General features: G+C 41.3%; 6 protein-coding genes and 6 long non-coding RNA genes across 21 annotated transcripts in view; 7 read left to right on the top strand and 5 right to left on the bottom strand.

Moving 5' to 3' along the window:
* LOC113028484 (uncharacterized) overlaps nucleotides 1-3,959 on the bottom strand; it is an 18,168-nt gene extending 14,209 nt beyond the window's left edge. Inside the window, exons 1-4 of the mRNA XM_026178794.1 lie at nucleotides 3,438-3,959; nucleotides 1,889-2,745; nucleotides 1,573-1,753; nucleotides 804-943 (exon numbers count right to left, since the gene is read on the bottom strand). Coding sequence (XP_026034579.1) covers nucleotides 804-943; nucleotides 1,573-1,753; nucleotides 1,889-2,711 — 1,144 coding nt within the window. The 5' untranslated portion in view covers nucleotides 2,712-2,745; nucleotides 3,438-3,959. The remainder of the gene's footprint in view (nucleotides 1-803; nucleotides 944-1,572; nucleotides 1,754-1,888; nucleotides 2,746-3,437) is intronic.
* A 44,106-nt stretch (nucleotides 3,960-48,065) lies between these two features.
* On the bottom strand, nucleotides 48,066-61,997 carry sbk1 (SH3 domain binding kinase 1). Its single transcript, XM_026178793.1, has 4 exons — nucleotides 61,218-61,997; nucleotides 54,392-54,633; nucleotides 53,484-53,686; nucleotides 48,066-53,056 (listed from the first exon to the last, which is right to left on the bottom strand). The coding sequence occupies exons 1-4, from the start codon at nucleotides 61,253-61,255 to the stop codon at nucleotides 52,232-52,234; spliced, it is 1,308 nt and encodes a 435-aa protein (XP_026034578.1). The 5' UTR covers nucleotides 61,256-61,997; the 3' UTR covers nucleotides 48,066-52,231.
* A 1,043-nt stretch (nucleotides 61,998-63,040) lies between these two features.
* On the top strand, nucleotides 63,041-63,475 carry LOC113027792 (uncharacterized). Its single transcript, XR_003273136.1, has 3 exons — nucleotides 63,041-63,161; nucleotides 63,252-63,278; nucleotides 63,370-63,475. It is a non-coding gene; the product is annotated as an uncharacterized LOC113027792 (long non-coding RNA).
* A 2,447-nt stretch (nucleotides 63,476-65,922) lies between these two features.
* On the top strand, nucleotides 65,923-71,428 carry LOC113028481 (retinol dehydrogenase 13). The gene is made up of 7 exons (XM_026178792.1): nucleotides 65,923-66,128; nucleotides 67,586-67,704; nucleotides 67,819-67,974; nucleotides 68,048-68,152; nucleotides 68,255-68,467; nucleotides 68,596-68,697; nucleotides 70,449-71,428. The coding sequence occupies exons 1-7, from the start codon at nucleotides 66,064-66,066 to the stop codon at nucleotides 70,769-70,771; spliced, it is 1,083 nt and encodes a 360-aa protein (XP_026034577.1). The 5' UTR covers nucleotides 65,923-66,063; the 3' UTR covers nucleotides 70,772-71,428.
* Nucleotides 71,429-72,438: 1,010 nt separating this feature from the next.
* decr2 (2,4-dienoyl CoA reductase 2, peroxisomal) lies at nucleotides 72,439-76,935 on the top strand. 2 transcript variants are annotated; one of them, XM_026178791.1, is made up of 10 exons: nucleotides 72,439-72,624; nucleotides 73,130-73,239; nucleotides 73,325-73,393; nucleotides 74,301-74,352; nucleotides 74,437-74,572; nucleotides 74,962-75,086; nucleotides 75,277-75,370; nucleotides 75,506-75,610; nucleotides 76,255-76,516; nucleotides 76,630-76,935. In XM_026178791.1, exons 2-9 carry the CDS (start codon nucleotides 73,139-73,141, stop codon nucleotides 76,473-76,475), a joined length of 903 nt encoding a protein of 300 aa, XP_026034576.1. In that variant the 5' UTR covers nucleotides 72,439-72,624; nucleotides 73,130-73,138; the 3' UTR covers nucleotides 76,476-76,516; nucleotides 76,630-76,935. The 2 variants fall into 2 exon arrangements, with proteins under 2 accessions (XP_026034576.1, XP_026034575.1); XM_026178790.1 differs by having other exon boundaries at nucleotides 72,441-72,624; nucleotides 76,255-76,443; nucleotides 76,630-76,933.
* Nucleotides 76,936-77,757: 822 nt separating this feature from the next.
* rab11fip3 (RAB11 family interacting protein 3 (class II)) lies at nucleotides 77,758-104,785 on the top strand. Of its 4 annotated transcripts, none has more exons than XM_026178788.1 (14): nucleotides 77,758-78,712; nucleotides 86,701-86,794; nucleotides 89,394-89,470; nucleotides 92,744-92,916; nucleotides 96,319-96,519; nucleotides 98,377-98,514; nucleotides 99,332-99,367; nucleotides 99,510-99,603; nucleotides 99,779-100,023; nucleotides 100,425-100,506; nucleotides 101,229-101,366; nucleotides 101,526-101,681; nucleotides 101,801-101,941; nucleotides 102,017-104,785. In XM_026178788.1, the coding sequence occupies exons 1-14, from the start codon at nucleotides 78,650-78,652 to the stop codon at nucleotides 102,128-102,130; spliced, it is 1,752 nt and encodes a 583-aa protein (XP_026034573.1). In that variant the 5' UTR covers nucleotides 77,758-78,649; the 3' UTR covers nucleotides 102,131-104,785. The 4 variants fall into 4 exon arrangements, with proteins under 4 accessions (XP_026034573.1, XP_026034571.1, XP_026034572.1 ...); XM_026178786.1 differs by having other exon boundaries at nucleotides 78,645-80,715; XM_026178787.1 differs by lacking the exon at nucleotides 98,377-98,514 and having other exon boundaries at nucleotides 78,645-80,715.
* Nucleotides 104,786-106,683: 1,898 nt separating this feature from the next.
* On the top strand, nucleotides 106,684-113,570 carry telo2 (TEL2, telomere maintenance 2, homolog (S. cerevisiae)). The gene is made up of 20 exons (XM_026178785.1): nucleotides 106,684-107,403; nucleotides 107,482-107,759; nucleotides 107,862-107,930; nucleotides 108,352-108,499; nucleotides 108,605-108,707; nucleotides 108,783-108,851; nucleotides 108,969-109,110; nucleotides 109,457-109,593; nucleotides 109,707-109,792; nucleotides 109,999-110,100; nucleotides 110,222-110,310; nucleotides 110,405-110,496; nucleotides 110,602-110,718; nucleotides 110,804-110,875; nucleotides 110,969-111,139; nucleotides 111,219-111,310; nucleotides 111,391-111,490; nucleotides 111,567-111,631; nucleotides 111,731-111,846; nucleotides 112,199-113,570. The coding sequence occupies exons 1-20, from the start codon at nucleotides 107,063-107,065 to the stop codon at nucleotides 112,318-112,320; spliced, it is 2,511 nt and encodes an 836-aa protein (XP_026034570.1). The 5' UTR covers nucleotides 106,684-107,062; the 3' UTR covers nucleotides 112,321-113,570.
* A 2,787-nt stretch (nucleotides 113,571-116,357) lies between these two features.
* LOC113027865 (uncharacterized) lies at nucleotides 116,358-118,361 on the top strand. Its single transcript, XR_003273145.1, has 3 exons — nucleotides 116,358-116,861; nucleotides 118,078-118,122; nucleotides 118,215-118,361. It is a non-coding gene; the product is annotated as an uncharacterized LOC113027865 (long non-coding RNA).
* A 1,171-nt stretch (nucleotides 118,362-119,532) lies between these two features.
* LOC113027869 (uncharacterized) lies at nucleotides 119,533-121,636 on the bottom strand. Of its 3 annotated transcripts, XR_003273149.1 has the most exons (4): nucleotides 121,572-121,636; nucleotides 121,345-121,436; nucleotides 119,944-120,177; nucleotides 119,533-119,868 (listed from the first exon to the last, which is right to left on the bottom strand). It is a non-coding gene; the product is annotated as an uncharacterized LOC113027869 (long non-coding RNA). The 3 variants fall into 3 exon arrangements; XR_003273147.1 differs by having other exon boundaries at nucleotides 119,533-120,177; XR_003273148.1 differs by having other exon boundaries at nucleotides 119,533-120,177; nucleotides 121,591-121,624.
* Nucleotides 121,637-123,205: 1,569 nt separating this feature from the next.
* LOC113028477 (uncharacterized) lies at nucleotides 123,206-124,135 on the top strand. Its single transcript, XR_003273240.1, has 3 exons — nucleotides 123,206-123,255; nucleotides 123,339-123,469; nucleotides 123,964-124,135. It is a non-coding gene; the product is annotated as an uncharacterized LOC113028477 (long non-coding RNA).
* A 4,765-nt stretch (nucleotides 124,136-128,900) lies between these two features.
* Nucleotides 128,901-131,016, bottom strand: LOC113028476 (uncharacterized). Of its 2 annotated transcripts, none has more exons than XR_003273238.1 (3): nucleotides 130,940-131,016; nucleotides 130,713-130,804; nucleotides 128,901-129,545 (listed from the first exon to the last, which is right to left on the bottom strand). It is a non-coding gene; the product is annotated as an uncharacterized LOC113028476 (long non-coding RNA). The 2 variants fall into 2 exon arrangements; XR_003273239.1 differs by having other exon boundaries at nucleotides 130,959-130,992.
* Nucleotides 131,017-137,292: 6,276 nt separating this feature from the next.
* On the bottom strand, nucleotides 137,293-139,319 carry LOC113027861 (uncharacterized). 3 transcript variants are annotated; one of them, XR_003273144.1, is made up of 4 exons: nucleotides 139,241-139,319; nucleotides 139,013-139,104; nucleotides 137,704-137,937; nucleotides 137,293-137,628 (listed from the first exon to the last, which is right to left on the bottom strand). It is a non-coding gene; the product is annotated as an uncharacterized LOC113027861 (long non-coding RNA). The 3 variants fall into 3 exon arrangements; XR_003273142.1 differs by having other exon boundaries at nucleotides 137,293-137,937; XR_003273143.1 differs by having other exon boundaries at nucleotides 137,293-137,937; nucleotides 139,260-139,293.
* Between the last annotated feature and the right edge of the window lie 2,883 nt (nucleotides 139,320-142,202).

Genomic DNA, 142,202 nt, shown 5'->3' with positions numbered 1-142,202 from the left:
CCTTTGGTTCTTACCCATGGTGGAAGAAATTGATTCTGTGGACAGGTGTCCTTTATACACATAAGGAGCTTAGATCGGGAGTATCTGTAATTGATTGACTGATTGTAATAAATCTGTACGAGCCAGAATTCTGGCTGGGTTTTAGGGGATTAAATACTTATGTCACTCAACAACATGCAAATCTATTTATAAGTTTTATCTAATGTGTTTTTTCTGGATTTTTGGTTGATATTCGGTTTCTCTCCATTAAAATGAAACAACCATAAAAAATGAAACTGGTCATTTCTTGGAAAGCGAGGAAACTTGCAAATTCAGCAGGGGATCAAATGCTTATTTACCCTATTGTATCACTCAGCATTAATGGTGCCATGTGCTCTGATGCACCCAGATACCATCACACAGGCTGGCCTTTGAACTGTGTACTGACAACAACCAGGATACTCCTCTTCCTTTTCTTTAACTAAGAGGATGCGGTATGTGTGATTTCCAAAACCAGTCTCAGGACAGTTTTCAATTTTTCCTTAGTCCAGCTTAAATGGGAGCTGTGTTTTCTAGATTTTGTTCACCTTCTTTTACATAGTTTTATTTTGAATTAGTAGACCCAGCAACAATACACCAAATATGCACACGCCACAGGTGGCAGACCTAAAGTGGACTTTGAAGAAGTATAACAGGAACTGCTACATCGCCATCGGGACTCCAGCTATGTGTGTCTGCAATGGAGTATAATCGACACTTAAGATTTTCCATTAGAATAATCCAAAAACATGCATGCATGCCTGGAAAGCATTCAAAACACTTACCATTGCTGTGAGGGCAGATTTTTGGCCAGGGGCACTGGTTGGGCAGCCCAGGAGTTTGTGGAGCCTCCCAGAAGATGCCAGGGTCTCTGGCCCAGGTAGCCACACCACAGCGACTGAGATAGAAGCCGCCCTCCCTCAAACTGACAAAATAAAGAAATCATATGAAGAGCAATCATAGTTAACTATGGGCAAACACATTTAACTCTTGATGCTACCCAATAATAAAACCTTACATTTTAAATGCACTTTTTCCATCAGGCTAAGACATTTTTGGCTTTAGAAAAATGTCATTTGGAATTTGGAACTAATTAATCCCATAAAGTTTGATAACTGTGATTGTAGGTCAGAATTCCCACGTAAACCATACATTCATCCGCTCAGAGCACTTAAGTACATCCACACAGAGCTAAAACAGCTCTAAAACACAGTCATATTTTTATCAGGGACGTGTTAATGAAATGCAGTGTTCAAATTCAAGTGCAAATATCAGCACAAGTCAAAGGCTACTTTTCACTACAGCTCTGCTGTGACCACACAGTGGAGAAAAGAGGAACACTGGTCACAAGCTGACCCTCTTCCCTCCATTGAGTGACTCAGCCTCATGTTGCACAACAAAACTACTGGCTCAAAAATAACCACAGAATATTGCTGACAGTCAAAATATCCACACACACACACACGCAAATATATTTATATTTTTTCTTTTTTTAAGAGTTTTACTTTTGAGCTTAAAATCGAGAAAAAACACTAAACTGTCAACAAGTCTTGCCTGTTGCTGAGCTGGTACGGCTGCCTGCCCGGTATGAGAGTCTCTGTGAGGTTGGCACTAGGCTTGTTTCCGGGTCCGGCATACACAAATGCATCTAGAGGCTGTATCTGGCTCAGTGGACTGCCTACAGGAAAGTCTGTAGCTTTTCCATTGTAAATGGCCACTGCCCCAGACTCATCTCCTGAGAAGCCATAAGAAAAGACGAATGAAAAATGACCAACGCACATGACAAACCTACAAAAGCAGAAGAAACCTAGACCCACAAACAATAAGCTTAAACTACAATAAAAAAGCCACTGGATCAGTACACACTGACCTTTCATGTAGCTCTTCTCTATGGTTACAGAGATCAACCCGTTCCTGGAGGTGTCCACATCCACGTCCACGCTGACACTGACCCGGTCTGTTTTCCCATCCCACACTACCAGTACCAGAGAACCTGCAGACGGAGCCTCCGTCAGCTCCACCAGCCCTTCCACCTGCCCTCCGCCTAGCTTCAGCTCAGTAATTAAAGGGATGGTCAACGGAGCAGTAGGAGGGGTGCAGTTGTTTCGCTGACCAGGGGAGGGTGAGGACACCTGAAAGCCCCACCGATCTTCAGACAGCAGGCACCTTTCGATTGATTCGTCCCCCTCGAGCGCCATTTCATCCTCGACGAAAGCCGGCTCCCCGGGCGTGAGCATCTCCGCGAGGAACTCTGCACCTCCAGTACGGCGGGTCATGTAGACGACGGCATCCACTAACCCAACAGCCGTGACGTTCATCTTCTCATTATAGCGAGCGGCAGGTGTGCGGTAGAGGACAATGGCGTCCGGGCCGTTCTGGACTGTGTTTGGCGGCAGGAGGATGGCCGGTTTGGGGAGCATGTCCACCGAGCCCACCAAGAAGAAACCTCTGTCATCCGTGCTGTGGCCCTTGAGGTCCAGCACCTTGTAGGCTATATTTCCGTTTCCATTATAGAACACGAGGGTGTACCCGTCCAGCGGGGCCCGCTGTCCGCTGGTGTGATACAACTCCACGAACTCAGTGGTGTCCAGTCTTGGGTTGTCAGCATTGATCTCGCTGATGATGAGGCAGGGGTCACCTCCAACCATCACCACCAGGCAGAGACAGGCAACGCAGGCTAGACCGACCGCCATGGTTCACAGCTTCACTGAAGCAGCTCGGAAGCTTCTGCAAAGACAAAAAAAAGAGGGGGGGAGACCACCAGTTGCATTCCTCAGTGAAATAAACTTAGTTAAGGAGTATTAATAAGCCTGAGTGACATTTCACAGTTGTTCACCACTTGAGGAGAAGCCTCATAACATCATGAATGAGTCCTCTATGAGTGTATTTTTTTTTTTCGTTCATGGTGACAGTGGGAATGCACGTCTTCTGAATGAGTCATGAATTGTTGCGAAACGCAGAGGCAAGCAGAGGGAAACTTTGCGTGAAACGATGAAATGCCACACAAGTGAATAAATGGGATTAAGAAACTAAACAGCCACATATACTTTGAACTATACGAGAGAGGCATCAGCCTTCCCAGCCTTTCTTATTTACTTATCCCATTTCTGAGTCAATCTAAAGCTTAATCTTCACAGTATTTAACATTAGCTTTTAGTTATTTTTTTTTAAATGTGTGTTAGGGAGACTACATTAGATTGCACGGCAGTCACTCTTCTTGGTTGGAGAGAGGAGGGGAAAAACGCCTGTGGAGTTAAATTCTTTCACCAAATTATCTCGCATCTCACTGCAGTTATTCCGGTCACGGTTAGGCTGCTATGCATGCATCTTTCCGTCGAAAAGAAGAAGAAGAAAAAAAAAGGCTGTCAATCTGATTTCTATCATTGCCACACAAGGTCCTAAAAAGCGTCGCGACTTACAGATTTTTCTCGGTCCTCTTCGTCCAGGTGTCGCTGGTTCGGCAGCTCAAACTTCTCGAGTGGATGTAAAATCACCTCCCCGTCGGAAATATTATTGCTAAAGTTTGTTTTCTGTGCTCTGCCGCTCCCGTCATTCACAAAGCAGCACTTTCTCCCCCCACCTCCGACACCACCGTGCTGTGGGCGGTCAGACTGACTGAGGGGGATGATGCCTGCCAGGGAGGCTCAGGCCAGTCGCAACTGAGGACAAAACGCCAGTAAAAAAACAGAAATAAAGAAAGAAACAGAGAGACGCAGTGCTAGCAGGAAGGAAAAAAACAAGAAACAAAATTAGTCCGCAGCTGTGTGTGAATGCTGTAAATATGTCTGTCTGACTGACTGTCTGCAGCCTAATAATCTTCCGCGAAAGACGCCTTCAAAGACCTGAAGGGGGCCCCTGACCCCGCTCTGTGAACTAGGGGAGAGTGGCTTCAGTAACACTTCAATGAAAGCACAAGTCCCTCCCAGCGCCAGGTTTACTGTTTACTGCTGGTTTGTCTTTTAAAGAGAAGTTCATTAAAAAGCACAACTTCACAAGCATTTCTGTGGACTAGAAAGCTGAGCAGGTATATCTAGTTATATACGCCTCATGCACAACAATAAAGCTCCTATTTGTTTTTGGGCATAGGCATAACAAAAACTCACGGGGAGATGAATACAAAGCTGGATCACCAACTGGGCCAAGCAGACCACTGACATGGGGCCCCTGACCCCCACAACAAAAGCCCTGGCTTAATAATGTGCCAGGTTGCTTCATTTTTCAAATAATATAAATCATTATATTCATATATAGCCAGTGCCCTCCAAATGTAAATAAACAACATAATTTGTATAAAATTAAACACCAACTTGGATCTATCTATCTATTGATTTTCTATTATATTTTATTGCAGTTATTCATAGTTTGTATTATTACTACATATCTGTGAAAAGTGCTTTATAAATAAACTTTACTTAACTTTCAAGAAAAGTAACAGAGAAGTTACTAAAATAAAATCGGTCTAAATGATAGTAATCTTAATGATTATTTCAGGATATTTCTTTAACTTTAAATTTCCTCTGTACAAGTTTTCTTCCCCTTTCTTTCAATGCTACTCAGGGTGTCTGAAGAGGGTTAACATTTGTGGAAATGAAAGTCCCCAAACACCAAAGTTACTGTGGTACTTTCACCCTCGCTACTCCCGCAGCCTTCTGCTGGGATTTGAGCTCCCAGAGGAATCATCTGATACAAAACTGACCACACCAACCGAGTCCAAGGACACTGTTTGTGTAATACAGAGAGTGAATGAGACAGTTTCATTTCTGCTCTCTAGAAATTGCACAATTACTGCAGTTGGGTGTTTTTGTTATGATGAAAGTGCGTATTCTTTTCCCCCTTTTTTTCCCTTTCCTAATATATATTTTTATTAGGGCGACTGGTTTAGCAGTAAGTGTTAAGCAATAGGTTTCTTTTTATCTTTTACAAATTTCTCTTAATTTAAATTTAAAACTAAATATGGAAGTATGATTGAACTTTTTCTTTTTTTTAGTTTGAATCTCATGTTTATATGCCACCCTTATATGACTCATTTTTTCCCAGCCACACCTACAATAGTTTCACTTTATGAACATCAGCATCTGTTGTAGCAAACGTTGTCCCAGTGTGACTGTAATAAATTTGAAATACAGTTGGATTTGGGGTTGTTGCACCTTGAGCTCAGGTGAATGAGATTACATCATTAAAGACACATTTATGAGTAAAAAGGGAGATTATTGTTGTGTATGTGGCGATGTTAGAGGCAGGAAAAAGAGAAAAAACTGAGAAAATTCTTTTCTAATGATATTTCCTATGCAGGTAGTCATATGACGGCATTATTTGGGAGGTGGGAGGATGGGGAAAGATGAAGGTGTCAGGAAGATCACGCAACCTAATCTAAAAATATGAGCTGCCAAAAGGGGAGTGGAGATGATGCATATCACACATTAGATATGTGGCAAGCTTGGATGTTCAACATGAAATGAAGACTTAACTTGGAGCAACTCCCGTGATTTTTGCTCATCATCATTAAAAGCGCACTCTTCGTCCTGTTTTTAAGACTTTAGAGGTGTTTTTGAAGTGCTTGGTGACTGGGTTTATTGCCTATGAGCACCACAAGATGGCCCTATAATCATTGGAGTGTGTCTGATGGGTTGCACCGAAGATGAAATGAGACTGTCAGCTGGGGGGAAATAAGCAAAAGTGTCTTTAATAACTGTGGCTCCCTGAAGTGAAGCCTTTTAAACGTGACTCTGATTCAAGGGTGGGTGGTATTTCCTGGTGTTTGTGTGCCTCTGTGTGTGTGTGATGCTATTTGACATCACCGGGTGTATTTTGACACAGAAAAAGGTCAGTTGAAATGTTAATGATGTACGCGTTTTGTTTGTGGTGTGCACACGGTGTGTTTTTTTAAAGTTTTTTTTATGAACCACAGAGCAAGCATTTGAATTGCTGTCAAAAGGGGTGCTCTCTTTTCAGGAGTCAGCCCATTGACAAGGTACATCTAATTCATTTGGCTGGTTTGTTTTGATGACTCACGATTTAGATGTCATCGCCTCTGATTCATCACCGGGCCCCTGCCTGTGGTGGAAAATGCTCTTCCTCACAGATAATATGGAAAGACAGTATGCTATGCTGGGATGCATACCACTGGAGATGGATTTAATTAACATGAAGATTTAATGCCGGGCTCATTTGTCCAGAAGAGTCTTTAAGTGAGATAATTGGGTTTCAGTTAATTCTTAGAGGTAACCAATCTAGTAAACTATTAATTATGTATAGCTTTAAAATACCCGTTCAGTGTAATACGAAGTCTTCTTACTCATAGACCTTGACCCCTGTGTTTCCTTGAATCTGGTGTATTTACTCATCAGAGAAACAAAAACTAGTGGTGTAAAAGTGTACAGCAGGACAGCACATTTTTATTTCAGACGAGTGTGCTGTCGTGTCACTTTCCGATCACAGCAAAGACTGTGACATCGACTGGATGTGAGTGTTGGATCTGAGCACAGCCATCAGATGAATGTGAGGGCCAGCAAAAGCAAAAGCATGCTTGGTAGGATATTTTCATCCACTGGGAGTGTGGTGCAAATGCCAGAGCGAGCACGGTCTAATAAAACCACAGAGCATCCTAGCCCGGACTCAACACAGAGGGCCACCTGCAGCTCAAAGCAAGGCACGTTGCAGTATTGCATTATTAGAATTACTCCTCACACCGAAGCTCAAAGCTGTGCTCGGATGCAGAGTGATTAACCTGAGGGAACTTCAGAGCAGAATATAACCTGCTGAAGTCAATCTAAGAGCATTTCCTTCGTGGGGATTTCTTTAAACTTTCTAAACCACAATTCTTATGAAATCCTTTCACCAGATAAATAAATAGTGGTGGAGTAGTTAATTACTCTAACATTTAAGACAGCCCCAGGATTATATGTGACAGTCAAACCTCAAGGGTACTGTATATTTATTACAATTGTTGAGTCTTCAACTAACACCTGACGGCAGGAATTAAAGAATAAAGATTAATTTTATTGCAAATAAATACTACTGATGATTTCTGATGTCTGTCAGTTGTGCACTGTTAGTGTTTAAAGATGGCATTACTGTCACGGCTGGGGCAGCAGTCGTGTGGTGGAATGAACGAGGACCCAAGATGCAGATGGCAGTGGAGGTGCAGGTGGAGATTTATTTACAGTGAAAAACCCAAGGTGAGGGCAGAACTGAACAGAAACCTAAACTGGGAAAACTAACACAAACAGAGGACACGAGGCGAGGACCAGAGCGCCACGGCGATATACCAAAAGGATGCAGAGAAATGCAGACGACGCAACGAGGAGCACAGGCAGACACATACTATAAATACACACACCAGGTAATCAGGAAATAGCACACAGGAGGGGACACAGCTGGAACTAATGGGCATAACGAGACACAGACCTACAAAGTAAAACAGGAAACGCACAGACTGTTTTACAACACAAAACTCAGGCACCCGAACAGAGCACAGAGGGAAGACACAGGTAGGGATAATAAATGTGACAACCAAACCCAAAGAACTAATACAAAATCAGAATAAACTAGAAAATGATAATAAACTCCAGTTCCAAATAATTTGAGGTGCTGGGTAAAATGTAAATAAGAACAGAATGCAATGATTTGCTTATCTCATAAACTCCTCACAACAGAACACAGAAGGTTAACAAACAAACGAGTTTAAGAAAACTGTTGACTCAGCTTGAATTTGATGGAAGTAACATATCTCTAAAAAACAACAAGAAGAACAAAAAACTGGAGCACCTGCTCTTCTTTAACAATAGTCCATAAACCTCTGAGAACTAAGACCAGTAGCTTCACAACAGTCCTGGGACTTCTTAGTCATAGTTCTTGTTTCTTGATGGACAAATGTTTTCAGGTCCTGACTGCAGGCAGGGCAGTTCACCATCCAGACTCTATTACTGCAAAACCACGGTGTTGTTATACATGCAGTATGGAGTTTAGCATTGTTTTGGTGAAATTTACAAGACCTACCCTGAAAAAGTAATCATCTGAATGGGAACATATGTTGTTCTAAAACCTGTATATGATGTCAACTTTACAGACACAAGTGCCATCAGAAATGCAGGCTTTAAAAACGGAGCACTGACTATAAGCTGCAGGCTCTCTCTCCTTGTTACTCCAGAGGTCTGACCACAGTTTTTCATTTTGTCTCAGTCCTTTTTAAACGAGCTTTGGCTCAGAGAAGACGACGGGTCGACATATTGTTTCTTCTTTGCAACAATAAAGCTTTAAGCTGTATTTGTAGATGGCACGGTGAACAAACAGACAGTAATTTCTGGAAGTGTTCATGATTGATAGAGCCCAATTATAATGCAGTGTTGCCTGAGGGCCCACAGATCAGACATCAAGACTGATTTTCAACTTTGTCCTTGCACGTACAGAGATTTCACCAAATTTTTGTAATCGGTTGATGAGATTTAAGTCTTCACAATTTTGCTTCTCTAAGATCTGTAGCTGTAAAATGTTCCTCCAGCTTAGTACTCCTTATTTTTCAAGCTTTTGTCTTTTGTCCAAACAGTGTTTTAAGATGTATTGCCGCCACCAAATTCAAAATGATATAATATTTCTCATGAAACAATAAAACGTGTCAATTTTATCGCTTGATATACCCTCTGTGTTGGGTTTTTCCTGTGTTTTTTTAATATTTTACACAGCATCCCAAATTTCACAGATTTGGATTTGTAGAAGTAAATAAAAAAAATAGAAATTTTCAGGTCATTATGCAAGTTTAAACTGCAGTGTGTGGAATTTATGTCTTCTTCCACTACCCTTGCCATGGACATCAGCTGCTTCAAAAACAGCTGGTGGCATTAATTGTTCAGTCACGTGGCATTAAGTCATGGCAGAAAACGAGGGCACCATAAAGTGATGCCATTAACAGTCTGGCAGTCCAACAATTTAGAAAACACATTGGAAATATGGTATTTATGTTTGATTTTCTTGTCATTAATTTCACTAAATCTATGAGTATTGCACATTCCTTAGAAACAGATGCATGTAAAAGATTTAATGGTGTGCATTTTAATCATTTAAAGACGACGGTGGAGGAAAAATTGCTACTTCAGACCTTGACCTAAATAACCTGACCTGACACGGTGGTCTTATTGATGATTGGTTGTTAATCCTGTGTATTAACTCTCAATGTCCATATATGCAGCTGTCTCACACCAGAAAGTGCTTTGCATGCCGCTGACCCGAAAACCTTCCCTGGTGTGCCTCGAGCTAATTTTTCACCACATTAGCCTGGGCAGACATAAAAACTGGGCCACCGTGAGGACAAAGCCAGTTTGTGTATACATCCACAGCAGGAAGGCATGGGACAACGCAGCGGAGAAAGAGCTGGAGTGTTCTGAATACTTCACTTCTCAGAGGCATAAAGACAAAGAATTAGGTGATGAGAAAAAAATCCCCAAAACATCAGAGTGACACGTGAGTGCGAGAAAGCATTTCCTGCCTGTGTGTGTGGATATGTGGCGGTACACAGAGACACACACCAGTACAGGCTAACCAGGAGGTGAGAGCAGGGTTTGACATTGATGAATGCCACCCTCTCCTTTCCGTCCTCTCTGTCTTAGAGGCACAGAGGAAGCTTTCTACCGCTTTCCTTTTTTCAAGAAAGAACCTCATCAGCATTCAGCATGCATCACCAGCTCACTGCATCCAATCACGTGCTCTCACCATACAGAGTGAACATTTGTGACTGTGTGTGTGTGTGTAAAGTCTGTGTGTGATGATGGGAGACTGGCATAGACAGGCAGGGAGAATCCCTTTGTGCTGCCTGTGAATGCCCAAGGTCATGTATGAACACATCTGAGACGGGCACCAAGAGGAAATAATAACATTCCAGGTCAAAGTGTGTGATTTGTTTGTTTGCTTGCAGTTCGTTAGGGTTAGTGGAAGCAAAGGGAAGATAAAAGGGTGCTTCTCGTTGGCTAGATTTGCCTTAGATTATTAATCTAAAGTGATGCTTCATCTCCCTTCTCTCCAAGAAAACCCTCCAAAGCTCATACATTTAAATTTATATTCAATCATAATCTTAGGATAATCCAAAATGGTTAAGTGCTAAAAGGGGGATTAGAGGTGTGGGAGCGAGAGCTCGGCCACAAGTCGATTTCTCCGAGAGATTGCACTCATGTTTGATACCCAGTTCCCATGGCAACCAGTTACTGTGGCGTACCTGACCTATATATGTGCTGTATGTACACAAACATGTGCTAACCATCTGTTACTGTTGCTTCGTACAGTGGCTCATGGGGACTTTGAGGAGCTGCTTAATGAGTTTTGGTAATTACAAGAACAAACACAGGAGCCATAAGCTGCTTTTCACCATTTCTCATGAGCTGTGCAAACAGAAACCGCCACTCACACGGATGCATGTTATGTGTTTGTAATTAGCACTGTAAACGTAAGAGGACACGATTTTAGATATGGTGACACCTGACATGTTGTACCAGCAAAGCGCTCCAAAACGTACCACTAATAATAAACCGCCATAACTGCTGCAATGCTGGAAAGTAAAGTTACTCAAGAAACTTAATTACAGTTTTAAGGTAGATTTTACCTAATAACATTTCAGTTCAATTTTATCTATGTAGCACCAAATCATAACAACAGTCACCTCAATACTGTAAGTTACTTATTCTTCAGTAATAAAGAGGAAAAACAATTAGATGACCGCCTATAACCAGGTCATCTAACTGTTGACCTGGCCTATGAGCAAGAACTTGGTGACACTGGGAAGGAAAAACTCCGTTTTGACAGGAAGAACCAGGCTCAGGGAGTGGCAGCCATCTGACTCAACAGGGGGGGGGACAGGACAAAGACCTGCTGTGGAAGAGAGCCAGAGATGATAATAACCAGAGCTGGCAAAAGTACAAACAATCTGTACTTATGTAGTACAAATCCTACTGTTAAAAAAATACTCCAGTAAAAGCTGAAGTACTGATTCAACTTCTCGACTCAAGTAAAAGTAAAAAAGTACAGACTCTGAAATGTATTCAAAGTAAGAAAGTAAAAAGTTTGGAGGATGTTTCCATTTTGTACGAAGCTAGCTGAACCTTGTGCTATATTAACATAATGATAAAATAATATCAGTAGAATAAAAACCTTAGTCTTTTTAAAAATTCGAATCATATTCAGCTTGAATCAGAGGGAAAAGAAGGAAAATAAAAAAATATATATCTATTTTCTGTTTCCTACATTGTAGAGGGCATCTTTGCCTCTAAACAGGAAAATGTGCACAGTCAGGGGGTTAAAGTGGATTCAGCAGGTGGAAGAACTCTAAAATTTGCTGTAATGGTTCAGTGTGGGGAAAAGAATCATAACTCATGGTAATTTCTATTGAGAGCTCCAGTAGATTTTCATAGTGTGCAGGCTGTGATCAGCTGACCTGCTGCGCTTTGTGGATGTACACAACTGAATTCAACAACATGTCAGCAGATGTTTCATGAGTTGTCCTGGCTGATTTCCATCCTCTACACTGACAGTACACTGTTTATGTTGTCTTTTTTCCTAGACGGTATAAAGTTGGAATTTAGTGAATGGATCTCAGCATCATCAGCTAAAATCATATGAATCTCTGTTGCACTTTATGTAACCTAACTCTGAAAGCACAGGATCTCTACTTTCACGTCATTGCAGCTACTAGAATAAGCAGCTACCCATTATTAAGATATTTCGCCTTTTAATCACGTGTAAATATAAAATAAGTAGCATTAAAATGAATAAAACAAACCTCAGAGCCTATTTTCATTTGTCTCCAGCACCAATCCACATAAACGTACACACTCCGCTTGTCACCAGATGAACCTTTTGATGTATTTTTCCACTTCCTGGTTGTAAATTGCTTTTCTAACACCATCCATCACTCCAGTTCAGAACAGCACAAAGTGGAGCCTGCTGATAGATTATCAATAGCCAGTGAATGACAGGGTGGAGAGAACCAGACAGGTCGGTAATTTGCTTTAGCTGACATGATGAGAATAAATTACGATCTGTGGTTCATATATATTAATAAAAATGTAACTAATGTAAATTAATTATTTTGATTTTCTGTTTTATCATAACAGAAATGGCACGGCTAACATCAGCCCTATGAGTTGATAAATGAAAGTCGGCACACAAGTTTTTAATTTGCTCACAGACGAAACAAACTGTGACACTGAGTTAATATGACTCACAGCTATCTGTTGCCATAGAAAGAAACCAAACTACCCCGACACTTATTTGGACACGTTTCCAGGTGTCTGATGAATTTGGGTCCAATATGCCCTCTGTATTTAGCTCTGTTTTGCTCTCCTCCTTGGCAACAAAATGCTTCACTGTGTTCACCAGCTAATTTTTGCTTCATAACTTTTGCACTGTCCACTTCCTGCTGTGGCAAAACAAATTTCCCACACGTGGGACTAATAAAGGTGATCTTATCTTATCTTATCTTATCTTATCTGATCACTAAAAGCATTTTCAGACATGTAACATTCCTAGAATTATCGTTTTATTCAGGCGACAGTGTTCTGTCATTTAGAACTAAAGTAAAATTCATGCTGTCATTGGAATCATGACTATAAGGTGACAATAGATAAAACATCAACAATGAGGACAAAACAAGGTATTGGTGCTTGTTTCTGCATCATAGACATTAAATTGTTCCTTTTTTTAGATTAGGTGTCCTTTATTATTTTTTTAGTTTGTTTCTTTTGTGTTCTTTTTTTCATATTTTTGTTTGCATGTACTATAAAATTGGAAAAAGTACAAAATAAAAAGTTTAAAAAAAATTGTTCCTTTTTAGACATTGAGTCTACGTTAAAGGCCAGTAACAACGCGTGAAATTGATTTGGTTGTCATTTTTGCTTTTTTCAGCTCTGACTTCCTGTAACTAGGTTCTGCAGTTATGAAGTTATGAGGAAATGATGAAAATACTTGCACGTTCTTTTAATACATTGATTCTGATGTGGCCGAGGGAGAATTTCTTAAATAGATTTTATGTGGAATAGCCCATAGCTAACTCTTACATTAAAGTTTTTACTTAATGAGAGTGTAAGGGATATCCATACAAAATGTTTTACAATTGTGGCAATAATCACTGTCAGCATCTTTATGCCATTAGGAATAGCTAGTTATCCTTAAACAAAGGCTCTGAGAGAAATTTAAAACAAATGATTTAACATGTGATGATATTTTCCTCCATGTATTTTATTGTGGTCAATAGGCAGGCTGGACTCAAATGCAGGACTCAGAAAGCAGGTTAAATTAATTTATTTACAGTGGTTGCTGCAAATGAAGTATTTACAAAATCGTCTAACAGGAAATAATCCACAGTCTCCATTTACAAAGCGGTCTTCAGGTAGTGCGTCCATTAGTAAATCCAAGTCTGCAGAGTTTCCTTTACAATTGTGTCTCTCACATGAACACCGTAGCAGGGAAACATCCAGGATCCTGCACAGAGGAAATGAGAGACTAGAAATCTTTAGATAAACAACTGAAAACAGACTTGCAGGCCAGCAGGCTCACTAACGCAGTGCGACACTCAGATAAGCAGTAAAGGGTTGCCTCCAGTTTAGGTACGCTGCCAGCAGATTAGCTGATGACAAACAGGGCGGAAATCCAGGAAGACCCCACCCCTTTAAGGTAAGGTGTGGTTATCCAGACACACACACACATCATGAGAGACAGAGAGGAAGAAAGACAAACAGCAGGCAGAGATGCCCATGAGAACTGGAGGACCATGACATATTTAGGTTGAGGTGGAGGCAGATGACCCAATGTGGCATCTCCTTAAGAGAAGCATCAGAAGAAGATAATGCAGAAGAAGTTGGATTGCTATGCCATGAGGATGCCCATCACTTAGTGTAACAGCATGCCATACAGACTTGTGCTGTGTTGGAAATTAGAACCCACAAGGACCCTTATATCTGCAGGGTCGATATACCAGACTAAGCTGTTGCATAGTCTGACCTAGAAAGACTGTTCTCACTATTGTTCAGAGAACAGTGACCATGCAGGGCGCTCACACCAACATGAAGCCAAAAAGGAGTGCATGTCAAATAAGGGGCTTAACTGTGTCTGTCTGCTGTTTGGTGAGAGTAGAAAATGTACAGCAGGAGTTCAAGAGATTTTTGCTGAAAACAGCTGCCAGCTGTGACCGTAAATGGTGCAGTCACAGTGGCGATTTGGGTCACCATGCAAACCTACAATGTTGCATTAGAGCCATTTGTCGGAAAAACTAAAATAACTGATTAAATAGTGTTTTTATTCACTCAACAAGCATTTTAGTTGAGAATCATATCACCACAACCATCTGGACTTGGAAGAGAAACTGCAGTGAATTCACTGATTCAGAAGCGAACAAGATATGCTGTAGAAATGAATCAGTTAATAAGTTTTGTTGATCAGAAACGCAGACAGATGGACGGCTGTCAGTGAGGATGGTTGCTGTTGCACGGAACGATTGATTGTAGCTGCTTTAAATCTGTTGGGGTTATGTGAGCTTCATTTTCATATTCTGAATTAAAAAGTTTTAAAAGCTGAGAACGACTGACATGTTTCCTCCTAAAAACAAGTAGAGCTTCTCTGCCCTTCATGTCTTATCTGTATAAAAGAACTCACCGATCATCTTGCTTCTGCACTATGTGCTCCTTTTTTCTTTTTCTGAATTTTAATTTCTTTTCAAGATGCTCTCGCTGTCTCTCTCTCCAAAATAGCTGTAACTTCATCTCTTTTTCTCTTTTCTATGTTTCATCGATTCTGTGTAGACAGGTCATGGGACAGTGTTCCCCTGTGGGGCACTCTGGGTAATAAATCTAATTCCTGTCTACATGTGGAGGCTCATGGGAAGGTTCTGGCCCACTTTTCATCCAGACAAATATATCCTCAAATTGGAAGAAAGTGGGCCAAAAAAAAGTAGCATAGAGTAACACCTAAATTTTTTGCTAAAATCCAGCAGAGTCACCAGCTGAACTAACTATGATAACTTTAACATTTCATATAATCCAGATTTCTTTAATGGATCATTAAAGATTTAATTTTCTTGCTTTCAGCACAGTTTCCTTAAATAGTGTTTTACATATCAACTATCAATGTCCTATCTTCTAGCTTACTAAAATTATTCACATTAATATATAGAACGTCATAAATAATGGAGCTTTTCATTAATGCCAGGATTCATAAAAGCAGTGGTCATTATTAACCTAAAGGTCATAGGGCTGGGGATGTGCCATGTATGACTCACGTTTCCTGAGACCTCAGTCCCCTCTCTGCCTCATTTCTATTCATAATTTAAAAAAGGTGGGAAAGAGTGAGCACCGTGCACGTCTCCTGGGACAAAATACATGAAAATATAGGACTGGAATCAATGTCTATTCGCAGCTGTTGTGCTGATAACTAGGTCAGGAGAATCAAGCCATGTAATAAACGTGTCTAGTCACAGTTTTGTAAGAGAAAACTGCAGTGTTTGCATGATCCCATGCAGTGAGTCACTGTGATTTTGTACAGACAAAGTTTCATGTAAGAAAATCAGAGCAAAGATGGAAATGCTCTTTGGGAGAGTAAACTGAAATGAGCATGTCACTTTCAGTTATATGAAGCTGAGCATGCTATGAAGCCCCAACAGGAGAACTGTGAATCCTTTTAGCAAAAATGTATGACATCTTTTTTTTCTGCCATGCACAAAGACTGCACGTTTTTTACTAAGACTTTTTATTTAAAGACAAGAAATGACCAAAAAGGAAGAAAAAACCCAAACGAAATCTAAACACAGTATTTTTATGTCTTAAAATGATTTATTATTTAATACTTTTGTTTATTTTTTTTGCACTGTAAATTCACTCCAAAATACACTTCTTCTATTTTCATTGCTGGTTTAGACATTTGAATTATACATAAATAAAGAGCATAAATTTCTGCGTTTTCAAACACATAGTAGCACTTCTTCTGCCTTTATCCACATTTTCACATCTTCACCTATAACTGTCTCCTGATCCAGGAAAGGGTTTGACATCTTCAGTCGCTCAGCTGACTGCAGCCATGAGAAACTTTCTGCTTGAATGCATGATAATAATTAAAAATGGAATTTATAGTCTAGAGACCGACCATTTCCGTGGGTTCATTAAATTTTAATGGTTTTCCAGAATGGGAATAGGGGGGAAATTATGTAAGATAATACATCACACTTCAGACGTCACAAGCCACAAACAATGGCAGGTGACGCTGTAGCCACTTCAGACCACTTTAGTTATTTTAAATTTTTAAAAGCTTCCTGTGGAAGTGCATCAGATGCTTGTGAATAATTGCGTGTTGCCGCGTCTCGTTAAAAAGACACAAAAGTTGACTGCAGCATAACGGCTACATTTCTTACAGTTGTGTGATTACTCTGCACCTTAGCCTCAAGATGCAAAAACAACTTAGTTGCAGTTTCTGATCTTTCTTCCATGTTACTTCTGCAAGGAACACTGAGCACAGATGCTCCCATGCTTCCATTCTGAACACAGTTCATTTCCTCACAGCTTCCCACAGAGACTGTATCTGCTGGCACAAAGTCTACCGACACAGCACTGTGCCTGCTGACACACTATGTATGAGAAGGTACCACAATTAGCCTGCAAAACCTTCCTTCTCCCCAAAGTGCCTCCCCCTCCCCTTTCCTCTTTCATCTCCCCATTTGCAACATGAGCACGCTATTTTTTGACTGCCTCACACATGATGAATATTTCTGCAAAAAAACAAAAGAGGACAACCTTCTCTGTCGGGAGCCTTTTGTGTTTTCACGCTAAGCTGAAGGCGAGCTGGTTGACTTGGCACCCGGATTAATCACACTTGAATGTTCCTTCCATTTAGCGATTCCTCCATGCCTAGTCATATTATTTCCCTCCACAGTCACATTATTTTCATCGGGGAAATCTCGGCAGACGAGGCCACCTCACTTAAAAATGCGATGGCATCAACAGATGTCATCTAGAGAGAAGTGCGACTCCAAATTCAAAGTGTAGTGATCTAAAGTCACAAAAGGACTTAAATATGTATTCCAAAATGTAATTTAGAATGCTCCAAATATCTTGTCTAGTCCTTTTTATTTACATCCCTGTTTGTTATGAGGAAAAAAACTTTTATAAAGGTGAAGAGGAGGCTTTTATTTGTTTATTTGGTACTGAATCCTGTGAAATATAAGGATATCAAACACCATACTTTCTGCTCCCTGCTGATAATCAGCAGGGTTCCCTTATCTTGCAGGGGCTCGCTACAATGACTGGATCCACATGTTTGATTTGCACAGATTTTACAACAGATGCACTTCCTGATGCAGCCGTCCCATTTATCCGGGCTTGGGACGGACACCGGGAGAACACTAGCTTGCAAATCCCTGAGGATGAGCTTTGGTTTCAAACTAAGGATCTTTCATCTGGGTGTGATTTTGTAGCTCGAGGGTGCTCATCCTGTTCCTAATTTCACAAAGGAGCAGATACCCGACCTGTTGATGGGTTAAGAGCCTTCAACGGCCTGTCCAGCTCTCCTACAGTAACTGTCTGTGTACCGGAATCTCCTCCATGCTCTTGAGACTGTTTCAGAAACGCAGCGAACCTTATGACAATTTCACATATTGATGTGTCATCCTGGAGGAGTTGGAATATATGTAGGGTTCAGGTATTGCCTCATGCTAGAAGTAGTGAAACTGATCCAAAGGATGAAAAACCGTAAAAACTGTCAAAAAAGATGAGGATGGATGGGAACACTCATTTAAAAATGTTTTTTTAACCGGTGTAAAAAAAAAAAAATTACTAAATTCTTTCTCTTTTCTTCCCTGAACTTGCTGTTCTCTGACTCTTTGCACTGGCCCTAACCCTTCCAGTGTTTAACATAAAATAACTGAAATATGCATCACAACACTTCTACGTTAATGCTTTGAACATCGAAATCTGTATTCCCATGAGTCTTTTGCAAGAGGAGAAATAACATGTTATGCTGTAACATTTACAGTAACTAGCTGTTAGCATTTTTTCCCCTGAAACACACAGGCTTTTACAGTTTTCAGCTGTAACACACATAATGAAACAATTGATGTTGCCGTCATTTGTGCAGAGGACAACACTAACTGATGAAGGAGTTATGTGTCGCTTTATTCTTAGAAAAAGAGTGCAGTCTCTTTTTAAAACTGCATTTAAAACTATGAGTCATAACAAACAGGCTGCAAAGGTGCAATTCTATTTCAGAATCTTCAGTCACCCACGTTTATAAAAAGTATCCTGTTTTAAATGGAAACCTGAAGGTTACACGGCTGTACATTTAACAAGTCTCTGGCTCCAGGCTCCAGGCTGTCACCAGAAATGAATCTATTGTTAAGTCTAGGTCTACTGCTCTGATGACAGAAGTCCTGATTGGTCACCACCCTGGGAATATTATTCACAGTTACAGCCGGGATTGGCTGCCGCTGGCTGTGCTGAAAATGATCACAGCAGGTTTAAGGATGCTTTCCCCATGCATAAAGCTCCGGTGCTTCCCCAGCCTGCAAGGTCATGGGCTCATAAGCCTCACCATTTACACGCCTGCATATTCAATCACTGCCGCCTAATGAGTTGTACAAATTTAATCATGTGGAAGGTTATTTAGTACTCCACCAGGTCCTCATTAGAGTTTGAGAAGGACAGAGTTTTCTCAGTGAAAACTGTAACCCGGCTAAAACAAAATTGATTACCAAGTGAATTATTAATGATTTCACTGGTGCGTGTTGTTGTTGTTAACCACACAGGTACACACAAGCCTGGATGTTTTTTGTATTAGTCACACTGATCACACAGCCATAATTGTTATTCACTTTTGGTTTGGTTTGCATGTGTGATCAGGTAGAAAAATCCAGTGTTTACTGCGATCAGGAAGTGCACAGATCCTTAGCTTCATTACTGGAGATCCATCATCTGGATGCTTCGGGATCATCATAACTTTTTTAGGAACTTTCTGTTGGCGTAGGGAGTAACACTGAAAACGAGAGCAGCTTCTCTCTTTGTCATCTTTGGTTCCTACCCACCTCTAAAGTCCCCTCCTCCTAAAGCTATATTGGGGTCTGCATGGCATAGAGACGTGCACAGTCCCGATGCCACTGTCAAACTGGCCATGTGACTTTGTTATGTTCTGTTAAAGATCACCACCATAAATTTGACTTCCTGTTCTTAACCTTTTTTCTGTTTTATTCCTATGCGCTAACCATTTTGTATGTTAATCTAACACATATGTACATTGATCTTCTTGATTTTAAGCCCCAGAACAAGCTGACATGATGACTGTGTGCATCTAATTCAATGTCCAGAATAAAAGTTGTCCCTTCATGTCGTTCGTGTTTTGTTAAGCAAGCCTGTCATCACCCAAACTTTTCACACTCCTTGCTGCATGCTGTTTATTTATTTAAAGGTTAGCTAAAAAGGCAAAGGTCCCGGGTGAACACGGAGCTCCGCTCGTCTCTCTGCACGTACAGCTGCTTGTTTGAGTAAGTGCTTATGTGGATGAGTACCGGCGTCCTGAGAGAGGACAGGTGTAATATGCCTATTCAAATATGTACTTTTGCATGCCAAAGCCAAAAGAGATTTTAATTCATCGATGCTTGGCATTTTGCTGGGCTTTTATTTCCATGTTCTTGCGTTGCATTATATAATCTGTAGTCCCAAACTTATTCCCTTCAAGGAAAAAAATCCTGCACGCTAAAACGTCCCACGCCTAATCCTACCCATCCACTGATTTCTTCACCATTTATCTAATACTGGGTTGCCATGGCAACGGAGCATTAGAGTCACCCAGGCATCCGTCTCCTCGGTGTCCTTCAGCTCCTCCTATGGGATCCCAAATGTTCCAAGGCCACCTGAGGTACATCGTCAGAGCTGTATGCACTAAAGTCTTTCAGCCGTTTCAAAGGTAGACGTTAGCAGGTGAAGTTTGGTTTGTGCTTTGTGACTCAGTTGTCACTTCAGTGTTACAGGCCAATAAGATGACATCATCTGCAAACAAAACAGATACCAGCGTTATGTCATCAAAAAAAGACTCCATTCAGACTTGGACTCCCCTCGTTCTTCAGGCTGTTTTCATTTTTTAAGTTTGTTGGTGCTTTGGCAGGTTTTGTCACTGCTATAGCATTAAAACTGTTCGAGATTCAGTTACACAACTACAAAATACAAATAAACAACAAAACAAGGACTTCAAAGTGGGGTTGTAGTTCAACCTGCAGGTAAAGGGCCCTAGAAGTACCTCAAGAAGTATCTTCAGAGTTTATCATCATGTTAATCTTTTTGCATTGTCAATGCATTTCACTAGCTGGGCCCACGTCCTCATTTTAGTTTTGACAGCATTTTAGTAGGTAAAGGTGAATGCTTTGACATGAATTGAGCTGCGGTTTGGGGAAGGCCTCGAAGGGGACTGGCAATGGCTCCCGGGCCTGGCAGATCCCTGTGCACTAAATAGAAATGAAGAAGTTAAAGAATTGAGAACAAGGAGGCAGGGAGGGTGGGGCACGTAAACGAGAATGAACAGTTTGCAGAACTGGAGGAATCTATATAGATGACAACCGGAAGGAGCGTGTTTGGAGGCGTGGTCCTGCTCCTGAAATTCCGATAGATAATCTCCAATAGAAATTTACCATATGGGATATCCAGTGTTTTAACAGAGGTTTGTATTATTTTCTGTTGGACTTGTGACTCAAGAAAATTAGAATCACTGCTAATGTGATGCCATTACATAATCTTTAGATAAAATCAGCTCTTGTTTAAGAAACAGCCCCTGTTCCCTTGTGCTCAATCCAGCGAAACTAATCCTGCCAAGCCGCCTCTTCTTTGCAAAATCTTCTGCCTCATTCTGGTGCACTAAGCCATTATAAGCTAATTGCTGCCCCCGATGCTAACAGGCAGTGAACAGTCACTCTCGCTAAGCCTGGTGAAAGATTTGAGCTTTAAAAATGTTTTTCCAACGCTATATTTTGCTTTGACAAGACTGAAAGCTTCAAGGTCAAGGTGCTTGTTTTGCTTTCTAGTTAATGTGTTAACGTCTAGTAAAAGCAGTGCACAGCTGCTCTTTTTAAGTAAGGGGAAGTATCCTGTATTATCTTTAGAACTGCAACAGAAGTGTTGCATATAATGATGAATGCATAGTCAGCCTTTCTATCCGAACCTTAATCTCACCACAGATCTTCACTCGGCTTAATCCACTCCTGTTCACACGTTGTTTGTTTCCTGTCCCAGTGGCCTAAGTGTGCTAAAGAAAATAGGTCAGAGATGGTGAAGTAGGAAAGAGACGCTGAATGACGCAGCTGGCCTCAGCCTGGTGCTCCAGCATGCAACTACAGATGCGCACAGTCCGTGCGAGGCTGCATGGTGCATCAGCGAAATCAAATGTCCAGAAGAATAACAGCAAGATGCTGATGGAGGTCTGATCCTGAGAGAGGAGCAGTGTGCCGGGGGGACTACACATTTAATATGTCTATTTTGCAGGGAAACAGTGTCCATCAATGCTCACTCATTATCTGGATTCCTTCACATGAATTCAAAGGAAATTCACACCAGCTGTATTTGCACACAGACTTAAAAACGTGCAGTCAATAACAGTGTTAGCGCATTTGGAATGACACTTACCACCGTCGCGTCATCCTATTTAATCTGTGTTTCCTTCACATATGTCAGGATAATATTTATAGAAGCTCATCAGAGTCAATGCCAGGATAGATGTCTGCCAATGGCAGATGGCGCTTCCTCTGGAAGCCGCAGCTTTTTAATAATGAGCTTGACGTAAAGAGCTCAGATTGAGGGAGAAAGAAACAAGGTTTGAAAAAACAAACAAAAGATAAAGATAATATATATATAATATACGGAGACAAATAAATCAGAAAATTGTAAAACATAACAGACTAAATGTTTCAGTGGAGGTTTTTTAATGCATCTGAAGCTCAGAGAGTCATATTTGCTGACACATTTACCTCACTGGGTCCTTTTTTATTTAACCACAGCTACCTGAATTTCCGACTCCCTCTTTAGATTTCCTGGCAAGTGCGTGGGGTAGTGTATTTTTGGTCTTCTTTTATTAACTGCCAGTTTAGATGTGATCCATCTTTAGAGATCCAGACTGGGGCATCTGTGATGCTGATGATGATGTAAGAGCCTCTGTGGGCCAAGACTGTGGGAGACCCACCATCTTGGCATTTTTGCAGAGACAGGAAGCCAAACACTTCATTCAAGTTTCTGACTGTCGGTAAAAGACTTCCAGGAAACAGATTTCGAGCATCATTAAAACAGATTTTGCCAGCATGATAGCACTGCTATCGCATAAGATACAGGCCTACAACTTTGCAGTGCTCCTTTCCGTGGGGTGAGGAGTGTTGCTTATAAGCCAGTGACCTACAGTTGTGGGACAGAAGTTTATGTCCAGTCAGCATGGGCACAGATGTCATGGTCATTTTGGGCTTTTAATTACTTCTTTGAACTATTCTTTTTCCAGGTTGGAGTGATTTTGCAGCGCACATCATTAATGACTTTAAAAAACAAGAATTGGGTGCAAAGGTTTGGATTTACTTTGTTTATCTAAGCCTGACAGGATCAGAAGTATACATACAGGCTCAAATATTGTAGCCAGGTGGAATAATCGGGGGGAGGGAGACATTTCTCCTTTCCACTAGTGGGATTGTGAGATATTGTGAGCATCTTCTCTGCTTTTGGTAAACAGTGGGTGAAGGGGAATGAAAACTACAAATGTCTGGACAAGAATCAGTCAGGCCAAGGAAGAGGGCCACAGCTAACACTTTTGGAACAAGGCATTCAGTTAACTGAGGTGAAATACTATGAAATATGCTTCTATCTATCTCCAGATTAATGCTTCGTGTGGATGAGCTGTTCAGCATTGTATTTACCAAGGAGTTACAGCTTTTTGCTAAATCCGCAAGCTTGTTGGTGTGGTTGAAGGTTGAATGACCTTGCAGGCCTGAGGGGATGAATGCCACTGGTTTTCCTTACTGTTTGCAGTATATTTTGGGGTGTTATTTCATGATTTACTGTTCTATTTTCTTATATCTGTTGATGCACTCAAAGAATACATTTCACCTTTAAATCATTCAGTTTGTTCAGAATAAAGGACCTTTATTTATTTGTCCAGACAGGACATATATGCATACACTCAAATCTTTTAATAAGTTCTACAATGTCTTTTAATTTCACAAGGTAGTTTCTCGTAGTTTCTCTTAGCTAGCATAAAAACGATTCATTTGACAGCACTCGTCGGATTGATAAAACAGTTAAAAAACTCCTGGGAACTCAGTGAAGATCAAGACGGAGGACTGTAGATTCACACAAAAAAGATCCAAACTCCTTCAAACAGTAATTTTAACTGTCACCTTGGCCTACTCTAACTTGTCCTCTTCTCTTTGGCAGAAATCCCAGCAAACTTCCTGTAAGGAAGCTACTCACCTGTTCCAGTATCCGGATTCTGTGAGTCTTGTTCAGGCCGGATGCAAATGTAGACTCAGAATGCAGTTCTGTGAATTTATTTACAGTGATGTGAAAAAACTATTTACAGTGTCCTTCAAAAAAGGTAAAGCATCCACAGTCTCTATGTAATGTATCCATACCAATGGTCCCGAAGAGTCCACTCAGTCTTTACACTCAATAGTAAAACAGAGTTCTCTCTCCAAACACACAAATCCTACTCGAGGGAAACAGGCTAGGCTCTGCGACTGTGTTAACACTATGACAGGTTTCAGAGTTTTCTGTAAATAAACCAGAAAACTTAAATTATTTCTGGTCTGAGTCCTGAGTTTGGATCCATATTTTCTTGTTGCGTTGAGGTGTTTTAGTAGTGTGTTGGTTCGAACTTTCTGTCAGTGTGATGAAGCGATGTAGTTTATTACAGTTTCGCAATCATTTCATTCCAAAAATCTGTTCAAAATCAAATGAAAAGAGAGCGTGGCTTTAGGTCTGAGCACCGCGACAAGTTCAATCATCTCAACATTTGAAGGCTGTGGCTCCCTTTTTTTTCTCCGCTGCTTCCACTCTCCTTTGAAGATAAGAGAGAAGCAATTAATGAGAGGTAATCCCAGAGCAATAATAACCAACCAGCTTTCAGTGTCAGGGTTGAGCTTCCCATCTGCCATTACTCAAAAGGCTGCCTATTTGATGTCCTTCTAATGCCATCAACTTCTAGGATTTGTGTAATGTTTGGCAGCCTATTCATGAAAGCATACAGGCTCATGAAGAGGATTTGGATGATTAAGCCGAGAGAGAGCCACATAGTATTATATTAAAGGGGAATTTTTCATGCGGGCTGTCGCGCAACTGCAATGTGAAAGAGCAAAAGTCTCGGTCTTTTGTGTTAGACTTGTATGTCTGCCTTCAAGTTAGAAGTAAAAACATGCACCTAAAAAATGTTCTTACAAGAAACTCCAGTAAAAAACTTTGTATCTTGCACCCCGTTACTTTTATCTTTTCCTCTTCTTTATTCTCCCTAATTTCCTTCTTGCTTGCATTCTCTAAAGATCCTTCCAGCCCCCCTTTTTTCCTTCCCCACCTATACCCGTCTGTATGCATGAGCATGCATTACAAAAAACCCCGTTTGCCCCCAGGATTCTTAAGCAGGTCTGACGTAGTTGCATGGGAAGAATGACGCAGATGCCTTATTGGGAGTAGGTGGTGTAGTTCTCAGGAGAGAAACACAGGGGGGGAAAGTGGCAAAAGGGAAACAGGGCACCGTGCAGAAAGGCACGGAGAGGAGCGAGAAATGAAAGGAGACGAGGGAGCGGGGCTAAAAAGGGAGGTGACTGAGGGAGACAGATGAAGAGGGGGAATGTGAGAGGGGACAGATGGATGAATGAATGTTTGTGCGTGCCACGGCGAGGCAAATGCCAATTTACTACACCAAGCAAGTGTTTCAAATTGAAGTGATGTTTAGAAAGTGGCTGGAGGGAGATCCACTCAGATTCAAAGCACCCCCTTTTTATTCAACTTCAAATCCTGCCTGAGTGGAGTCTGGAAAACAGCTAAATGAACTCAACCAATTATTCAACCATTAGGGAGTGATATTTTACTTCTTTTTTTTAAACATGAAAATACCTGCAAGTATGCACCAGCAGACATTTGACGTTAACGGCACCTTGGTTCTGCATAAGAAAGTAACTCCAGAAGCACCTATAAGATGGACTTAACTGTTAGTTTTCAGGGATATTCTTAAATACAGTCATTTAAGTTTATCTAACGAGTATGTGCCATCAAGCTCTGAAAGCCTTTTTGTGTCCTCAGTAGCAGCATGAGCCCAGTGAGTATAAAAACATTTATTCGAGAAAATACATTCTTGTGCTTTTCTTCAGATATCGACAGCCTTCCCATATCTCTTGATTTGTGTGTATGTGTCTTTTTTCCTTTCCTTTTTCTTTCTGTTACTGTGTTTGTTTGCAGTCGTTTTAGGTTTACTCACCTTTGTCAGCCCTGCTACCTAATCAGTTCCAGGTCTATTTATAGTCCATTTTAATGAATTTTTTATGATACAAAGTTAAAGAAGTGCTCAGTTGGGTTGAGATCTGGTGGTTGTGCAGGCCGTTTGAGTGCAACTCATTGTCATGTTCGAGAAATCAGTTTGCGAGCCTTCGAGCTTTGTGACATGGTGTGTTATCCTGCTGTGAGCAGCCATCAGGAGACAGGTTCACTGTAGGCATAAAAGAGTGGTCGTGGTACTCAGGTAGACTAAATCCCTCACACCAGTACGCCACCGTTGCCGGCATGGACTGCTCATACAAGGCAGGATGGATTTCGTGGTTTCTGACCCTACCATCCAAATGTTGCAACAGAAATCAATTGAATTGTAATGTCTGCTTCCTGTTTCTTAGCTGATGGCAATGGCAACAAACGTGGTCTGCTTCTTTAGCTTATCTGATTCAAGTTGAAGAGATGCTCTTCTGCAAAACTTAGTTGTAATGAGTCATTATTTGAGTATCTTCCTGTCAGCTTGGAGCAGTCTGGCCATTTTCTCTTTTTTTACCATCAACTAGGGATTTTTCTACAGTGAAGTGCTGCTCACAGATATTTTCTCCATTTGATACCATTCTCTAAACTGACACGCAATCTTGAAATGGTTCTCGGAGAAAATCTCAGTAGATCTGCATAGATCTCCATTACTCAGATCAGCCCATCTGGCTCTAACTGCCACGCCAAGCTCAAAGCCATTCATTCTGATGTTCAGTCTGACTTTCACAGGTCATCTTGATCATGTCTAATAGCTAAATGCATTAAGTTGCTGCGAAGCGATTGGCTAGTTAGATTTTTGCTTTAGCAAGCAAACAGGTGTGCGTAATAAAATGGCCAGTGAAATACACATTCCTCTGCTTTTTTCCAGTGTTAAAGAATTTTTGCTCCTTTCTTTGGTTTGTTTTGACTTGAAATGTTTTCACTTGTCTCTTTGTAGCCTTTTCATTCTCTTTACTCAATGTTTCATTACACAAAGCCAAAGAAATACCTACACTTAAAGAACAAACTAAAACTGTCATCATAAGCTTCACCATTGTTCTTAAATAAAACAAGTATAAATAAAAGAGGTAAATTAGTAGTCATTACTACCTTTATCCAAACCAGATTTTTATGTGTGTACACATACATATGCATATACACAATTATACACAAGTACACACACCATATCGCTTTAAATACCTATGAACGCTGTATATTTATGTAAAAATGTAGGTATATTTTTTTAATTTGTCATTTATACAAGCACAAAAATGCTTTTGTCTCTGTCTTTAATCTATTAAAACTTCCTTTTGAAAACTTCCTGTGTAATGTCCGCACATGAACATGAATACATAAAACGTCAGTTAGGCTTTGTTATTTCATTGACAGTTTTCAACAAAGCTCAAAGAGTTTTCCTTTTCAAAGAGCCGACTCTTAACATAATGCATTTGTGTTATTACACATTTGATCTTAATCATAAATAACAATGTGTATTCATTTCTTAAATGTTGCATAATGTAAATACGTATTCAATTCTTTCAAAAGCAGAGCAGACTTCAATCATCGCCATTCAGTGAGATTTTATTCAAAACTATTTATTTATTATTTCTGCTTCTCCTTGCAAGCTCTTGTGTTACTTCCTGTGTCTCTGCACTTTTCTCTTCTTCTTACTTTTAACTGATTGCGGCAAAGCGCAGCACGAGAGCGCAGACTCTCATCAGGACAGCATGAAAACACAATTACCGCATTTTCTGAAGTGATCCAACTGTCCGGGGCTAATCGGTGGAGTGTGAAGTGACAAACGTTTTGGATGTGCACGAGTCATTTTTTATACTTGCTGCATTTCGTGGCTTTTTTACACTGCCAAATGAGAGAAAAAACTTCGTGCCCGCCCCAAGGAAAGAAGGAGACAGAGTAAAACACATGAAAAAGTAAAGTATGCTAATATGTTCTTGGGTAACTTCCTTTAGCTTTCTTTTCTTGAAAGCTCATATTTATCAAAAGAACAACATTATCATATGCAGAAAAACCGAGACGGTGTATATAAGGCGAGAAAAACAGCGGATCTGAAGGTACAGTGAATTAATGTGTGGGTAAAAAAAAAATTCAGTGCAATGACTAATGCAACATGCTAATTAAATTCATCTGGTCTGCACAGTGCTCATTTGTAATCACCAGCATGATTTCTTTGGCCGAAAAACTGCAACATTAATCTCATACACTGGGGTTGTGTTGGCCGAGCATCCTGAATGGACAGGATTTTTATGTTATACACTACAAAACTTTAATGAAGGCCATGGTGAAGATTTCCTGTTGCATAAAAAGCTGTTATTGTGATGAACATCTTCTACCTTGCACTCTCAGTATCTCGGTGTTTTCTCTGGATCATTGTCACTACATTGAAATGAAGAGATTTGTACAGAGAAACATGAACACGGCATTTCCTGGGGTTTCATAATGCCGAACACTGGCTTGAAAAACAAGGTCTGCCCGAGCCATTTCTCAAATGAGAAACATCCTAAATGTTTACAGTGGCGCATGCTTTTAACTTCCAAGTTGTCCCCCCTCCTGCGTGCCTCCATCTGTTCTGATTTGGGCCAAGACTCAGTCGGTTCAGTCAAACAGGCCAAAGTACTTTTAAGAATGATTAAATTTTAAACTCTTATTCTGGTGCCAGCCATTGTACGACGTCTGCAAAAACAGCTTTCAAGAAATGCTTATGCAATGTGGCAAAATTTAATCAAGCACTGAGTTGCGTAACCAGCTTAAACCAGAACATATTGTAATTATATCTGGACCTGATTCCTATACACAGGGCATAAAGGCTTATTTGATACTTAATAAAAGTGCTTGTATTCTGTTAGGCTTAAACGTATTCCCAGGTTAAGGTCTGATTACAGATAGCTCAGGTCTGATTGCTGTAGGTGGAGCTGCAGAGATGAATTTTCATGTGAATCCAGCCCAGTGAAACTTATGTAATCAATAGGTGAAGACTGAGGTTCTCATTGTTCTTCAACACTGGAGGAAAATGACACCAGGGGATTATATAACACAGAGCATTATGCTGAAATTGACTGCAATGTAACAAAGGCTGACAAGCTGTCATTAACAATGTCATCAGTTATCTTAGCTTTACGGCTGAATGGTAAGCTGATAGCTTGTACCTTCCTGCAAGGAATTGCAGCCTCATGTTGTCATGGTTGTTTTGACCCAATGTTTTGAGTTTGTTGTTTGAGATTTTCTACATTCTTTTAATTGTGTTTTTTCATTATGTGATTAAGGTTATTTTTTCATGTTCCTTCCAGGTTATATTTAATTCCTTGAGTTTTCAGCTTATCCCGTCTCCCCTGTGTTTACTATGTCTAGTTGTAAAGTCTCCATCTGTGTAAGGCATCTCATATTTTAGTTATTTCCTGTTTTATTTTGATCGTTCCTTGTCTGATGTGTTGTACTTAGTTTCACTTCCCCCGTCTTGTTTGATCTGATTAGTTTTGATCAGGTTTCTCCTTATACAGCTGAGTTGGAAAAATCAAAGTCAGGAAAAAGTAATGCTTTTACTTTTCATTTAAACATATTTATTGTAGTAATTTTAAATATATTACAGAAAAGTCTCAGGTTGAAATTTGAAAGTGTTAATGGCATCCATTCATGAAGGCTTTGTGCAGATCCATCCAGAACTAAAACTGCCTTTAAACAATTTTATAAATCCAAACAAAAACCTGCACACAGATCACCATCTGCAACAATGACATATTTCTCTTTCAATTAGTTTTTGGCAACACGGGGATACCAGAACAAGTTGAACAACACTAACATATTTCATTTCAAGTATTGGCAAACGGATTTTCCTTTTCTTTTCTTTAAACTTGATTTCTGATGAACGGATGAATCATTTCTCTCCCTTTTATTCCCGTCTTTCGTCTGTACAAACTTTTCACCAGCTTCTTGACTTTGACCGTTTGCTACGCGCTGCTGATGGGTTGGCATATGTTTTGTTTTTGTCTTCTTTTTTTCTTCATCTCGGCGAAGATCTTTCTGCTGTTGCTGAAAACAACTACATTTCAATACAGTCTCAGAGAAGTTTGTGAAATACTCCTGAAATTTTATCTACAGATTTTCCCGTATCGTTTCGTTCCCTTTATTTCATACTGTTCAACAAAAAGGTTGCTGGAGGTGTGATGTCGTCCTTGATGTTGCTTTTACACTTACATTGCATTTTCCTTCATGAATTAGTTAGCTTTAGGCAATAAAACTGCTCAGTTGTGTTTAGGAACCAAAAGTAATTGGTCAGGGTTTAAAAGTTCAGTTTTCTTAACTGGCATTCTTTTTGCTGCCTTGTAAACCAAGGCAAGACCAACAGTCTGCTTTAAGGTCGTGTCAAAGCATCTCAATCGGATTTAAGTCTGGACTCTGACTAGGCCACTCCTAAACCTTTATTTTGTGTTTGAGACATTCAGAGGTGGATTTGCTGGTGAGTTTCAGATAATTGTCTTGCTGCATAGCCTGAGTGCCCTTGAGCTTCAGGTCAGAACTGATGGCCGGACCTTCTCCTTTCTTCTCTTCCAAGATTTTCTGGTAGAGAGCAGAATTCATGGTTCCATCATCTACAGCTGCTGAAAGAGCAAAACAACCCCAGACCATCACACTACTTCCACCATGGTGGATTGTTGGTATGATGTTCTTTTTATGAAATGCTGTATTAGTTTAACACCAGCTGGACTCAAACGTTCCAACAAGTTCCGCTTTTGTGTTGTGAGTCCACAGAATATTTTCCCAAAAGTCTTGGGGATAACCAAAATGTTTTTTTTGGCAAATGTGAGATTAAGATTTGTGATTTAGTTTTTTGAGGGTTTCACCTTGGAACTCTCCCATGGAGGTCGTTTTTGGTCGGTTTCTTTCTAATTGTTGAATCATGAACTCTGATCTTAACTGAGGCAAATGAGCTCTGCAGTTCTTTAGATATTGTGATTCTTTTGTGACCAAAAGCGCATTGATGCGCTTTTGGAGTAATTTTGGTTGGCCAGCCACTTCTGGGAAACTTCACCGCTGTTCCATTTGTGGATAAGGGCTCTCATTGTGGTTTATTGGAGTCCCAAAGCCTTAGAAATGGCTTTTTAACTCTTTCAGACTGATAGATGACAACGACTTTGTTTCTCACCTTTTCTTCAGTTTCTTTACATCATCTCACAAGCTCATCAGCCTGCTCCACAGTCAGGTTCTACTACAGGTGTGGTAGTAATCAAGCCTGAGTATGGCTACTGAAACTGAACAAAAAAGAAAAACAAGTGGCAAATCATAGTTGATTAATTATTCAACAAAGGGCCAATTACTTTTCACATAGGTCCGGGTGGGTTTGGGTAGCTTTTTTCCCTTTGATAAATGAAACGTCATGGTTCTGTACTGCTCTGGGGCTCCTGCATCACACTTTTTACTGGCCTCAGACCCCAAACCAGTCGCTTGAGCCGCTGAGCTTCCCTCGGAAGGAGAAAGTAAGCACATTCCTCAGTCTCTCTGATAAATTACTCACCTCACTCCACACTTGGACTAACCTACTTCTCTCTCCCAGAGCAACTTACCTGCAGTGCAAGTCCCAGTTCCTGAGAATGCCCTTGCCTTCTTCAAAGTTTCATTTGTGTCTGATTCAGTAAACCATTTGAACTGTGCTCATCTGTTCCTCGGGTGCTGCTTTAGAGTCTCCCAAAACCTTGTACGTCTTATATTTGTCGCACCAAGTCATCATATAAAAACTGCCTTTTGTATTTACTCGGGTTATCTTTGTATGTTAAAATCTGATGTTAAAATTTGATGATCTGAAACATTTAAGTGTGACAAACTTGAAATCGGGAAGTGGGCAAATACTTTCCAGTTCTGTACATGCACAGAATTTCTTCCAACTGAAATATATGCATTTCAAGGTCCTGCTGACTTAGATTGAAAATGGGACGTTTCGTGTCCATGCAAACGGGCAAATAGATCCAGATAGATCTTGATAACTATTTAATGTTTTGACAGGATATACATTCCTACTGCAGACATAAATGGCACAAATCTGATTTTATTTTATTTCTATTGTCCATATGAAACTCAGAGCTGTGAACAGAAAAAAAAAATGGTGTATTTTGCTTTAAGCCACAGAGGTAGTAAAAAGCAGCCCTGGAGATTCAGAAAAACTGTTTTAGTAAAGACATTCATGGCACAATGCTACCACTCCCGACTGCCACTTATCCACAAAAAAACCCATGCTGAGGAGCTGGCTCCCTTTCTCTTAAACCTCACTGTCATCTGTTCAAGAAAAGGAAAAAGAAAAAGAAACTGATGTTTGTGATGTCTTTGTTTTTGTTCTTTTGTGTGAATCAGTTCAGGCTCTATTACAGAATACTCTGTTCCCTTTGAGGGTGACCAAAACAAATCACCCACCTCCCTACCATCCTCTTCCCCCACACTGACCCTCTGCATTTCCCCCTTCACTACATCCATGAACCCTCTTTGTTCTTGCTTGGCAGATCCATCTTTAATATCTTTTGTCCAATATATCCACTATCCCTCCTCTGCACAGCTGAAAAATTATATGATCAAAATAGGAAAAAAGTGACTCGATCAATAAATTGACTACTAACCTTGAAGAGTGAAGGCACAAAGCACGGAGAGAAAAAAAACACAAGAACAAAGCTGTAGAGCTGCAGCTCACCCTAACTTAATGGTGGCAAAGACCCACTGAGAGACAGAACCTATAACTAATTTAGAATCAGCAATTAAACACAACATGAATGAGTCTGACTGGAAACACTGGGGGAGCAACAGTTATAGCATTAATTAAATTGTTTCAGAAAGGTCATGATTACACATGAAAAGATTGGCGAATATTTTAAGAATGTGTGCACACAGTATCCAGAGGTGCACATCTGTCACTGGATGCTGCGTGGTTATAGAGTTTAAAGCATCAAAGATGCAGAATATAGGCACGTATATAATCATCTCCAAAAATCAGAAGTTTAAAGGGAAAATCAAAAGTCCACAAGCATAAGGAGCAAAAGTAATCCAAGGCACAGGAAGACTGAACACAGCAGCATAAGGAGAGGAAGTGACAACGACAAGACACACAAGCTGAAGGCTGACTGGGGATGGGACACAGCTGGAAGAAATGAGACACATGTGCAATCAATCAAGGCAATCAGGAGGAAGTAAAACCGGCACTGGATGTGAAAATAAACAAGCCTTGAGACCGATACCAGCATGAATACTAACACCAAACAAGGTGTCCAGGACAAAGAACGGGCACAGGGACCTGACATGAAGCACAAGTTCAGAAAACACCAAGAAAATGAAAGCAGGGATCCAAAACCTCAAACAAGAGAACAATAAAACCAAACACCTTATTACTAATTATGGAAATAAATGTGCTGGATGCTAATAAGAAACGACTTACTTTACCATTCAGATCTGGATCAGTAAGGTGATCAAAATACCCTTAAATTAAAAGTCAATTCTTCTTCTTCTTCTTGTGCTTCTTCTGTCCGGTCACAGCCATGGTGGTGGTTATATATACAGTGCATCGTCATGGCTAATACAAAGGACCATAGAGATTATGGAGATTAATAGTTTTCCTCAGACAGTAGTAGTTTATAAATAATATATATACAGTCATGAACTTGATCTGTGAAATGTGAAACATTAAAATATTACTTATTGAATACAAAAACTAAATTGCAAGTCTGTAACAATGATTTCTTATTCTAAAACAGTACCATACATGTAAATATTAAATTGGCCATTCAATTAGGCATTCGCTTTCTTTCTATTATTCTTTCCTGACGCTGTACGTGAAGCGAAGTAATTAACTGAACACCCTCTCACTTTCCTAGGTATGATTTCTTTGTGTTGAAGACTGATATTCCTCCTCCTTCCAAGAACTCGCTTCACTCTTACCCAAATTATTGATGTCTTTCCAAATCAATTGTAGCAACAGCGTCCGAGGCTTTTCTCAACACGTTCGAAAAAAGGGGAAGAAAAATTGCTTTTCAGCGTCGGTGTGAATATAACAGATATGACAAGGAGAGAGGGGCATTTTTCTAGCAAACACAATAAATCTGCCGCTCTGCGTGCAGCAGTCACTTTCTCTCTTTACCTTTGAGTTTTTAGTTATTTTTTGTTTAATGTCTCTGTGAAATGAGTTTGCAGTGATCTTGACCCTTTTCCCCCGTGACCTCATCGTTAGCAGACCCCTGACTCGCTTTAATGATGTGTTAAAACTGAAGAGCGAGTAGAACTACCCTAATTGCATTATATACAATGGGATAATTAATGAGGCAATCTGTGCTGCCTTGTATTTTGGGGCGTTAGTGCAATTAATGAGACAGAGCTGTTGTTTCTGTCTTCCTCTGCTTTGAGAAGAGTGAATCACTTTTCTTTTGCAAACTCAAAGCACTCAGATTGGCACTCCCGGAGTCAAATCCAAAAAAGAAAGAAAAAAAGACCTCAAAGCTGCTAGTTTTCAAAGCATCTCATCTTTTTTCATGATGTATTATCTTTGACAAGGAGTGGATGGCTCTCTCAGTGGGCTTCCTGTTTGCTTCATAAAAGCTGTTTCTCTCCTCAGCCGTTTTAATGACAAACAACATGCATCCAGTCATATCCTGTTACCAGCCACGCTGATTATTCGAGATTACCCTGGCAACATAGGCGTGTGTATTTACACCAGATGCAAAGCAACCACTTCAGTCTGCGTGGAACACGTTTTAATCACCTCTTGGAAAACAGCGGTGTGTGTTTTGCACCCCAATCAAACTTTGTCTCTGCTTTACAGAAATGAGAACGGGCTCACAGTTTGTGATAAGAAATCCAGAGCCGGGCGCTGTCGGTAGTATAAGCGGTGACCGTGATTCACTTCTTCATTTCATTCACAGGGGTGCGCAGTATGACTCACTCGGGTCTCGACTCGTGTTACATATGTCTAAGATTTTCAGTTCATTTCTATTTTCAGCCTATATCTCTGCCTGCCTCCTCGCTCAGTCAGTGCAGCAACCAGTGGATGCAGTGGTGGAGCAAATCATAATATCATGTATTATGGATTGTTTTCTGTTGCTGTGTGATTTTAAACACTTCATTATACCACTGAGCACTGAATAAATAGAGTACTAGTACTGGAAGAATTAAAAGAAAATACTCCCCTTACCTGATACAAAACATGACTATTAATATTGATATATTTATTAAATTTAAATCCTCATTTCTAATCTAGCTAATGATTTTATGTATGTGTGTTGCAAAGTAACTCAACTGTACTTACAGACCTTTGTAGTAGTTGTGTAGTAATTTTGTACTCCCAGAACCTCTTAGGTGCCTCCATGGCTGATGGCAATGCCAAGGGTGCTCAGGTGAGAAAAAGCTCAGGCACTGACTTTATCTGTCAGTGCAGCGAGGCACAAAGTTTCAAAAATCTTCCAGTGGTGGAGACAGTATAAAGGATGTCACCAATTGGTTTTGGGATGTGCATTTTGAAGCCTCAACTTTAGTGTTTTGTCTACCAACATTCAGTTTTTTGTTTTTGGAGCAAAAAGTCACCGCATGCTAAGTCACCAGCTAACCCTAGGAAGCTACATTCATGAACTGTATGAGAGCAGTACACAGAGAAAGACATATGCAAATTATGGCTTAATAATGACTGATAAATGCTACAAAAGGCACTACTGGGAAGAGGTCCAGTTCCAGAGAAGACCGGTTCAGGTCCAGTTAGCCAAGGTGAGGGCTAGCAGACACTGAAATGCTACAGCTGCCTGGAAGGACTCCTGTCAGTCAAAATTAATGGCCCTAACACCAGAGGTGGAAGTTGACAGTATCAATACCAGCGCTGGTATTGGTATCGGTATCGGATCAAATAAAGTTTAACATTCAGCATCCATGAAAACAAGGATTTACAAGGCTGAACAGAGTTAGCAGGAAGTTAGCTTGAAAGTTAAGATGCTATACCATGTTCTGACTGAGGGATTTCTAAATGTCAGAAAACTAAACAACAGCAATGTTTTTGTGGTTATTGAAATTTGGCTAGCAGGCTTATTATGGTTTTAGCTGGTGGCTACCTACAGAGCTATAGTTAAGATAATATAAACACATTAGCTCAGTGAAAAAAGAGGATGAGGGTTAACTTTCTTTCCCTCAATAAAAGTTAACATGAGGGTCCCCGATGGACAGAGACAAATGCAAGAATGTGGCAAGAAAACGACGCTGAAAATGAAGCAAAGTTCAGTGAAAAGAACATCTGAGGTGATCCCTCCACATCACAAGGTTACTCACTGATATAATGTTCAGCACTGCAGCCAACACATTAAAGCCAAACACTCTCCCTATCCGGTGTTGTGTTTTCATAGCTTCACTACCACAAGCAGAGTAGTTGGAGTGTTTGCAGACAAGTTGTAAGAAAGGATATCATACCGTGGTCAGCTGTGTTACACCACTTTTCTATTGTACCATAAAGATGCTTTTAAATGCTTTAAAGCACCCCTGCTTTAAAGCATTTTAACATGGGCCTCCACGTTGGAGCCAGCCCCTTTGTTAATACTATATTGGTGAGCAAGACAATTTTCAAATGATTTTCCAGACTGAAACCACAACTTACATTGTTGTGACAGACCAACCAATGTCTTGTTTTCAGTTATATTTTGTTTCCAGTACCTCGTTTATTTGGAGGCTCATTCTTAAAGCATGCTTATGTATGCATGACAGACACTTTGAGGATCCATATCGGATAAACATTTTTTTATGTAAACATAAACCAAATAAAAGCATCTGGAAGCACTGCTAAACTGATTCTTTTTAATTGCTTATAAAGCCCACAAAGTAAATACAATTTAAAATGGTTGGTTGCACTTTTATAACGTGACTGATGTTTGTTGTGTGGTTGTGTGGTTGTGTGGGGTGGCAGGAAGCATTGCTTTGTCTCCACCCTACTACAGCAAGCCACTACTGAATAGGCTCAACCCTCTAGTGACAGGGTATACTGTAGCTGACAGTTATAAACGAAGGAGGCCAACAAAACAAATTGAAATCGCTAACCTCCTGTGTGGTCTGAGATCACTGCAGCTTCAGACAGCACAAAGACTAAGGTAAAGAAAATGTGTGCTATTTGTAGAAAAGCCTGTTTTGCATACTGGACACTTCAGGTTAAAAAAATAAGTTAAAATACACATTCAATACATATGTCAATATGTACAGATGTCATATCTACAGATGTCAATCACGTAGGTGCTCAGAAGTCAAGTGCAAGCTGTAAGTGTTTGTCCATAACTCTTCTTGGTGTCATCTTCCACCCACTCCCATCCAATAATATGAAATAAATACATTTTCATAAGACCACATTTTGCCTGCAGGTTAAAAAGAAGAAAACATAACACGAGAAAAACTAAAACAAGCAGATGTTTGTTACTCAAGAAGAAGAAAAACAGCTGAAAGAATAATATACTAATAGAATACAATTTGTTTCTTGCTTGTTTTTTAATTAAGTAATGCATAATTTAGTTATAATTTAGTTTCTCCCAGATTTGCAGCTAAAAGTGAGGGTATCTCAGTTTCACCCACTCCTTATGTAATCTACTGCCTGTGAGTCTAAACTGCTGAAGGGCCTCACTTGACACAAAGTAAACGGTCGTTGCTACAAAAGACGGCGTTGTGGCTCCAAATAAAACTGATTTATCGACATTACAAAAGAAAAGAAAAGTAACAAAACAAAGAACTGCAATGGATGAAAGGACCGAGGCTGGTTCTTTAATCGCGGCGTGGAGTGAGGGGACTTAGTGACGGGACAGGCTGTTTTGTCAATAATATAAAATCTATCCCCCAGCAGGTGTCTTAAATACCCTTCACACACATGCTGACTGGAGGGTGCTCACCGAGCAGGGCTGTAAACGAAAGCATTGATGGGAGCTGTTTCCTACGATATTGTTGGTTGGTTGTTAAATGTCACGGCTATTAGGTGGGCAGCTTACGGCTTCCTGAAAGAAAGGAGAGCATTGCACTGTTCTGTTTGTGATCTCAGAGAAGAAAATTATCTTTGCTCGTCTTACCCAAATAAGGAACTATTAAAATGTTGCATTCAAGACAATGCAGGAAATCATCTCCCATGTCCACCTTGCAATGCTGATTTTGCTGCCTTCCTCTGTCAGCGAGTTTGCGGTGAACATGAATCATCTTTACAGAGCCGGTAGCTGTAATTCCTCTGTCACAGCTGCACCTCTTGTTTCCCCACTTATTACAGAAACTCATTAGCAGATAATTGAAAGTAACGACACTGATTATGAGAAGCGCTTGAACAGCATCCCCGGGGTCTTTGCAATTTACAAGCTGGCAATGACATGTACATGATTGCTGCCACAATCCAAAAGGGAGCACTGCTGTTTACAGGCAAGAGGAAAAAAATATGTTGGTTGTGATTAATAATTGTGTTTTGTTTCAGCATGTCTATCTCCATATCACCTCCCAAGACGAACCATGGACTTTGCTTTTCCCTTGTTGATTAATAAACAAAAATACTGAGTGGCTGAGGAATTTAAATAAATAAAACTTCAATATTACAAAAGAAAAATCCCTCTAAAGGAGTTTAAATCAATTTAGTAAACAAATATCCCAGGTAATTTCAATGTCAATAAAGTTCAGAGCAGTAATATTCGAAGGAATATTATGATCTTTAGTAAATAAACTTTCTGTAGCAATTTGCCTTGATAGTTCCTAAAGACCAAAATAACAAAATAAAACCTTCCTACTGGGCAACCAGCAGAGATTTCTTGCATTCAAGAAATTTTAATAACTAAGACCAATCTGTAAAATTGAAATGTTAACACAATTACTGGCACAGCCCATAAAATCTTGCATTCTGCTAATGCATGTTGATTGGGTGGCTTATGAAGGACATAGTCCCTTGATGGCACGCTATTGTCACCCTTTGACAGATGGCAAGAATGCAATTCCAAAACACAAACTTAGCTGTGAGTATGAGAAGCAGCTGGTTCTAGTGGTTCAAAGTGATTGCTATCAGATGGCTGCCACTAGAAATTCTGTGCTGCTGCTTGCCTGATGTATGAAATCAAAACGGCAAATGTCATGAAGTATCTCACAGTGCTGTGCATAAACAGTAAAAGACACTAATGTGGCTCCCAGGTCTGAAAACTGAAGCCAATATTTAAGTGCCTTAAGCCTCCATTCTATTTAATGGCCACCAGTGCACCACCCCTGGTTTTTCTGTTTATATAGAAGTCAATGGGAAAACATTCCTTGGCTCTTTTGTTCTGTGACCACCTCTGCAAACACTTTCTTAAGGAATTTTCAATTATAATTATTATATGAGTCAAAAAGGAGGATCCAAGGATCCAAGGTATGCTCATTGGCTGACAACTTGCCACCCACGTGTCCTTAGCCAATAAGAATGCAGTTTCACAGTGATGTTCACCCCTCTCTTGTCACATCTTGTTTCTAAAGATCAAGAATGGTGATGATAAAAAGGCTTAATATGTCGCTGTGACATCACTTATACTTATATTTAAATGGACCCAAATGCAGGACTCTGGAGACTAAAGGGAAGCTTTATTGCTAATAATCAAAAACTAAAAAATACTAAATTCTCAGTCACAGATAAAACCAGGAACGTGGAAACTAAGAAACACACAAGACAGCACCCAACATGAGACTATATGTTAACAAAGAACAGGGGGAAACTGAATGGAGATACCCGGGGAACACGGCTGAACAGAATCCAACTAATAAACCAAGGGAAGCAAAACTGAACAAAATGCACACAAGACGAGAGACTATCAAAGTAAAACAGGGGGGGGGAACAGACTTAGATTTAAAAAAAAACAAAAAAAAAACATGAGGGCAAACGGACAGGGACCACAAGTAACACCTAAATATTATAAAATATTTATAAATATTATATAAATATATAATGTAACTAAATATTATATATTATATATTTATTTTGATATATCATTTATATCATAAATTTTTCACAAGTTTCATAACTTATTTATCTTAGCAAAGTGTATGTTGCAGTTATTATGTCATGTTTCTATTTATCTTGATTTTGAACATTTGTATTGTTTCCAATTATACCTATTGTGATTTTGTAACCCCTTTCCTATGGCGCACTATAGAGAGCTAGAAGGTTTCTGAAAAACAAGTGCACAAGTGAGTTTAGCAGCAGAAGGTTTGTTAAAATTCAATGGTCAGGCTTAAGTTAAATTTTTGAAAGTAAAATGTTTAATTCAACAACTAATAAACTTATAATTGTAATTAAAATGAACGTATCAAAAGCTGGACATAGAGGGTTTTCCACCTACACTCTCAATCCACCCTTTTGAAAAATAGTAAAAGCTGGCAAAGACAGAAAAATACGATAACGCCACCGACCCCCTTTTTTTAACTTCTCTATCTTACAAGCACCACCTATGAAAACAAACTCTTTGAGAAAATGAGCTCTTCTTTTAATTCTCTAACATTATACTTTTACAGTTTAAAATTCTGAAGTCATTAATAAATATGTTCTGACATTTGGTTAAGACACCGAGATATCCATCAAAATCCTGGTCCACACTCTTGGATGATGTACTGAGTCTGTAAGACTGCCAACAGATAACAGAAAAAACAGCAGTTAGTCAATTAATGATTGCATCTGCAAGGTCGTGGAGACATTATCCCTTTAAAAAAACAGTATTAAAAACCTGTGGTTTTTAATATTGAGAACAAAAAAGTCATGTTTTTCCTAGAGAAGGGACTGAGCGCCATGCATAGGAAGTATGGGAATGCTATAACTGTGTAAAGTGTACGGACAACATCAATTTAAAGTCACTGCAAATAGCACTTTATAAATAAATGTTACTTACTTAGGGAATAAGTCTTATTTTACATGAGAGCAGATATAGAAAATATATTCAGTCTATCATGACAGATCAAAGCATCAAGTAACAATGCCACAGGCTCAGCAATACAAATCATTTAAATCAGACCTTCTAAAAATATAAGCCACACTAGAGCTATATGTAATTTTACTGGCTTTAGGGGGGATGAAACAAAGTCGGGGAAGCAAAGCACTGGTAAACAGTGACACTGTTTGTGCACTGGGCAACTTTAAATCAGTCTCACATCATAATATCAGAGCTTATATGAGGTAATGCTAATATATTAATGTGGGTTCATATAGGCAATAATAAGAGAAAAAGGCTGGCCATGCAAACTGCTAAAAAAGGAGAGACAAAGTGAGAAAGTAGATATTAATATCAAATTCTCTATATCAGAGGCTAAAGGTAGCTGTGTGGAATCTAATTAATAAAAGCTAACATTAATACTGGGCTCAGCAGACAAAGGGAAGCAGTAGAAAAGAGACAAGACTAATAATATGTCAGCTACCTTAACAGTACCTCTATACTATAGGAAATTATGATTATGTGAAACAATAGAGCGTGTTCTCATACTTGCAAAAGAAATATGTGGTAGAGAGTATAGTAATGCTAACAGGAACTGGAAGTTTTATTTTCTTCATATAAGTGGTCTTCTAAGGATAACCAAATCAAAATCAAATCAAATCAAATCAAATCACTTTTATTGTCACATCACATGTGCAGGCACACTGGCACAGCACATGCGAGTGAAATTCTTGTGTGCGAGCCCCACAAGCAACAGAGATGTGCAAACACAACAACACAAACGAGCAAAATACAAGAATGGCCAACCTGAAACTAATAAATATATGTACAATATATAATAGTGTGTGTGTGTGTGTGTGTGTGTGTGTGTGTGTGTGTGTGTGTGTGTGTGTGTGTGTGTGTGTGTGTGTGTGTATACACATTTTTACAAATTAAATAGTAAAAAAAAAATAATAATAATAATAATAATAAAATATATAAAATATACAGAGTTGAATATGTGCAAAACAAGTGGCATTTATATACAGTGTGGAGTGCATAATGTTGAAGTTCCAGTAGTGAAGCTGAGGTGTCTATGACGTGTTCAGCAGTCTGATGGCCTGATGGAAAAAGCTGTCTCTCAGTCTGCTGGTACGGGACTGGATGCTGCAGAACCTCCTTCCTGATGGAAGCAGTCTGAACAGTTTATGGCTGGGGTGACTGGAGTCCTTGATGATCCTCCCCGCTTTCCTCAGGCAGCGCTTCCTGTAGATGTCTTGGAGGGAGGGAAGCTCACCTCCAATTATCCGTTCAGAGCACCGCACTACTCGCTGGAGAGCTTTGCAGTTGTAGGCGGTGCTGTTGCCATACCAGGTGGTGATGCATCCAGTGAGGATGCTCTCAATGGCACAGTGATAGAAGGTCCTGAGGATGCGGGGGCTCATGCCGAATCTTTTCAGTCTCCTGAGAAAGAAGAGGCGCTGCTGCGCCTTCTTCACTGTTTTGTTTGTGTGTACTGACCACGTAAGTAACTGGGGGGTTTCAGTCTGTGACTAAATCCAGAAAAATTGCAGTGATTCAGCTCCATGGATGCAAACAGCTATGTAAAACAAAGAAGCTGAACCGTTAACTTCAGTCAGGCTACTCGGCTTGGTTGTCGAGCTAAGCTAAGATAGGATAAGCTAAGCTAACAGGTTAGCTGTAACCTTATATTTAGCAAGAGTAGCATCAATCTTCTCATCAATCTCTTTGGTCAGAAAAATCAGCGGTTTTTCCTCAAAAACAACTATTATTTCTTTAAAACAAGTCCTAACCAAGCACATTAGTACTTTTACATATGAGCAGCTTAAAACGCTATGCTGCTAATTAGCACTGCACAACTGATCAAATTTTAAACTCAATCTTGAGGTTGCCAGTGCACAATTAAATAGATATGATCAAATGATCTTGAAATAGCATGCTTCACAAAAAATAAAATCAAATTAAATCAAGCACTCCCTAAATCAACACCTGCCCTTACCTGCATTACCTTAATCACAGCAGTCCCTATATTAATCTGGAGGAAGAACCAGACATTAAATTAGATGTACAACAAAATTCAGTAGAAGGTGGTTCTCCCTCAAAGCAGATAATCATCTGTTGTTTAGAAGTACTGTAGATTTAGGGTAGGGGATGTTAACCAAGAAGAAATCATATGGAAAGAGAGCTATGTAAATGGCCTGTATTTGTATAGCGCTTTACTAGTCCCTAAGGACCCCAAAGTGCTTTACACATCCAGTCATCCACCCATTCACACACTGGTGATGGCAAGCTACGTTGTAGCCACAGCCACCCTGGGGCACACTGACAGAGGCGAGGCTGCCGGACACTGGCGCCACCAGGCTCTCTGACCACCACCAGTAGGCAACGGGTGAAGTGTCTTGCCCAAGGACAAGACTTGGACACAAGACTGTCCAAGCCGGGGCTCGAACCGGCAACCTTCCGATTACAAGGCAAACTCCCAACTCTTGAGCCATGATCGCCCGGCTATGTGCCTACACTGCAAAGCAACTCAATTTATTCAACCACATTGAAACACACTACAAACTGCAACATAATTATTGAATGGAAGCCAAGAAACACAAATTAATGATTGCTAACAGGAAGCATCTGTGACAGTGAACCTGTATGGCACATCAGCATATCCATCCAACTCACTGAAACCAATGCAATCACATTCCAATGGGCCAAAGATATGTGCTCGTTAAACACAGTGGGTAACAAATGCTTTAGGGAAGTAGTGATAGGTTATTCCCTTGCACAGTTACATTCCCAAAGTGGCAATACCTGCACTGTATGCAAAATATGGCAGCAAGCACCTAGATATGCAGTTTACATCCATCATCCAGCTACAATGAATAGGGTGCTTCTAAGAGGTGAATTAGCACCTAATTGCCTGCAAAGGCTTTTAATTAAGAGGAATATAGCACAACTTAAAAGTGAGAACTGTGCTGTGGTGACTGTGAGTGCCAAATATCCTCAACACATATGTTAATTTTCAAGTAGGGTCATGTTTTAAATCTTGCTACACAAGCTGACATAACCTCCTTTTAGTTTCAAAGAGTCATGAAGGGGAATTCCCAAAGTCTGGGTCGACCCATCCACTCAGTGTCCTCTTCAGTCAAGCTGCTCACTATAATTGCTGGAAACTCACTAAGGTACTTTGAACCAAATAATGAAACTGAGCTCGCCCTGCAATAATGGGTGTTTTAGATTTTCATTACCAAATTGTATGAATTAGTGTAACTTATAGTTGAAGTGCATCAGTAGAATTCATCTGGACCCCCGAGGTCCATTCACAATTAAGTCATTTATTAACATTTATGTGACTTTCAGGCAATATTCTGAAACCTGGAATTAATCATGCATTATTTAAGGTCTTATTATTATTCTAGGGAGCATAGAAAGAAAGCGACTGGACTTCTCTAAGTTTCTGGAAGACATTGCACCTCTCATCCGAGAAGCTTCTTTTGGTTCTAAGACCAAATGATGGAGAGTCCCGTGCATATAAATCCTAGTGGGGGTTATTCCTTAAGAAGGTCACTGACTCACTATTAATCCCGTGCATCATCACATGGCCCAAAGTGTGAAAAAAGGCATGTGTCATTATCACCAGAGGTTTCAGGTAAAACCATTGAGACCTTGCCTCACCCTATCACGTGACCCATTGAGGTCACCTGACGCAAGACCACCCCCTCTGTTCAAGATGGTCATTCACAGTAAGCATACATGGACCTCACAACCCTCTTAAGGGACAACCCCCACTATGGGAGACACCATTCGGTTTTTGAACTGAAGAAGCTTCTCGGATGAGAGATGGTGAAACGTCTTCACAAAACTTAAAGAAGTTCTTTCCAAGCTCCTTAGACTACCATGACCTGAATGACTGAGAACCTGTATAGTCTTATTATTATGACAATCGTACCACTTTTTTCCAGTTTATTCATAATAACAGGCATTATAGAAATAAAATGTCACAAAACTTATGATTACTGCTTCTCAAAGTAGAGGTGAGGGAGGCAAAAGTCTGGAGGCATTTTTGAACTTAAAGTTTTATAAGTGTGATTGCCTGATATTCATAAAACTAACAGTAAATTTCTCCGTTGTAAGCATGCGTGGTGGTATTTATCCTCTGGGCTGGGTGTGAAGAGATGGAAGAATCGAAGCGTGGAAGATGACAGATGTTGGTGGGTGGCACACTCAGGTCTCGTGGCAACTGACAGTACACATTCAGGCTTCAAAATGCAGGGAGAATTTCTGCCCTGAGAGTTGACAGCATGAATATGAATGAAAATATGCAGCTTATGAGGTTCTTCGACAAAGTGGAATGTTTAAAAAAAAAAAAACAGGACTCATTAATGAGTGGCAATATTTGAATTCAGACAATTTGTGGCCATCTGGGCCCAGATGTGAGCACTTCACGTGATGATTTCATTGAACACACCAGCCTTCTTATCATTATGTTTACATCTTACCGTGGTTTGTCCCTGGGCTCACATAAACACCAGCTGTTGTGCAACTTTTCTGCCCTTTGATTTTGAGCTGTGTTTATTTTAGGATTTAATTAAATTACATTGTATTAGACTTCCACAGTGCATGTAAGATGAATCTAAAAAGCTATTAAACAAACACAAATTGCAATCTGACTGTTAGAATGTGATGGATTGTGTTGTGTTTGGAGATCTGAGGGTGCCGTGCAGACTTAATAACTGATGATAGAGTGTGCAATGTTTTTAGCTTCGGGGTGAGCATGGATGATTAATTTTATGGCAACCTTTCAATTAGATTAAGTCTGATAGTGCCACTGAGGGAAGATCAGGAGGTAGAGTCGGATTAAAATCTAGATGGAAAGTCAAAGGGTCACTAGATTCATTATGTTTCATACTTCCTTAGAAGTTTGTGAGATATTTGATTCACGACATACTGTATAGGATATACCGAGACAGCATTGGATGCTTGCCTGCACCAAGGAAGCTAGTTGTGTATATGGGAAAATGCAGCACCAGCAGAAGCCCTCCAGCTTAACGATCCATCTGAGTGGGAGACAATACACTAACATAAATAAACAAGATTTTTCAGTATGATAAACCGAGATAAAAATACACAATGAAAAGCGCCTTAAGTGTTCGCAGCACCTCCACAAGAAGAAATGTGCTGCGGGTTTCTAAAACAAGGAGACAATTTCAGAGCTCTTCTAAAACGGGATCATCTCAGTTGCTATAGCAATGGTGGCAGACGACCACACACTGAGAATTTATGTCTGGCACAAACAAAATTTAGTAGCACACTGCAATCAAAGCACAAACCATACTCACAAATGGAAATATCCAAAAACATCTGACAAATTTAAGATAAAAGCGGTGGTTACGCTTTATATTATTGGGCGGAAACTCCACTTTGTCCTCTAGCACACAAACACATTTCCTTTTTTTTTTTTCCTCACACACTTGACACATCTCTTCCTGCTTGTAGCTCTCTGTCTTCTCTGCACTCTGACATTCTTTTCCTCCGCTGTCCTTTTTCATCCTGCTGTGATCAGACACTATTTCCACATCATGTTTGAGTGTAGATCTGAGGGAGTGGGTATCATCCCTTCGCGCTCAACCCCTGCTGAGATCACTATCACAATCAGAGTTTTCCGACTTTCAAATCTACAGCTGCTTCTCCGGTGCGATGCCCGTGGCTGTTTTGCAAAATGCATCACGGGACGAAAGGAATAGGTAGCGGTGCAGCTGACAGTTTCAAAGTGAATCGTCTGTAAGGTGCAGAGGCAGGATGCTGAGGAGATACGGGAGGTTCAGCTCTGTACAGTGTGTTCCTCGTGGTGTTAAAATGAGAAGAAAACAATACTACTCTGCAGCCTTCAATATGGAAAACTAAAAAAACAGAATACCTCCCCTCATTGTTTACTATGCATTTAATATGCAGAGTGCTTCTCCTGTACTTGTTTGCAAACAGCTGAATTGAAGGAAATGGTGGCTTATGTAAAAATTTAACAGCTGAAGCAGAGAGTAATTATTCTTTGTACCTAAAGCCTCTGTCTGCACAATTGTTTATCTTTTTTAAACCAAGCACTATAAGTCACTGTCCCATCTCAGCTGTCACGGGGCAAGAGGTAGTGCCGTGCAATACTCCAGATTTTGGTATGATCCAATACCAAGTAAATATAGGTATACCAATGCTTTAACCTATGAGGTTTACAGTAGGGTACAGCAGTAGAGGTGATGGGATCAATCCAAATATTGATAGTACACTTTTTCTACTCTCTAAGTTCAGTATGTAGGCCACTGAATTTTGTTAAATAAATTTTTTGGGGGGGGAAATAGAATAATATCGATAGAATCGATATTTGGATCAATCTGCTCACTTTGAGCGATAGATGGTACAACCTGGACAGGTCAGCAATCTAGTTGCATCCACCCACATGCAACTTTTAGGATTAACTTGTGCCGTGTTTTCTTTTTTTATGTTAAGCCATTCAGCTGCACCTGGTATACATGCTGCAAGTGCACCTGTCCAGCGCTTTGATTCAATGAAACTGCAAGGTTCTGCCAGCCTCTTTTTTTCTGAGAACCATTTCACGCTGTGATAACATAAAGCTGCCAACACTTTGAAATCTTGCCACGTCTGCTTGAGCGGTGTATAGAGGAGGTGAAACCTGGTAGTTAGTGGTTGAGATCCAGTATTCTGACACGAATCTGTGAATGGTCTCCTTGTCAGTCAGCCGCACAGGCCCCTCATGCTGAGGAAGCATAACCAAAGAGGATTTAACACTTGATCTCACAGAGACAGCTGCATCCAGGGAAGATCGCTTTCCTTTGTGAACTATCTACTGAAGGCTTAACATCCAGCCATCTCCAGCCCTGGGATTCAATTTAGTTTAGCTGGCAGTCTTTAAAAAGGCTACAGTTAAGGAATAATCTGGGAAGAAAAAATTGCTTTTGGTATTTAGCCTCTCAGATTGTTGTGGAGACAGCTAATAATGAAAAAGTGCATGTCCTCAGAAAGCCCGGCAGGTCGCTGTGAGGGATAATGTCCTGTCTTGTACATTACATTCTTCAACTTTGAGTCAGTTTGACTGTTGCAGGTAACACAATTACCACACCACCACTAGGGCGGCTGTAGCCTTTTACAGGTGGATAATAGGCCATCACAAAGGACAACCTTCCCCCTACTACACAGGCCCAGTGTGCCAAGGCTGACCTTTCCTTTTTCTTGCAGTGTCTGAAGTGATTAGCTTCGCTCTGTGGCAGATATGCCACCCCACTGTCTAAAGTCAGCCTGATAACAACTTGAGCCAACTCCTCCACTCTGACAACAGTTGAGATGCAGCATGGACGGCTGGTGGGCTGATAATGGTTCCCATCTTCATATTCTAACCGTCCTTGAACTCACTTGCTCTTTGAGGGCCGTAGATAGCTCCTATCTACAGATGTGTTAATTGAGCTTTTTCAGAATGAAGTCAGCATATTCAAGTAGTCTGGGGGCTCGCTGGCAAACCAGACGAAAGCCAGAGCCTTGGGAAATCACATGATTGTAGCTGACCTTCATCTAATGGTCTTGGGCCAACACAAAACTGCGGTGAATAAGCTTTGCCTGCAGTGACAGAAAAAAAAATCCCACAGTATTTTAAATTACCCTCAGAAATATCCAGCAGCCATTGCATGTGGTGCATAAATTTATTTCAACATATATTAACATTTTGTATATTCCTTTTTAAATTTTGTTAAAGACACAGTACATACAGTATTTACATGAGCTTCTACGATTTTTCAACAAAAAAACAAAAAACAGGCTAAGACGAAGGCTACTCTCTCTAGAGCTAAAATAAAACTCGATAGATTTTGACACCTCATCATTAAACTTGACAATTCCTGTCATAACAGTCCATGAGAAACAACAGTACACATTAGAACAATAGATAGCAGTTTGATGATGCTAATGGCTCTGATTTAAAACAAAGCAGCAGCTGCTCACATCTGAAATTCGCCCCAGTTTACGCACCGTAATGCCATGTTGAACTTTGCAATACACCTTACTCGGTGTTATGCTGTATTACGTTAGACTACTACTTTACATTTCCTAATGCACACTGAAGGTCAGTCTAATCCCTGTCTTTTTCTTTTATGTAGATCCTACATAGAGTAAACAACAAGTTCTAAGGCAGAGCTAATTCACATTTCACTACCATCTACTCTAGGATTACCCTTTGATTAATTCTTTGAGGCAGCCAACATCTCAGTATACAGTACATCCTTCTGAGAGGCCTTGATATGGTCAACTCTACAGAACCACAAGTAAAGATGGAAAGAGACAAGGAAACTGATAGGGACCATCATCAGCTTTGATTATTTGCTGGAGGAAAATGTGTCATTCAGTACAATAAGTTAAGTCAGTGGTTCCCAACCCTGTTTCATATGACGTGAACCTATAGCCTCTGAAAAACACTTCAAATCCATAGCTTTCAAAATCAGTCCGCTTTTATATTTAAAGGTATTCACCTGAAATAACTGAAACTGGACAACTTTAGCTTGCTGTACGCTCAGCTAGTCAGTTAGGTATTTTGGCCATCCATTACTACTATCGTCGTACTTTAATCCTACATTTCAGTACATTCATTTGCTACTTGTTTACTACTTTTAGCAAAATGATTTAAATGCTATTATCTACCAGTTTCACAAATTATCCATTATGTTTAGGTAACAATTTTGTTGCTACTTTTAGCTAACAGATTCAACTGTGAATTATACTTTTATTATGCTATTCCAGTTGATACTCAGTGCTGTTATCTAACAATATAACTGCTAGTAACAATTTTAGCATTGACAGTTTAAAAAAATTGGCACAGCTTCTAAAACCCTGCATTTTATCGGAACACCAGCAGGTGGCGCTAGCCGTGGCTGCAAAAAGGCTACCAGTCGTGTAGAAGTCTATTTACCTGCTGAGTTAAGGGACTCCATCATTTACTTTGGTTTATGCTGAACAAAAAATTAAGTCTGTTTTGTAAATCTTCCTCATACTATGTTTCAAAATGAAGATTAAGTTTGGCGTGAAATCAAAAACTCATTAGCTAGCGACACGGCAATCACAAGTCGCATCTGTTACTTTGCAACCAAGATGACAGCAGCTCAACTCGAGGCTTCAAAAAGGACTTCAGCAACCAGGAGGTGATGTAGCAATAACCACATCCATCATACACAGTTTTTAGTAATTTTTTTTAGAAGGTACTTTTTTGTTGTAATCTTGCTAGCTGCTGTATTCATTAGCTAACTGATAAATTGTTATCCAATATACTTGGCAACATATTTTTGTCTTTTTTTAGTTCTCTTAACTAATAATTCATCCATTAGCTATTTAAACAATCTATTTTAATCATTTACTTTTCTATTTTTAGCTTATCTGGCCCAAGAACCACTGAGCTTATGTAATCCCCCAGGCCCTCCATAATTAACCAAAATTACTACTCCTCTTAAAGTATTGGTCAGGTTATAGTTAAACTTGTACACTGATGTGTTTTAACCCAAATTGTGCTCAAGACTAAATTAACAATTGTTGTTTGACAGTCACTTATCCAGTTTAGTAGGAATTGCGACTCCTCCTAGAGTAGTGGCCAGATTTTGTCCAGGATACGATTAATCGTGAGCCTCCTTGACTTTTCAGATTATTTTAATTCATAGTGTGTGAAACACAACCAGCAGATTAATTTAGTGCATGATTTGTGATGGGTCATGGGCCGGATGAGCTACTATATCAATGATAATCTGGTGATAATTTATACATTCTGTTTGGTTGCCATTTACTTCTCAGTCCTCTTCAGCTTCTTCACCTAATATTTCTATGTACCCTGTGACTACCGCAGAAGTAGCCAGGGTTCATGAACTCAAGGTTGGGACTCACTGAGCTAAATCATTGTCATGAGGAGCTGTGGATGAGCACTTTTTTCTCTTTTCTTTTTTGTTCACTGGAGCTCAATTAGTCTTCGAGAAGCGGGCAGAAGCTATTAAACCTGAGGAGCGCTGGTACCGACAGTACAGGGACAGAGGTGATGAGCTGTCACAAGAGGAGTCGTTACATGAAACGAGAACACATTCGCACAAAGCTGAGGTGGACACACACACCTGACTGACATAAGAGTGAAGCAGTTCAAGCAGAGAGAAAAAAAAAAAAGGTAATTAGCACGCAGTGAAGCGTAGAACACACTGCTCCGGTTAGATGCATTCCTAATAAGCAGTATCTCGATGGAAGCTGAAGCCGGGGCTCTGCTCCGGTCGGGAACAATCAACAGCTCGCTCATTGTTAATGGCTGAGACTTAGGTCATCCTTCCAGACAATGTTTAAGTAATAGAGGGGCTGCGGCGACATATACCGAGTAACAATTGCAAGGTGTCGACCTGCACAGGGGCTCTCGTTAGCCTTAACTGATCAAATTAAGACAGTCTGCTGCTGCAATTGACAAACAGGAAGCATAATGATTTTTTTTTATGCAGGGAATGTGTGTTGCCCGTGATTAGGCTGGGGTGAAAGGACATGGCAGGAATTAATTAATTTGTGTGTCTGGCCAGGGTTAAGACCCAGTCAAATTAAAACCCAAAACAGTCAAAGAAGAAAAACGAAAAAGGGGACCAGCAGCTGCTACGATGATAGAGAAAGTGATATTTCTACATAGCACATCTATTTTTTTAATGATAGACTCTACACTCTGTCATGTTTTGATGCTACATATGATGCATTGACCCCGGCAGTAACCGTAAAACCCTTTCCTGTTGTAGAAAATTAATACAGCTACATCATTGAACTACCTGATATTACGGTGCCCTCCTATCAAATTATGTACAATATCGACCTTTTCTCCAAGAGTTCATTTACAAAAAAATCTTGTGCTTTTTTTCCTGTTGTTGTATTCCTCCGAAACACACATACACGTCCAAAAACGCACACGGCTGGTAGAAAAGAAACAATAAAAAGCCTTTTCTCCTCCTCGCCTCCTGTGTTCCTCCTCCATTTTCACTCAGAAAATGCACAATCCCTGCATTCAGTTGCGTTTAATTGGAAATGAATCTCACTGAGAGCAGTTCAAGATGTGGCAGATGTGTCTTCCAGCCACTCAAAGGATTCACGTTAATAATAAAACAGGAAGTGACCCACTAAAGTGTCCTGAGCTGATGCCTTTTCGCTGAGAGTCTGCCTCTCAGTCTAGACACCTACATGAAAAGATGCTTCATACAGACTGCTACATTTTTTTTTTTCATTTTTATCTTTGTAAAACTTTATCTTGAAAACATCTATGAGTTTTATCCACTGGAAGTTTGCAGGAAGTCCGAGAAATGGCAGTTGAATGTAATTGCGTAGATTGCCTTCTGATAACAAGCTTCCGTCTGAAAAGGTCGCCTGTTCAGAAGAATTTGGGGAATCTCCTGGACATAAATAAACACTAAAGTAAAGAGACACGAAGTAAATCTAAATATAATATCATAAGCACCACCACAGTGTATGGGCAGGAGAGCACAAATGTTAGGGTGGCAATAATGAGCTGCCTTGAGGAGTGACAACAGACTCTTAAACACGGCTTCTCAGCTTGGGAAGCAGTCTTTGGTCACAAATCAAAAGCTGAATAGTATTGAATGTCAGTGATAAGCTGTCCCAGTGTGCATCACTGACTGATGATGTCCATTTCCACTGCTTGGGATTGGATCCTGAGCTTCTCTTTCATGTCTAAATTCTCCTTTTTCACTGGGCTCTCTGTGCTAGTTATTAACACCTCTTCACAGCTTGTTATTACTGTGAAAAGCCCTCTAGTCTCCAGTGCTAGCGCTAGTGTGATCACACACAGATTTCTATGGCCGTCGCCATCACCATCTGGCTTTTGTTCTTGTCTCTTCCCGGAGACTGGTGCTGTCCGGACTCCTCTCTGGGAGACAACGGGTCGGAGAGGACGCTCCTTTTGAGGGGAGCCGGGCGCAGGCAGGATGTTCCCGGAGGCGTGGAAGGCTCAGGGTGTCTGTGGGAGGAACGCGAAGAAGTGGATGTCGAAGAGGTGCAGCTGCCGGTGCACACTCCAGAGCTTGACCTCTCACTTCTCTTGGCTCGACAAGACGCTCTGCGCCTGAGCTCGCTGACCAGCTCGTACTTGACAAAACAGAAGACATCCTTGACGCCGCAGCGTTTTTCCGGCTCAGCGGCGAGCAGCCTCTGAAACATGCGCAGAGCATCGTCGGTGAAGCGGCGCCACTGAGACGGGTAAGTTCCCACGGGACACCCCGCTTTCTGCCAGCGTCGGAACTCCTCGTAGAAGGCGTCGGCGGGCATAGCTGCCTCCCAGGGGAAGTTGCCCGTCAGCATACAGAACACCAGCACGCCAAACGCCCACACATCCAGGCTGGTGGTCACCAAAAAACCCTCTGACCGGTTAGCGCGGCAAACCTCCGGAGCCGTGTAGGGGATGGTGCCACTCACCCGTTTCACACGGCAGCCCACACGTCGGGTCATACCAAAGTCAGCCAGCTTGATGCGGCGGCACTCGCGGTCAAACAGGAGCACGTTCTCGGGTTTGACGTCGCGGTGCACCAGGTTTTTACTGTGCATAAAGTCCAGGGCCAACCCCAGCTGCTGCATGCAGCGTTTGACCATTTCTTCTGGAAGACCCACCTAAGAGACACATACAGAAAAGAAAATCAGGCAACGTCGATTAATACAATCTGACGGGTACATTACATGGAGGAGGTGAGAGGTGACACAGAGAAAAGAGCCTTATGGTGAGAATACAGTACCAATAAAACATTGATGTTATATAAAGAAAAACTGAAACACGCAGAACCTCAGTTCTAAGTCCCGGTCCAGCCATTTTTAATGAGTCTTCAGAAGAACCTTGAAGTCGAGCATTCCCTGCACATCAGCCGGAATAGCACTAAAGGAAAGTGAAACGCTTTGCACAGAGAGGAAACCGGGACAAAGACGAGGCTCCTACCCCAAGAGAGCTTGTTAAAACTGCCGTGACTGAACATCATGACTGATTGGAGCAGCTCAGGCTGACTGTGAGGCCGGTGATTGGTGGAAGGATGAATGATGGCGTTACCTGTGGGGGTATGATGTCGAAAAGGTCCCCGGCGGGGGCATACTCTTGTCCAAACACGTAGCTGTCCTCCGTTTCAAAAAGCACGTCCAGGACTTTGATGATAAAAGGACTGCAGCTAAGTGAGCCTGTTAGGCTGTATTCCCGCAGGAAACTTTTCAGCTTTGTCTTGTTCTTGGTAACAAACTTCAGGGCCATTTTGGTGCCTAAATAAATAAATGAAAAAAACAAAATCACACATTAACACAGAGAGCACACAAACACAGTTAAGCTCTGGTGTACTAAACCTGTGTCTCACATAAGTACTGCCAACATTTTGCTGTCCAACACTGTCCATGTGTTACCCAAAAAGCACTTAATGTGAATTTGGAACTATTTCCCGATACTCTCGGCGACTAGAAAGATTTCTGACTACTCAACCCTTTCTTTGTGACAGCTGCTGTGTTCATTCATCATTTACGCAAACGGTGCACGGTGAATGAAACTCACCTCCGTCACACACATAACCAGCTGTTCACAATCACAGCTGGAGGATCTCGTTAATGCTCGCACAGCTCGATAAATCTCCGACACATTGTCATTCTGCTCCACGCCGCTTTAAACACTCCCTTATACTGCGCTTATACTGAGCCAACTCTCTAATCTTGGGTTTCTTACAACAAAAGATTAAAACCTAAACCTGAGAAATCCTCAACCAACCCTTCTAACTCTGCCAAAATTAATTCCCAGCAAAGTGCCTCGAGACTTTGCGGCGTGCTGATCAGCCTTAAGTGGTTATGCTCAACTGTGAGGCCCGCTGGCACACCGTAGATGCTGAGATTATAACAATCTGCTATCCTAAATTTCAGTTTTTACGCTTGATTAGTTTGGAGACGGGAATGGCGGCTGGAAGAGCTTTTGCACCAACTCACCCTGCGTCCTGTGCACCACCAGGTCCACCTTCCCGTAGGTGCCCTTCCCCAGCTCGCGGATGTGCTCGTACTGTTTGGCTACGTCTGCGGCTGATAGAGAAGTGATGGCCAGGGCCTGCATATCCTCCACGGGCACCCCTCCGCAGTAGCCCATTTTTGACGTAGGGGAGCCTCCGCCGCTGCCCACCCGCCCCGGTCCAGACGGAGAAAGAGACAGGCTCGCCTTGACGCTGTGGGGCAGACTGATGGGAGAGGAGAAATCCGATTAGAATCAGATTACTATGATGATGCCTAGCACTTTATACATGTGCTATACTGCACGTGTTTATCCTTCTTGAGTGTCACATCCATGCATTACCCATCTAGACCGCCCATCCCAGGGGATGGTTAAATCAGGAACGCCTTAATGGACCTTAATTTCCATACAATCAATGCAGGGAAGGCATCTACAGGGGGAAAACTTTCAGTAAATGTGTCGTACTTCCTGCTGTCTCTCTGGATCACTCTGTCCAGCTATCAAATGTGGCTGTACTCAGACAGCACTTACTGGCAGACAGCAATGGGAAAATCAATAACAACAGGTAGAAGGAAAAGGAAACATATCGAGAGGGCTGACAGCTTTAAGGTGTAAACATGCTGGTACGACATGCATGCCTATCTGAGACGGCTCTGAACTGATCGTCGTCCGTATAAGTAATTAGCTTCGCCTCGACAACACATCTTACTTTTGCGCCACAGTCGCCCTGAGCATTTCTGTCAAACTGCTCAAAGTGAGGAATAAATGACTGCAACGGCAAAGTTTTGGCCGCTTTTCAAAAGCGCTAAGTTTGAAATAGGTCAATGCGATCCTGCGAGAATTTAAAAAAATATAGGCGGTTTAATTGAGTGTTCAGACACACATCGCTGGTAACAAATTAAATATCAGGGATGAGTGAATGCACGCGTATTGGTTACAAGGTTGAGCGAATCAAAGGAAAGTGAAAGAAAACCGAAGCTATCAAATAAAGTACACAAAATTGAGCTTTTGGTGAAATGAAGCAGAACACCCTAATGATCCCATCCATTGTCTCAGTCTCTGTTCAGCCCCCTCCTCCCGACACACACAATCAAATTTAATCATCCAATCATGCACAGTGAGCACACACACACACGCACACAAACACTAGTAGGAACCAAATCAGCACAAACAATTTTTGCTGATGGCCTTTTTCATCCGTCATTCAAAGCCAGCTGCCTTGCTCTTTGTTCTTTTTTCCCCTGGAGCCTGGTTTCTCAGCGCCGCTGCTTTAAAACCAGGCTCAGAATAAAGAGCATCAACTCTGTGTTTCCATTAACATTTTGGTACACCTTTGGTGAGAAACAAAAAAAAAGGACTCTGACTTATTGCACAGTACTAGATGTTCAGCTGAAAATATGGCATGGGGTATATTTTCGAGGCATTTGGTTGGTGCTGCTCTTGTGGGTAGAATGTGATAAATATAGCTATTAGACAGTGAAGCCTAAAATAAGATACAGCCATTTGCAGCTTTGTGTTCTTGGCTCAACACCCTTTCTAAAAAGAAGAAGAAGGAAAAAAAAACAAGACTGCAAATAGAACGAGTGCCCTGTGTACCCCATGTACTGTGCAGATAACACTTGTTTCTTGATTTTATCATAACCGTGGAGATGGTTATATAAGAAGCTATGAATATTGTAGCCATCTCGTGCTGAGCGTCCTCGCCGCATGTAGCCTTCAGCGAGTCGACGCACGAGGCGATGACTTCCAGATCAGAGTGCAGTCCGGGTTTGGTGATACACAACACAGAACATTTCCTCTGACCGCCCACCCCGCGTGGCCCCCACAGCCCTCGATCGGGGCTTGTTTACCGGCACCTTCCAGTCAGCTCCACAGGCCGAATGTGGAGCATTTCAGCATGGATCCATAATCGCGTTACTCAGCAGCTCCCACAAAGACATCTTCCCCCACCCTGCATTTCCCTTTGCAGTAGTGAATTAATAGGCCTAAAAATGCGACGGTGGATGGTTGGAAGATGCCCCCCCAACTGCACCCTGCAGAGATGTTGTAAATGTGAACAACAGGAAAAAGGCAGTGCAGTGAAGGTGGAGGTGAGGTGTGGGGATGAGGCTGTGTGTTTTTTTCCGTGTGAGTGTTTGCACGCGAGTGTCTGGGAGGGGAGGCAGGTGTATCAGTCCCACAGTGACACTCTATTAAAGGCTCTTTGTGTTCCTACCTCTGAGAGGGAGCAGCTGTCAGCCTCAGCACGACTCAGCGTTTGTGCCCGACCTACTGATCTGCCCCGCCGCCCTCTGCTCCCTCCTCGTCCTCTCAGGCGGCCACAGACAAGGTAACGCGCACATGCTCCACATACAGATGAAGATTGGGCTCGAGACTAATTTGCATATCTGGGGATTTTTGGAGCCAGTCTTATTCATTTCAATCAAAATAAAACAGCTCCCTAGATTGGCTGCTTCTTCTCATATTTGTGTTTCCGTTTTGTGAGAGGCCTAAAAACAACTGCAAAAAACTAATGATTTTTTTTATGTATAAGAAAGAAACAATCTGTTTTCCAGATTTATTCTTATTCTGTTTGGGAGATAATGCACTATAACAAGCTGTTTCCCCTTCTTACTGTTTTACTTCATTATCACCACAGCGATGGACTGACATTTCGTGTTTCCTCATCCAAGCTTAAAAAGGGAGCTGTTCACCTTTTGTTCTAGCTGGAGACAAACATAGTTGAACCCTGTGACAGATGCTCCTAGCTTTTTCTTCCACTGTCAAATGCTCAGAGGGTGTAGCCCTAAAAGCCAGGGTTGGCACTGTTAGTCCATCTGTAGGCCCACTGCATCAGATTAGACTGAAGTCTCTCCTGTGTGCAATAATAGTGTACGGAGAATAAATCCTACTGGGGTGATCCTTTGATTTTAGCTTTTAGCTCTCATATAGTACCTTCAGTAGGTCTTAAATCTTACCAGTCATCCCAAAGGAAGTGCAGCTAGCTAACATTACAGCTCAGCTAAGGTGTCACACACAGGTAGATGCAGGCAATTTTTTTTTTCTTGGAGTATCCAAGTCGCAGCTCCTGACATTGATACACACTGCTGGAGAGCTTTTCAAATATATTTTATGGCACTTTGAGCACCGTCACACAAGCAGGAAAGCAGACATCTCTACTCAGACGGAGTGACAAATTTCATATTAGGTTAAATCCCTGCAAAACTGAACTCCATCCTCTGCCTGCGTTTGTGTTTAGTGTCACCGTGCACACAGGGTACGCCAGCAGGTCAACAGGGCAAACGTTCTGTTCGTGTTGATCTGAGCATTTCAGCGTTTGCTTCTTCAAGTGCAGCTTCACAGAGATGTCTGGAGACTCTTAACGGAGCGATTTGTCCTCCAAAGATAAACTGTAATAATGTCAACAATTCATTACCATAAGAAATCAGAGCTCGGAAGCAGACAAATCCTATCTGTCACATTAACATGGGGCTCATTAGGGAGAATTATTGTGTATTCAGTGAGCTACTGGATCTCCTGGTGTGATGAGTGTGAACGGCACAGCTGCAATGAACTGTGGCCTGACTTTGATCAGGACATGAAGACTTTATGAAGGTACGATTCAGATATAAATCGATATAAATAAACATAATAGATTATATATAATAATAATAATATTTTTTAAGATGAAAATGTATTAATCAATCTCCAATTAATATGTTAATGTGCATAAAGCGTATATATTATGGAAAGCGGAAACAAATCCAGCAGCTTTACACACACACACACGCACACACACACACACACACACACACACACACACACAGAGTTTGTGCTTTTAAGTCCGTCCCTGCTTCCTCCCTCCTCTCCTTCATCTCTTTTGTCTATTGCTGAAAATGTAAACAAGGGGCTAATGAAAGAAATAAATAGATTGCAGCTTTACCTCTCTGTGTTACTAATGGACTAGTTGCTTGGCTCTTGGCAGAAGAGTCATTATGGGTGAGGACTGAACTCTTGTGTCCAATTTACTGTCAAAATGCCCAACGTGCCTCGCCTGTGGGTCAAAGTGAAACCAGCGAGTGAAACGCGACGTGACTAATGCGGTTTCTCCTGCTGTCTGTCTGGGAAAAAAAGCAACTGCACGCAGCGAACAACATGTACAGTATCTGTTGGTCTGTCTGTCTGCATTTCCTTCCTTCTTGTCTCGCTATAGGTGGGCAGAATAAAAACACTGATCATTCAATCTAAACTAAATGGCTTCCTCCTGACAGCCACTTGCAGGGAGGACACTCTGTTCTTTGCCCAGACTTTTTAAAAAAAGAAGCTGAATCTCCTTCGTCAGCAAAACAAAACTTCATGCCCAGTGAGTTGGTGGGTTTAGTGCCTCCGTCCTGCTGTGCTGTGATAGGTGAACCAGTATCCACAGACTGCAGACGCTCACTTTGACAAATCACCTGCTCTCAGCCCTGCACAGCTGCCCATATGGACGAACCCCTGCTGGGACCGAGCCTGCCGTAACCTGCTCCTGGCTTGCCTTGCTTCTGCCCTCTTTCCCCCATCATCCCTCCCTCCCTCTGCTGTATGTCACACAGCCTGGAACAAAAGCTGCCTCCTGCTGGAAAGACCAAAGACTCTGTATGGGATAACCCAAGGTTAAACCTTCCCTAACAAGGACTGAGAGCGGTGGTTAGCTGTGAGGGGTGACACTGCAAAGGACATGTCGTTCAAAGACGACAACCAAGGCCTATCTGTGACATAAAAGGGCAAAAAATATGAAAAAAAAAACAACCTTAAGAATAGCAGCTATCATTATTGTAGTTTACGATTAAGGTCTGAGGTATAAGAACTTGTAAACATCTGATTATAAACGCCAATCAAAAATCAACGTCACCCTCACTGTGATGTCTGTCAGCGGTGCAATAAGCTGCCTATGGGAGAAGCTGTAAGCTACCCTCACTCTCTTACAGCCTCACAATCCAGTAACCTAAAGTGATGAGAATGAGAGAGAGATGGTGTGGAAATCCAGTGAGAGAACTCAAGCATTGCCTCCTCAGTAACCACACAGCTCGTGTCCCTGTGATGTCACAAAGATGGGGGAATGTGACTTTAATTTGAGCTCGGTAAAATGGGGTTTAAACGGGGGTGTAGATAAATGATGTAACAGCTCCGTTAAGGAGCATGTTGCTTTTTTTTTTCTCCCCCAACCCTGAAAAAAAACAACCTCTACTTCAAGGCAAGCTAACAGTATATGGTGCTTTGTTATCTTGCACAAACACAATAGCCTCTAAGCACAATTACTAATGCTGATTGCTCAGGCTGCATTCACTAACTCTGCTTTATCTCTCTCTAAATACATCGGTGACAGATTATTCGTTTAAATCTGAAGCTGAAGACAAGAACAGACACAATTCAAGAATTGACTGACCAGTTACTAGAATAACGCCATATTAACGCAAACTGAAAAAAGGCCTTAAATAACAGAGTCTATACAGTGTTATTCGCACAGGACGAAGAAGGAAAAGAAGCCAACAGAGAAAACGCAAGCACATGTGTCACAATATGTACACTAATTGGGTGTCATTAGATGTTCTAGGATGTAATCTGCACGTAATTGTTTTGTTTGTGTATTTTTTATACCCAGCAGGGGCCAGACATCTGAGCAAGGGGAGTAAAGAGCTTCGTGTCTTCTATGCATTTTAATTGACAAACCATTTGCATTCTTTGTGTCCTCTGGGCAGCCATGTTTTACCGTGACAGCCACTGCACAGGCAAACCGTGCCTGCTTAAATGGGATCTTTTGATAAAGAGATCTAAATCGGGCAAAACTTTGTTAAAGACGGCGTATTAGTCACGTGCACGTGGGTGTCAATGGGCGGAGATGGGTTTAGTAGGAGCTGGAGCTGGTTATTGCCCATTATAGCCTACTGTAGCTATCTGTGGAAGCTGGAGAAGTTCTGCAGGGTTTGTTTGGAACATTTTGGGTAACTTCACGCTGCTTTTTCTGTCATAAACAGTTAAGAATTTCAGCTGAAAGCGTAGAGCCCAACTTTAAGATCACATCATCTCTGGGGTGTTTTGTTTTCACACCGTTCAGGTCAATAATGTGCGTCTCCTACTTCACCAGAAAAAAATTTAATAAATCTGCCAAAGCAGAAAGAAATGTCAGCCACTGCAGCTCCTTTATATACAACCGTTGGCTGCTGTTGTGTTTCAGTTAGAGTCCATTACCAGCCTCCAGCTTGTGCTTTTTATGGGATTTTCAAGTCAGCTTCTCATTTAAATGCATTAGACAGCATTAGGGATGAGATATCACCTGTCTGCTCTGGACAAAGTCTGAAAGGGCCATTAAAGACCAGGATGCCCTCACATCCACAGTGCGGACTGAATAACAAAAACAAGGAGGGGGGGGGGGATATATGCAGGTATCACAAATAATGTGGATGAAAACACAGATCGGGTCTTTTCTCAACCATTAATACCAGTTAGAATGACTCATAGCCTGGTGGTGGGGAAAAGATAAAGCTGCTGTGCTGTATAATAAGTGCTGACACCGGGATATTTTTATGTGCTCCTGTATTATTCATGCACGGATATGTTGTGAGTGGGTCAAAGTTGAAAGTCGCTCAGAGTGGGGAGCACCAGATTTTAATTGCAAGAGCGTTTTATTACATTTAAAGTATCGCAAATAAAAATTGGGACACTAAAAGGAAAAATAAAGATTTTCTACTTCAGCTGTTTCTTTCCTTCCTCTCTCATTTGCAGTGTCATGCATCATGCAGGCTGACCCGGTTTCAGGCACCTCGGGGTGCATGTGAGGTGTTACTCACTCACCTGCTGGCGACCTGTCTCTCTCCTCCATGGTCCTGCATCCGCTCGGCGAGCAGAGCCTCTGCGCTCTGCTCTGCTCAGCGCCGATCCGTTTGATCCGGTTCTCCTCGTTATTATCGATCACTCAGAAACGCCACAGAGTTCTTAAAAAACAACAACAACAAAAAACACCTTAAAGCCTTCGCAGTTTCACAGCGGGCAGCCTGCTGCCCCCCTGTTTTCTGGAGATGCTCTTCAGTTTGAGACTTTCTTTGGAGGCGGGTGGAATCAAAGCAGCATCTGATGCTCAGTGCTGAGATGGGGACACATGCTGGGATCCCTCCTCTGTGCGCCCACCATCTGAACCTGCCGTGCAGCGGGAGGATGAGGACGAGGAGAAGGATGAGGAGGGTGCGTGTTTATCTTTCGCTCCTCCAGCGGTCCGCATGACCCAGTTCAGCACCACACACACATACACACTCAGAGGCGAACCCATTCATTCGCATCCACGCAGGAACCTCAGCGCAGCTCCGCTCTGCACGCACGGACGCGTTTGCGTGTTTCCTGCGCTCCTCTCTGAACTCAGCCCAGCGGCCCCGCTGTTACTGACGGCCGGTCAGTCCGTACTGTCTTTCGCTCTAGAGTTGGACAGTGGGTGTAGGGGAGGGGAGGGGGTGTCTCAGATGTTTCTCCTGTGCAGGTCCTACCAGTCAGTTTCTTCATTGTTCGCCGTCTCCACCCCTCCGGCAAACTAATACGCTCACGTGTCCTAGGTCCTAGCGCCGGACGCGTCCACCCAACGAGCCTAAAATGCCTCCAGGGGCTTCTTTAACTTTTGATTCATGCTTTGAACGAGCAGGCTTCTCCGCTCTTGCGTAATTCAACAGCTTATGGCCCCAATTGCGTGTACTTCACACGGTGACTTTGCCAACTGTCCTTATTAGGTAACAGCGAGGCAAGACCTTCGATTAATTCACTGCCCGGCAGCTCCCCCTTTACTGTACATGTTAATCAACAGGCCTCCCGCCACACTTGTTTGCCAACCACAACAGATTGGACTGAGGAAAACGCCGTGATGTAATGGCTGGGTTTGTTTGGAGAATGTAATGCTTTCACACGTTTATGATTTTTTAGTGACATCCACTATTGATCCATGGGGTTTAATAAGATGTTGGTCCACCTTTGGCTTTCCACAAGGTTTAGGAGTGTGTTTATTGGAACTTTTGACCACTCTTCCACAAATGCATTTGTGAGGTCAGGCACTGATCTTGGATGCGAAGGCCTGCCTCACAGTCTCCACTCCGATTCACCCCAAAGGTGTTCTCTCAGGTTTAGGTCAAGACTCTCAAGTCAAGTTCTTCCAAACCAAATTAGCTAATCCATGTCTTTGTGGACCTTGCTTTGGGCACTGGTGCGTAGACATGTTGGAACATGAAGGGGCCATCGGCAAACTGTTCCCGCAAAGTTGGGAGCTTGAAATTGTCCAAAAGTTCTTGATATGCGGAGGCATTAAGAGTTCCTTTCGCTGGAATGAAGGGGCTGAGCCCAACCTCTAAAAAACAACCCGACACCAAACTTTACACATTCTAGGTGATGTTAGAACTTGTTCTTAAACTTTAAAAGTTTAAGTTGGCCTTTGCGTCTTGCAGTGTTTGTAAGACACTTTCTTGCTTTGAGGACAGCTTCTTGTAAATATCCTTTACTTTTTAATTAACTTTGTAATGTTTAAGTTAAGCCTTTGTGTCTTGTGATGTTTGTAACACAGCTAACTAAGAATATCTGACTTTTAAAGAATATTAACTAACACATGTGAAATGTATTGTTTTTTTCTTAATATGTGACATTGCCTGTGTGACTGTAAGGTAGTGTTTTAGGTGTTGTTACTTCTATTTTTGTTAATATCACAGGTAACTGTTTAAATGACTTACATATTTTTTCTCACGCTCTAGCTCACCATGCAGGACAAAGGTAAGTCCGTACTTAATGTCAACACAAATAAGTAGAAATGGTTTAAAAATGATGTCGTGAACTGACTGTAGTCTCTTGTTTTTACATAAGATATAGCCTGTGGCTAAGGGATCACAGGTAAGGTGAAAACACATAACAGAAGAAAAGTAAATTGAACAAATCAGTGATCTGTGAATTCATCCTTTTCTCTTTGTCTTTTTGTCTTCAGGTGCTTTACGCTTGTCCTCTCCCAGCATTCCAGACGGCGCTAACACAGAGAGATGCTCCACCCAGAAGACAGCCTTACCCCAACCCGATGAGAAGGATGGATGACCAAGTGACAAACTGGAGAGTGGTGCTGTGTTAAGTTATCACCTCATATTGGCTACAAACTGTCTTGAAGACTAAATGCTTCCAATAGCTGGTATAAATCATCGCCCTACAGTACTGTAGGTCTAAGTTTATTTATAGTTATTGTGTATATATGTTGAGTTTAAAATAGCATTTTAACAACATGCTGCAGCTACCTACTATGGAAATGCTGTTTTGTGTTAAAATTAAGTCTTTCTTGTGTTATTGCTTTGCAGGGCAGCTGAGAGTGGACAGAGTCATACCTGACTGGCCACAGCACCACTCCTCTTCACCCAGGGTGAGGAGGGTCCTGACTCCGCCTGCACAGAGGGAGTTGTGAACATGCACTTCTGTGTCGGTGGGTTTAGGAGCCTCCTCAAACACACACGGATAAAGACTGTCACTGGAAGATGTCTCCATTCCATCAGCAGGACAGGACGTAAGCATTTGTATAATGTTACAGTTTGTGATGTTTTATACATGTTTTTATTGCTTCATTTCAAACTAGGAGATATAAAATAAACCAGTTTTCATAATAGTTTCTGTCTCTTTAGTTGTTTTCTTAAAGCGATCCATTCTTTCACAAATGTTTGTAGAAGCAGTCTGCACGTCTAGGTGTTTGGTTTTATACATCCTCTTGTTTTTATACGTGGAAGTGATTGGACTGCTAATTTATATCAGACCAGCAAACTGTGCTCCTTATACTTTTCCTTATTTTCCCTTTTCACCCAGCATCGAAATAACAAAGAGAGGCAAGTTAGACTCAGATTACATATTGACAGTGAAAAATAAGCTGTTATGGCAGCTAAGGTTTTAGGAAAAAGAAGAATGACTCGTATAAAAAGGGGCAGCACAGGGGAATGTGATCTTTAGTTTCCTGAAAGTGAAAAAATCTGACCCATGTTGTTTTAATCCTTGTTGGGGAAGTGCTGGGTATTGAATAGCTGCATCTTCAGCAGCTCTCGGAGGCATTCAGGTGTCTCACAGTGCACTGCACCATTGGGCCAACAGGCAGCGAGGCGAAGACTTTCCTCGGGGTTATCGTGGGAACGGAGCTGTCATAAATCATCGTGAAGGTCAAGAACTGTGCGCCGACAGCAGAGAGCATGAAGGGTCAAATACACTGAGGACACAAACACACACACCTCCAAGCTGTGAACAACTAGGGCTGCTACTCCTCTCCTCCCCTCCTCACTCCTTTTTTTTTCCAGGCACAAAACTCACGTCCCAGTTTTCACTTTTTTGTGTGTCACCTAAAGTTTTCCGCCTCTTGAAAGATGATGGCCTTGTTTTTTTTTTTCCATGTTCTCAAATTCATCTTCATGTAGTGTTTACTGCATTACTTTGTATCCTAGCTTCACTTCGAACCGCAGTGTCCTAAGAGGAATTTACACAAGGCCTCAAGAACCAGAAAAGCCTTCTTCCACCCACAGTCCAAAGACAGTTGGTTAGGTTAACTGGTGATTCTAAACTGATCATAGGTGTGGCCGCAAATGGGTTTTTTTTTTTTGCCTCTCTCTGTCTCTCTGTCCAGGATGTACTCTCTCACCCAACAGCTAGAATAGGCTCCAGCCCCCCGTGACCCATATTGGGTAATTGGATCAGCCAAGAAGAAGGAAAAGTACAAAAGCAGAAAGTTCCCTCAGAGATGGGACAAACCCTTCTGTTTCCACATTAATATGAAGACTAGTTAGCAACCTTAACAACCCTTTCCATCAACTAAATATCTGGGAACTGTTGCAACATTTGCTTTGAGTGGTAAAAAAGTATTTTAAAGAAGAAGATTTTCTTATTTAATGTCATACCCTATTAAAACGTTAGATGCTCATATATAAAAAATGGACGTTTTAAACAATGACATCAGCATATGTCTTCTTAGGCAAAAGCACAGGTTTTAGACTCCTGCAAACATGTAATTTCAGATCTTTTTTTTCTACTTTTGGTCCTGTGTGATGTCAAAGAAGTACAGCTGTTTGTGAGGAGCAGCCAATCAGAAGAAAGCTGGCTTAAAGGGAGTGTGGCCTTAAAATAAGAGAAACCAAAGTGAGTAGCTGAAGACAGAAGACAAACTACTTTTTGGCTTCGTGTAGGTTAAAAGGGGATTATTTTGAACTGTGGAAAACCAAAACGTGTGGAAACTTGACCTTTAAATAAATACTGGAGAAAAGTACCCTACTGAATTGAAACTTAGGCTGGTGGATTCTTGCTGTCTACTGACTCTTATTCCTTATATTCCCACTTTATGCCATTTCCCCAGTCTTTTATTTTGTCATTAGAAAGTACTATTTTATTTTTAAGCGAAATAAAAGCGATCAATGTTGACTATTGATGCGTTCACAGACATTAAGAAAATTTTAATGTCATAATCAAAGTGACACAAACCAGACTGTCCAAGTTTCAAGCTGTTTCCTTGTCTCAGAAACTACATTTCCCACATTGCAATGGGCCCGTCACAGGGCGATGACGCAAAATTTACGCGCGTGTAACCTTGTCTTCCTACTCAGTAGTGTTTCTAAATCAGGCGTGGATATGTTAGTTCGTTTTTGATTGTTTTTTTTTTTATTCCGAAGTTATGAGCAGATATATTTTACCCGTGTCTGTCTTTGGAACAGTGTTTGGATGCGCTGTTTTACTGAAGTGAGTAACTAATCATCATCATGAGTACACTGCGATGTTTCTGGGTGCTTAATTTACACTGGAAATGTGTCATTTCTCAAGTGCATTCAATTCAGTGACAGAGAGTCGTCATACTGGGTATTGTCACGTTATTTAGTAGTTTTTGGAGTAACTGAAAGGGAAACACTTCACTCTTACACAACCCCACAAGGTACAGCCTTCTTGGCTAAATGGTATAGCTGAATAGAGCAGATTTTACAGATTCAAAAGGTGTTAATGAAATTCTGTTCGCACATTAAAGAGCGTGAAGGCAGGGTGATTTTTGATTTTCTGCCTTACTTAGTCAGAACAAAAACAAGAACATTTTGGGTAGTGCTGTGCAATACTTTTAACCTATAAAGGAAGCTTATTATAAGCAATTTATTTATCCAACACAATTCATCGGGCTATATGCTGAACTTAGAGCGGGCAATACAATATCAAGTCGATACCGGATCAGGTTTTTTTCTGGTAATGTGATGAAACACAAATAAAACCGGCAGAATGAACATTTCAGACACTGTGTTAATGCAGGCTCCCTTCTCAGACTGACACACTGTAAAGCCTCTCTGATTTCATTTCATTAACCTAACCCATGCATGTGTTTGGACTGTGGGAGGAAGCCGGAGAGCTTGCAAACTCCCCATTTGAACCCAGGACCTTCTCACTGTGATGAACGTCCTGTTAAATAAGTACGAAGCACTTTACAGGCAATAATCCTGTGTGGTGGCATGTTCTCCCTGGGTACCCTGCCCTCCCACGACCCTGACTTGCCCAGTGGTTAAGAAAATCGATGGCTGGATAGAAAAACAACAGTAATGCTGAGTTATAAAAGCAGCTATGTAGATTAGCTGCTGCAGGCCAATTAAGCTGTGAACTGAGATCTGAGGGTGGTTATGTAATGTTCACAGGTGTGACGACCTCTGGTTGTTTGCTCGAGTGAAATAAATCTTGCCGCTCTTCTCATATCTTACTTTCTGCATGCCCTCGCCTCCTCTCCTTGTGTTTTAGGCTTACGATGTTGATTTATTCGCCTGAACTGAAGAAAAACCCACTTTAGGTCAAGTCTTGTTGTTTTTAAACGTGGCGTATCAATAAAATTGACTTGACCTAACCTCCCACCTGAGATGCAAGCAGAGCAGGCGAGAAAGGAGTCAGGGCCTTTAACAAACTTAGATGTTGCTTCAGAGCTGTCATTCTAAAGCAGTCCCAGCATAATGTGAGATGCACCTGAATCATCTGCTCACTGTTTTGCTGATGCTGCCAGATGAGTTTGCAGAAAGTTTTGACACTCAGTGATCTGTGTGTCATGCTCACGGCTTCTTTTTGCTCCTTCTCGAGGTACATTTAAAGAACTGAGACATCCTTCAGGAGGGTGAGTGGCAGTCTCCAGTGTTTGAATAAGATACCAATAAACCTTTGTTTAATTATTTTCATAGAGACCGTATGACTGGAGGCCGGTGTCCTAGTAAGGCTACCATTAATGAAAAGACTGTGGTTATAACAGGAGCTAACACAGGCATTGGAAAAGAGACTGCCCGAGAACTGGCTAGAAGAGGTATGGAGAACCTGATTCCCCTCTGATTTGGTGCAAAAAGGTGCAACTACTTCTCTCTCACTGACACACCTTGCCTTTAAAAAAAAAAAAAAAAAAAATTCTCAACATCATCAGGTGGTCGGATTATTATGGGATGTCGCGATATGGAGAAGTGTGAAGCAGCTGCAAAGGAAATTCGGGGGAAAACCCTGAATCCTCACATTTATGCACGTCGCCTCGACCTGGCCTCCATGAAGTCAATCCGAGAGTTTGCAGAGAGGATCAAACAAGGTGATGAACCCAGAACAGTTCAGTTTAAGGTACGGGAGTAAAGCCTGCTTCTGTAACACTGTTTCTACTGTAGAGGAGCCGCATGTGGACATACTGATAAACAATGCTGGGGTCATGAGGTGTCCACAGTGGAAGACAGAGGACGGCTTTGACATGCAGTTTGGAGTGAATCACTTAGGTACACACTAACCTCTAAAAATCACAAGCTAGACTGACTATGCATTCCAGTGAAATTTCCCTTCGTCCGTCACGAGCTGATTCTGAGTTTGTCTCCCACCAGGCCACTTCTTACTGACGAATCTTCTGCTGGATAAGTTGAAAGAGTCCGCCCCCAGCAGAGTGATCAACCTGGCCTCTCTCGCCCACATTGTTGGAAAGCTTGACTTTGAGGACTTGAACTGGGAGAAAAAGAAGTTTGATACCAAGCAGGCGTACTGTCAGAGCAAGCTTGCCAATGTTCTGTTCACCAGAGAGCTCGCCAAGCGATTACAAGGCAAGTCTACTGGCTGCTGTATATGTGGGCATGTGTGGGAGAGAGTACGGCCTGTGTTCTTGTTTGTAATTGGCCAGTGGACACGTATATGTGCGGTATGTATTTTTAAACAATGCTGTGTGCAACAGACACAGGAGTCACAGTGAATGCGGTGCACCCGGGAGTTGTTGCCACGGAGCTCGGGAGGCACACTGGCCTTCACCAATCACAGTTCTCGAGCTCTCTGCTCAGTGAGTATCCCGTTTCCTTACTGGATCCCGAATCAATAAAAGCTCACCACACTTAGCCCAGTCTGTGTAGACGCTAACACATCGGGAGAGGAACTGTTCTTTTTTTCTTATTAATTGGGGGGGAAATTTAAAATAACGTAACACACATCTAAAATAAGTTCTATTTAATTTTAGTTGCATAGCTCAACACTGTGACAAATGAATTTTAACTGTAACTCATGTTACCGCTCAAAGTCATGTAGTTTTTAATAGCACAATTACAGACAGTGTAAAACATGGTTGTAGCTTCTGGGTTGGAAAAATAAAGCTGATGCAGAAAGCTGATGCAATCTGTCTGAACACCACCAGATGGCGATAGATGTAGTTGCAAAAAGACATCTGAGGGAAATCTGCTTTCTGTCTTCACCTATGTAAATGCTTTCCTGCTAAATTCATGGGTTTAGTTATACTGAATACAAACTTAAATCTATTTTGTAAACGTTGGTCATGCCATGTTTCAAAAAGTAGGATTATCTGTGGTATTTTCCACTCGCTTATTGACTAACGACATATTCATCATAAGCTGTTGCCCAAAATGGGACTTTTGGATGTCACAGTAGCTACGTTCATCCTTTATACTGTTTAAAACTAAAATGCAGGTGCTGCACATTTATTTCTCTGGTTCTCGACTTACAGTGCTGTGCAAAAGTCTTGAGCCACTTCCCATTTCTTTATATTTTGCTTTCAATGAGCCAGACTTGCTCTTTTATTATGGTGGTCTTGAGAAATACTTCCCCAGGATTTCTAAAAGACTTCTTTGAACACAGAAAAGTGCCATCAGATTTCAATCCACCACGCAATACCATCTGGAAAACATCTTAGTGGTAATGGCTTTGTTTTTCAGCACAACAATGATCCTGAACACACTGCCAATGCAGTAAAAGCATAGCTGGATAGAAAAACACACAGGGGAACACAATCGGTCATGGATTGGCCTCAGCAGAGCCCAGACCTCGACGTTATTGAGCTAGTGTGGGATCATCTTGACAGAGAACAGAACAAAAGCAGCCAACATCCAAGAAAATTATTTTTGCAGGTGTTTCAATAAGTCGCTGCACATATTTCACATTTTCCAGCAAAATATAAAGAAGTGAAGGCTTGCTAAAGACTTTTTCACAGTACTGTAAAATAATCTAAAATATTAATCAGCAAAGAAATGACATCCCAGTTCTATTAAAGCCTCTTAAATCAAATACCAGCAGTGTGGCAATGTTGTTCACTTACACTGTATATAAAACACTGATGCAGCCCCCTCCCTGCCTCTAACCTATATTCTTTCTAAGTGTATAGTGTTACCCTGGCAACTCCAACACAGGAGATGAGGATTTCAACGACAACTTCCTTCTATATTTTTTAAAGCTGTGAATGTACTTTACTGCTAAGGGAATGCAAATTCCAGGGTTTAGACTTAATAATTAAAGCCCTTATCTGTGGATAAGGGTTAGGCTATAATACTAATACTTCAAAAATAAATAAATAAAAATAAAAACACCTTAAAACCTAAGAAAAAGGGCCTGCAAGTTCCCAGTTGCATCTAATAGAGGATGATGTTGTAGGAGGATAAAGCGGGGTGTGTTTAAAGCTAATGTTACTCAGTCAGATCCACCTCCTGCTTTTTTACATCTGGTTTGAATCCCCTTGGCTACATAAACATTTTCTACTGTGGAAAGCAAAGTTTTTGGTGTTGAATTAAAATGAACCTTTCCTCCCAGGTCCCTTTTTCTCATTGTTGGTGAAAAGCCCAGAGCACGGGGCCCAGCCCAGCGTCTACCTGGCCGTGTCTGAGGAGCTGGAGGGGGTGACGGGGCGGTACTATGATGTTATGACCGAAAAGGAACCAGCGCCCCAGGCCCTGGACGATGAGGCAGCTTGTAGGCTGTGGGAAGTCAGCAGCAGGCTGGTGGGTCTGGAGCACGAAGGACAGCCCAGCGTGTCAAACCCATCAGCGGAAGGCCAGAACAAAGCTGCACAGACAAACTCAGCGCAGACACTCGGGCAGAATGTAGGAGCAGCTGTCAGCACTGTAGGCCTATAGGTCCTCTGAGCCAGCAGGAAATAATGGACCTTTATCACTTGAGCTGTGCCAGACACAGGAACAATTCTCTGTCTCAGACTTTGAGTCTGAGTGTCTCTATAATAGCAGTCTTTTGTATGTTCATTTATGTTCCTGCCTCAGGATGTTCTCTCTTTTAAAGAGAATCTGTAACATTGAAACACACTTACGGATTCAAAGTTACATCCAGTTTGTATTTCTGACTTTTCTCTGCTTGTTCTAGTGATAAAATGCAAGAAGTTTTAAAATAAAGTGCTACCATGTCATTATGAGCAAAAAAGTGAAAGAGGGTTTTCAACATACTCCTAAAAACCTGCCATAAAACAAACATAATGTTGTTTTGTTTTTTATGTCAAAATCACACCAACGTCCTGCTTTCTGTGGAGTTGAAACCTTGCACATTAAAATACACACCAGCAGAGGCTGTGTATGGTATGCTTTCTTTCACAGAGCACAAAATCAAATCTCCTTTGGTTGAATCATGTCTGTAATTGGAGAAGAAAGCATTGTTATGCAGTCTTACTGGAGGACTGGAGCTTTGAAACTTTTTTTGTGAATTCCGTCATGAAAAGTTGAAATAAAGCGCCACCTGCCTGCTTAAGATTAAAATACATGTGCTGAAAACCACATGAAACCCTATTTAAGAATTTGTGTTTTTTTTTTTATTCATACATGCAGATTTGGCAATAATTTCTTCAGCTGTACAGCGGTGTTAATTATTTTTCCTTCAAATTAATTTGGCTTAGAAAGCATTTTTTGTGTGCACTGAAACTATATATTAAAACAACTTTACAAACGTAACTGACGAATTTACACACTAACCTTAAATTGTTCCAATTTATTATTGGAAGTATTAGAAAATATCTAAAAATACAAAGTATGACACTAAAGTTAAATGCAGGATCGCTTATGTTATTGCACACTCTTATGAGTTCTGCTTCATCGTCCTCACAAAAACAAATCAAGTTACCAAAGAACTCACAGTGCAGGTCTGATCCTCTCAGACATGCAGCCTGAGTGCAAAGAAAAACATCCATCCCTTAAGTATTTAGAGAATCCATTGCACGGGGTCCTCTCCAACAGTGTTTTCCAAAGTAAAGATCAATAGGGGGTGAGGGAGGAGGACACTGCACTAATGCACACTGATCAGCATCAGCCGTGAAACCGTAAACCCTCAATCGTTTAATTCGGGGTTGGTTTACAGATGGAGACCCTCGCTGGTGCCATCCTAGAAGCTGATGGCGATTGTAGACGAGCAGCAGAATAATAACAGGGTTTTCCTTTGCTGGGGAGGAGACTGCCTCCAGAGGATGGTGCCGTCTGAATCAAACCAGCTTTGACCTCTAAAGTTTAGGACTCACAGCACCTTTTGAATTTTAACTTTGCTTTATTTGTATATTCATATATATATATATATATATATATACATATATATATATATATATATATATATATATATATACATATATATATACATACATATACATATATATATACATACATATACATATATATATATATATATATATATATATATATATATATATATATATATATATATATATATATATATCTGCCGTTTTTAACGTGTTTCGACCGGGATGTATTCGTTGTCTTGAATGCACCCTTGTCGGACTTCATTGCCCACAATGCACCACTAAATAAATACGAAAAGTAAACGTCCAAGGTACAAATCGTTCCTACCAGAAAAAAAGGTGCTAATGAGTGAACTATAAATGCAGATACGGGTGGGCCTGGTCGTGTGTTAGTGTTTCGTGTTCAGCACAGAGGCATTGGACTGTCAGCGCTACTAACCAGCTCGTCGTCTTCTTCAGGTAACACGACGAAGTGCTGCAAGTACACGGAGCCATACTGTTAATTAAAGGTGTTGGCAAAAACAACAACAATAGTAATAGTAAACTCTATTTTAAAGAGACGAACAGCTCACAGTACTCTGGAGCAGAGGTAGACCACTGCTTTGAGTGAGGCATGTTATTTTGCAAGTCCTCGGCTTGCCGTTTTTATTTTTTTAAATGACAGTATTTTATTAAAAACGTTTATTAGTGACTATAAATGAGAGCCTGCTTCACAATTTTCACTGTTCCGCTTTGGTAATGCAGTTTTCTTGTAGTATGACCTCTCACCTTGCCAGGAATTACGCAAACGTGTGTTTAAATATGCTGCTAACTTGCATTAAAGTCTCTGCACTCTGCAAAGATTTCAAAATAAGAGCGTCATACTGGAATAAAACTTGTTTGAATACATGACAGTCCCAATTTAAAAAAAAAAATTGTATTATTTGTTTTTATTTTGCATTTCTTTTCGCTATTTTTCTTACAGACAATCAACATGGCAGAGTCGAAAACAAAGGCAGAGCTGCTGCCTGAAGATGTTGACACGGATGACTGTCTGACTTCATACACTTACATCTACAGTCCGGATTTACTGAAGTAAGCATGAAAATATGCGTTTCCATCAGCACGTGTGATTTAGTCTCTTTCCTGACCGTTTCATGGGGTGTACTGTATTTTACAGAGACCAGGTTGCTTTTATCACAGGTGGAGGATCTGGAATCGGTCTGCGCATAGCTGAAATCTTCATGAGGTGAGAAGATCTGCCTGCTCATCTCCGTAACAGCCAATCCTGTTGCAGTCAGTAAAATATCACATTGAACTCTAACAACATTTTAATTATTGATCTGTGCATGGTAATGTGCCGAGGTCTCGCGCAAACCCTCAATTTGTTATATTTTACTTAGTTTAATCACAGTTCTCTGGGCTTTCTGAAGGTCTTTGAAAGGTTTTCTTTGGACATTGGCTCCTGTCTCACTCATTTTCAGTTCACTCCTCGCACCAGACCATTTTCTGAAGGATGTTTTTAAGTGTTTAAGCCACTTAACACTAACCAAAGGTGGTGATGTTTGTTTGTTTTTTGTTTTTTTTACTTTAATGATTCAGACTAAAGCAATGAAAGTTGTTTATACATAACATAAAACTTTGCAAAGAAGCAACTTTAAATTGCATCTTTAAGGATGAAGTGGTAGACAAAAACCCTGTCTACAGCAGATGAACGGTATCTAAAAATCCAGCAAAGAACTGACAAAGGACCAGAGAGATGACCCTTCATTTCATTCTTCTACTGTTTACTTTAGCCTCAGTTGAAGGTTCAGTGGTCTCAGTGAAAGGGTGACTTTCAAGAAACCATTTATAAGGAAGGGCAACTGGGTGAAAACGCCAAGGTATTCCTGATTACACAAGAATTAGACTGAAAATCAGGTGCATTTTCATAGCAAAATACACAGAAATGAGAGAGGGCTCAAGTGAGGCTCACTCCATGATGAAGCTACATTTGCCTAACCTTGTGCTGTTCTACCCTTTGTTACCTTACTTTCCATCCTGCCTGCCTCATATCTACCTTCTTTATTTATGGGTTGATGATCTTTTCCGGTTCTGATCAGCACAATGCAGCATGTGTTCTCTCTGCAGTGTTATACATTTTCTCTGTCTTCCAGGCATGGCTGTGACACAGTGATTGCCAGCAGGAACTTAGACAAGCTCAATGAGGTTCACTCTTCCCACTCTTTCCGCAATCATAGAAGATCATTATATAACACGAAGATGCCAGTGTTAATGAATATTTATCCCTAGGCTGCTAAAAAGCTGTCAGCTGTGTCAGGGCGGCGCTGTCTTCCACTGTGTATCGACGTGAGGCAGCCCGACAGCATCATGGCTGCTGTGGATGAGATCCTGAAAGAGTTTGGCCGTGTGGACATCCTTGTTAACAGTATGTGATGCCTCGTGCACAAAGACCAGCTTTATATATCTCATGCATCTTATGGAAAAAAACAAACAAAAAAAAAAGGCGGGGCACCCCGCCACAAACAATTCCTGACCTTTGCAATCCAACCACTGAAGGTCCAAATGATTTTTAAAGCCAAAATAAGTGCAAATGTACTCTGTTCAAAGGTCAAGTGTGAAAGGTTTTGGTTTAATCATCAACCTTCCTGATACTTCATCTTTTTATCTTGTATTTTTACCCTGTTGCATCACTGTAGCATGATTAAGTGTTAGATACAGGTCATCTGTGCAAACTGATCTTTATGTCAGCAATTAGGCACTGCAGAGTTCTTTGCCTTGGAGTTGTCATAATTACTGTGCTGGTTTCAATCACAGATGCTGCTGGGAACTTCCTCTGCCCTGCTACCGCACTCTCCTTCAATGCCTTCAAGACCGTTCTGGATATAGACACGTTGGGTACATTCAACACCAGCAAGGTGGTTTATGAGAAGTGGTTCAAGGTATGGCGCTCGTTCTGTTTGTGTGATGCAGTGTTTCTGAGCTGTGCTGAAAGAGCCACAAGTACAGTTGTTAATGCTTTATCTGCCACAACATCAAAGTCTTCAATAAGATTGTTTTCCTGCAATACATGCTAGTCACCAGAAGAGGGCAGTGCACATTAAATTACTTATTGCATTACGATTCACTCAGGATCATGGTGGCAGCATAGTCAACATCTCTGCAACGCTTGGATACAGAGGACAGGCCCTGCAGGTGCACGCTGGCTCTGCCAAAGCAGCAAATGGTGAGGTGTTTTTGTTTTTTTTTGTTTTGTGTGTGTGTGTGTGTGTGTGTGTGTGTGTGTGTGTGTGTGTGTGTGTGTGTGTAGTGATATTAAAATGCAAATCTAATATCTCCATGCTGTCTTTCTTGTACCCAGATGCCATGACCAAGCACCTGGCTGTGGAGTGGGGGCCCAGTGGAGTGAGAGTCAATGCTGTGGCTCCAGGTCCCATCTCTGGGACAGAGGGCTACCGCAGGCTGGGTAAACACTGAGCTTAAATAATGATCCGTCAGTTTAAGGGATCTGTATTTGATCTTATAAAGTCTAAAACAACTTCAGGCAAAGCATTGATACTGTTGCCACTGTGCAGGCTTCTGCTGGAAACGAGCATTTATTCCTGATTTTGTCAATTTTCCAATATAGAAAGTTTTTGTACAAAGCCACTGTTTGGGATGAGCTGCCTCTGCAGTGTTAAATCTACAGCATTGATTCTCATGGGTACTTCAGATTAAAAGCCCTGAAGAATGTCATTTGGCTAGAAACACTCTGTGAATCACGTGCATCAGCATGATAAATTTAATTTTTGGTTAAGGGAGTATGATGTTTATTATGGTGTGATGCTATGTTTGCTGTATCCAGTTAAAGGAATTCTAGGAAGTGTCAGAAATTGCCAATTAGGTAAAGCATGTTCAGGCACATTTTTATAACACATTTTATCTTAGAATTCTTTAAAGAAATCACTACCTCATGATGATGATGATGATGATATCAATCTTTACAAAATTATTTAAAAGCATGAGCTCTTGAAGTCACCTAAGGGCTGTTGGGTCAAAAATACTGTAATCATGGTGTATACGTGTAGCTTACATCATCTGAGGATGCTCGTTTCTTCTTAAAACTTTCAGGTGGTCTTAGAGTGGAAGCTGCTGGTGCTTTCCAGTCCATTCCTTTGCAGCGAGCTGGCAACAAGACAGAAATGGCCCACTGCGCTCTCTTCCTGGCCAGCCGGGCGTCGTCTTACACGACTGGAGCCATCCTGGTGGCGGATGGTGGGGCCTGGCTGACCTCAGCCAACGATGTCTCCATGCTGTTGGGTATAGCTTCCTCTAAATCTGCTAGACTCTGAACGGGGCTCTCCTTTCCTCCTCCTGACGCCTCCCTCCCCAGGTGTGTGGGAGGAGGTGAAGAGAGAGTACAACTAGGAATGTGATTGTGCTGTTTTATGTTGCAGGAATGCAGTGAAACCTGTAATAATTGATGTGTATGTTATTGTCTTTCAGGTTATTGGTCAGCTGAACACAAAAGAGACAAGTAATTGCTGAAACAAAGAAATATTGCAGCCATCTGTAGTACTGAAATGCCACGTGTACAGTATTTGTAGTTCATGTAATCTACTGGTGCCTTAAGTCAGTATTGAGACTCATGGAGTTGAACACTAATGTACTATATTTGCTGTACTATAGTAGTTTACAGTCTTAGAAATTAAAGAAATACTTTATTACAAATAACCAACTTTGTTTCTCTCCATTCCACTGCTGTAAGTGTGCATTTAATGAAATCATGTTAAATAAAATATTTACCTAATATCTAAGGGTGCTGTTTGTATTTGTGGTCAAAAATCAGGTAACTGTTTCACTCTGTCAGATTGTGCCTGCAGCATGGAGCAAACTTTTAATTTTAAGTTACAACTGTTTAAGTTTGGGTCTTCGTGGCTGATTCAAGGGGGGGGGGGAAAACTATGCTCATACAATGATTTTTATTTTTTAAAGTCTTACATGGCTCTAAAGGCTTATCCAACAGGTGCCCAACGCAAGAGTGAACACAAGGTCAGTAGGTGGGGAAAGTTTCTGAAGCACTCTGTTTAGTAAGATTTTTTATTTATTATTATTATTATTAATGTTATTATTATTGCTGGAGCAATTCTGCAAGTAAAACTGACCAATGTGTAGTGACTTAAAGTCTTCATCAAGGCCTGACAAATGCACCATACCAGCTCTGGGACGTTATTAGTGTGTGTGCGTGAATGTATATTTCATACACAAATTTAACAACCAGTTCGACAGGGATTCACAGTACCGCTGAGAGTCAGATGGGGGCGCCAAAACATTACTTTACATCCAATAAACAATTCTCCACAATCGTTTGTAATTTATAAACATAATTATATGGGTTAATATGTTATATGAGGAATATTTGTTTTACCCAGACAACCGTGCAGCCTGCTGACTCTCGCTGATCACGGCACTCTGATCTCTGTATAATGTGGAAGCTCCTCTGCTGAACCTTAACTTTGACCTCTGTGTAAATAAACATGAGTGCGGACCAGTGTTTTGAAAATTGTCTGTGGGCTTTCCAAGCAACGAGAAGACAGATAAATAAATCCCAGTTGGTGGCTGCTCATGATGCCAGTGATACTGCGGGGTGTTTAGTACGCGTGCGTGAAACGTCAGTGGTGTGTATGCGGCTGGAGGAGGAGGATGGGACACTGCTGATGCTGATGCGAGAGCTTTCGGCGTCTGTAATCAACATCGATGGTCTGACTGCCAAAACGATGGAGTTTCTTGGCCTCATTTGACACCCTGTTGGTTTCACTGTGGTCATCAGCGGGGGACGCTAGCGCAGGTGTGCTTTTGAGGACAGCGGAGGGATTTGATGAGGGAAAGAAAACGGTTTCGTCTCGTCACTCGTCTGGCCTGGCTTCTGAGGGACACAGGTGGACCGCCGCTGGAAAACGGCATCAAAATTAGGCAGTGATATTTTACTGCGAAGAGGACGATACTTCACGTAATTACCCTTTGAACCCCGAAGCTAGCATTTTGGTATTGTTTTATCAAGAGAGGACGAAAGTTAAGCTTGAGGGTTTTTTTGGTGTGTTAGCCAGCTAATAGGCTAATTTCGTTAGCAAGCCTGTTAGCAGCTTCCCCGACCAATGGCACGGGAGAAGTGGGATGCTCGAAGGAGGAGTTAACGGTAGTTGCTGGCTTAAATTCATTCGAAGGAAAGACGGTCGGTGACACATGTGCGAAGCCGCTTTGCAACAACAGATTTGGCGTTAACGTTTTACAGCTTGGTGTTAATTCAGCTTCGAGTAACGCTGCTTACGTCGCTTCCCTCCGAGGCGATTGATAAGATTAGATAATCGGCTAATAAGGCTAATGTTGACAAACACTCTTGACCTAACGCGTTAATTCGTAACTCTAGTGTTTCATATCACCTCGCTGTCAGAGATGCTGTAAAGTCGTGTGCTTGTCGGTTCAGTTTCGAGACGTTATTGAGCAACTTTCAGGCCGCAAGTGAAGCATGCTGAAGCTGGAACATCTGACAACTACCAGGAGCGGACCTGTCATGGCAGAAAGGGATATAGTGAGTCCAGACGCATTTCCATCAGCACCATATTCAGTATGGCCAGGAAATCAGTATGATTTCTAGATTTAGGTAATGCTGTTCTCGAGATGTGGGGGGCAACCACTGAATTAAAAGTCAGAAATAGAGTCTTAGGCGTTTTTTCTAAACCTGCATATCTTCTTAAAACTATTGTAGTTTGTACTTCGTAAAATCACAATATCTGATAGCATCTTTTAAATGATAGCGGTGGAGAGCGCTTGTGGGGGCTCTCCACACTTGACTCACAATTTCACTAGAGATGTGCTGTGCCATATAGAAGCATGGCATTAAAATTGAAGGATTGGATCTTGACAGTAGTGAGATAAAAATAAATAGATACAAATCAGCAGCTTTCATAGGTTTCCAAAGGTGAACAGCCAGCATAAATGGAGCCGACAGTTGTGTCTGGCCCTTTGGGGCACACGCAGTGGGAGCCAGAGCAGCCATTTCCTCTTGGATTTGAGACACTGGATTCAGACAATGCAGGTGTGCCCTGTCAAAACAAGAGTGAACAGACGGGTTTGGACTTCAGGAATGGCGACCAGAACAACATATCCCAACAGACTCAGAAGGAAAAGGATTTAGTGGACAACCACCTGAATGTCTCAAATCTTTCTTTTGGAGATTTGCAGTTTGAGGGAGATCACACCACTATCTCCCAAACTTTTCTCCACAGTACTCACATTAAGGATTTGTCTTGCACAGAAAAAACAGAGGGACTTGATGAAATTAGTGACTGCACATTGTCCTGGCTATTTTCTCCCAACTTCGCTGATGTGATTGGAAAAAACTCTGCTCAAAAGGAGCTGACTCTTAAACGGGATTCCCCTCTGGAGGACTTAGAAGTCCTCAGTAGTCGGGTTGCGCTAATAACCCTCAGCGTGCCATCATCTCCAGTGAAGACCGATACAGGGGATCCATTTTTGCTAGTAGATCTCTCCAATGAACATCCTGCTCCCAACTCAGAGTCTTCAGGCGAGTTAAACCCACAGGGTGTCAGTGAGGAGCTGGTAAAGGTGCCATGTAAGGAGCAGGTCGACCTCCCTCCCTTACAGAGCAGGGAGACTTTGTCACCTGAAATTGGAGACAAAGGTTTATTCCCTGATCAAGTGACCGATCTACCTGTAACCAGTAGCGCTACCCTACAAGGTTTACCTGAGAACTGCCTCCTTCATAACACACACAGCACACCGCTGGAGTGTTTTGAAGGATCTGTGCCTTTGTTGGATTTAGACGTTCCAGATTTTGACAGCAGCCTAAGCCTGTGGCCTGCCAGTGCTGCCTCTGTTATCTACACAGGAACTCCATTAGATGTATCATCAGAGGAGTCAGAAGTGGTACATGAAGAAGCTGCTGTTATTAGTAATCTTACTTTGGAGCAACAAGGTGAGAACGACCTGCTTGCTCTGGGTTTATTAAACGAACCTTCATCACTGACACTGCCTCTGGTTGAAGATGCCCTCATCCAGGGTGATCTCAGCAGTCAGAGTTCCTCTGTGGAAAACACGCCTAAGGATTTGATGGAAGACAACATCTGTTCTGAAGTCAAAAATCAGGGAAATGAGGCAATGGCTTTGGATCCGTGCTTGACTGTTGAAGAGGTCCACGATGACGAATCTTGGGACTTGAAACCCCAGGAGGGAGTGCGGAATGAAAACAGTCCAGCAGCTGAGGAGAGGCCGGCCGACACTACACAGCTCCAGGGTTCAGGCTGTGATGAAGTGGCCTCTTTTGATTTTTCAGTTCAGGATTTAAATACAACTTCTTCTGAGCCTGAGTGGACTAGTGAGCAGGCCGTGGAGACGGTCTCCCTCTCCAACATGGTGGTAGATGACTCACTGCCGATGGTCTCAGCTGTGAGTGCAGGGGAGGAAGAAGTCTCCCCTCTGAAAGCTGTGTTCGATGCTTTAGACCAAGATGGTGATGGCTTCGTCCGCATTGAGGAGTTCATGGAGTTCGCCACTGCCTATGGGGCCGATCAGGTGAGAAGCTTGGTTTTTTTTTTTTTTTAGGTGTTTTTTTTTTTTTAATTTTTTTTTTTTAGTCTTGCCATTTTTGAGCAGGCAGCTTCTTTGTACCGTATGTTTGGTAAGATTCAGTGTAACACAATAAACTGCTCCATATGTGTAAAATCTTTAGTATTGATTTTTAGCAGGAACTTGGAGTGCTTCCTGTAAAACACTGGTAATTAAATAAACTAAAATCCATCTACGTCTCATGTCTGTGTTTTAGAATGTGTATGATCCAGATTTATTTCAGATAAAACAAGTCAACTGTCAAAATGTGGTCATTTATCTGATAGGTTTTTGGGTGAATGTTTAAAACCTTCATACAGACATGAAAGCTGGCTCAGGTGATGTTACAGTGTCACGTAATGGAGTGGTAACTTAACCCCTGCTGAGGTGCTGGTATGTTTCTCTGCAGTTTCCAATGCTTAGTGTAACAGACAATACTGAAAGTGCAACTTATTATGAAAACCATGCCTGGATTAGTTTGTCATCTATCTTCAGTGAGTGTTGAAAGGCCAGGACTTGTTTTTCTCTCTGATAAATCTGTTAAACATGCTGTCTGTAATGAGTTATGTCAGGCCTGAAACTCCATATGTCAAATGACAGAATGCTCACTTCTTCATTTGTACACTCTGTGGCTAGGGGATTACCCCTTGTGGTATAGCTGCTGTGTGTCTCTGTACCCATTAGCCTCACTGGTTTGATGTTATCTTCCCCTTTACATCAGGTATTCAGTTTTATTTCCACAAAAATAGGCCTGTCTGTCAGGGGTACCTAAGTGAGTATACATTAATATTAGAATTTTAACATGATCTTCTTTAGCAGTTTTTGATATGTATATATCAGCATGAAACTAGCCAGCTCAAAAGATGTAGGTCAAAAAATTTGGGCAATAAGTTAATTTCCACTACTTTAACCAGCTTGTTTTTAACACTGTGAACCTTTGGTACACACACACTCACTCACACACACACACACACACAAAACGTAATGCGTGCTCACTAATGCTTTTTAATCTCTTCTTTCTCAGTTCAAAGCACCTCTATTGCTGCTGCTCTGTCCCGTGTCTAGCCATAGGCATCTGCAGCTCTCCAGGCAGGGAATTGTGAAGGATTAAGAATTAAATGTATTTTCCTGAGTCGGAGGGACTTCGTGCTTTGCGTGCAGTTCACCAGCTGCCGATGACCTTGTTTCGAGTGACACAGGAGCACAACGTCTCATGTTTGGTGTAATTAAAATAAGTTGCACCTGCTGATTGAGAGAGTGCTAAAGTTGACACATCTATGACACTGAGAGTTATTTTTTTTTCCCAGAGGTGTGGTCTGTTTGACTGTTATTTCCTGCCAAAAGGTGCTATCCAGATTGTGCAGGTGGCTTACTTGTTTGTTTGTTTGTTTGTTTTTCATTGTGTTAGCTATCCAATATCTGGTTTGCAAGAGCTCCATGAGCTAAATGTGCCCTCAGAGGAGGCTCCTCTCAGATTTCTGTCCTTTCCTGAGACCAAGGAGACAAACGTTTAGGCGCGCTTGTTATTTCTAACCTTATTTTTTTCATTTGCAGTTGTCGAGCAGTCAGCAGACAGACTTATCTATAGAATTTGTGGAATGTTTTAAGCATGTTACCTTTAGGTGAGTTCATCATTCAGTAGCTCACACAAGGATCTGTAGAAAAGTCAGCTCTGCTTCAACAGGGCAAACATATTCACTTTATAATTGTTTCTTTGCTGAGTGTTGAAAGTGTTTTTCTCCTCCCATATCAGTGCGAACCACATATAAATGTGCTTTTGATATTTGACTAAGCCTTTCCCTGATATGTCATTGTATTTCAGCTATCTGGAGATAAAAGCAGTTTGAATAAGCTCTATGCCTGACCGAGTCCAAATGGGGAAATTATGACCTGGGCCTTGGTGGTAACACAAGTGTTTAAATATGTTGGTTCAAAAACCACAAGGCAAAAAGTAATACAGATCCATAAAAAAATGCCCATTGAGAATTTATGATAAGCTCATCGTGTCATGTTTGTTATGTCATAGTTTAGCTGGCAGCTAGGACTGTAACTTGGGTTTCTCTTTGCAAATACCCCCAACACCTGATAAACACCAGGAAGGTATTCATAAGACATTTGCATGAATGTTCAGATGGCGTTCGTATGCTAAGCATGCAAATGTTTCCTCTAGAATTATTCCAGGATGTGATACCGACTATAACCGCACACAAATGTAGTGTATTGCGAATAACATGGCAGGGAAACACTGAGCACCAAATGTCTCTCTGCAGTAGTGAATCCACTCTATGAAACCTTTTTGACTATTTAAAAAAATTAAAAATAAATGTCCTGTCTGGCAGGTCTTAGTATGGCGCTATTGAAAAGACTTTCTAACTCCCACTCACTCTCTGGTTTTGACCCTGATTCTGCACAAAAGCCACACTGAACTTCATTGAGTTTGGGACTCTCTTCTGAGTCGACATCACCAAACCTACTTTGGTCAGCCTCCCTCCCATCACCCACTGCTGTTATGCACCACCCCTCTAATCCTCAGTGGAATGCCCCAAGCCCTGAAACATCCCCTCTCTTTAGTTCCCTTTTGTTTTCATCTGTGTTTTATTTACAAAGACTACTTATTTATTTTCATCCGAACCTGCCAAACTTATGATTATGGCTATCAAAGTTTCGTTTGGCAACTGACTATTGCGAAATGCCCTTTAGGAAACACTCTCACCAAAGGGTATTCTTCTCATCGGGGTTATGCACAAAAGTGGTCTGTGTGGAGGCGGTCAGGCGTGCCCCGGCACTGATTAGACACAAATGGAGGAAAGCGAAAAACCACAGTGCTTTGCTCCGCTGAGCAGTGGAACCGTTGAGCTGCATCTGACTTTTTATCTCAGTCTTTCCTCTAGGTCTCAGGGCTGTACATCTGTCTAAAAAAAGACACTGTAAAAGCTAAAAATGTAAGTTACCTTTTAGAAATGGAAGAAAGGATTAACACAGACACAAATAAACATGAAAAGTGCTTAAATCTATTTAATATAAAATCTTTCTGGAAAATAAGTGTTTAACGAAATTACTTTTCAGAGATTTTGTATTAAATAGATTTATCAAGTTGTATGAAATACTTGTTCCATGTAAATAAACTATGTTATTGTTTAATATGTTATTGTATCAGGCTTAAAATAGAAAAACAGGTCATATAGAGAACAGCAACAGTCAAAACAAGGACAATGATAAAAGTTATGTGAGTCTTAAAAGAGGATAATCTGATTTCTTTGCCCGGTTAATAGGTTGATGCAAAAATGAAATCACATTCACCTTTCAGTTTTTAGGTTAGACCTAGGAATAGCCAGCAGGCTCCACTAACAAGACCTGAGGGGCCTGGCACTGCTGTACAGCTGAAATGTAGGCCATGGACACTTTCCACAGGATAGTAGCTTAAAACTGATCTGGGAGCTTTGGCACTGGAGGTTTTTACAGTAGCGTATCCTACTCGGCTCAGTGGTGCATTTTTTTTTTTTTTCTAATGCCACAGAAACGATACCCAAAAGCTGTTCTTTGCTTTTTATATCAGACGTGCACAAAAACGTCACTGAAACCATTGATGCTCATTAACTCCCCGCTCACACCTCAGTTTTCTCGCCTTGCCCAGAAAGAGGTGTTTGTGAAGAGCTGCGTGGAATAAAAGCGTTTCCTCTGAGCTGTGATGTTCTGTGATGTTGGGATGTGGAAAAAGCTTCAGTAAAACACCTTACGCTGACCTAAAGCACACTTTGTTTTTCTTCTTCCGTGGACTTGCATACATGAAATCACTTGCTGTTTTGTGGTTGTGTTTTGAAGCCCCAGTTTTTACACTACACCTGTCACCGTCTTGGTTTTGTTTAGTTAGAAGTGTTCGAGAGTGTGTAGAGTGTCAATTTATCAGGTGATTCAGATAACTTCTAATTTAAGCCCGATAGCATGCAAATAAAATGCTAGAATTTCTACCATCAAAGGAGTATTTTTGCATGGTCTGTTAGAACAACCAGCGGGCATTACAACCTACAGCCTTTCTGTCAGTTAAAGCAGTCACTACTGTAAAATGTGTAAATGGATACAATGTAAATGGATGAAGTTATTAAACAAGTTCACCCTTATGAAAGGAGTTAATAACCTATGGAACCTAAAAGCAGCAGGCTGGTTATTTATGCTGTAGAGATGGGAAAGTTAATCTCATGCGTTGTAGGTACTTTGTCCATGTTGTTTTGTTTTTTTTAAATGCACAAAGCCACTGTGCCTGAGGTTTTGGATTCTACATTTTGAAGTGTCAATGTTAGCATTTTAGCTGTTGTAGCGCATAGACGTTACTATATATGGATGAAAGGTTGCTAAGCTATCAGCTATCTCTAGCAGTCGTGGTTAGCAAGCTGTATTCATTAACTGTGCAGGGTGCAGTGAAGAGAGTCTGTGTGGATTGACTTTTGGTCATTTAAGGAACGGCAGTTTTTCACACTTATGCTTCGGCCCTTGGGGTCCTACTATTGATCAACATTTCTGACAAAAAATACTTTGCTGTATTTAGTGAGGATTGGCCCTGCTTTCATGTGACTGCATAGTTGTAGCACACATGTGTTATGCTAGCTATACCCAGTATTTTTTGCTGGATGTAGTTTTTGTTTATTTTAGAAGCGAGCTGTAGTACCCTTTGCATGTTTGTCTTGTTTGAACAGAGCATTTAGTTGGTAATCTATCCTTCTGTTTTTTTTTGTTGTTATTGTCCAATAACTTTTTAGTGCATGAGAACCAAAGAGGCACGGATGATTAAACAAAACAAAAAAACCCCCAAAACTTTATTTAAAAAAAAAAAAAAATGTAAGGGGGGAAAACCTAATGATTCCTAGTTGCTAGGGTTCAGTACAAAAAACTGTCTTCATCTGTGCTCTTTTTAAACCTAGAAAATGGTGAGCGTATCAAATCTGCTGTAAGAAAAAGGGTTCACCATTGCAGACAAGCTTGCTGGATGAGCTGGATGCTTGAACTCAACATTGCTGCATGAACTCTTATTTAGCGATACCACTCACTCCCCTTCTCTCACCCAGTACAGCTGGATTTAATTAATCAAACCCAGATCATAAGCCACAGGCTTGACAGAGTCAGTTTGAGTAGTTTCAACCTTCTCAGCCTCTTGAGTAGGAGCTCAGTATTGCTAAGAAGATCAAGTTATTTTTATGTGTAACTGATATAAAAAATGTTCCAGAGACGCCACGCACAGAACAGCAATCCCTTTAACATGTTCACACTGTGCTGACGTTCTCAGAGAAGAAGTGATCCCAAACCACAGAAACCTCACGTCGCTGGTGCTCCCACCCAGCTGCTCTAATTCTGTTACATGCTTGAAAGTATGCTGCAATCATGTGTTAGTCTTTTTTTCCCCCATGTGTGACATTTTATGCTCAGAGGGTGAGGTACTTTTGCTGATAGCTAGTTCCCAAGTTAAATCTCTGGAAGCCAGATAACCTATCCAAACAAGCCCTCTTGGTAAATTAAAAAGATTTATTAAAAAAAAAAAAGCTATAAAGCTAACATCCTTATAAACTTGTCCAGAATTCAATAAAGTGAAACTCTTTACATCTGCAAAAGTTGATTTTTCTTCTCAAGCTCTAAAGTGTTTTATTGGTGACTTTCTGCTCCTGTAATCAAAAATGGAGCTTGTGTAATTGTGCAGTTAAACTGTCAAATGAGTTGAATGATCCTGAGTATGACTTCTTAACAGTTTTATGAAGCCCAATGCAATTTTGAATGCAGTGTCCTCCCCCCCCCCCCCCCCCCCCCACTGAAGTCAGTATGCAAACATTGCAGCTAAGTAGTTTCCCCTTATGTCAGTCGTTACATCTCCCTGAAGCATCCATGCTGAACATATGGTAGGTTTATGAAAGGGAACTTTTATGATGTCAGTGTAGTGAAATCTTTCTTGTTTGTGTCCCTCTTTAGGTGAAGGATCTGACAAAGTTTTTGGATCCAAGTGGGCTCGGTGTCATCAGCTTTGAAGATTTCCACCGTGGAATCTCTGCCATTAGCAATGGAGGTGAGTCATCGCGCATCTCCTTTTGTTTTCCTTGTAAACTTGTTCCTTAGTACCCTCTTTTTGTGGACCCACTACGTCTGCTTGTTTCAGACACTTGTACAAAAAATCTCTTGAGCTACCCCTTGCCCCAATTTCTTTACATTTTGTTTCCAAAGAGCCAGACTTGTCCATTTCAGTCCAGTCTGACCTTTATTTTGTGTGTATGTGTGAAGCCACTTAACAATAATCTATGAATTATTCAAGCATTAAAAAAAAACCCTGCTTCATACCTGAGCACACATCATTAGAGATGGCATGTTGCATCCTGAGTTTCTCATTCAGATCAGACACAACTCCTAATCCTTTTTGTGGGTTTGTTATAACATCAAAATCAAATCTTATCCAAATATTGAATTAACGTTCACATTTGCTCAAAAGTGGACATTAGTTCAAAGAGAGAGTGCTGGGTGTGTGGTGATGTCATTGCAGCAGTGAAACTGATGCCTCAATCTGCCCGGACTATTGATTTGAAGAACTCATTCCCAAGGCTTTCTAGGTTGCATATATCCAGTTTCTCAAACCATTAATAAGTCATGCACTGGAAAGTGTTAGATGCACAGACACTTGGGCTGACTGGTGAGGTTTCAGAGCGGGATTGGCAGAGGGAGAGATGAGGTTTGGGCAGAGCGTCCTGTTCATCTTAATTATTTACAGTCTTCTCTCTCTGCCCTGTCCTCTCAGTTTTCCCCACTATATTTTTCTCCCACTAGTCACTACTGTTGATGCAGAGTACAGTGATGAAAACACAAAGAAAGGACAGATACTGCCTATATTTGCATCCAAGGATAAATATCTCAATGTAAACTCTGCTTTTGTGTACATTTTCTTACTAGATGCTCTTATTTCACTGCTCAAGCAGTCTCAAGTAACTGGTTTAATAGGCAGTTTTTGTGCTCCTGTCATTTGAGCAGAGTCGTTCTGGTTTGTTTTGGTGTTTTTGTTTGATTAGTGCACATACCGTATTCAAGGAACAAGGATGATATTGTTGAAACTGGCCACTAGTATTGTCCTGTGTTTCCCTTACTGCCTCTCCATTACTTTAGGTGCGTCTAGCTCTGTGGTTAATGAATCAGTTTTTTCCTCCTAGGAGAAAGTTTCTCATTGGTGTGTGAAGATCTAACTTCCCAAGTTGCTCACACACTGCTAACAAAATCACAGTGTGCTTGTCACTTTTCAGCTAAACTATTCCTATTTAGAGCCACTGCATCCATGTCGTATTCATTACCCCAGCAGTGACCTCCCCTTGTTGTAAACGGAGGCCAAAATCTGCTCCCTCGGGTCCCAGCCTGGCGTATACGTTCATCATAAGCTTCACTCAACTTTCTTCTTTTGTTTCCATTTTTGGATCACTCCTCACGGAAAATTGTACCTTTTTAATAAAGGGAAGTCTGCAGGCTATGGAAATGCCTTGTATCCCATAGTGGCTGTGGCATGTCTGGAACAACAAAACATTGCCTAGAAATATTTGTGCTCTGAAATTTTTACATGATGCCAAGAGACTACAGGTGGGCAGCCTGCTTCTCAGGCCCATTCTTTGTGCACTCCTTTCGCTTCAATAGCCCACAATGTCTGAGTCTCCAAGAGCAAAGGGTTGCATAAAAACCCTTGGGTCTACTGCCAGGACACTGTTTGTGTTCTGTTCTCCCAGCAGGGCGCTATTCATTCCTCTGTTTACTAGATACGGAGCCGCAATGGCTGATGGGACTGTCGTTGGTCCGTCTCAGGTTGCACTGTTGGTGCTTTCAGTGGAGGGTTTTATTGACAAATATAAAGTGGATATGGTTGCTTGTTGCCCTTTTTACAGTTTTATTGTACCAGTCACTTGACATTCTGTAGCCCCTCAAACGTCTGTAAAAGTTACATAATGTTTGCTGTCAAATCACTCTTAGATTGCTGACTGTAAATATACAAGTAGGGCAGCTCAGGTGTAGACTCTGAAATGTGCTGATTAAAATGCTTAAGTCTGTTTTTCTCCCCCCTCTAAAAGTCAACATTTAAAATGAATCTTTGTTAACGGTGACACCTTTACTCATTTGCAAATTGAGGCTAATAATTTAATTAAATGGAGGTTTGTTCTTTTTACCACTGTAGGGAGAAGCAGGTTTCATGGTTTATTTATAAAAAAAAAAAAAAAATAGAGAAATGTTAATGTAAACCGAAGACTGACATTTTAATAGAACCAAAGTAAGGCACGAATAGATTAAATAAATGCAGTTTTGTTATTGTGCTGTGCATGTAAGGGGAAACAAAAGCTGACAGGCTCTTCAATTTTAATCCCAAATTGTGCACAACATTTACATAAACACCTGAATCCAGTGGTGATAATTTACCTGCACACTTGCAGGTGTCTTTTTTTTTTTTTTTTTTTTTTTTTCTTTAATTGTATTTTCCTTCAGTTGTTTCATTCACCTGCAGAGACATAATCCTGCATCCTGGCTCTCTGCTTTCTCATGGACATTGTACTGTGCAGACCAGTCTCGTGTTTGTTGAGCCTTCTTTTCTGTTTGGCTTTGTTTGTTCTGTACACATTAAACCTGTCTTCCTCCTGTCACATCTGCAGGCCCGGAGCCACAGCTATACAGTGTAAACTACAGTCCAGGGGATGGAGCTGTCGGCTGTCAAGAGGAGTACGATGAGGTGAGGAGCCATACAGGGAGGCTTAGTCGCTCTCAAGTTGTGCATGCGGTCCAGCTGTTGTGCTGGCAGTTCCTGGTGGTGCATGCAGCAGCACAGTGTGAAGCTTGCAGGCTGAACTCCCTGTGTACTCTCACTCTTCCCACTGTAATTCACCGAGTGGCTTGCAGAGCTATCATTACTGCTCTATGAATGCTCCACGGGTTGAACACCCTGGTTTGGCTGACACTAAATAGCATCTGGCAGGCGAGGCTTTTGAGTATTCTTTGACAAATATTGAATTAGCTGGAATGTGAGCTTGTTTTCATGTCTCTGGACTTTTTTTTCTTTTTTTTTCTTTACTGTTGTGGGCAGCATATCTAGAATTCCTGTCTTCTCTGGTGTATGAAACTTGTATATTTAACAATCATTTTTGCTGGCCTCTGCAGAATTGAAAGGTTTCTGCTATTATGTGTGCCTCGAGCTGTGCTGGAGGACGACTGTTGTTTTAGTGGCTTTACAATGCATGGTATCGGCGCCCTCTCTTGATGTTGTGTAGAAGTGCAGTCACGTATGTGAGAGACTGATTGAATAAATATTTAAGCATTCTTCACAAATACTAGGATATAAAAATAAATAAATAATAAAAACAGAATTGATCTTTGTGTACTTTTTATTTTGGCTAATCTAATTTGAGCACAATAACTGTTATAGAGCTTCACTTGATTGACAGCTGAGGCTTAAAATTACAGTCATGGCCTTGTTGCAAACTAAATTTAAATGCATTAAATGAATCCACTAGGTTGACAAGTTGCTCTGCACAGTAAGGGCTTTACATGTGAAAGCTTGGTTTTCACCTGAGTTGCTTAAGGTTTATTTTCAGATGAGGTCTTGCTTTTCGTAGATGTGAGACTTCTCTATAGATTACAAGACATGCCAGCCAGTCAAAGGGAAGGAAGCGAGAGGGCTCTACATGTTTGCAAAGAGAGGGGGGAAAAAGATAAGAGATACTGCTGGTGGGAGCAGTGTTTTATTGTCTGGCCATCTGTGAGTCTAGATGGATTCACACTTGTTGGAAAGCTTTTAGTTGTAGTTAAGAAAGCAACTTGTTATATTCTTTAAGGAAATGAGTGCACATAAACTGGGTAGATGACATACTTGCATGGGAATCATACTTCTGCATCAGGTCTACACTGTGACTTAAGCCATAACCAGAACCGCATTTTAATCCCACACCACAACCTTCTCTAAACCTGATGTGCACATCCTGAGAAATGCAACTACACGTCGGGTCGACGTATACCAGAACAACTTGAGTAAAAGGTTGCAGTGTAAGGATAAGAGGAGTTTCTGGTTGCTACATTAGTTATGACATAGATTTCCAACAGAAGTCTTATCAAGCTTCAAAGTACTTTTTTAACAGGGACAAAGCCTGTTATGAATTGTATTATTTCTCAGTGTTTTTGTCTTGTCATATCTGTTGATTCCTTGGATGTTTATGGGTGATTTCTTTTTATTATTTTCCAAAAAATAGCCATTTGAATTACTTACTACCTAATTACTACTAATTACTACCAATAGATGCGGCTATTTGAAAGTAACTGTAAATTATCATCACCGAGGTGAATATACCCTAGCTGTAGCAGTCCACGCAGTGTTAACTGTTTTTGTTTTATTCTCTTTAGACTTTGGTTCCTTGTTTTTATCCTTGATGCAATTATCTATAATATTTTTTCTACTTAAAATATCCCAGCCGCTTTGGCTGCAAGTTTTTGGAACCCATAAGCAGAGTCCGGGGGTTTATTCTGTGAATGTTTGAAGGCGACGCCACACCTGTGTCCGTGGCCTTCTTTTTTTTTTCCTCGAGTTTCTGGCAGGAAAAAGTTCCCCTTGCTCTCGCTCTCTGTCAATGGCCGTGCTGTTCTGTCCCTGTTTGCTTTCAAAACAAGCAAGGTGAGGCTGTTCAGCTCGAGCCTGGCATGAGAGAGAAATGCAACACCCAGTCCACCACATTTTTCCTTTATTAAATAACTTCTGCCCTTGCTGATGTTCACATTTCCACCTCAGCTTTAATTGCTTTACAGGGACAATGACAGGTGTTGTTGAGCTGAAACTTTGTTAAACACTGCCCCCTCAGTGTTTGCACACAGACTGTTTAATTTAGGTGGTTGTAACGTGGAGACCTCGTTCGCTGTACAGTCTTAGACATGCAGAACGTGGCGTGATCATTTAAACGTTAACACTGTGGCACTAAGTGAAGTTCTGAGGGGCGAGCCGGGAATGATTAAATTGTTAATCTTAACTGTTAGCTGATTGTGTGGCATTTTCACTCAGAGCTGTTAGCAGCTGATTGAGCATTACAGCTGACTTCTGTTGCTCTTTGGACTTTGTCACTGTCTCCACCCCTCTGACCACCCAGTGTGCAACAGTATTATTATTTTTTTCCCTTCCCTGACGCTCTCTGCACTCTCTCTGAGAGTGAAGGTGAGGAAGGAATAGTAGGAGTTATAAGTGGGCTCTTATGGCAGGCCAGCTTTTCCGTGAGTGAGCCTGGGCAGGAAAAATGGTTTTTGGCATGGTGGATACCCCTCAGGGTCCCTCATCTTCTGATACTCCATGTAGACTGGTATGTTAAATTTTCCAACATGACTCACCTTTGCCTTATTATCGCTTCACAGCTCTGACACCTGATGAGTCTCTGGTTGCTGATGACTTCAGATGTCTATTTTCTGGCGTGTATCAGTTTTAAGCAGTTGGTATTTGTTGTTTGCAAAGCATTTTGTTTGAACATGTTGCTTAGAGGTGTTGATGCAGCAGGTTTTGCTTGGAACTGCCATCAGAAGCAGTCTCTGAAGTCTGTTTGTGCTGAGATTTATTTGCTCGCTGCTTTAATTGGCATCAGTACCTGCTGGCTAGACAGGAATATTCAAGATTAGCTCATCTTTGAAATGACTGCCTTGTTGACAGCTGTAGTTTGTGTGTGTGTCAAATAAACAACAACTGACAATCTTATTTATCTTCCCCAAAACAACCAAAGCACCATGGTGGTTAGTCTCATTCAAATTCATAATCATAAGAAATGTGTAGAGCACTGTGAGTACTTTGTATTGGGGCAGTGTTTGCTCGATGTTAATACTTACATTCGGCCAACTAAAATAATATTTGCGCATATTAAATTCCACCCATAAATATGCCCAGCTAGTACTCCAGTAAATTATTAAAATAGTGATGGATGTGGAAGTTTACCGCCTGAGTGCTTTCCTGTAATGCAACCTTATTCTGTTTTTGTGACTGCAGCAAAATGAGGTGACAGACAGTGCATACCTGGGCTCCGAGAGCACTTACAGTGAGTGCGAGACCTTCACTGATGAGGACACGGGGGCCCTTGTACCTCCTGAGATGCACGAGGATGTGGAGACGGACAGCGGCATCGAGGCCACGCTACACGACCCTGAAGATGGCAGCAACAGGTTGGTATATAAATTTCATGTCAGTGTTGGCTGCTATGCCTTTATTTCCTGGGGGAAAAAAAAAGAACTTGTGTGTTTGTTCAAGGCTGAGAAAATTGGATTGTAAACTTCAGTGTCTTGAGTCATACATCATCCCTTTATTCCACTTGTCATGAGATGCAGAAATCATGTTTGTAATGGCTCCTAGGTACAGAAATCTCCCCCAAAAATGTGTGTTAAATCTCTAGCTGAGGGTTAGCCCTGGAGCTGCCCTGCACTGCCCTTTTACACAGATCATGTGGTTTATGGGTCTTTCGTGTGTGACACTGGATCACTTGGGTTCTATGTGGGTCAGCAGACAGGCAGATTAAAGAGAGGCAATAGACTAACTTAATGCCTTCAGTTCCCCTAAGGTCATCCATGCGTTACTGTGTTGTCCTTAATGGAGACACCTGTATTTCATATCTAAGTATAGATGTCAGTGGTTGATTTACCTGCTATCACTTAAATTATGTGCTGGTAAATTTCAAAAATGGTTTCATCCATACAGGAGACAAAAGGTTAGTTAGTAACTCTCTGTAATAAAGACTTTTGTTGTTTTGGCCAAATTGTTGTTCTAAGCTTCAGTATTGCCTCAAAACTTTGCCGGCAGAACATCAGTAATGTTCTTTAGCTTTTTTCTTTCTTACTTTTATTTTTCTTAGTGAAATCATACATGCTATAGAGTATTTGGGGCGAAGGTTCATAATCAGTGAGAACATTCACTGTTAGTGTTTTTAGTATGACTGAACCGGAAAGCTTATTCAGAGATAACTTGGAATCTGCACAGTGTAAGCACAAGAAACCTTGAACACAGAAAGCCCTTCTACTATTCTTTACCTACGGTGGTCGGAGTGAAGGAGTCTTTTTACTGACCTGAAAAGAGGCTGAGATCTACTCATCTTCTTTGGTTATTTAGTAAAGCTGTTTCTAATAACAGCAGGTGAGTTGTTTTAAAAGTTCTCTTTGCTAAAATTGGTCATTGTGTGTTTTCAAAAATAGTTTTTGTTTTGTTTTGGTTTTTTTTTTTAAATCCATTCATGGTGAATGTGGGTTTAATTGTTTTGCTCTGGACTTTCTTTTAATTGGTTTTACTGTTAAATTTGAGGTTGTGCTCTGTAAAGCGTTCAGATATCTCAGCACCAGTGCAGCCCACTCACAGTTGACAAAATTAGTAAAGTCTGCATTCCAGAGCTACAGACTAGCGGGAGGTGAGGGTTGGTGTCTGATTCTCACATTAATATTTTCGTCAGTAGTCCTCGTTTAATCGAATTAAAGACTGTAAGATCTTTTTTTTTTTTTTTTTTTTTTTTTTTTTTTTTGTCGTCTCAAACAGTCGGACACTTCAAATGACGGCCCACATAAATAACAGTGCCGGTTGCTGTGGCAGATGAGATTTATGTCAGCATGCAAGCGTTCTTGTTGATACAGTTTTTAGGGTAAACACGAGAGAGGAAGTGCACAGCTATGTGGCTTCATCTGCTGACTGTGTGACCTGTCTGTCCGGCTTGGTGACGGATCGGAGTGGACTGCCTGACATGGATGTGTTTGGACTTCCCATTCCATGTGTGAACCTTGAATTCCAGGAAGTGTTGAGTTGGCTCTTTTTTTTGTGTTGTTTCCCCCCCTTTTTTTTTTTTTTTTTTGCAAGGCTAATCTGATTCTGCCTCTCCATTTACTCAAGTCATCACCCACACCTCTAAGTCTGACTCAAAGTTACATTTTAAAGTGTTTATATTTACTCACCTGCTTACTAAAAACTGGAAATGCATTAATTGCCAAAAAAAAGGACCCTTCCGTAATACCAGTGATATCATCAATCCTGTGAAAGGAGATTAGGTCCTATTTAAAATGTTATTACTGTCCAACACTGTCTATATAAGTGTTTTTTTTTTGTTGTTTTTTTTAATACAGCTTCCTTGTCAAATACAATCTTTGGCTTACTGTGAGCATTACTGATGAAATGAAACTAAGTGGACGCTACGTCAGCTGAGGTTTTGCCATGTAGCATGGTTAGCTGAGCGAACCCTAGCTTGAGTCTGCATTCAAAAGAGATTTTAGGATAGGAGTATATGCACTGAAGTGGGGATTAAGAATCTAACAGGATTAGCCACCTCCTCCCTTCTCTGTCCTACCCCTGTGTCCCCCACACACATTTGGCCCTTGGACAGTCAGCAGGGCTGTCTGTTGGTCATTGCTTAGCTTCAAATCTGATTAAGCCACTCACAGTCAGCCTTTACCAGTACACGGCCTTAAGTCTTTGCGGTAGCAGCATCCGTCATGTAGCGCTGGCAACTTGCAGCTCCGCAGGATTTGTTTTCTCCACACTGGAGAGTGGTGGTTTTTGTTTTTAGATTGAGGTAAACTGTGAAAATTCAGGATTCCACTCTGGTTGTCAGGGGTTTTAACTCCAGTTGCTCCGAGGCTTTCACGCCAGGGCAGCGGAGGGCGCTTAAAAATGCGTTCTCTCTCGTCACCGTCTCTCTGTGCGAGGGACCTCAATATGGGGCCAAGTAGCAAGAGCCTGAATAAAGGGTGAGTAACAATAACATTGGTTTTGTTCAATTTAATCCGTTCAGCTCGATGCGTTTTTGTTTTGGTGTTTTTTCGCTAAAACTGAATTATTACTTCTTAAGAGTGCTTAGGAGTGTTGGCTTTGAATTAGACAATAAGCAAAACAAATCATGTCACAATGCGCTGAAAAAGCAGAGATTTCTGCTGATTTAGGCATCCTCTTCCTGTAAGAGTGTGTTTGTGCACATTTAAGACCTCCAACATCCTGCTGGACTACAGGAAAGCTCTTCTCTGAACCTTTCCTGGTACATGAAAGTAAATCTTGTTTTGTAACTCAAATTTACTATAAAGTCCTTAAGACCAGCCCTCCACCTGAATTATGTTTTGCTGCACACAACAGCCAGAGCAGTCATGTGGGTGAAAGTCTCAGGTTTTTCAGTAAGCTTGACCCACATTAAACACCACAAAGACTCCAGTCACATGTCTCAGGTGTTGCCCTTGAGGTTTTGCATTAACAGAGTACAAGACATGTTGTTTCAGCCAAAAGCAGGCCTCGGGATTAATGTGAATTAACAGATTACCTTTGAAGACGAGCGATCGAACTTGTCCAGACTGTTGCTCTTCTCGGGGAAAGATTAATTGTGCTTGTTTTGATCTGGTTAGATCCAAGATTCTGAGCTTTAGAGATTAAGGTTTGTTAAGTTTATGGAAGTGTGGCTATTTATGCTCAGACAGATGTTACTTCTGTCTTAACCTGGAACTTTTTTTTTTTTTTCCTCTTTTCTTTTTTTTTAACTCGGACTTGACATTAACAGTGTTGTTGTTTACGCCTGTGGGCACGCTCAGCAACTCTTCCACTGTGTGTTTCAGGTTTTCCCTGAACTCAGAGCTCCATAACCACTCCCTGGTGACGGTCATTGGTGGAGAGGAGGAGCACTTTGAGGACTTTGGGGAAAGTAACACTTCAGAGTTGCTGCTGGAGAGCACCACAGAAGGGCCCGAGGGAGAGGGTGACTCCCATCTCACACAGACGCCTGAGCAAGTCAATGGCTCAGCATTGCGCTCCCCCAGGTATGAGCTTGTCTTCCCTACACAACTCAACTCAGGCTTCCCGAAATTTAAGTTATTTGTAGTGCAAGTTATTTCAAATTTTAACCCAAAGTCTGTAGATCTGAGAAGCCATTAATAAGTGTAACCTGCACAAAGGTTATTTCTAAACGACATGAATCTATGAGAATTTAGGCTGTGAAATCATGGCTTTATTTTTATCAGCCCTTCCTGATAAGAGGTGTGAGACTGTCACATTCTCAGATGTGCTGTCCAGGCCCTGATGCGTATCTTTACATTCTTCAGAGAAAATGTTTCTCTTTTAACAAAGACACTGAGGTCAAGCATTGATAAGACATATCTGGAGACATCCTTGCCACCACTGTCTGCCTTCTTTTCTTGCCAAGGGAAAGATAAGATGGCCTGAACACAAAGTTCATTCTGGTTTAACTCTGCTTGTTGTAACAAAACTGAAAATGTGGATTTATTTCTCTTTTGGATGCTTCTTGGTATCCTTGGACTAAATGTGTTTTCAGTCAGTGTGTCTTAAAGGTGGCATCTGTTAGTGCAGGTCAGACAAAGATGGATGTTTTTGTTGCACTGAGTTTAGACGTCTTTAAGAGGCTCCAGCTGTGTAAAGTGCCCATTTAAAAACAGAAACGGCACGAGACACAAACGTATTCACGCTCTGCACCTTTATGTTGAATAAAGCTCCTGTTTTAGCCTTTTCCCGCTCATTTGTTCCCTTCCCCCCTCCTCTTTTTCTCATCAGAGACTCTAAGCCGGATAATGTGTAATATCCGCTTGGGTGATATTTCAGTGACTTGACTTGCCAGGAAGCTCTTAACAGCTAACTGCCTAGTTGTTGTAGCCTACTGACAATGCAGAAATAAGATGGGGTAACTGGATTGGCACTAATAATACCATTTCAGTTATCACTATTAAAGACGTCAAGTACAGCCTCACTCAGTTCCTGCTGTTTTAGTAAAGCCTTTGTTAACATTAGAGGAAGGCTACATCACTATAGATGTATTATAATTCTTAGATTTTTGTTAAGTATATAAGCTCTAAAGCTTATATACTTATGTAATATTTTTAAACAGAAAGTGCATCTTTTCCCATACAAGTTGAGTAAAAATCTGTTTAGTGGATAGACTCGAATCTCATACACAGAAAATAACCGCATCCCACAAGCTTCACCCACTCGGTGTGAATGCGTCACCGTGTTTTGAGCAAATCATGCTCATTGTTGGCGCATGTATCACTGCTGCCTACACACACACACGCCCCCACATTTATCTACATATTACCGTACTGAGTACATGTGCACACTCTGTCGGGTTAGTCCTGTTCTGCACAAACACACATCGCTGTGGGCATCGTTTAACACGCTGTCAGGATAAAATTGCTCAGTATGATGCTGCATATGGCCATCGAGTGACTCTCAGTCTGTCGTGTAACGCAGCCTCTCTGCCTCCAGGAACCGAAACGGGTGCCAGTTTATTAGGTAATTCAGGTCTGACTCTCCCCGAATAAACAGCAGCTGGTAGACGTGATGTGCAGAGAGCAGCAAGGAAATAAAATTCAGGCAGGCAAATTAATGGAAATGGGTCTAATCACTCAATAAAGATAAGCACAGTCTTTATCTAAGAGATGTTTTGTTTCCTTACACTATCCAGAGCACGAGTCACAGCCACACTGCCGTCTGTCTCACGTCTCCTCTCAGCACTGCAGCCTTCACTTGTCACTCTTTTCAAACTCTTCTGTGGATTTCTCTGATACCCCAGTGGTGTCCCTTCCCACCTGTGTTCACCCCCTTACTTGTCCAGCACTCACCACATCCTCCCTTTCCTTTTCTTCCTCCTTGTTTCCTCTTTCCAGTGCACCCACTTCTCCCCCTGGCTGCTTTCAGAGCTTCCTCAGGGAGGAGGCGCTGGACTTTTTCTGTAGCCAGTGTCACAAACAAATAAGTCGTCTCGAGGACCTCTCCACTCGCCTCAGTTTCCTAGAGATGACTAGGTAACACGTCATTCACAACCTCCTCTGGGTATAAACTGTGTGACTGTGTGTGCAGTGCCGATTAGATGCAGTGTCACGCATGTTGTCATGATGATTGCATGACATTGGCATGATGGATAGGAGTGTTAGCATGTAGTATATATTAATAGAATAACATTGCTGATTTTCTTTTTTTCCCATCGTTGCCATCTTAACAAATGATTTGTGAGTCTTAAAGAATGCTCATTTGAAAATAAGCATCATAGTCTGATTTTCACGTTTCATTCATTTGAGACATTAGCAGTATGAAATAATCACAGCTGAGTGGTGTCTGAGTTTCTTTTCGTTCCTCACATCATTGACTTCATGCTTCATTTGACTTTGACTGAATCCTTCTGCTAGTCAAGTGAAGGATCCTGCTTTTATTCCGACTTACTCGGATCCATATTACAGACACCCAGTAATTCCCAAACTTGGATTATTTACAAACTGTAAATTCACAAGTATGTAATTCATTTTTGCCAAGTGCTGAAATTGCTATTTTATTTTAAAGGTTTCTGTAATACTCACATGGGTGTGTGTTAATCTGTTTGATCCTACATCAGCACCTGTTGGGTACGATTGATACATGCTGGTTTGTTGGTGTTCAGAGTGCTGTGGTGTGTGAATCCCTTGTAGCTTTAGTTATTATTCATCAACATGTTTTGTTTTGCTAGTAGATCTGCTAGTAGACAGAGGGATGAGGGGTTGGATAGGGATACCAAGCTGCGGTGTCTCTTTCCTTTTCATCGTTTTCTCTTCCTGACCATTTTTCCTGTTGTTCTGTCTCCCCATCCAGCGCTGGCAAGCGGCTATCCAGCAAGAAAGTGGCGAGGTAAGCCAAACTTTAGCTCTGTATTCTGTAGATATCAGCTCCCTTTTCTAGTATTATTGTAATTAATGGTTGTTTTTGGAAGCAGTTGTTTATCAAATATGAGTGGATAAGATGGAGTGATGTTTTTGCTCTTTACATGCAGACACCTCCTCCAGAACAGCTCAATGACTCTGGACACCATGAGCGACTTGACGCGGGACATCCTGGAGCTGGCTGACAACGACATCACAGACAAGGTGACAGTTGTGGTTACGCCGAGTGAGCTGCAACAGTTTTCACCTGTTACAGTTGTTGTGAAAGAAAGGAGGAAAACATTTATTGGCAGCCAGATCGATCGGTATAATTGTTAATAAGTCAAAACAAGTGTTTTTTTTAAATTTTTAATAACTGTGAAATGTGTATACTGTCCAGGTGCTCCTCCTTGAGCGCCGAGTGGCAGAGCTGGAGAAGGAGTCCGAGGCTTCAGGGGAGCAGCACGCACGCTTGCGCCAGGAGAACCTTCAGCTGGTGCATCGGGCCAATGCCTTTGAGGAGCAGCTTAAGGAGCAGGAGCTCCAAGCTGACGAGGAACTGCAGCAGGAAACCCGGCGTCACAAGGAGGCCCTCAGCAAGCTGGAGAGAGAGAGAGGGTTGGAGATCGAAAACATGCAGGCGAGGTGAGGAGACTGCGAGGGGGGGGAAATGGGTGTTTTTACACCTTTGTGGCTCCACGAAATATCAAAATATAGATTTTTACTGTATTTAATTTACTGCTTGTAATTGTAATTATAAATGCACTTTGATCCCTTGTGCCTGCAACAGATGGGTTTTTGCGTCGTTTATATTTAATGGTGTTTTATAACAGCCTTGCTCATTGTGAGAAGAGGTTGTTGTTTTTTTTTATTGGAGGACTCATGGCTCTGCACTGCCACCATATGGCAATAATCTTCCACTGATGCTGCTTTTTTTTTTTTCTCTTCCCCTTGTGCAGTCAGATTGTTAAATATTAATCAACTGAGCTGTTGTGGAGTTTTTGGTTTTGGTGTGTACTTTTGACAGATCTGTGCTTGTTCCTCAGGCTTCAGCAGCTGGACGAGGAGAACAGTGAGCTGAGGTCCTGCGTTCCTTGTCTTCGAGCAAACATCGAGAGACTAGAGGAGGTGATGACATCATTGTCACGTTGCTTTGTCTTTTCTCTTTTGTGGTCCTATCATAATATCTCCCTTGCATTCACTTGTAGGGACTGTAGCTCCGAAATGACAACACAGGCACGGCTTCCTCAAGACGGGCGCTTTGCTTCTATTTATTGAACGCCGTGAAAACTATAAACATAAAACACAAAAGCTGTAGGCATTTCAGTCACTTAAAAGTAACACATGTGCTTTAACAAAAATTACCTTGTGGCCACCTGTCACTTCAGAGGTCCTAGACGAATAACCTTATAGTCTTGTGCATTCTAAATTAAATAATTAGAACACCATACATTACAAATTTGCACAATATTACACTTACAACAAATACCTTGTACAGCTAGTACACAAACCAGACTTCTGCAGATGGCTCACTAAAATCCTTTGTGTGATTATCAAACACAGGCCTCACAGCCATCACACCCAAACCTCGTGATAATAGCGGTGCAACATAAAAATTGTTCTTTGTGCCAAGACGAAATCATCTCATACACCAGATAAAACACACCTTCACAATATGTTCCACAGAAATTTACAAGCAAAAACATTTTAACTGCTGGAACGAACCATTAACCTCTTTTATGCAGAAGCCATTTCTGTGACACTTGCAAGGAATCATTTTATAATTGTTTTTGTCTCTTCTTGCTAACACTTCCCCACGTCTTTATTTTTTATTTTATTTCCTTCTCCAGGAGAAGCGGAAGCTGCAAGATGAGGCTGAAGCCATGGCCGACAGGCTGATGGAGGAGACAGAGTCTCGCAGGAAGATGGCCGACAAGCTGAGCCATGAGCGCCACCAGAACCAGAAGGAGAAGGAGTCCACGCAGGAGGTCAGACATGTTTTGTTTCTTTTCTCCGTTTGAAATGCGTAGCACAAAAATATAAAAAACAGTATACAGCTAGATCCCATCATATTAAAATTTTACATCATCTCGTTTTTTGTCATTAACATGATTTTTCCTCACATCCTTGATCTGTTTGTGCCACAGCTGATTGAAGATCTGCGAAAACAGCTTGAGCACCTACAGCTGTACAAATTGGAGGCTGAGGCAAAGAGAGGACGTTCACCTGGAGCAGGGCTGCAGGAGTACCAGACCCGCACCCGTGAAGCCGAGCTGGAGCAGGAAATAAAACGACTCAAACAGGTACCAAAAGAATCCTCATTCTGCTGTTTTTGTTGTCTTTGCGGTTTTGAGATGGAGAGGGGAATAATTTAGCAGCTGCATGGATTCACAGTGTGATATGTCTGACTTAATCTCTGCAGGACAACCGTACTCTTAAGGAGCAGAATGACGAATTAAACGGCCAGATTATCAACCTGAGCATCCAAGGAGCAAAGAATTTGATGTCTGCATCCTTCTCTGACTCCCTGGCTGCAGAGATCAACTCTGTCTCTCGCACAGAGGTAGGTTGAGGAAAGAAGTCGTGAACCGCATTCGCTGTCGGCTTTTCCCTCACTTCTGCTTCTCTCTGTTTCCAGCTGATGGAGGCCATTCACAAGCAGGAGGAGATCAACTACAGGCTCCAGGACTATATTGACAAAATCATCGTGGCCATCATGGAGTCCAACCCCTCCATCCTCGAGGTCAAATAAACAGCCAGAGGGACTCTACGGACTGCAATTAAGAAAATTGGAGATATTTCTAATAGAGGATATAAAAATATTCTGGAAGGAGAAAATAAACAGTAACGCCCAACTCCCCCCATCAGAGAGGATTTAACAAACAGTTCATGGCTGTCGTTGACAAATAAGCTAGTTTATTTTTGGTTAAGTACCCATCGAGTCTGTGCTTTTTGTGAGCGTCTGTGTCGGCCTTCCTGATAACACTTGGGTTCTGATGACGTCCATGTTGGTGGCTAGAGGGACCCAAGATTCCCCGTTTGAGTGAATGAATGTGTAAATGTGTGTGAGAGGGAAATATCCTACAAAGTAGAAACCCCTTTTCCAAACGATGCTAGAGCTAAAACCTGATCAGTTGTACCTAAAGGCCTTAAGTAAAAGGTGATCAGTCTTCATTAGTTATGCTACACATGCCTCAGTTCAGTCAGCGAAGGCTTGCTGGGATGGTGGCAGCATGATGGCTCAGATCATCTGAGCCGCGCTGAATCGTGTTTTTAAACAAAAGCCGTATGAAGCGCCGCTCAGGAGCCGAGTAGAATCTGTCCTTAACATTTTAAAAGTTTGCAGTGCTTCGTAGCACCGCGCGCTTCTCTCCTTTAACAGAGCTCAGCCGTCTTTTCCAGGGAACTTCTGCTGGGTCGCAGACAAGGAATGCCTCAAGGGGGGGGGGGTGTTTTTGATGTGTTCAACATTCCCCTTTTTTGCTCTGGTTTTGGAAGAAGCTTGGCAACACTAGGAGTGGAAAACATTCTTGAAATCTTCAAGTGATCTGTGTGCTTTATATCATTTATTTTTACAATGAAACAGGGTCCTGCAGGTCTTCAGGTGGGCTGGAAACACTACGCTTCCCATCACTCACTGGCACAAACATTTAGATATCTCCCATTTATTGCACAAAGTATAGGCTGGGTATACTGACTTTAACTCTCCAGACACTTGAACTGAACTTGAAGGGAAGCTGGCGAGTGATGGTGGAAACTGTAGTTTGGCTTCAGTGAAGTCCAGCCCACCTGACCTCTGCGTTCTCTTGCTGAGTGAAAGCGACAGGGAAGCTTATCAGTTTTTGTTTTTCCTTCACGAGCGATTTGTTGTCAGTGGAAATGTCGTTGTGACTGAAACGCTTACAAATGACAACTGAGAAGAATCCAGACTTTGTCTTTTGCACTGCATTTTGATTTAAATATTGTTTTTGTTGATGGAATAGAAAAAAATGTTTATTGTAAAGGGATGAAATCATAAATGAAGATTGTCAAGTGTGGGATTTGTTCCTGAAGGAATCCCACTCATGCTGTATTGGGGGAGGGTGTTACATTGCTCTAATATAATTACATCAAATTGAGTTTATTTAGGAAAAAAATCCTGCAGCCATGACTTCAGATTAGTTTGTCATTGAGAGCTCAGATGAGCTTTCTGCTGACTGTCAGCCAGACCTAATCTGCATATAACATTGAGGAGAAGTGGCAGACCTTGGTAGCAATAATGCTGGCCCATGAAGTGGACATTGATGGGTGGGTTGAAGGGACAGGATAAAGAAAAGCTGCTCTCCATTTCCTCTGCTTAAAACGTTTCTCCTTATTGCTGTAATTGAGGACGGCAAGAAGGAACAAGGACTGATTCTGTGCTCATCGGTACTCTGCAGCCATCTTCAAACACATGGACATTTTTTTCCCCCTCTGACCTGAAAGTGGATGTTTAAGTTGGATTTACATGCCAGGCATCTTGTTGGACTCGTATCATGAAGACTGGGGGGAGGGGGGTATTTTTGTCCAAACAGCATGGCGTTCCGCGCACACACACACGCTAAAATGAATTCCTGTTTTTCATACGTTCACCTCTGAAGTCTATCTCACCGCTCCTCTTCTTCACCTGCCACTCCATGAAAAATGGCCTTGGATGTAAATGACTTGTACATGTAAAGTTTTTTCTACACTCATTCTAGATTCTAGGTATTTTTATAGTCAGGAGAAAAAAAAAAATAAGAGCGTTTCTTTTCGTCTTATGCTGAGAGACGGCTGCCTGTACTCTTCTCTAGCATGTAGCGTGTACAGTATCGTTTGGGTTTCTCTTTTCTCTCATTTTAAATCACATGCAGATATTTATTCGACTTACACTCTGATCTGTGATCTGTTCTGCTGAAAATATATTTGTACATTTTTGAATTCATGAGGGGAGGTGATTAATTCACAGTGAATGAATCTATGGGCGAATTTACCGAATTCTGAGAGTTTAAAGCAAAGTTATATAATGTTTGGGGCAGTCAGCAAACACAAAACAAAGCTTGAATGTGACCTGCTCAGTGCGGTGATCTGTTGAGGTCTGGGCTCTCTTCCATTGTGCTGATGCTGCTCTGACCTCTTGGGTGTTGTGATTTAGATACGGCTGAGTCTGCAGTTTTCTAATGTCGTCTTCCCAGATGGAGTCAGGTACTGCATGGAAACACAGATTTCTTAATGTATATTTTACTTGTTTGACTTGTTCTCACTGAAGAATCATACGCTGAAACATCGGACGGCAGAGCTGTAGGTTGAGACCTCGATGTGACACACAAAACCTCGTATCCAGGCTCTATGTTCAGCTTCCTGCCCTTTTTTTTTCCTTTTTTTTTTTTTTCTGTGGTTCTGGGGGTTCTTTGGGGGGGGGGGTTTCCACGACAGATTCTTTATAATACTGAACCATTATTATGCTATAATGTAGAAACAGGACGACACCTGCGCACAGTGGGATACATGACACTCGATTGGTGTTTTGTCTTTCTGACAGACGGTTTGATGACTGGCGACAGTTTGATTAGTCGGTGAAGCCACAGAGCTGACAAAATCTTTTCTTTCAGCAGAGCTGAAGGTGATTGCACTTTAACCAGATCTCTCTTCATTTTACTCCTGCCTTTTAAAAATGACCAAAGACATATTTAAACATTGACGGATCAAGTTATCCATTAGGATTCACTTTTATTAACACTTCTCCTGTTCTAGTAAAAGATAAAAACACGCTTTCAGCTTGGAAAGGAAAGAAGAAGAAACTGGCCTGCTAGTCTAAACACTGTGCCTCTGTCTCAAACTCCTCTAAACTAACCTGATCATGAGCCCTGGGGAAAGCACTGACCACGTGACTGTCAGTTTGTTAAATTATAATGATGAAATCTAAACTGTAAATATGAATTGTCTTTTTTTTTCTCCTTTTTTTTTTTTGTGGATTTCTTTTGTTTTTGTTTCTTTCATCTCACGCTCACTTCCAGTGTCCAAAGAAAGTTTGCTCAAGGCACAAACGTCACTACTGGAGTAGTGCATGGCTTACCATTATGTGACATGGGAAGATTAAAAGAGAATATTGTAGAGGAAAAAAATAAACTGTAAAACTATTTTCGAAGATAAATGTATAAATTATAACAGTATTGGTTACAGCTGTATTTTTTTTTTCTGAGATCCCCAAAATGATCTAATCCTAATTGTTCTTGGGGAGCTATAATTCAGTCATTGTAAACAGAGAAAATTTAAAGGTAAAGGTGAAAGTAAGATTAGAAAATAAAGGAATAAAATGATCTGTGTGGTATTGGCTCATTTTGTTCGCGGACTCGATTCCTTGTCTGATCAACAAACCACAGACGCCTCCAACCGGCCATTCAGCACCATCTGCTGGTTATGCTCAAAACAACACAAATCTCTCATGCTCAGTGTTTACAAACTGCCCAAACTCAGTGTGTCTGTTTTATTGTATTTTACACTGCTCAGAAATATTAGAGGAGTACTTGATCACCACAGTACAGCATAAATCAGTTAAACTCCAGGTAGGTGGTATGAGGTGCCAATGTCCTGTGCTGACACCCCAACACCATTTCTGTCGGCATTTCCCAGAACACACCAAAATTGGAGCGGCTGTCTCCTTATTCCCCCGAGTAGCGACCAAGACACCACCAAAGAGACCTGTACAAACATAAAATTGTCCAGTTCTAATGAGTCTGTATTTGACATGACCACCTTTACTCTTCTGCACAGCGAAAGGTCACTCTTAGCTTAATTTGTCGTTTCTTTAAGTAGTCTTCAGAAATGGTTCTCCAGGCTTCTTGAGACCATTTCTGAAGATGTGATGAACCGTAATGATCAACTGAAAGTCCAGATGCTTGGTTTAACTACAGATACAATTTAAAACTCGTTTGCTGACCACAAATCTTTTGCAGTTTTCAATACTTGTGTACTATTACTTATGTAGCATAAAGACTTTTACCTAAATAAAGTACGTGAAGATTCGTCAGTTTGCTACACTATTTATCTCTGATCAGATACTCCAGTTACCAGCTGCTGAAACGTCAGTAATGTTGAAATGTACTTTTATATCTTCGCCTTTTGATGTTGGCATTAAGGCACGAAGTCATTATTTTATTTCTTGTTATATTTACAATAAGTTATGCGTATACAAGTGTGTTGTTAATCGATATGAGGGAGGTTATCCACTGATTAGACAATCTGCAACGTTACCAAAATAGATTAAATAAATCGTAGGTTTCTTGAACGCCACATCGGACCGATTATACCCGGAACCAATTCTATCCTGCTCACCACGAGCGTATTTTGGTGCTGCACTCTCGGAATCGCAAACAGCTACGGCGGCATGATTCTCTCGCTGAATCCACAGCTGTCCGTGGGGACGGATAATTTCCCCTGAAAATAAAGTCCTCATTTTACTGTGAGTGTAAATCGTGCTCATGAAAGCTCGTGTCGTTATAAAAATGTGCGGCTGCACATCAGCTTGACAGGCTAACAGCTGAAGCTAACCCATTCAACATATGGGACTCTACTAGACTTCATACTTTGTAGCACAAGTTTTTATTTCTCTACTTTTCTTAGTAAGTTGGAGGCTAGACCTTGGTAGAAACACTGCTGCTTGTCGTTATAATACCGTTATAAAAAAATGGAGTCGCTAACTACAAATACTGACGTGCGACTAACGGTGACCCGGTGTTTCCGCACACTCAAGTCATCCACGGACAGCTCAGACATCATTACGGCTCTTCGGACACTCCACTCCTACTTGGATGAAGGACCGGACAGCACAGCCACCTCAGCTGAGCGTGCAGAGTTCAGGAGAGCTCACTACTCTTCCGCTCTGCAGCTGCTGGTCAGCAACATTCAGGCTGACTGGTTACACCAGCTGACAGCAGCCCAGCGCGCAGAGCTGTGGGACGGCCTCTTCCTCGCAGGACCTCCAGAGCAGGCGCTCCTGGTGCTGATGGATGCAATAGGAGAGCTGAGGTGGGTGGTGCTGGGTGTGACGTGCTTATCATCATCATCTTCTTTAATAACCTTAATGCCTGTGTCTCGCCCCTGCAGACCCACCTCAAATCTGGACCACGTGGTCAGCATCACTGAGAAGTTCCTTCAGCGTGGTCGCCTGGCTGAGCTGCTCTGGTCCTACTGTCTGGAGGCAGCGCCCTCTGACTCGCAGCAGCTCAGAGAGACGCTGCTGGGGCGTATTAGCGCGTTGCCAGACATTACCGCGAACAAGCTACAGCTAAACAACAGAGCTCTTTTCCGTCCTCAGCAGTACTACCCACTGCTGGCCACAGAAATGCTCACTGCCCTGGAGCACACCTGCCAGGCACTCAGAGGTGAAGGGCATCTGTAAAGCAATGATGACACATTATTAGGAATACTACAGTGTGTGCCAGGAGACATCGTAATCTCTCATTCTGTGTGTTTGTAATTTGTAGCTGGAACGGACTGTAATTTGACTTTTGTGGCTCAAACACTTGGAAAAGTGTGTATCCAGGGGCACGGCGGTGAGTTTAAGGATGTATTTGGTTATAGTTGTTTGTCTCTGTACTGCAGGAGTCCTTAAGCTTTTTCAGGTTGAAAGCCAGCCTTCAGAACCTGAAAAAAATTCATACTCACGCTAAATTAAATAAAGATCAGCGCATTAGAAAACTTATTTTTCCTAAAATAAAAATATCAGTTTATTTTTCACCTAGTTTTCCAGTGGCTCTGCTCCCCACACTTTGCAAACCTCTGCAGTGTGTCCTCCCATTGTGCCACAACCTCCTGCATGTCTTTTGCTGTCAGAACATCCTGTTATTACTTATACTCCCCAGCTACTTTATTAAATGCACTTTGCTACTACTAGCTTTGCTCTCTTTTGCCATCAGAACTTGTATAAATTCAGACCATTCTCATTTTTTTTTCTTCACTTTTGTCCTGCTGCAGGTTCGGTCTTGGCTGTGATGGCTCCTCGTCTGTCCGCGTGCACGCGCTCAGACATGGTGTGGCAGAGGGTTTGCTGGAAGCTGCTGGAAAACGTTCCCCAGCGATGGATGGAGACCGTGCTCACTGGGCTGGTGCAGGCTGTTAGTGGGTGAGACTGTTGCAGATTCAGAGAATCTGGGAAAGTCTTTTTATTTTATCCAGCTGTCAGATCTGTGTTTAATGGCGCACGTTTGTTGTGTTTTTGTTTCTTCAGGCCGGACGCACTGGGCAGGATCATCGGAAACCTAGTGGTGACAAATAAAAAGGCTCAGTTTGTCATCACTCATAAACTTCTGTTACTGCAATATAAGTATGAGGTACTACAGTAACTTCCTCCCTGACAGTTATATGTGTTATGAATATCGTGCTTTAATCTGCGGCTCTTTTCCTAGACTCGTGTTCTGAGAATTATTCTTGGTTACCTCGCAGCAGACAGGGATCGCAGACCTCTTCTTATCCAGGTGGGTGGACGTGAAGTTAAGCAGCCTAATATTATAAACATATTAGAATATAAATAACCACTTCACACCCTCACTCAGCTGTGCTAATGTGTTAGTTAATGATTTTGGTGTTTTCAGGTTTTACGGTCTGTGTCCCAGGCCTGGGCTAACTCCAGCGCAGTGAAACACACGCCTCTGGAGCAGCAGTTATACGTCAGCAAAGCCCTCCTGCTGAGTGTGAGCCTGCTGAAAGACTCTGAGATACAGGAGCTGCGCTCAGGTATAACAAAGCCTTCTGCTTTGTGCCCCTGAGGATGAAATAAACCCTGACTGTTGGTCTGTTTTTGTTTGTTTTTTAATTAAGAAAGACCTCACGGAGCATAAGATCACTTCAAACTCCATTATTAACTATTCTGGAGCTTCTGCATGACCCTTACTAGATGATTTATTAGTTATATATTTTTACATCTTCATATTTGTGCACATTAAATAAAAATCAGTCAGAGTTTTCAGCAGTAAAATTACTACTGATACTAATCAGATACTACAAAACAGCTACTGAAGTAATAAAATACTTGATTAAACTGAAGTCAGTTACACTGACCGGTTGAATCCGTCTCTCTCAGAGTTACTTCAGTGTATGCTTGGCGGCATGCAGACCCACCTTGACAGCAACGTGGTGCGGATCAGGCATATGGGGATGGTGATTGGAGAGTACCTGAGCTCCCGCATGGATATCAATGGAACCAAGCTTAAATTTGAGGTACGGTTCATTTATAGCAGGAGCAAATATAACAAGCCACCACGAGGCAGCCTGTCATTGTTTGTACTGGACTGTGAGGCTCGTGTGTGAGGTGATGCTGTGTCGTGTTCTAGTACGACCAGGACGAAGAGACTCGTGAGCTGCTGTCTCTGTTGGCTCCCGGCGCCTGTGACGAACCAGAGGCTGAGCCCGTAAATAGGTAGGTCGTACTCCCTGTCACTTCTGCTTAAAGATGTAAAAAGATGAAACTGTCAATCAGCTGACTTGCTAAGTGATGAGAATATTATTTTTTAAGGATCCTGAAATGTTTTACCTAAAATTTTAAAAATGATCTGATTCATCTTAAATGTATGCAATATGTATTAAATACAAATACAAAAATATTGTGTCATCTGTCATCTCCAGAGCTGACGGTCCTCAAGAGACAGCTGAGTCAGCTCAGAATGCATCGCAAACTACATCAGGAGCTCAGGCATTAAAAACGGATCCAGACTCTGATCTCGATAGGTATGTCAAGCATTCAGTAAGAATGACATCCTTTAAAGATTTTTTTTTTTTTTTTAAAAACCCAACTTTTACATGTTTAGAGCATATATAAAAGTGCACGATTAACCTTTTATCACTCCAGTGACGATGAGCTCACTCCGTACGATATGTCTGGAGATCAGGAGATCAGTAAGGCGTCCCCGCCTCGCTACCTACGAGACTGCCTGGAAAGTATGACTTCACCCATCTCATCCCTGTTTGCCTTATGTGATCACCTGTGTCGTATTCTCACTCCAGCATGTCCTCATGTTTCAAACTTATCTAGTTTTAATATCCTCTGAGGACCCAGTGCGCGTGGAGCTTGCTTTGAAAGCTGCTGAGAGTTTGGTGCGGAAGAACAGTTTTGCAGCCAGAGAGGTACGACGGGAATAAGAGAGGCTCTAAGATTTGAATATTTCCTCTGGAAGATAGGGGTAAAATGAATTGATGTTATAATGTAGGTGTTTTCATTCTTGTTTTCAGATCAGTGTCCAGATGTCCAAAGTCCTCCTTCATATGGACGACAAATACAACATTAACGGCTTCCTGTACCTCAGGCAGGCGACGATGGTGGCTCTCACTGTCACTGACTGTATTCCTGTATGTTTGCCTTCTCTTAACAAACTACACACAGCTCCACAAACTTTCACTCATAACCAAACTGTATTTCTGTGTCCGTTGGTAGGTGGCTCACTATTTAACCACAGAGTTTTACTCCTTGAACTACAGTCTGCGCCAGAGACTTGATATCTTGGAGGTAAAACGAGAGGTCATAGTGGTTATCTGCGTGATGGTCTTTGATCATTGCTACATATCATGTAATTATGGCCTCCATTATTTGATATCACAGGTTCTTGCCTTAGCAGCTCAGGAGCTCTCTAAACCAGTCACTGAAAAGAAAGCTGCATCCATAAGCTCTGCTACAACAGCTGAGTCGACTCCATACCTCGGTGACAACCCTGTTCACTGGCAACAGGTGGTAGAAAAGCGAATCCAAAGCAAGACAAAACGCCTCACTAAGGTACTTCCAGTCTCTCTTGTGATTTGGAATTTGAGTGCAAGCTCACTCTGAAAAGTAATTTTGTGTGTTTTTGCCACAGAAAGTCAACCAACCTGTTACTAAGGCAACACCAAACCGCTACGCCCCTGTTGCCGGGCACTTCTTTTTCCCTCTGCTTAAAAACTATGACAAGTAAGCATGATCCTTGTTTTCAAATCCATGAACTCAGCTGTAAGAGAACATTTGTTTAATACATGATACCTTCCTGCTAGGCCTCAGGTGACCTTTGACCTGTTGGGCAGTGACCACCTGGTACTGGGCAGGCTGATCCACACTTTGGGCCTCTTTATGCATCTAGCAGTCAATGCACCGGTACATGAATTTCTCCTTCTCTGGCCTATTATAGATGCTGTATTTGTTTTACAATGCCTCTGTTATTTTGCTTCAGATAGCCGCACAGATGGGCTGCGCTTTGCTGGACTTTGTGTGGGCAGTGCGGTACCATGCTGACCAGTATGTGTGATTCATTATCTCTGTTTGTCTCTGTAGTGTAACACAGAATAATATCTGTGGACCTTTGTTGTCATCTAACCTGAATTCTGTGTGTTAAAGGATGGTGAGACGAGGCGTCCTCTTCGCTGTTTGCTCTGTGTTTCTGAGCATGCCCAGTCAGAACCTGCTGGTGGACATCAGTGATCAGCTGTTTGAGACCAGGTCTTGGCTGGCAGGTATTAAAAAAAATGTGGTGTGACATTTTAATGACAGAAAAGAAAAAGCCCGATGCCACACCTGCACCTGATAACTGTCAGCAATCTGTCTTTACAAACACACAAAAAGATAGTGCACAGTCATTCACAGCTGGACTGGACATTTCTGGGAAGCTGATGAGGAACCAGGATGTCCTGTAATACAGGGGTGTCCGTGATTTGATTGGCTTTTCTTTTTTTCTTTTTTTTTTTTTATCCCAATGGGAATAAAACTCAGAGCTGAGTGATACAGGTCAGAGGGGTCACAACTTCCGTTTTACAGGTTGCAAATTGTCAATACTACTACTAATAATAATAATGTTACTGTCCACAGATGTTGCTGAAGGAGACCCGGATGCAGATTGCAGGAGTCTGGCGGTGCAGAGCCTGGTGCTGCTGGATAAGAGCTTGAAGAAGCAGCTACAGGATCCACAAGCGCCGACTGTGGAGACGTGACACAACGTCAGCAATGCACAATGACATTCTGGGTGTGTGAATACCCACACATGAAGAGAAATGCGTCTTTAATGTAGATGTTCCTTTAGCTCAGGCATGAATCCCACTTACTGCAGGTGCTGCTTTTTTAAAAAAATATCCTGCAGCATAGTGCCAACCAGAAAACATCTTCTCACACATGCACTAATGGCACATACGCTGGTTTGTGTATTCAGTGTCCGATTTACAAACCAAATGAAATATTAGATGGAAGATGAAGTTTTCCTTAAATAAAAAAAATGTTTAAAATGTATTAAAATATTTTGTTATGAGGATATCCTTTCTCTGCTTCTTTCCTGTATGGGTACTCTCTGTACTTTGGTTGTTTGTTTGCAGAGGACATCCTGTGAACATTCACATGAATATCACTCTGACAAATAATGGAAATACTATTAGTACTTCCTGTTGTCATGGTCAGAGGAAAGTCCACCACTGCATTGTCTGATAAAATGAAACTACAACGTCTTTTTTATTAGTCTGTTTGAATTCATATGGTTAATTACATTAATTATTTTCATTGTTAAAAAGTTAAAATGTTTTATAATTCAGACAACTGTATTCCTTGTTCTATCTAAAGGTTACACTGACAGTTTTGTACATTAAAAAGATTCTAAATTTATTTTTATTGAGAGAAAGTGTAGGGTTTTGTTTTGTTTTTTTTCAAATAATTAAATCTGATGACGATGGGAAATGATTGGGATTTCAGTGTTTTGCCATGTATAAATATACTAGTGCTAAACAAGGAAATAAAAATTAAATATGCCTAGGTTTTGACAAAAACTAACAATATGTAGTTTGGTCTTTAAGTTTTTGAATAGAGGCATTTGTTATTTTGTGGGTTTACCTGTGCACGCCACTACTCAGTAGATTCAATTCAAACTATATGACTGAAGTGCAGACTTTCAGCTTTAATTCAAATGAATATGACATTAGCTGGCTTTTATATAAGTAACCAGACAAACTAACGATTTAAGATATAAGGACTGTTTTTAATACTTGGATGAAAATCCTTTCCCCGATTCCATTGCCAAACAGCTGCTGCTTATTTGTGGGTTACTCTCTCAGTTTTGTCTTCAGCAACTAAAAGGCAGCTCTGTTAAGTTGAGATCAGAGCTTTGGGGGTGCTGAGCACCCAGAGAGCTGCCCATCCAGGCAAGGTAAACTGTACTCGTCACGATGAGACTTCTTCCCTGTCTCTGTCGGTCCCTGCATCCTTAAATGTCTCCAGATGTCCCGAGTTCCCTCTGACTGTCTCCTTGGTGCATTTAAACCCCTGTTCCTCCCTGTCCTCGTCGTCTGTTGTATTCATTTCCATTATCAGTCATAATTTTACCATCTCTGTGCAAGTCTGCAAATTTCTTTATTAAATCATAAGATTCTTAAATTCATCAAGTCTCTCTGTGCCTGGGTCCTCGTCACAAAACATGACATCACTGTTTTGTACATTTTAACAATTTAATCCCACATTTTTTGAAAAGATGTAAGAAAACCATCAAATGTGATAAAGGTTATTTAAATGCTGCTAAAGAAGAATGGATTGGAAATTAAAAAAAACAAAACAACATATCCTAACCTTAATTACTGCGGGAGAATAATGAATGATGCTCATAGTGAGTAAAAAGTAAACTGAGTGCATTTTTTGGACAGAGATTCACTTTTAAAGTGTGTGTTTAATATAATACAGATACATAAAAAACACTCCAAACTGTACAAAATATTATTTAAAAAATTACAAAAATGGAGACACCTTGGCCTTTGGTACAATGTATGAAAAGATGTTTACTGCAGATACTACTATGGCTCTGCAGATTTGTTCTTTTCTTTTATCCTATGTCGCCTCACCTTGAGGTTGGTAAATCCGTCTATCACATTTTGGTGGTCAAGTCTCTCAAGCATCTCTTTCTCAACTGACATCACAGCCAGGTGCTGGAGTCTGCTTTGACCCATGGTCCTTCTCAGCCAGGTATGGAGCTGACTCAAGTCACTAAAAGACCTCTCACAGCTACAGCTGCTAACTGGGTTTGTTAGGGCAACCTGAATAACAGTTTTCAGTGTGGGGAAGATCTGATTATCCAGAAGATTGTACAATGTTAACATATCTGGAATGGCACCAGCCTCACTCTTGAGCTTCAAAAAGTTTTTGGCAACTGTGACTTCCTCTGACTGAAGTTCAACATGGTAATGCAGTGCCAGGCCAGGGCTGACAACCCACTTTGTTTTGCAGATTCTGTACAGCAGAACACAACTTCCAGATTGTACGAGTAAAATTAGTTGGTTTTTTCTTTGCCAGTTTAACAGTTTGTGTTGTGCCTGTTAGTACTCCCTGTCTGTTTTCTTACCTGGTTCTTCCTGACCTTGTACTTTCTCCTCATGTTCTCCTCTTTCCTCTCTCCCTCTTTTGACTGACTATCATACACAAATAGATTGTATTCAATTAGATTAAAAAATACTATTAAGATCACTAATAAAAAAAGTCCTCTCTCAGTTTCCTTTTAACCAAAAGGCAAATAACCAAACCACATGAACATCTAATAAAGGACATAAATATTGAAACACTGATCCAACATTATCCTTTATTGATGGATCATTTGATTTCACACTTTTACCTGAATGTGGCTACTTTAAAAAAAAAAGAAGAAAGAAAACACTTCCTCATATCCATTATGAACCTGGCTGCCTCTCTGTACACACACACACACACACACACACACACACGCACGCACGCACGCACACACGCGCGCACACACAAACACACACACACACACACACACACACACACACACACACACACACACCATATAGTGCTACATAGGGGGTATGCTGAAAATAGAGGGTGATAAACTGGGAAGGTGAAAACTAGTGAGTGAGTGACAATGAAAAGGCAGTTTTCATACCGCTGTAGCTATAATGGAGCAGACTAACAGCACTAATGTTTCTATTGTTGTCCTCTTCTATTTCATATTGTGCTGAGTGAGCGTGCCATCAGCCTGACCAATAAGAGCCAAGAGTTGCAGTGATAGGCAGGCTGAACCAGCAAATAGCCAGAAACAACTGGTCAGTGCAGCACCTCCTCAGGTACCACATACAGATTTTAACTGGCTTCTGACTTTGTGTGGTGTGGAGTATGCTAGATTTTATATAAATATGGATGAGATTAGCTGGGGATGAACAAAATCTCCTTCAGCAACTATTAAATAGCCAGAAGGGGCCAGGCAGTCAATATATTAATTCAGCGTTCCTACAGAACAGACCGTAAAGCATTCCCAAAAAGTCAAAACAATTATTTTAGCAGCTGATTTCTGTACTTAAAAAAACCCCAAACAAACATTTATTATAGCTCTATTATGTAGGTAATGTAGGAGACGTGGACACAAATACACAGAGGGTTAACGAGGGAAGTGGGAGCACACGGGGAACACAGGCGACACTGATAATCATAACGAGACACGGCAGGAGTAACACAACACTGACGGGAGACTATCAAAGTAAAACAGGAAGCACACAGAGACGCAGACCAGATTGGAAGAGAACACAGACATAGCGGGCTGGGAAAACATGGAATAAAACACAAGGAGGAGAAACGAGGCATGGGGGCTGGCAGATACACAGAGGGGGCACACAGGGGGTAAAGTCACGAGGGGAAATCAAATAAGCAACATCTTAACAGAACAACCGAGGGACCCTAAAGCTGACATCAAACAACAACAATACAAGACACACAAAAAACCAGGTAGAAGTCCCAGGACCATGACATGCAGGTGGTTACATATGGTTAAAATGATTCAAATGCACTAAGTATGCATGTTTTTCATATCAATATAGTCCATAACTTGATTACTGTCTGTAGCCCACATGATTAAACACTTTAGTTACATAAAACATGTGAGGTTAGATTTTATCTACTGTATAGCCTGTATAGTAAATTAATATGTAGCCCAATAAGTATAAAATCCAGAAAGCTACACAACATGGGGCGGTTCATTTACAAACACAGTTCTAACTTGAGTTTCACACAGTTTTTATTAGAAAACAATCAAATTGTTAAATGCTTCAAGTACACAAAATGTCAGAAATCTGCACCGTCATGAACAGAAATTTAAACCTAATTTTTCGTGATTTGTTGATTAACCCTCCGAGGTCTAAATCCCACGTTGTGCACATCAACATCACAGATTTGTACAAATCAAATTTATAACAAAGACATGTTAAATATTAAGCACTGGAAACAGCTTGTTGCTTTGTTGCCATAGCGTTTTGTTTTGTCTCCATTTAAAAGATATCAAAATCTGAGCAAACAACTTGATGTCAAAAGAATCTCTGCACATTCCGCAGTCTTTGCTGCTAAAGTGACATCACAGCATTTAAGCATGTTTGAATGAAAACATCAGCATATGAACACAAAACTGAAGAGACACTGCAACCGAATGAAAGCAGACCACTATTTAGTGACATTTGGACGTTTCCCTGAGGATTAACTGCTGTGTAATCTACCAAGAACTAAAGTAAGCTCAAATTTCAGTTTATAAACTCAAGATCATTTACTTAAATATATAAAGCCTGATTTCCCTGCTTGCCAGGACAGTATTTATGTACTTTACATTGTGCAAGACTAGACTATATTTTCCATCATAGAGAGGATGATGTGGATCTATTATTCAGGAAAACAAATGAAGACTTAACTATTTGTCAGCTGATGTAATATTTGACAAATGATACATAAATTAGAAAATGTTCTTAATCATATCTTAGAGTGACAGAAGCTCTTTTTAACACGATTATTTCTCAGATTATTTTGTTCATTTAGGAAAATAGAGAAGACGTAAGTTTTGTTCTCAAACAAACTATTAGAATTTCTGAGAAACTGAGCCTACGTGCACATGTACACGGCTATTTTTGAAAGCGCAGCTTTGTCTCTGCATTTGGGCCTTTCGTCCACACCTAAACAGCAGATTGAGTCACTGAAAGGTGAGATTTTTAAAAAGCACATTTTTGTGTTCAGGTGTGGACGAGGAAAACGGACATTTACTCAGGCAATGTCAAAAGTGTGCGCCGCTGTTGAAGTCACGCTGTGGCCACGTTATTGTTTACGTGAGATCAATTTCTACAATGGCAGATGTAGACAACATACTGTGTCTGTTAATCTTAGTATCTGCAGTTTTTACACGCTTACATCAGACGTGGATTCTACATTCAACACAGACGCTCTCCCAACCCAGATCCTGACGTCGGTTTGGAATAAATGTAATTTTAAAAAATGACATTTATGTATGCTGTATGCATTTAGTCCATTCCAAAGTTGTGAGTCTGTCTTTAGTTATTAACATTTGAAACGATGAAGGCACGTGAAAGTAACACAAAATTAGCTGCTTTTCCAGAAAAAGACAAAAACTTCTCAGAAGTACGTAAGGTTTTATGAGGTTTTCCCACCCAGGCTTCTAGACTTCTGATTGGCCAACATTTCTACACGGTTAAGATTTGGCGTGTTCTTGACAGCGTTTCACTTTGTTTTTAGTGTTTAGATGTGGAAGGAGATATTTTTTCAAAACTGCACATGTGGACTGGATTTTTATTTTTTTTTAAACGAAAAAGGAAAATCGTCCGTTTTCAAACATAGCCGTGTACGTTTGGACGCAGCCTAAAGTCATCACAAAAAAAGCAAATTCTCTGAACATTCTGGGTTGAGGTTTAGTGATCATTGTTGTTTTGTGTTCCTTGTAGTCAAAATGAGTGCAAGTGGAGACGGACCACAAAATAACCAAAACGGTAAGCACATGTACTCAGTCTTGAAATTGATGAAAAACAGATTTTCAGCAGATAGTTATGGATGTTAATTAAAAGATTTAATGATCTTGCAGGCCAACAGGTTAACCCACGAATGTTGGCAAATGGAGATCAGGAACCTGCTAATGGCTTCCTGAACGATCTGTATCTCGCTCTCCGTGATTATTGTTGCTTTCTACATGAGCTAATAGCTTCAGTACTGGCACAATATGACAATTACCTTTACGGGATGACGACGATGACGATGACGACGATGACGACGATGACGACGATGACGACGACAACGACGATGACGACGACGACGACAACGACAACGACAACGACAACGACAACGACGACAACGATGACGACAATGACGGCGGCGACGGCGACGGCAACGATGACGATGACGATGACGACGATGTTCAAAATATTCATGTGAGGGACAATAATGCCAATGGTGACAACGATGAACAGCACGGGGATGCTGTGGTTGTGATCATTTTCAATGTTGGTGGCATTGAAAATGAGGAGGCATTTGAAGGCCGCATGGATGGTCGCCAGTACATCCCAGAAGAGGACCCTCAGCCAGGTGTTTCCAGGAAGAGGTCTAGAGAGAGGGATGAAGAAGATTTAGGAGCAAACAAAAGAATGAGATGGAGCGATGATGACTCTGAAGTATTTGAAGATGCGCACGAAGAGCTTGAACACGAAACTGGAGGCTCGAGGAAGCGTTCCCGAGAGGATTTTGAGCAAGAAGAGGAATACTTGCCTGTGTGCAAACTTCAGAGGTGTTCAATTGAGTCGACCAGCAGCAATGAAGACTAAGACTACTTCGACGGGTTTTTTCAGTATCCTTTCAGTAATCTGATGGCCTACTCAGGTGATCCTGAATCCTCTATGCTGCAATAAGCTGGGCATACACTGTGCTGCGATTTTTCAGTCGCGTTATTCGGCTCCTGATCAAACTGTAGGATTGACTCGCAGGGGTGAGAAGTTTGATCAAGGCCAAACTCGGGACGATCCCCAAAACGATCGCACGACTGAAAAATCGGCTCAAAATGGGCCAAAAATCGCACAGTGTATGCCCAGCATTAGGCTGCCGGGGGATTCCCATGATGCACTGGGTGTTTCTTCTTCACCCACTATGTTTAATAGACCTCTCTGCACTGAATGGTACTTGTTATTAACCTCTGTCTCTGTTCCATGTCTTTATACTATTTTCCTTGCCCCTCCCCAACCGGTCGCAGCAGATGGCCGCCCCTCCCTGAGCCTGGTTCTGCTGGAGGTTTCTTCCTGTTAAAAGGGAGTTTTTCCTTCCCACTGTCGCCAAAGTGCTTGCTCATAGGGGGTCATATGATTGTTGGGGTTTTCTTTGTAAGTATATCTTACAATATAAAGCGCCTTCAGGTGACTGTTGCTGTCATTTGGCGCTCTTTAAATAAAATTGAATTGAAAATTAAATAGATGTCACTGTGATGATTTCTTCCCTGCATAGAAAGCTTAGACCCAAATGCAGATTCAATGCACATGGTTAAACTATTTATGAGACTTTAGAGAGGGAATGGAGAACGTGGCTCGAGCTAGGAGTGTCAGCAGACAGCAGGAACCAGAGGAAAAGCTATCGAGAGACTGAACACCTGGCTCCTGATGGGAACAATCCAACGGGAATTCTGCAACAGAGGGAGAAGAAGTTGCTGGACGGGTAAGGGAGTTTGAGGGTAGGATGAGTACGTTGGCAGAGGAGACCTAAACACAGGGAAAACAAGGTTAAACACAGGGAAGGAGCACGCCAGAACTGGAGCAGAGGGGAAGCCTAGTTACCACTGGAGATGGCAGAACAAACTGGCGAGGAGTAGCAGGCAGCGCTGGTTTAAGAAGCCCTCCTGCTGATTGTTTGCAGATGAGGCCCAGGTGAGATGCTGGAAACTCCACCTCTGAAGTGTGGACACAGTATCCCCATTCCAAGTGGAAAAGCCCCTCAGACACTTCCGTGGTGCATGACAAGAAGGATGAGAAAGCATTCATGGTCCATCCATCCCTCCGTCAGCGTAATGCCTAAAAGTTTATTCAGATGTAAATGTATTACATTTTTAAATAAAGATCATCAGTGTTTTTAATGACGCTGCAGTTCATTCATGTGTCTCTATTGGACAGTGTTGTAGAAGTTACAGAAGACAGGAATCAGTTCCAGCTTGGCCTGACATTTGATCACTAGTGATGTGTGATACCACTGATTTCCTTTCCGATCCCATACCAAGTAAAATTCAGGGTGGTATCGACGATACTGCTCCGATACTTTGTACAAAAACTTTACTCTTTTATTGTATCTCAAATTATAGCGTCATAATCATTACAGGACATCAGATTACTTGTTCTTATCACTTAATAATGCAGAATTCATCATATAGAAATCAAAAACCTGAAGTTGTGCACTATGTGAACACCTTGCCTGCCTGCAGCACTAAAGGACTCCCTGAGAGACGTCTGTCTCACCCTGGCAGCACCCGTCCTTCTCCTCCTCTTCAGTTCGCCTCAACGTAAGCTCGTCATATTCTGTGATATGATTTACTCTGAGGTGTTTGACGAGGTTAGTGGTGTTGCCACAACACCTCACTTTCTTGCCACATGTATCGCAAACCACGTCACGGCTGTTTGTGGATGTAAAATACGTGCGCACATGACTCCAGTTACGCTCAGCCATTGTTGTGAGTGCGCACGCCACAGGCTGCCACACATTTATACAGCCGTATTTCACACATGACTATAAAAGGCGGAAGAGGGAGTAGTTCTTTCCAATGTAGACAATCAGAATGATAGTTTCTTTCCACTGTGTTCCTGTTAATGAAAAACTACAATTTCACCCAAAATGATTCAAATATCGATATTTTAATGTGGAAACCTTCTGTTTCCACATCTGGACTTTCTGTTGCTGCCCACGCGGGTGAAACTTTCTTTGAAGTGGCTCATTGAAGTTGTAATTGATAATCAATTCCCACACAATGAGAGAATCCAATCAATTTGTTTATCAGGGGAAAGGTGTGATTTCTTAGGACACTGGAGCCTAACATTAACTGGTTTAAAATTAGCTTATTTCCATAAGAAGAAAAACATACTGAGAAAGAGATCACCAAAATATACATGTACAAATGTGAAATAGTCATATGTAGTGTGAAAGAGCTATTTGACATCTTTAAATTCAAAGTAATGTATAAATCCACTTACATAAAACATGAAAAGGCGGCGCAGCGATGCCCATCTCAGCCAGTGTATGATGGTGGGGCAAGATGGCAGCTTCCACAACATGACGCCAGCTCCTATGTATTTTTAGTAGATAAATGATACGTTTATGTATCAATTTGTTGGAAGATGTAATTACACCTTAATTATGTAATTAGAAGCAAAAATGATTTTTTTTTAATCAAATCACCTCAAAAAATTACTGTACTTACTTTCTAAATCATTCTTTACCTCTGAAAGGGGTGGCTGTGGCTCAGGAGGTGGAGCAGGTCATCTACTAATCAGATGGTTTTTGGATCGATCCCTGGCTGCTCCAGACTGCATGCTAACTGTCCTTGGGCAAGACATTAACCCCAAGTCACTCTCTGATGCATTCATCAGAGTATGAATGTGTGTGAATGTTAGGTAGAAAGCACAGAAAAAGGGCTTCTATGAACAGGTGTGAATGAGGCAACCTGTATAGAGCGCTTTGAATGTTCAGGTAGAGTAGAAAAGCACTGTAAAAATTTCTCTGTGTTGATTTCTTTTGGACCTCAAACATTACTCACCTTGTTGCAGGTTTCTTTATTAATGCTGAAAACCCAGAATGGAAACTGACCTTACTGCTTCCTTCCTTTCCAAACTATTGCGGCTCCTCCAACCAACGGCCGCGGCAGGCTAAACATGAGGACACAGATGACGTGCAACAGTAAATGGTAAATGGCCTGTATTTGTATAGCGCTTTTCTAGTCCCTAAGGACCCCAAAGCGCTTTACACAACCTGTCATCCACCCATTCACACACACATTCACACACTGGTGATGGCAAGCTACAATGTAGCCACAGCCACCCTGGGGCGCACTGACAGAGGCGAGGCTGCCGGACACTGGCACCACCGGGCCCTCTGACCACCACCAGGCGGCAACGGGTGAAGTGTCTTGCCCAAGGACACAACGACCGAGACTGTCCAAGCCGGGGCTCGAACCGGCAACCTTCCGATTACAAGGCGAACTCCCAACTCTTGAGCCACGATCGCCCCATGAGATACACCTCTGTACTATTTGCTACTTTTATTCCACATACAACTGTCCACTGTACAAATCGGCACACGGCCTCAAACCATTAAACAAATGCACAGACTGCACAAATAACTGCACCATTTACTATGCCAAATTTCAACATTGGCCTATTGCATAACTTAGTGCAGAAGTATACATAAACCAAAAGATGCATCAAAATGATTCAAGCTGCGCTCAAGCTGCAGTCAACAGAAGGTTTCGCCTCATGCTCACCCTACCTTTCTGCTCATTAACATCAGGTGCCGTGAACAGGTGAGTGCAACCACATTTATCACACCCATTAAATCCTTTTATCTCATTGTGTTTGAATAATTGTAATTCCTTCTACTGGGATCTCAGCCAGAAGTCCATCTTTCACCTCCAGCTCATTTAAATCTCAGCTGCCAGACTTATAACAAATTCAAAGAAATAAATCATCATTCTCCTCCTCACAACCTTTTGGGTATACGATACATGGGTACAAGCCTTGTTACAGATTTGGTCACTTTTTATGAACCAAGTCACTGCCTGCATTCTGCACATCAGACACTCTTAGCTGTCCGTGCAGCCTGGCTCAATGCAAAAAGAAAACAAACCGTTTCGTGTTTTAACTCTTTGAACTTTTCTTTTGAGTTTTTAACTAAGATTTTATTGTGTTCTTTAACACACTTTGTAACTGTTTTGAAAGTGCTAGGCAAATTAACTGTTAACTATTACTGTTATTATTGTTATTGACAGTCTGGAGCTTTGGCAGTATGGAAGGTGGATGCGAGAGGGAGACTTCATGGAAACCACCTTGTAAACATGAGTACAAGAAACCTTTAACTTGCTGCATCTTCAGACCGTCCACACCTGGAGAGTAAGCAGCCTTCGAAGTCCCATATCAAGTGGAAGAGTATGACATTTTTTTAATCAAATACTATTTTTTGTATTTTATTATAGTGATGTGGCAATGCTAGCTCGAGCATCTGTGAGAGGAGATGAGCGTGCGCTGGACAAGTTTAGCTGGAAGGGGGCACCTCTGAAGATGGGGCCACAGGAGGGACTTGGATTCTTTATCTGCACTGCAGATGGTAGGAGTTTGTGATTCCTGTTGGAGTTTGGAAAATTAAATCATTTGTTATTTTCAATGCATTTGACCATACTTTCTTTAAGACACAATTTGTTTTTTCATTGCCTTGTATAATTTTGTCTGAGGCCAGCAGTCTTCTGCAGTCACAGCCCTCAATGTATAAAGGCTGTTTATTTTATTTGTTTGTTCTGTAAATTGCATTGATGATACTTTGCTTTATTTTTGAACAGTTACGAAGAACAGTATGAGAAAAGTATTCATGGTTTTAGAAAGTCTGATTAATCCAGCAGACTTGTTGAAAATTATATCAAAAGTGTATTTTGCCTCTGTGAAGCAGTAATCCTGTGGGAGTCTCCAGAAAGGGGAAAATACAACAAGCTATAATGCTATTGATCCAGAATCCAGTCTGATCTTTAATAAATATGAACACTTTGTGGTTTGAGCTGTCAGATATTCCACTTATTTCATCTTTAATCCCATGTCTTATGCATATAGGTAAAGTCCATAGTGTGGATGAGTATTGTAAGACGAGTGTCCTTCTCAGTGTGGAGGGCTCCATCAAGAAACTTCTCTACATGCTACGTGCTACATAACTATGTTTTGTCTCTTGATGAGACTCTGGGATATGAGAGGGGAGAGATGATCAACTGTGTTTCATACTGTGCAGGCAAAGGCAAAAGTTTGCACAGAATTGTAAATGAAAAGAAGCTTTTTCTTTCCCATCACCATATTCCTGAATGTTTCCAAATGCATAGGTTAAAAAAAACAAAACTCGTTGCTTTTTTAAAAATTCTGCAACACTCAGAAATCCTAGCAGCTGGCACCACCAATGGACGCATAGCAATGTGGAGGATGGTGGTGCAGTCGGGTAGCAGTAGACACTAAGCCCCAGTGGAAACTGCAGACACCAACAGAAATTGGAGGAAATGTCACTCAGCTACAGGTAATGTCTTGACCAGCATTAGTACATTACTTTCGTTTGGTTTAATTACACTTTTATTTTAACTGGAGATTGACAGTAACAACACTGTTTTTCTTTGAGCCAAAATTTCATTGAAGGAAATTTCAATGCAGCTTTGATGCTGGATGGAGACAGCAATGCATTTTAAAACCCTGACTTGGACTGTGGGAATCAAGTCTTTACAATACGCACACACACACACACACACACACACACACACACACACACACACACACACACACACACACACACACACACACACACACCAGCCTGACCAATAAGAGCCAAGAGTTGCAGTGATAGGCAGGCTGAACCAGCAAATAGCCAGAAACAACTGGTCAGTGCAGCACCGCCTCAGGTACCACATACAGATTTTAACTGGCTTCTGACTTTGTGTGGTGTGGAGTATGCTAGATTTTATATAAATATGGATGAGATTAGCTGGGGATGAACAAAATCTCCTTCAGCAACTATTAAATAGCCAGAAGGGGCCAGACAGTCAATATATTAATTCAGCGTTCCTACAGAACAGACCGTAAAGCATTCCCAAAAAGTCAAAACAATTATTTTAGCAGCTGATTTCTGTACTTAAAAAAACCCCAAACAAACATTTATTATAGCTCTATTATGTAGGTAATGTAGGAGACGTGGACACAAATACACAGAGGGTTAACGAGGGAAGTGGGAGCACACGGGGAACACAGGCGACACTGATAATCATAACGAGACACGGCAGGAGTAACACAACACTGACGGGAGACTATCAAAGTAAAACAGGAAGCACACAGAGACGCAGACCAGATTGGAAGAGAACACAGACATAGCGGGCTGGGAAAACATGGAATAAAACACAAGGAGGAGAAACGAGGCATGGGGGCTGGCAGATACACAGAGGGGGCACACAGGGGGTAAAGTCACGAGGGGAAATCAAATAAGCAACATCTTAACAGAACAACCGAGGGACCCTAAAGCTGACATCAAACAACAACAATACAAGACACACAAAAAACCAGGTAGAAGTCCCAGGACCATGACATGCAGGTGGTTACATATGGTTAAAATGATTCAAATGCACTAAGTATGCATGTTTTTCATATCAATATAGTCCATAACTTGATTACTGTCTGTAGCCCACATGATTAAACACTTTAGTTACATAAAACATGTGAGTTTAGATTTTATCTACTGTATAGCCTGTATAGTAAATTGATATGTAGCCCAATAAGTATAAAATCCAGAAAGCTACACAACATGGGGCGGTTCATTTACAAACACAGTTCTAACTTGAGTTTCACACAGTTTTTATTAGAAAACAATCAAATTGTTAAATGCTTCAAGTACACAAAATGTCAGAAATCTGCACCGTCATGAACAGAAATTTAAACCTAATTTTTCGTGATTTGTTGATTAACCCTCCGAGGTCTAAATCCCACGTTGTGCACATCAACATCACAGATTTGTACAAATCAAATTTATAACAAAGACATGTTAAATATTAAGCACTGGAAACAGCTTGTTGTTTTGTTGCCATAGCGTTTTGTTTTGTCTCCATTTAAAAGATATCAAAATCTGAGCAAACAACTTGATGTCAAAAGAATCTCTGCACATTCCGCAGTCTTTGCTGCTAAAGTGACATCACAGCATTTAAGCATGTTTGAATGAAAACATCAGCATATGAACACAAAACTGAAGAGACACTGCAACCGAATGAAAGCAGACCACTATTTAGTGACATTTGGACGTTTCCCTGAGGATTAACTGCTGTGTAATCTACCAAGAACTAAAGTAAGCTCAAATTTCAGTTTATAAACTCAAGATCATTTACTTAAATATATAAAGCCTGATTTCCCTGCTTGCCAGGACAGTATTTATGTACTTTACATTGTGCAAGACTAGACTATATTTTCCATCATAGAGAGGATGATGTGGATCTATTATTCAGGAAAACAAATGAAGACTTAACTATTTGTCAGCTGATGTAATATTTGACAAATGATACATAAATTAGAAAATGTTCTTAATCATATCTTAGAGTGACAGAAGCTCTTTTTAACACGATTATTTCTCAGATTATTTTGTTCATTTAGGAAAATAGAGAAGACGTAAGTTTTGTTCTCAAACAAACTATTAGAATTTCTGAGAAACTGAGCCTACGTGCACATGTACACGGCTATTTTTGAAAGCGCAGCTTTGTCTCTGCATTTGGGCCTTTCGTCCACACCTAAACAGCAGATTGAGTCACTGAAAGGTGAGATTTTTAAAAAGCACGTTTTTGTGTTCAGGTGTGGACGAGGAAAACGGACATTTACTCAGGCAATGTCAAAAGTGTGCGCCGCTGTTGAAGTCACGCTGTGGCCACGTTATTGTTTACGTGAGATCAATTTCTACAATGGCAGATGTAGACAACATACTGTGTCTGTTAATCTTAGTATCTGCAGTTTTTACACGCTTACATCAGACGTGGATTCTACATTCAACACAGACGCTCTCCCAACCCAAATCCTGACGTCGGTTTGGAAGAAATGTAATTTAAAAAAATGACATTTATGTATGCTGTATGCATTTAGTCCATTCCAAAGTTGTGAGTCTGTCTTTAGTTATTAACATTTGAAACGATGAAGGCACGTGAAAGTAACACAAAATTAGCTGCTTTTCCAGAAAAAGACAAAAACTTCTCAGAAGTACGTAAGGTTTTATGAGGTTTTCCCACCCAGGCTTCTAGACTTCTGATTGGCCAACATTTCTACACGGTTAAGATTTGGCGTGTTCTTGACAGCGTTTCACTTTGTTTTTAGTGTTTAGATGTGGAAGGAGATATTTTTTCAAAACTGCACATGTGGACTGGATTTTTATTTTTTTTAAACGAAAAAGGAAAAACGTCCGTTTTCAAACATAGCCGTGTACGTTTGGACGCAGCCTAAAGTCATCACAAAAAAAGCAAATTCTCTGAACATTCTGGGTTGAGGTTTAGTGATCATTGTTGTTTTGTGTTCCTTGTAGTCAAAATGAGTGCAAGTGGAGACGGACCACAAAATAACCAAAACGGTAAGCACATGTACTCAGTCTTGAAATTGATGAAAAACAGATTTTCAGCAGATAGTTATGGATGTTAATTAAAAGATTTAATGATCTTGCAGGCCAACAGGTTAACCCACGAATGTTGGCAAATGGAGATCAGGAACCTGCTAATGGCTTCCTGAACAGACTGTATCGCGCTCTCCATGAATATTGTTGCTATCTAGATGAGCTAATAGCTTCAGTACTGGCACAATATGACAATTACCTTTACGGGGACGAAGACGATGACGATGACGACGATGACGACGACGACGATGACGACGATGACGACGACGACGACGACAACGACGATGACGACGACGACGACAACGACAACAACGATGACGACAACGATGACGACAATGACGGCGGCGACGGCGACGGCAACGATGACGATGACGATGACGATGACGACGACGACGATGTTCAAAATATTCATGTGAGGGACAATAATGCCAATGGTGACAACGATGAACAGCACGGGGATGCTGTGGTTGTGATCATTTTCAATGTTGGTGGCATTGAAAATGAGGAGGCATTTGAAGGCCGCATGGATGTTCGCCAGTACATCCCAGAAGAGGACCCTCAGCCAGGTGTTTCCAGGAAGAGGTCTAGAGAGAGGGATGAAGAAGATTTAGGAGCAAACAAAAGAATGAGATGGAGCGATGATGACTCTGAAGTATTTGAAGATGCGCACGAAGAGCTTGAACACGAAACTGGAGGCTCGAGGAAGCGTTCCCGAGAGGATTTTGAGCAAGAAGAGGAATACTTGCCTGTGTGCAAACTTCAGAGGTGTTCAATTGAGTCGACCAGCAGCAATGAAGACTAAGACTACTTCGACGGGTTTTTTCAGTATCCTTTCAGTAATCTGATGGCCTACTCAGGTGATCCTGAATCCTCTATGCTGCAATAAGCTGGGCATACACTGTGCTGCGATTTTTCAGTCGCGTTATTCGGCTCCTGATCAAACTGTAGGATTGACTCGCAGGGGTGAGAAGTTTGATCAAGGCCAAACTCGGGACGATCCCCAAAACGATCGCACGACTGAAAAATCGGCTCAAAATGGGCCAAAAATCGCACAGTGTATGCCCAGCATTAGGCTGCCGGGGGATTCCCATGATGCACTGGGTGTTTCTTCTTCACCCACTATGTTTAATAGACCTCTCTGCACTGAATGGTACTTGTTATTAACCTCTGTCTCTGTTCCATGTCTTTATACTATTTTCCTTGCCCCTCCCCAACCGGTCGCAGCAGATGGCCGCCCCTCCCTGAGCCTGGTTCTGCTGGAGGTTTCTTCCTGTTAAAAGGGAGTTTTTCCTTCCCACTGTCGCCAAAGTGCTTGCTCATAGGGGGTCATATGATTGTTGGGGTTTTCTTTGTAAGTATATCTTACAATATAAAGCGCCTTCAGGTGACTGTTGCTGTCATTTGGCGCTCTTTAAATAAAATTGAATTGAAAATTAAATAGATGTCACTGTGATGATTTCTTCCCTGCATAGAAAGCTTAGACCCAAATGCAGATTCAATGCACATGGTTAAACTATTTATGAGACTTTAGAGAGGGAATGGAGAACGTGGCTCGAGCTAGGAGTGTCAGCAGACAGCAGGAACCAGAGGAAAAGCTATCGAGAGACTGAACACCTGGCTCCTGATGGGAACAATCCAACGGGAATTCTGCAACAGAGGGAGAAGAAGTTGCTGGACGGGTAAGGGAGTTTGAGGGTAGGATGAGTACGTTGGCAGAGGAGACCTAAACACAGGGAAAACAAGGTTAAACACAGGGAAGGAGCACGCCAGAACTGGAGCAGAGGGGAAGCCTAGTTACCACTGGAGATGGCAGAACAAACTGGCGAGGAGTAGCAGGCAGCGCTGGTTTAAGAAGCCCTCCTGCTGATTGTTTGCAGATGAGGCCCAGGTGAGATGCTGGAAACTCCACCTCTGAAGTGTGGACACAGTATCCCCATTCCAAGTGGAAAAGCCCCTCAGACACTTCCATGGTGCATGACAAGAAGGATGAGAAAGCATTCATGGTCCATCCATCCCTCCGTCAGCGTAATGCCTAAAAGTTTATTCAGATGTAAATGTATTACATTTTTAAATAAAGATCATCAGTGTTTTTAATGACGCTGCAGTTCATTCATGTGTCTCTATTGGACAGTGTTGTAGAAGTTACAGAAGACAGGAATCAGTTCCAGCTTGGCCTGACATTTGATCACTAGTGATGTGTGATACCACTGATTTCCTTTCCGATCCCATACCACGTAAAATTCAGGGTGGTATCGACGATACTGCTCCGATACTTTGTACAAAAACTTTACTCTTTTATTGTATCTCAAATTATAGCGTCATAATCATTACAGGACATCAGATTACTTGTTCTTATCACTTAATAATGCAGAATTCATCATATAGAAATCAAAAACCTGAAGTTGTGCACTATGTGAACACCTTGCCTGCCTGCAGCACTAAAGGACTCCCTGAGAGACGTCTGTCTCACCCTAGCAGCACCCGTCCTTCTCCTCCTCTTCAGTTTGCCTCAACATAAGCTCGTCATATTCTGTGATATGATTTACTTTGAGGTGTTTGACAAGGTTAGTGGTGTTGCCACAACACCTCACTTTCTTGCCACATGTATCGCAAACCACGTCTGGGCTGTTTGTGGATGTAAAATACGTGCGCACATGACTCCAGTTACGCTCAGCCATTGTTGTGAGTGCGCACGCCACAGGCTGCCACACATTTATACAGCCGTATTTCACACATGACTATAAAAGGCGGAAGAGGGAGTAGTTCTTTCCAATGTAGACAATCTGAATGATAGTTTCTTTCCACTGTGTTCCTGTTAATGAAAAACTACAATTTACCCCAAAATGATTCAAATATCGATATTTTAATGTGGAAACCTTCTGTTTCCACATCTGGACTTTCTGTTGCTGCCCACGCGGGTGAAACTTTCTTTGAAGTGGCTCATTGAAGTTGTAATTGATAATCAATTCCCACACAATGAGAGAATCCAATCAATTTGTTTATCAGGGGAAAGGTGTGATTTCTTAGGACACTGGAGCCTAACATTAACTGGTTTAAAATTAGCTTATTTCCATAAGAAGAAAAACATACTGAGAAAGAGATCACCAAAATATACATGTACAAATGTGAAATAGTCATATGTAGTGTGAAAGAGCTATTTGACATCTTTAAATTCAAAGTAATGTATAAATCCACTTACATAAAACATGAAAAGGCGGCGCAGCGATGCCCATCTCAGCCAGTGTATGATGGTGGGGCAAGATGGCAGCTTCCACAACATGACGCCAGCTCCTATGTATTTTTAGTAGATAAATGATACGTTTATGTATCAATTTGTTGGAAGATGTAATTACACCTTAATTATGTAATTAGAAGCAAAAATGATTTTTTTTAAATCAAATCACCTCAAAAAATTACTGTACTTACTTTCTAAATCATTCTTTACCTCTGAAAGGGGTGGCTGTGGCTCAGGAGGTGGAGCAGGTCATCTACTAATCAGATGGTTTTTGGGTCGATCCCTGGCTGCTCCAGAGTGCATGCTAACTGTCCTTGGGCAAGACATTAACCCCAAGTCACTCTCTGATGCATTCATCAGAGTATGAATGTGTGTGAATGTTAGGTAGAAAGCACAGAAAAAGGGCTTCTATGAACAGGTGTGAATGAGGCAACCTGTATAGAGCGCTTTGAATGTTCAGGTAGAGTAGAAAAGCACTGTAAAAATTTCTCTGTGTTGATTTCTTTTGGACCTCAAACATTACTCACCTTGTTGCAGGTTTCTTTATTAATGCTGAAAACCCAGAATGGAAACTGACCTTACTGCTTCCTTCCTTTCCAAACTATTGCGGCTCCTCCAACCAACGGCCGCGGCAGGCTAAACATGAGGACACAGATGACGTGCAACAGTAAATGGTAAATGGCCTGTATTTGTATAGCGCTTTTCTAGTCCCTAAGGACCCCAAAGCGCTTTACACAACCTGTCATCCACCCATTCACACACACATTCACATACTGGTGATGGCAAGCTACAATGTAGCCACAGCCACCCTGGGGCGCACTGACAGAGGCGAGGCTGCCGGACACTGGCACCACCGGGCCCTCTGACCACCACCAGGCGGCAACGGGTGAAGTGTCTTGCCCAAGGACACAACGACCGAGACTGTCCAAGCCGGGGCTCGAACCGGCAACCTTCCGATTACAAGGCGAACTCCCAACTCTTGAGCCACGATCGCCCCATGAGATACACCTCTGTACTATTTGCTACTTTTATTCCACATACAACTGTCCACTGTACAAATCGGCACACGGCCTCAAACCATTAAACAAATGCACAGACTGCACAAATAACTGCACCATTTACTATGCCAAATTTCAACATTGGCCTATTGCATAACTTAGTGCAGAAGTATACATAAACCAAAAGATGCATCAAAATGATTCAAGCTGCGCTCAAGCTGCAGTCAACAGAAGGTTTCGCCTCATGCTCACCCTACCTTTCTGCTCATTAACATCAGGTGCCGTGAACAGGTGAGTGCAACCACATTTATCACACCCATTAAATCCTTTTATCTCATTGTGTTTGAATAATTGTAATTCCTTCTACTGGGATCTCAGCCAGAAGTCCATCTTTCACCTCCAGCTCATTTAAATCTCAGCTGCCAGACTTATAACAAATTCAAAGAAATAAATCATCATTCTCCTCCTCACAACCTTTTGGGTATACGATACATGGGTACAAGCCTTGTTACAGATTTGGTCACTTTTTATGAACCAAGTCACTGCCTGCATTCTGCACATCAGACACTCTTAGCTGTCCGTGCAGCCTGGCTCAATGCAAAAAGAAAACAAACCGTTTCATGTTTTAACTCTTTGAACTTTTCTTTTGAGTTTTTAACTAAGATTTTATTGTGTTCTTTAACACACTTTGTAACTGTTTTGAAAGTGCTAGGCAAATTAACTGTTAACTATTACTGTTATTATTGTTATTGACAGTCTGGAGCTTTGGCAGTATGGAAGGTGGATGCGAGAGGGAGACTTCATGGAAACCACCTTTTTCTTTCCCATCACCATATTCCTGAATGTTTCCAAATGCATAGGTTAAAAAAAACAAAACTCGTTGCTTTTTTAAAAATTCTGCAACACTCAGAAATCCTAGCAGCTGGCACCACCAATGGACGCATAGCAATGTGGAGGATGGTGGTGCAGTCGGGTAGCAGTAGACACTAAGCCCCAGTGGAAACTGCAGACACCAACAGAAATTGGAGGAAATGTCACTCAGCTACAGGTAATGTCTTGACCAGCATTAGTACATTACTTTCGTTTGGTTTAATTACACTTTTATTTTAACTGGAGATTGACAGTAACAACACTGTTTTTCTTTGAGCCAAAATTTCATTGAAGGAAATTTCAATGCAGCTTTGATGCTGGATGGAGACAGCAACGCATTTTAAAACCCTGACTTGGACTGTGGGAATCAAGTCTTTACAATGCACACACACACACACACACACACACACACACACACACACACACACACACACACACACACACACACACACACACACCAGCCTGACCAATAAGAGCCAAGAGTTGCAGTGATAGGCAGGCTGAACCAGCAAATAGCCAGAAACAACTGGTCAGTGCAGCACCGCCTCAGGTACCACATACAGATTTTAACTGGCTTCTGACTTTGTGTGGTGTGGAGTATGCTAGATTTTATATAAATATGGATGAGATTAGCTGGGGATGAACAAAATCTCCTTCAGCAACTATTAAATAGCCAGAAGGGGCCAGACAGTCAATATATTAATTCAGCGTTCCTACAGAACAGACCGTAAAGCATTCCCAAAAAGTCAAAACAATTATTTTAGCAGCTGATTTCTGTACTTAAAAAAACCCCAAACAAACATTTATTATAGCTCTATTATGTAGGTAATGTAGGAGACGTGGACACAAATACACAGAGGGTTAACGAGGGAAGTGGGAGCACACGGGGAACACAGGCGACACTGATAATCATAACGAGACACGGCAGGAGTAACACAACACTGACGGGAGACTATCAAAGTAAAACAGGAAGCACACAGAGACGCAGACCAGATTGGAAGAGAACACAGACATAGCGGGCTGGGAAAACATGGAATAAAACACAAGGAGGAGAAACGAGGCATGGGGGCTGGCAGATACACAGAGGGGGCACACAGGGGGTAAAGTCACGAGGGGAAATCAAATAAGCAACATCTTAACAGAACAACCGAGGGACCCTAAAGCTGACATCAAACAACAACAATACAAGACACACAAAAAACCAGGTAGAAGTCCCAGGACCATGACATGCAGGTGGTTACATATGGTTAAAATGATTCAAATGCACTAAGTATGCATGTTTTTCATATCAATATAGTCCATAACTTGATTACTGTCTGTAGCCCACATGATTAAACACTTTAGTTACATAAAACATGTGAGGTTAGATTTTATCTACTGTATAGCCTGTATAGTAAATTAATATGTAGCCCAATAAGTATAAAATCCAGAAAGCTACACAACATGGGACGGTTCATTTACAAACACAGTTCTAACTTGAGTTTCACACAGTTTTTATTAGAAAACAATCAAATTGTTAAATGCTTCAAGTACACAAAATGTCAGAAATCTGCACCGTCATGAACAGAAATTTAAACCTAATTTTTCGTGATTTGTTGATTAACCCTCCGAGGTCTAAATCCCACGTTGTGCACATCAACATCACAGATTTGTACAAATAAAATTTATAACAAAGACATGTTAAATATTAAGCACTGGAAACAGCTTGTTGCTTTGTTGCCATAGCGTTTTGTTTTGTCTCCATTTAAAAGATATCAAAATCTGAGCAAACAACTTGATGTCAAAAGAATCTCTGCACATTCCGCAGTCTTTGCTGCTAAAGTGACATCACAGCATTTAAGCATGTTTGAATGAAAACATCAGCATATGAACACAAAACTGAAGAGACACTGCAACCGAATGAAAGCAGACCACTATTTAGTGACATTTGGACGTTTCCCTGAGGATTAACTGCTGTGTAATCTACCAAGAACTAAAGTAAGCTCAAATTTCAGTTTATAAACTCAAGATCATTTACTTAAATATATAAAGCCTGATTTCCCTGCTTGCCAGGACAGTATTTATGTACTTTACATTGTGCAAGACTAGACTATATTTTCCATCATAGAGAGGATGATGTGGATCTATTATTCAGGAAAACAAATGAAGACTTAACTATTTGTCAGCTGATGTAATATTTGACAAATGATACATAAATTAGAAAATGTTCTTAATCATATCTTAGAGTGACAGAAGCTCTTTTTAACACGATTATTTCTCAGATTATTTTGTTCATTTAGGAAAATAGAGAAGACGTAAGTTTTGTTCTCAAACAAACTATTAGAATTTCTGAGAAACTGAGCCTACGTGCACATGTACACGGCTAATTTTGAAAGCGCAGCTTTGTCTCTGCATTTGGGCCTTTCGTCCACACCTAAACAGCAGATTGAGTCACTGAAAGGTGAGATTTTTAAAAAGGACGTTTTTGTGTTCAGGTGTGGACGAGGAAAACGGACATTTACTCAGGCAATGTCAAAAGTGTGCGCCGCTGTTGAAGTCACGCTGTGGCCACGTTATTGTTTACATGAGATCAATTTCTACAATGGCAGATGTAGACAACATACTGTGTCTGTTAATCTTAGTATCTGCAGTTTTTACACGCTTACATCAGACGTGGATTCTACATTCAACACAGACGCTCTCCCAACCCAAATCCTGACGTCGGTTTGGAAGAAATGTAATTTAAAAAAATGACATTTATGTATGCTGTATGCATTTAGTCCATTCCAAAGTTGTGAGTCTGTCTTTAGTTATTAACATTTGAAACGATGAAGGCACGTGAAAGTAACACAAAATTAGCTGCTTTTCCAGAAAAAGACAAAAACTTCTCAGAAGTACGTAAGGTTTTATGAGGTTTTCCCACCCAGGCTTCTAGACTTCTGATTGGCCAACATTTCTACACGGTTAAGATTTGGCGTGTTCTTGACAGCGTTTCACTTTGTTTTTAGTGTTTAGATGTGGAAGGAGATATTTTTTCAAAACTGCACATGTGGACTGGATTTTTATTTTTTTTTAAACGAAAAAGGAAAATTGTCCGTTTTCAAACATAGCCGTGTACGTTTGGACGCAGCCTAAAGTCATCACAAAAAAAGCAAATTCTCTGAACATTCTGGGTTGAGGTTTAGTGATCATTGTTGTTTTGTGTTCCTTGTAGTCAAAATGAGTGCAAGTGGAGACGGACCACAAAATAACCAAAACGGTAAGCACATGTACTCAGTCTTGAAATTGATGAAAAACAGATTTTCAGCAGATAGTTATGGATGTTAATTAAAAGATTTAATGATCTTGCAGGCCAACAGGTTAACCCACGAATGTTGGCAAATGGAGATCAGGAACCTGCTAATGGCTTCCTGAACAGACTGTATCGCGCTCTCCATGAATATTGTTGCTATCTAGATGAGCTAATAGCTTCAGTACTGGCACAATATGACAATTACCTTTACGGGGACGAAGACGATGACGATGACGATGACGACGATGACGACGACGATGATGACGACGATGACGACGACGACGACGACAACGACGATGACGACGACGACGACAACGACAACGACAACGACGATGACGACAACGATGACGACAATGACGGCGGCGACGGCGACGGCAACGATGACGATGACGATGACGACGACGACGATGTTCAAAATATTCATGTGAGGGACAATAATGCCAATGGTGACAACGATGAACAGCACGGGGATCACAATGATGTGGTTGTGATCATTTTCAATGTTGGTGGCATTGAAAATGAGGAGGCATTTGAAGGCCGCATGGATGTTCGCCAGTACATCCCAGAAGAGGACCCTCAGCCAGGTGTTTCCAGGAAGAGGTCTAGAGAGAGGGATGAAGAAGATTTAGGAGCAAACAAAAGAATGAGATGGAGCGATGATGACTCTGAAGTATTTGAAGATGCGCACGAAGAGCTTGAACACGAAACTGGAGGCTCGAGGAAGCGTTCCCGAGAGGATTTTGAGCAAGAAGAGGAATACTTGCCTGTGTGCAAACTTCAGAGGTGTTCAATTGAGTCGACCAGCAGCAATGAAGACTAAGACTACTTCGACGGGTTTTTTCAGTATCCTTTCAGTAATCTGATGGCCTACTCAGGTGATCCTGAATCCTCTATGCTGCAATAAGCTGGGCATACACTGTGCTGCGATTTTTCAGTCGCGTTATTCGGCTCCTGATCAAACTGTAGGATTGACTCGCAGGGGTGAGAAGTTTGATCAAGGCCAAACTCGGGACGATCCCCAAAACGATCGCACGACTGAAAAATCGGCTCAAAATGGGCCAAAAATCGCACAGTGTATGCCCAGCATTAGGCTGCCGGGGGATTCCCATGATGCACTGGGTGTTTCTTCTTCACCCACTATGTTTAATAGACCTCTCTGCACTGAATGGTACTTGTTATTAACCTCTGTCTCTGTTCCATGTCTTTATACTATTTTCCTTGCCCCTCCCCAACCGGTCGCAGCAGATGGCCGCCCCTCCCTGAGCCTGGTTCTGCTGGAGGTTTCTTCCTGTTAAAAGGGAGTTTTTCCTTCCCACTGTCGCCAAAGTGCTTGCTCATAGGGGGTCATATGATTGTTGGGGTTTTCTTTGTAAGTATATCTTACAATATAAAGCGCCTTCAGGTGACTGTTGCTGTCATTTGGCGCTCTTTAAATAAAATTGAATTGAAAATTAAATAGATGTCACTGTGATGATTTCTTCCCTGCATAGAAAGCTTAGACCCAAATGCAGATTCAATGCACATGGTTAAACTATTTATGAGACTTTAGAGAGGGAATGGAGAACGTGGCTCGAGCTAGGAGTGTCAGCAGACAGCAGGAACCAGAGGAAAAGCTATCGAGAGACTGAACACCTGGCTCCTGATGGGAACAATCCAACGGGAATTCTGCAACAGAGGGAGAAGAAGTTGCTGGACGGGTAAGGGAGTTTGAGGGTAGGATGAGTACGTTGGCAGAGGAGACCTAAACACAGGGAAAACAAGGTTAAACACAGGGAAGGAGCACGCCAGAACTGGAGCAGAGGGGAAGCCTAGTTACCACTGGAGATGGCAGAACAAACTGGCGAGGAGTAGCAGGCAGCGCTGGTTTAAGAAGCCCTCCTGCTGATTGTTTGCAGATGAGGCCCAGGTGAGATGCTGGAAACTCCACCTCTGAAGTGTGGACACAGTATCCCCATTCCAAGTGGAAAAGCCCCTCAGACACTTCCGTGGTGCATGACAAGAAGGATGAGAAAGCATTCATGGTCCATCCATCCCTCCGTCAGCGTAATGCCTAAAAGTTTATTCAGATGTAAATGTATTACATTTTTAAATAAAGATCATCAGTGTTTTTAATGACGCTGCAGTTCATTCATGTGTCTCTATTGGACAGTGTTGTAGAAGTTACAGAAGACAGGAATCAGTTCCAGCTTGGCCTGACATTTGATCACTAGTGATGTGTGATACCACTGATTTCCTTTCCGATCCCATACCACGTAAAATTCAGGGTGGTATCGACGATACTGCTCCGATACTTTGTACAAAAACTTTACTCTTTTATTGTATCTCAAATTATAGCGTCATAATCATTACAGGACATCAGATTACTTGTTCTTATCACTTAATAATGCAGAATTCATCATATAGAAATCAAAAACCTGAAGTTGTGCACTATATGAACACCTTGCCTGCCTGCAGCACTAAAGGACTCCCTGAGAGACGTCTGTCTCACCCTAGCAGCACCCGTCCTTCTCCTCCTCTTCAGTTTGCCTCAACATAAGCTCGTCATATTCTGTGATATGATTTACTTTGAGGTGTTTGACAAGGTTAGTGGTGTTGCCACAACACCTCACTTTCTTGCCACATGTATCGCAAACCACGTCTGGGCTGTTTGTGGATGTAAAATACGTGCGCACATGACTCCAGTTACGCTCAGCCATTGTTGTGAGTGCGCACGCCACAGGCTGCCACACATTTATACAGCCGTATTTCACACATGACTATAAAAGGCGGAAGAGGGAGTAGTTCTTTCCAATGTAGACAATCTGAATGATATGTCTGTGAAGGTTCTCAGTCTTCCAGGTCATCGTAGTCAAAGGAGCTTGCAAAGAAAAGCGTCTGGACTTCTTTAAGTTGCTTGAAGACGTTTCACCTCTCATCCGAGAAGCTTCTTCAGTTCTAAGGTCAAATGGTGGAGGACACTGGAGCCTAACATTAACTGGTTTAAAATTAGCTTATTTCCATAAGAAGAAAAACATACTGAGAAAGAGATCACCAAAATATACATGTACAAATGTGAAATAGTCATATGTAGTGTGAAAGAGCTATTTGACATCTTTAAATTCAAAGTAATGTATAAATCCACTTACATAAAACATGAAAAGGCGGCGCAGCGATGCCCATCTCAGCCAGTGTATGATGGTGGGGCAAGATGGCAGCTTCCACAACATGACGCCAGCTCCTATGTATTTTTAGTAGATAAATGATACGTTTATGTATCAATTTGTTGGAAGATGTAATTACACCTTAATTATGTAATTAGAAGCAAAAATGATTTTTTTTTTAATCAAATCACCTCAAAAAATTACTGTACTTACTTTCTAAATCATTCTTTACCTCTGAAAGGGGTGGCTGTGGCTCAGGAGGTGGAGCAGGTCATCTACTAATCAGATGGTTTTTGGGTCGATCCCTGGCTGCTCCAGACTGCATGCTAACTGTCCTTGGGCAAGACATTAACCCCAAGTCACTCTCTGATGCATTCATCAGAGTATGAATGTGTGTGAATGTTAGGTAGAAAGCACAGAAAAAGGGCTTCTATGAACAGGTGTGAATGAGGCAACCTGTATAGAGCGCTTTGAATGTTCAGGTAGAGTAGAAAAGCACTGTAAAAATTTCTCTGTGTTGATTTCTTTTGGACCTCAAACATTACTCACCTTGTTGCAGGTTTCTTTATTAATGCTGAAAACCCAGTGTAGCATCCAGTCGAACTGAGAAGGCCAGAACTGATGGTTGTTGAATGACCTTTATTATTCCTTGCCGTGTATCAGACAACGAACCAACGTAAGAGCTAGACAAACAAATAAAACAATTACCATATTATTCATGTAACAGCATCTTAACCGCTCATTACGCTGGTCTAACCGTTTTCTACTAAACTATATAAAACATATTATGCATTTCAGATTGCTCAAATTAAATCACATACATTACAAACCTTGTTCCCCTGTCGACTGTAGCTAGAACCATTCGTTTTTGTACAATTTAACTATATTCTTCTCTCCCTTTTCTCCGTTAGCATTAGTTTTCCGTTTTCTTCCATCTCTTTTGCACATCAAGTTGTTTACCGTTACATCATTCACTTCCGGTCACACAGGAAGTTACCACAATAAAAGTACAAATTTTATATTACGTCAATATGCGCTAGCTTTACATATCCGCCTTTACACTCCCACCAAATTATTTGCTGTTACAAACAAAATAAAACACAAATAATTTCTAAACAGGTAACTTAACAATGATAATACCTTTGTATATGCAACAACTAATTCTCATTGCATTTTAACTGCTTAGTGCATCTTGCTTTTGACAACTTTCTAACAGTAGAACCAACTTATGAACTGGGCGTTCCACTGTAGACATCTTATGCAAACGTTCACCCCTTTTACTAAGGTTTCTGTCTGCAAAGGTTACTTTGACCTTTCTCACAAGTCCATCTTCGTCTGTTATGGTGTCCACAACCCTACCAAGTCTCCATTGGGATCGTGGCAGTATTTCTTCCTTGTCCATCACTATGTCACCTACTTGCATATTCCTTTTAGCAGCATGCCATCTCTGCCGAACCCTGATGTTGTGAAGATATTCTCCAAAATTGCTCCGTTAGGTATTGTACCTGACGCCATTGCTTCCAAGCGTACAGATCCTCTTTAACAAACTGTCCTGGAGGAGGCAAAGCTGTTGTGGTTTTCATAGTTAGGAGATGATTTGGAGTTATTGGTTTCAAACTGTTTGGATCATTGAGCTTGTCTGTCGTCAACGGGCGGCTGTTTACTATTGCAGCTGCTTCATAGAGAAAGGTTCTGAGCGATGAATCGGTGAGTCGTCTCTTTGCGAGAGCAAGTGTGGAGTTGAGGATACACGAGGTCTGCGGTTGTGAGGCCGGTTGGATGTGCTGCCATATTCTCTGAAACGCCTGTGGAGACGGCTTATGGTTGAGAAATGAACATTCAATGCACGGGCGACAGATCTGGTTGACATTCCTGCTGTCAGCATGCCAATTGCACGCTCCCTCATTGCTTGTGGCATCTGTGGCATTTTGCTGTGAGACAAAACTGCACATTCCAGGGTGGCCTTTTGTTGTGGGCAGTCTGAGGTACACCTGTGCACTACTCATGATGTCAGATCAGCATCCTGATGTGGCACACCTGTGAGGTGGGATGGATTATCTCAATATAGCAGATGTGCCCACTACCACACATTTGGACTGATTTGTGACCACTGTTTGGGAGGGATGGTTATATTGTGTATCTGGAATGAATTTTAGGTCTCTACGTCCATCCCATGGGGAATGGGAGCAGTAACAAAGGTGTTGCGTTTACATTTTTGTTGAGTGTATATTATACTGTTGCGTAAACGTGCCTATCCAGAGTTGGGACTAGGAATAAGTGTTGCAGACTTACCTGCCTCTCTGCAGCTTCTTTCCCCCTGTTAAATTTACACATAAAATCTGCAATCTTAAGTCCACCTTGTTAATCAACCAAAGACCCAGACAGAGTCTTAATTCATTCGAAAGCCTGATGCTTAGCCTTTTCCACCCCAGCTGGAACACACAAAAACCTTTTTTTATTTTTTGTTATCTATCATCCACCTGGGACCTACTTAAGAGTTTGTGCCATATTTCTCAGACTTTTTATCTGATTTAGTGCTCAGCTCAGATAAAATGATTGTCGTGGGTGATTTTCACGACCATGTCGAACTCTAGATCTTTTTCTGACATATGGCATAGAAACTGAAAACTTAATAATATTTCCTGAAAACCATCTTTTGTCAGACTCTGGAACTCTCTCCCTTTGAGCTTGAGATCTGTGGACTCAGTGGTCTCTTTAAAAAAAAAAAAAAAGGCTAAAAACTCATCTTTTTAAACTTGCTTTTGGTTAATTCTTGTTTTTGTTTTTTGTTTTAGCTTTTCTGTGAAGGACTTTGATTTTGATCTTGAAAGGTGTTATACAAATAACATTATTTCTTTAAGGTATTTTTTCTCCAATTGATCTTTCTGAGTTAACTTCAGTAATTGCTTCCTCCAAACCATCAACGTGTCTTTTAGACCCCATTCCTGCAAGCAGAGGTGGCTAGTAACGAGTTACATTTACTCCGTTACATTTACTTGAGTAAGTTTTTGAAAAAAACGTACTTTTAAAGTACCTTTTTTGCACGATACTTTTTACTTTTACTTGAGTACATTTATGAAGAAGAAACGGTACTTTTACTCCGCTACATTTGCAAAATTCGACTCGTTACTTTTTAAAAAATAATTCGTTTAACACATTAGATAACATGCCGGCA

This window comes from Astatotilapia calliptera, chromosome 8, assembly GCF_900246225.1.
Source record: "Astatotilapia calliptera chromosome 8, fAstCal1.2, whole genome shotgun sequence".
Classification (NCBI taxonomy): Eukaryota; Metazoa; Chordata; class Actinopteri; order Cichliformes; family Cichlidae; genus Astatotilapia; species Astatotilapia calliptera.
The sequence above is the reverse complement of the archived record's forward strand: the minus strand, read 5'-3'. Positions and strand labels throughout refer to the sequence as shown.

What these genes read in the sequence shown, in the direction of transcription:
- sbk1 (XM_026178793.1), bottom strand. Translation starts at nt 61,255, where the DNA reads ATGCAGGACCATGGAGGAGAGAGACAGGTCGCCAGCAG. An exon ending in GAGAGACAGGTCGCCAGCAG is followed by an intron (nt 54,634 to 61,217) that starts GTGAGTGAGTAA and finishes CTCTCCCATCAG; the next exon opens with TCTGCCCCACAGCGTCAAGG. An exon ending in TCGACATCATACCCCCACAG is followed by an intron (nt 53,057 to 53,483) that starts GTAACGCCATCA and finishes TGTGTCTCTTAG; the next exon opens with GTGGGTCTTCCAGAAGAAAT.
- LOC113028481 (XM_026178792.1), top strand. Translation starts at nt 66,064, where the DNA reads ATGAGCAGATATATTTTACCCGTGTCTGTCTTTGGAACAGTGTTTGGA. An exon ending in GTTTGGAGTGAATCACTTAG is followed by an intron (nt 68,153 to 68,254) that starts GTACACACTAAC and finishes GTCTCCCACCAG; the next exon opens with GCCACTTCTTACTGACGAAT. An exon ending in GTTCTCGAGCTCTCTGCTCA is followed by an intron (nt 68,698 to 70,448) that starts GTGAGTATCCCG and finishes CTTTCCTCCCAG; the next exon opens with GTCCCTTTTTCTCATTGTTG.
- decr2 (XM_026178790.1), top strand. Translation starts at nt 73,139, where the DNA reads ATGGCAGAGTCGAAAACAAAGGCAGAGCTGCTGCCTGAAGATGTTGAC. An exon ending in TACAGTCCGGATTTACTGAA is followed by an intron (nt 73,240 to 73,324) that starts GTAAGCATGAAA and finishes TGTATTTTACAG; the next exon opens with AGACCAGGTTGCTTTTATCA. An exon ending in ATAGCTGAAATCTTCATGAG is followed by an intron (nt 73,394 to 74,300) that starts GTGAGAAGATCT and finishes TCTGTCTTCCAG; the next exon opens with GCATGGCTGTGACACAGTGA.
- rab11fip3 (XM_026178786.1), top strand. Translation starts at nt 79,120, where the DNA reads ATGGAGCCGACAGTTGTGTCTGGCCCTTTGGGGCACACGCAGTGGGAG. An exon ending in CCTGAAGATGGCAGCAACAG is followed by an intron (nt 92,917 to 96,318) that starts GTTGGTATATAA and finishes TGTGTGTTTCAG; the next exon opens with GTTTTCCCTGAACTCAGAGC. An exon ending in TCAGCATTGCGCTCCCCCAG is followed by an intron (nt 96,520 to 98,376) that starts GTATGAGCTTGT and finishes TCCTCTTTCCAG; the next exon opens with TGCACCCACTTCTCCCCCTG.
- telo2 (XM_026178785.1), top strand. Translation starts at nt 107,063, where the DNA reads ATGGAGTCGCTAACTACAAATACTGACGTGCGACTAACGGTGACCCGG. An exon ending in TACTGCAATATAAGTATGAG is followed by an intron (nt 108,708 to 108,782) that starts GTACTACAGTAA and finishes CTCTTTTCCTAG; the next exon opens with ACTCGTGTTCTGAGAATTAT. An exon ending in CTGTCACTGACTGTATTCCT is followed by an intron (nt 110,719 to 110,803) that starts GTATGTTTGCCT and finishes GTCCGTTGGTAG; the next exon opens with GTGGCTCACTATTTAACCAC.